At 41.1% G+C, this 144179-nt stretch overlaps 1 protein-coding gene across 3 annotated transcripts; it reads right to left on the bottom strand.

Annotated features, from left to right (window-relative positions):
* Nucleotides 1–41205: 41205 nt before the first annotated feature.
* On the bottom strand, nucleotides 41206–130467 carry LRCH2 (leucine rich repeats and calponin homology domain containing 2). 3 transcript variants are annotated; one of them, XM_043492918.1, is made up of 23 exons: nucleotides 130176–130455; nucleotides 93753–93897; nucleotides 92748–92874; nucleotides 87116–87221; nucleotides 86892–87028; nucleotides 85554–85687; nucleotides 83954–84041; nucleotides 82598–82709; nucleotides 82196–82293; nucleotides 82044–82111; nucleotides 81707–81811; nucleotides 81530–81604; nucleotides 76258–76335; nucleotides 72385–72453; nucleotides 67446–67494; nucleotides 65631–65747; nucleotides 56672–56716; nucleotides 53724–53774; nucleotides 52373–52430; nucleotides 50440–50552; nucleotides 48778–48915; nucleotides 48389–48466; nucleotides 41206–47020 (listed from the first exon to the last, which is right to left on the bottom strand). In XM_043492918.1, exons 1-23 carry the CDS (start codon nucleotides 130414–130416, stop codon nucleotides 46901–46903), a joined length of 2352 nt encoding a protein of 783 aa, XP_043348853.1. In that variant the 5' UTR covers nucleotides 130417–130455; the 3' UTR covers nucleotides 41206–46900. The 3 variants fall into 3 exon arrangements, with proteins under 3 accessions (XP_043348853.1, XP_038273522.1, XP_038273524.1); XM_038417594.2 differs by lacking the exon at nucleotides 81530–81604 and having other exon boundaries at nucleotides 130176–130454; XM_038417596.2 differs by lacking the exons at nucleotides 76258–76335; nucleotides 81530–81604 and having other exon boundaries at nucleotides 130176–130467.
* Nucleotides 130468–144179: the final 13712 nt, after the last annotated feature.

Below are 144179 nucleotides of genomic sequence, written 5' to 3'. Positions count from 1 at the left end.
CACATAGAAGAACATAAATTGTTGTGCAAAAGTCAACATGGTTTCTGTAAAGGGAGATCATGTCTTACTAATCGATTAGAGTTCTTTGAGGGGGTCAACAAACATGTGGACAAGGGGGATCCAGTGGACATAGTGTACTTAGATTTCCTGAAAGCCTTTGACAAGGTCCCTCACGAAAGACTCTTAGGTAAATTAAGTTGTCATGGGATAAGAGGGAAGATCCTTTCATGGATTGAGAACTGGTTAAAAGACAGGGAACAAAGGGTAGGAATAAATGGTAAATTTTCAGAATGGAGAGAGGTAACTAGTGGTGTTCCCCAAGGGTCAGTCCTAGACCAATCCTATTCAACTTATTCATAAATGATCTGGAGAAAGGGGTAAACAGCGAGGTGGCAAAGTTTGCAGATGATACTAAACTGCTCAAGATAGTTAAGACCAAAGCAGACTGTGAAGAACTTCAAAAAGACCTCACAAAACTAAGTGATTGGGCAACAAAATGGCTAATGAAATATTATGAGGATAAAGGTAAAATAATGCACATTGGGAAAAATAACCCCAACTATACATACAATATGATGGGGGCTAATTTACAACTACAACTAATCAGGAGAAAGATCTTGGAGTCATCATGGATAGTTCTCTGAAGACGTCCACGCAGTGTGCAGCAGCAGTAGTAGTCAAAAAGCAAATGGGATGTTAGGAATCATTAAAAAAGGGATAGAGAATAAGACGGAGAATAACTTACTGCCCTTATATAAACCCATGGTACGCCCACATCTTGAATACTGCTTACAGATGTGGTCTCCTCATCTCAAAAAAGATATACTGGCATTAGAAAAGGTTCAGAAAAGGGCAACTAAAATGATTAGGGGTTTGGAATGGGTCCCATATGAGGAGAGATTAAAGAGACTAGGACTTTTCAGCTTGGAAAAGAGGCGACTAAGGGGGGATATGATTGAGGTCTATAAAATCATGAGTGGTGTGGAGAAAGTGAATAAGAAAAAGTTATTTACTTGTTCCCATAATATAAGAACTAGGGGTCATCAAATGAAATTAATGGGCAGCAGGTTTAAAACAAATAAAAGGAAGTTCTTCTTCATTCAGCGCACAGACAACCTGTGGAACTCCTTGCCTGAGGAGGTTGTGAAGGCTAGGACTACAATAGGGTTTAAAAGAGAACTGGATAAATTCATGGAGGGTAAGTCCATTACTGGCTGTTAGCCAGGATGGGTAAGGAATGGTGTCCCTAGCCTCTGTTTGTCAGGAGGGTGGAGATAGATGGCAGGAGAGGGATCACTTGATCACTACCTGTTAGGTTCACTCCCTCTGGGGCACCTGGTATTGGCCATTGTCGGTAGACAGGATACTAGGCTGGATGGACCTTTGGTCTGACCCAGTCTGGCCGTTCTTATGTTCAAAAAAAGAGTCCTACAAAAAGTGGAGACTGGGTCAAATTACAAAGGATGAATATAAAGAAACAACACAAGTATGTAAGGAGAAAATTAGAAAGGCCAAGGCACAAAACAAGAACAAACTAGCTAGAGACATAATGGGTAACAAGAAAACATTCGAAGCAAGAGGAAGACTAAGGACAGGGTAGGCCCATTACTCAATGGGGGGTGGGGCAAATAATAATAGAAAATGTGGAAGTGGCAGAGGTGCTTAATTACTTTGGTTTTGGTTTTCACCAAGCAAGTTGGTGGTGATTGGACGTCTAATATAGTGAATGCCAGTGACAAATGAAATAGGATCAGAGGCTAAAATAGGGAAAGAACAAGTTAAAAATTACTTAGACAAGTTAGATGTCTTCAAGTCACCAGGGCCTGATGAAATGCATCCTAGAATACTCAAGAAGCTGACTGAGGAGATATCTGAGCCAGTAGCAATTATCTTTGAAAAGTCATGGAAGACGGGAGAGATTCCAGAAGACTGGAAGAGGGCAAAGATAGTGCCCATCTATAAAAAGGGAAATAAGGACAACCTGGGGAATTACAGACCAGTCAGCTTAACTTCTGTACCCAGAAAGATAATGGAGCAAATAATAAAGCAATCAATTTGCAAACACCTAAAAGATAATAAGGTGCTAAGTAACAGTCAGCATGAGTATGTCAAGAACAAATCATGTCAAACGAACCTGATAGCTTTCCTTGACAGGGTAAAAGTCTTGTAAATGGGGGGAAGCGGTAGATATGGTATATCTTGACTTTTGAGACTGTCTCGCATGACCTTTTCATAAACAAACTAGGGAAATGCAACCTAGATGGAGCTACTATAAGGTGGGTGCAACACTGGTTGGAAAATCATCCCCAGAGAGTAGTTATCAGTGTTCACAGTCATGATGGAAAAGCATAACGAGTGGGGTCCTGCAGGGATCAGTTCTGGGTCCAGTTCTGTTCAATATCTTCATCAATGATTTAAATAATGGCATAGAGAGTACACTTATAAAGTTTGCAGATGATACCAAGATGAGAGGGGTTGCGAGTGCTTTGAAGGACAGGATTAAAATTCAAAATGATCTGGACAAACTGGAGAAATGATCTGAAGTAAATAGGATGAAATTCAATAAGGACAAATTCAAAGTACTCAACTTAGGGAGGAACAATCAGTTGCACACATACAACATGGGCAATGACTGCCTAGGAAGGAGTACTGTGGAAAGGGATCTGGGGGTCATAGTGGATCACAAACTAAATACGAGTCAACAGTGTAACACTGTTGCGAAAAAAACAAACATCATTCTGGGATGTATTAGTAGGAGTGTTGTAAGCAAGGCTACACTTGCACGTTATACCACAATAAAGCATCCCAGAGTGCTCTACCTTACTTCCCGTCCACACTGGCAAGGCACGTAGAGCGCTCCGACTCCCTGGCTGGAGCGCTCCTGGTACTCCACCTCCCCGAGAGGATTAACAGCTGTTGTGCATTGGTGGAAATGCTCCAGCATAAATGGGGAGTAAGGTTATTATGCACAGATTGACCTCCGGAAACTCCCCATAATCCTTTTAACTGAAGTGTCCTCTCTTGTTTGGTTGTGAACTCTGGACGCGGCAGTGTTGTTTCAAAGCTCCGTTTCAGGGGCTGCTTATCTGGTCTATGAGAAAAAAGAAACAGCAGCCGTTTGCTTCCAATGAGTGAGAGAGGCGGGGGAGGGAGGGGGGGTCTGTACTTACAAGACAGCTCGCTGACACCCAGCACCCCAAAAACCGCTCTCCCCCCCCCTTGCACCCCATCCCACCCCCCATTCGAAAAGCACATTGCAGCCACTTGAATGCTGGGATAGCTGCCTGTAATGCTCTGCTCCCAATGCAGCTACAAATGCTGCAAATGTGGCCATGACAGTGCGCCGGCAGCTGGCAGCGTGGACAGACAGCAGAGCTTTCCGTACTCAGCTGTACGAAGGCGGGTTTAAATCTCAGCGCTGTACATCTGTAAGTGTAGCCAAGGCCCAAGATGCTAGCAGTAAATCTTCTGCTCTACTCCATGCTGATTAGGCTTCGACTGGAGTATGGTATCCAGTTCTGAGCGCCACATTTCAGGAAAGATGTGGACAAATTGGAGAAAGTCTAGAGAAAAGCAATAAAAATGATTAAAGGTCCAGAAAACGACCTGTGTGAGGGAAGATTGAAAAAATTGGGTTTGTTTAGTCTGGAGAAGAGAAGACTGAGAGGGGACATGATAACAGTTTTCAAATACATAAAATGTTGTTATAAGGAGGAGGGAGAAAAATTGTTCTCGTTAATCTCTGACGATAGGACAAGAAGCAATGGGCTTAAATTGCAGCAAGGGCAGTTTAGGTTGGACGTTAGGAAAAGCTTCCTAACTGTCAGGGTGGTTAAGCACTGGAGTAAATTGTCTAGGGAGGTTGTGGAATCTCCATCATTGGGTATTTTTAAGAGCAGGTTGGACAAACACCTGTCAGGGATGGTCTAGATAATCCTTAGTCCTTTCATGAGTGCAGAGGACTGAACTATATGACCTCTCAAAGTCCCTTCCAGTCCTATGAGTCTATGATCACATAGCTTGTTCTCCAGCCCCTGGATCATTTTGTGACCCACCCTCACCCTCTCGAACTCTCTCCATTATTTCCACATTGTGCGCGAAGCAAGGACACCAGAATTGGACTCCGTGTTTTAGAAGTGGTTTTACAGTGCTGAGCACAGAGCCAGGATCCCTTCCCTGATTCTGCTTGATGTTCCCCTTTTGAGACATCCAAGAATGGCAGCAGCCCTTTTTGACAGAGGATTGCACGGAGGGCTCATGTTGCAGTGGTTATCCAGGATGACCCTTAAGCCCTTCTCTGAGTCACTGCTTGCTAAGACACAGTCTCCCATCCTGTAGATATAGCGTGCATTCCTGGTTCCCAGGTGTATTACCTTGCACTTGGCTATATTAAAATACACTTATAGAATCATAGAATATCAGGGTTGGAAGGGACCTCAGGAGGTCATCTAGTCCAACCCCCTGCTCAAAGCAGGACCATCCCCAACTAAATCATCCCAGCCAGGGCTTTGTCAAGCCTGACCTTAAAAACCTCTAAGGAAGGAGATTCCACCACCTCCCTAGGTAACCCATTCCAGTGTTTCACCACCCTCCTAGTGAAAAAGTTTTTCCTAATATCCAACCTAAACCTCCCCCACTGCAACTTGAGACCACTACTCCTTGTTCTATCATCTGCTACCATTGAGAAGAGACTAGATCCATCCTCTTTGGAACCCCCTTTCAGGTAGTTGAAAGCAGCTATCAAATCCCCCCTCATTTTTCTCTTCTGCAGACTAAACAAGCCCAGTTCCCTCAACCTCTCCTCATAAGTCACGTGTTCCAGTCACCTAATCATGTTTGTTGCCCTCTGCTGGACACTTTCCAATTTTTCCACATCCTTCTTGTAGTGTGGGGCCCAAAACTGGACACAGTACTCCAGATGAGGCCTCACCAGTGCCAAATAGAAGGGATCGATCATGTCCCTCGATCTGCTGGCAATGCCCCTACTTATACATCCCAAAATGCCATTGGCCTTCTTGGCAACAAGGGCACACTGTTGACTCGTATCCAGCTTCTCGTCCACTGTAACCCCTAGGTCCTTTTCTGCAGAACTGCTGCCGAGCCGTTCGGTCCCAAATCTGTAGCAGTGCATGGGATTCTTCCATCCTAAGTGCAGGACTCTGCACTTGTCCTTGTTGAACCTAATCAGATTTCTTTTGGCCCAATCCTCTAATTTGTCTAGGGCCCTCTGGATCCTATCCCTATCCTCCAGCGTATCTACCTCTCCCCTCCCAGTTTAGTGTCACCTGCAAACTTGCTGAGGGTGCAATCCAGACCATCCTCCAGATCCTTTATGAAGATATTGAATAAAACCGGCCAGAGGACCGACCCTTGGGGCACTCCATTTGATACTGCTGACTAGACATGGAGCCAGTGATCTCTACCCGTTGAGCCCGACAATCTAGCCAACTTTCTATCCACCTTATAGTCCATTCATCCAGCCCATACTTCTTTAACTTGCTGGCAAGAATACTGTGGGAAACAGTGTCAAAAGCTTTGCTAAAATCAAGGAATAACAAGTCCACTGCTTTCCTCTCATCCAGAGCCAGTTATCTCATCATAGAAGGCAATTATATTAGACAGGCATGACTTGCCCTTGGTGAATCCATGCTGACTGTTCCTGATCACTTCCCTCTCCTCTAAGAGCTTCAGAATTGATTCCTTGAGGACCTGTCCATGATTTCTCCAGGGACTCAGGTGAGGCTGACTGGCCTGTAGTTCCCAGGATCCTCCTCCTTCCTTTTTTTTTTTTTTTTTTTTTTAAAAAAGATGGGCACTACATGAGCCTTTTTCCAGTCGTCCGGGACTTCCCCCGATCGCCATGAGTTTTCAGAGATAATGGCCAATGGCTCTGCAATCACATCTGCCAACTCCTTTTGCACTCTCGGATGCAGCGCGTCCAGCCCCATGGACTTGTGCTCGTCCAGCTTTTCTAAATAGTCCTGAACCACTTCTTTCTCCACAGAGGGCTAGTCAACTCCTCCCCATGCTGTGCTGCCCAGTGCAGTAGTCTGGGAGCTGACCTTGTTCGTGAAGACAGAGGCAAAAAAAGCGTCGAGTACATTAGCTTTTTCCACATCCTCTGTCACTAGGTTGCCTCTCTCATTTAGTAAGGGGCCCACACTTTCCTTGACTTTCTTCTTGTTGCTAACATACTTGAAGAAACCCTTCTTGTTACTCTTAACAGCTCTTGCTAGCTGCAACTCCAGGTGTGATTTGGCCTTCCTGATTTCACTCCTGAATGCCCGAGCAATATTTTTATACTCTTCCCCGGTCATTTGTCCAATCTTCCACTTCTTGTAAGCTTCTTTTTTGTGTTTGGTGGATTGTGACTATTTAACCAAGTGGTTTAGATCACTCAACAACACTTACCTGTCCAGCTCATCTATTACTTCATCAATCTTTGTGCCATCTGCAAACATTAGCCACAAAGATTTTATATCATCTAAATCGTTGGTAAAAATATTTAATCGCATTGAACCAAGAATACCAATTCTTGGGGGACCCAATTCAACACACCCCTGGTCTTGAATATTTCCCCATTAATAAATACAGTTTGAGATCTGCCAGTAACCCATTTGTTAATCCATCTAATGTGTGACCTGTTAGTTCCAATTAATGCAAGGTTTATTTATGTCACTTAATACTAAGACAAATACCTTGGAGAAATCTAAGTATATTATATCAACACAGTTGCCATTATCAACCCGATCTGTCATCTTATCAAACGACAGGTCTGACAAGGCCTACTTTCCATGTAATTGTGCTATCTCACCTTAATCAGACTTGTAGCCTCTAATTCTTTGTTGACAGAGTCTCAAATTGACCGTTCCATTATTTTCCCTAAGAACCACCTCAGGCTAAGTGATCTATAGTTCCATGAGTAGTTCCTTTTACCTTTGCTAAACACTGGAACTACACTGGCATTCCTTCCAAGCCTTTGGAGTTTCCCTAGCTTTTCAAGATTTATTCAATATTAAACAGTGGTTCAAAGAGCTGCTTAGCTAGTTCTTCTCAGTGCTCTTGGGTGTAAGTGATTCAGGGCTGTTGATGTGAAAATGTGCAATTTTAACAGATCTTCTTGCATCCTCCTTTGCTACAGAAGCTAAACTTTCATTTAACCCTCTGCGCTCCTCACCCAAAGCACTTCCACACATTGTGCTGATTTGACTGCCATTTAAGCAGGCATAGTGGTGCAGTGGACACACCCATTGTTTCAAAACTGACAAGGCATCTGGCAACTTTGGGGTTTTTCCTCCTGCATGTGTCTTTCAATTGCCAGTTGAAGGATGAAGTAAAAGACAGACCATAAGCCCCAGACACGCTTCCATTTCAGAACAGGGAGAGTGCAGTGCTATATGCAGAAGGCACATGCTCTTACCAGACAGCAGGCAGGCAAGTACATGTGTGTGTTCAGTCAGACAGTCCCATGCTCAGGTGTACATGTATTATCTCAGGGAGACAGCAGCAAGCTTACCCTGAAAGCCCCATGGTATTTAATGGACAGGACACCAATAAGATGCTACAGAAGCTATTCCAAGCATCTAGAGAATTATCTCCTTTCTACAGGTTTCAGAGTAGCAGCCGTGGTAGTCTGTATTCGCAAAAAGAAAAAAGGAGTACTTGTGGCACCTTAGAGACTAACAAATTTATTAGAGCATAAGCTTTCGTGAGCTACAGCTCACTTCATGCATCCGATGAAGTGAGCTGTAGCTCACGAAAGCTTATGCTCTAATAAATTTGTTAGTCTCTAAGGTGCCACAAGTACTCCTTTTCTTTCTCCTTTCTACAGAATGTTTAAATGAACCCATAGAACTGAACAGAGAACAGCACTGCCCTGCAGAATTAGAGGCTGGTTTAAAAATTTAATAGAAAGGCTCATTCCATTAAACCCTACAAAGAGAGTCAGAGAGGCACAGACATTTCCTTGGAGAAGAAAGTTGGATGTGAGCAGCTCTCACTTTAAAATCAACCAGCTTTCGTAAGTGAGCATGGGAGAGAAAGGCAATTGGGCTCTCTGGCTCTGGAAGTTTGACCTCACAGCCACTGACACTGACTTGAATGCAAGTCCCTCTTCCTTCTTCCAGTGAGCTCTGCCGGCCCAGATTTGGACACAAAACAGAATGACTCTTCATTCTGCTCTGGGTTTACCTCTATCTTCCTGTAATTTTCTTTTGTCTCAAAGGCTCATCTCTTTAGCCCGCAAAGTCAAACAAAGGAAGGGACATTAAATGCATAAAATTCCTGACTGGACTGCAGGGTGAGATTCACAATCTCCACCTGTGTAACAAGTGCAGGCTAAGCAATCTTTGCACACTCCCTGATTTCGTTGCCACCGAGCTTAAAGATGACACCCTCCTGCACCGACTGATTTATTCACCTTGCTGAAAAGATACTGTTATCAATCTTGATTAGTAAAAGTAATGAAGTACTAGACAAGGATGGTCAACAGTGGCAGGATGGTCTCTGATTAATGCACTGGGCTGGGACTCAGGAGATCTGGGTCCAGTTCCCTGCTCTGTCACAAGTTCCCTGTATTATTCTTGCTCTCTCTGAATCCCTCTGGGACTCAGTTTTCCATCTGTAAAATGGAGATAATGATTCTGCCTTATCACCACCCTTTGTTGATTTGGAACGTAAGCTGTTTGGGTAGGGACTGTCTCTTAGCACATGTTTGCATAATCTCCACAACTGGGCCCTGATCGTGGCTGGAGCCAATAGACAGAACTGGGTGAAGAATGAATTTCAGGTCTGCTGGCAATTCAGAAGGGAAAAAAATCATTCCAGGCTGTACCAAAAACAAAGTTTTTTTAAAAATTCTCAGCAAATCAAAGAGTTGAAAAATTCATTTTGGATCAAACAAAACAGTTTTCCCCCAAATGAAATGTTTCATTTCTCTTTTGACAAATTTTAAATTTGATTTTTTAAAATAATTTTGAAACAAAATCAAAACATTTTAGAAAAAAATTGACCAAACATTGATATTTTTTTTTAAACAAAAACAGTTTGACTAGCTGGCGTGACTTCCCAAAATGTGCATTTTTTTCTGAAAAAATTTGGTTGAAAAATGTTGCCAAGCTTACCACATAGCTGCTACTCAATGTACATAATTAACAATGCTGCGCAGTTCCATCCATTCAAACCTGCTCCTGCTCCTACTTGTTCATGGGGGTCTTGCCATTGATTTCATAGGAGTGGGATTAGCAGGAGATCTATATGTCTGCTGTCTGCCATGCTGACCCAGCAGTTCCCTTTTATTAATAGCTACCACAGGAAGAATGGCAAATCCAGTTCCATATTGCACAAACCTCCTCATCGCCTGAGATACAGCCATCCGAGATCAAAGCCAGCCCCTCATCTGACCCCATGTGCTCTTTCTTGGGACTCAGGTATAAGCTCAAAAAGAACAGCATTTCCAGACACAGGCAAATTCACCATGGCCATGTTCCCAATACTGTGCTTGGCTCTCGGAGGCACAAACTATGGGACAAATCCTGCCATCCTTACTCAGGCAAAATCCTATTGACCTCAACAGAAGTCAAAAGATTTGAACAAAACCTATGAAGGTGTTTCAAAGAAAACCTCCTTTGGGGTTGGTGAATAGTAATTCCCTTCGTAAATTCTCAGACCTAATGAATTTGACAGTGTTCTTTTAATGAGACTAACAGTGACACACAAGTCTATATTTACACTTGGCAAACCAAAGCTAGATTTAAACAAATCTAGCTAGGCTCTACTAATTGTATTCAAGCAATTATTTAGGTCTCCCTATGCACTGAAAAAGCATCTTTCTATGGTACATTATGAATGTCCACAGGAGGCATTTCAGAGTAGTCGGAACTCATCTTTCAATGGCTAAGACAACAGTGTGTAAGAGATTTTAGAGAAAAAAAATAATCATTCTTTCTTCAACTTCAAACACTGTCACACACAGTGAGGAGGGGTTGTTTTTAGTCACGTGAACACTACTACCATTAAAAAGAAAAAAGGTTTCAAATGAATATTGAAATACTGGCACCAGATACACCTGTATAATTACGTGAACAATTAATCTCAGTATTAAGAATACCAAGCAAAATAAATTGTGAAATAAGACAACTTACCTTAACCTCATCCCAATTTGATATAACATCACATGCCTGCAACAGAGATGGAATAGCTGAACTTGATTTAATTGGGGATTGGTCCTGCTTTTAGCAGGGGGTTGGACTAGATGACCTCCTGAGGTCCCTTCCAATCCTGATATTCTATGATCTTTGACACTGACAATATAGTTATGGTTCACCACCAACTCATGTGCCAAGAACTCTGCAGAATGAAAATATTAACTGATTTTTAAAAGAAAAATCAGATGGTAAAAGAAACAAATCACACACGTACTCATTCTAGAGCACAAGGAGGAAGGTGCATTTCAACAGCCTGAATGTACCGGAAAGTGTTCTGAATCCACATTAATACCTTCAAGAAACAAAAGAGAAAGCAAACCAGTACTCATTGTCTAAGAGGCCACAGCTGGCTTGAAGTCTCTCCTAGTTATTTAAGGAGTACATAATAAAAAAAAACAGCCTCAGCACCATACACTTCCCTCCCGCTGTAGAGAAACTCAGCTGATTGTTATAACTGGCAAAGTGCAGTTAATTGAAGTAGGCCTGCTATCCACAAGTGATGCTGATTGGAAACAGGTTTCAGAGTAGCAGCCATGTTAGTCTGTATTCGCAAAAAAGAAAAGGAGTACTTGTGACACCTTAGAGAGACTAACACATTTATTTGAGCATAAGCTTTCGTGAGCTACAGCTCACTTCATCGGATGCATTCGGTGGAAAATTGGAAACAGTATTTTTCATCACATGCAGCCTGCAAGTCAGGACTGAATACCTTTCCTGATGATCTGCTCTATCCCAGAACGTATTGGGCTTGATGCAGAAATTGCTGGTGGAATTCTCTGGCCTCTGTTACCCAGGTGGTCAGACTAGATGATCACAATGATCCCTTCTGGCCAAAATATATTGCAGGATCTCTGGCTCCCTGACTTATGGAGATGTTATTTATCTGTATGGTAACTTGAGTTCTTGGAAGTGTTTTGTCCATCCAGAGAGACACGGGACTGGTCTACACTTGAAATGCCACAGTGGCACAGCCGCGCTGCTGTACTGCTTCAGCATAGACACTATCCATGCCATTGGCACAGGTAACCCCCCTCTACCAGCAGTAGCTCGGTCAAAGGAAGAATTCTTCCATCACCTTAGTGCTGTCTACACGGGGACATAGGTCAGCTTAGCTCCCCTGATCAGGGGTGTGGATTTTTCACACCTGAGTGACATAGCTGGCGCAACCTGATGTTTTCGTGTAGGACAGGCATGTACTCGAAGAGGAACTAAGGGTTTGTCTACACAAACTTTTTTTGTGCAAGCTGGGCTGTGAATCTGCCCTATTCTAGCTTGCCTCAGACAGTCAATGTGGAGCCTGCTGATGTGCAAGAATAATGTTTTGATGTGCTTTGATCTACCCTGCTTTGCAAGGGGAGTAGATTAAAGTGTCCAAACACACTATTAGTGCACATCAGCTGCATCCATGTGGACCATTGGTTTACGGCCTGCTAATGGAGAGTACTTGCTGAAAACTGTTCATGTAGACAAGCATTACCCTGGTTTAGAAATGGATTTAGTTCAATGCATGGAACCACAATCATGTTGACATTTTTGCACACATCAGTGCCAGGGCAGAAAGGTGTGTTTGAGGAAAAGCTGTTCAATCCTTTGTTTTCAAGGACATGCTGTAGCCCTTATGCTGTGCAGTACTGTGATTATTCAGCCTTTAAGGTCATTGTTAACCGGGAGGTCACTGAAGCCGGCCCTGGGGAGTTGTACTGCTGCTCTGTTCTCATGCAAAGGACACTGGCTATTCCACTCACTCACCAGGATGTCAGGGGAAGGCACAAGAAAATTCCCCCTCCGTACTGGAGGTCTGGGACCATTAGTTTCACTTCCCTTTGGGCTGGACAGAAAGGCAGTTTTCTCATCTTTAAAACTCTGTCTTTTGCTACATCAAAAACAGAGTGAAAATGACTGACTTGGCTCAGGCTGTTTCATGGATGTCGGGAAACAAAGTTTTGCCTGATTAATTATCAACAGTTTTCAGAGTTCTCTAGAAGTGCTTAGTACCTTCCCCAGCCTAGCCCAGTGGTATTTCTGCTTAGCGATCTTCCTGAGTTATCCCAAGGCTACTGGAATTTTCAGCCAGCAACAGCAGCAGGCTCAAGTGATGAGTGGGGATGGTGTCCTTGTAGACAAAGCCCTGTAAAGTCACGGTGGGGCTTGTCATACCGCTTGGCCTTGGCCTGCCTGCTCCTCCCGGTATCAGTTTTCCATTAATTTCAATGGGTGCACGAGGAGGGTGGTGCTTTTGGGAACCGGCTAAGGCAGCACAAGCTATCCCTTGACGGAACAGCAGACTTGGGCTCAGCAGTCATCCGCTGTAGGATGTCTGCTTGGAGCCAAAGGGTAAAATAAAGGCAAAAACCCTTTGCCTAAAACAATTTGCTGCAGATGAAATGAGAATTAATTCAAAGGAAAAAAGGAAGTGCAGGGCCAAATGCCACTATCATGAATGAGGACTAGTTGTCAAGTGAATGGGAGGATAAGCTTAGATTCCATCTGAGAGCAATATAGTAATTCATTTCTTCGGTTCTCTTCTGCTGCACGACAGTAAAGGTCTACTAGCCAAAGAAACACACTCATCTCCACTCAAAAGCCCCTATAATGTCTTGGACTGACCCCGCTCAAGAACCCTCTCTTTGGGCTTGGCTTTTGAGATCAGAGGGTGAAGAAATCAGCCTTCTGTTGTATTTCTGTGACTCTAAGTGAAGCAGGCTGTCCTGAAGCACTCTGTTCAGTGGACTGTCCCTTAAATGCCTCCCCCCTTGTATTTCTCACTCTGGGTGAGAACTGGGGAAATGGAGCACTGGAAACATGCCAAACCCAGGTATGCTCGAGTGTCCCAAACTGAACTAGAAACCAAATCACAAAACTTGGTCCGACACTTTTTTTGCAACACCCTGAAGTTCAGGGTTTGCATCCAGAGTTTTGGCAGGAGTTCACCTGCTCTCCAGACCCAGCTAGTTTGCTCTGGAGAGGACTTCATTCTACATTGTGCCCTTTGGGACAAAGTCTGGGCACCGACCTGCTGTGGTGTGTTGCAATGATTAGATATTACATCACCAGGTCAGTACATGTTGAGCATGTGGCCCAAGTTTGATCTGACAGGTCACGTGGGGGAGGTTGAAGGCTTGTTCCTGGAGGTGGCAGTTGCTGCTTTCCTGCACTGGTTTATTGGCTGAGTTAATTTGTTATTTGTATCTAATTAAATGTGAGGAGGGAGGTGTCAGCATTTGCAATTGTATGTCTGACTAACCATTAGGGCATCTACAGCTTTCTGTATGGTCACGTCTAACATTTATTTAAAATTTAAAAACTGAATACAAATCATCCATTCAGTGCAGCCCACTCACAAAGCCCTGCGCTCCTGGACCCTAGTTACACTTTGAAATTTTGACAAAAAAAAAAGTGTGCCACCGCTCTCTAGCCCATTCTAGTCTGTGCCCTTCACTGTGCTCTCCCATTCCCTTGCAATGCACGGAGCATGAACACTCCATGCATTGTGTAGGCAGAGACCTGTTTTATGTCCCTCATCCCCAACCAGAGGCAGCTAGGATTAGTCTTTTCTGCCTTGTTCCCCTTGGAAAGGAACAGACCTGGATACGCAGATGGCTTTGGCAGCTCAGTTCTGAAGGGGAAAAGAGTGCCTCTCATTTCTCTAAATGTGCACCTTCATTGTAATGCACCTCTCAGGATGCCAGCCTGTTCCCTCTCAACTTGGCCCTCAAGTACCTTGAGCTGTACATTTCAGATGAATCCCAGCTAGAATTGAAAATAAGCACTCTCCAGTGAAAAGAATTTAATTTATAATTAACTAGCTCTTGGGGATAATGTTCTGTAAACCCATCTGAAAAAAGGACCAGAAAAAAATCCCAATTTAGATTAAGTTTTTTCACTTGTCAAAATTTCAAAATTGGTAACAATTAGAAGACACTCACTCAGCGACAAGAGTCAACTGTTAGAAACATGGTCTTCGAAATAAGCTCTTTCCTCGAATATCTTTCTTATATTACTGGGAGATTTGAGATCCTGAGTGGTTTGTCTCTGACATCTAGTCTGGTAAGGGCTGTATTCAAGCTGCAGCACTTAGATATAGTTTGAGTGAAGCAATGCAAGTAAAGGATTTCAACAGGCTTTTAAATATAAACAAACAATTTGTCCATGTGGTAATTAAGTGTTCTTGGCTGAAGGGATTTTTATAGCTCACAGCTGGCGTGGGTTATTGTGGCAGTGTCCCTGGGATGCAACCTGCAGTGTGGAACACTGAGCCCTCTGTCCCTCCAACCTGAATTGTCTCACACTGTGATGCCGATGTCAAGCCACAAACCTCTGGCAGGCACTGCACTTGCACAGACAGACATCCACAGGCAGGGACATATCCAACCGTGTTACATGAACGATCTCCCAGCCACTCATCAACTCATGAACCACTCATGAACTCCAGCCAATTACCCCCAGCTCCCCAACCTTGCACCTCAGAATTCTACCATCTCACACTGGTCAGAAGCCCAGCAGAAGCCTTCCCTCCCCCCTCAATGTGGAGAGGAGACACACTAGACTTTGTAGCCTGAGCTGAGACTTTCCAAGATTTCCCACTGTTTTAGGTAAAATATAAAACAGATTTATTAACTACAGAAAGATAAATTTTGTCTTATTATAAGTAGCAGGCATAGAGATCAAAGTTGGTTACTTAAGAAATAGAAATAAATTCACAATCTGAGTTCTACAAACTAAACAGGATTTGAATCAAGCCGTGTCCCACCCTGGTAGATGGTCTAAACAGGTCACAGATCTTCAGTACACAGACTGGAATTTTCCTCCAGCCTGGGACCACGCTCCCGAGTTCAAAGTCTTTGTCCTCTAGATGGGTTTCCCGATATTCAGTTGCGGGGGGGGGGGGGGGAGGAGAAGTGAGGCCAAGTGATGATTCACTTCCCTTCTTTATAGTTTCTTCCAGTTTGCTGAAAAGATCTTTTGATGCAGGGATCAGGCAATCCCCATTGGTCAGGCAGTCTCCATTGTATACATGCTCTCTCTGAGATGGCTATTGGGAGAGTGGATTCCCCATCAGCATGTCTGGCTCCTCCATTGTTGTACCTGAAAGGCTGGTTGTGGGTGTTCCCAACCTCACACCGTATTTCAACACACACACACACACACACACACACACACACACACAGCAAAACTTCATCACTTCCCACACACTAAAGCACTTTCTGAATGAAGCTAATTCCCATTAAATTCCTTGAGATGGAAATCTACAGTGCACAGACTCAGACTACATGTATGTTGCAACATGCTTCATTAGGGGAAAGCTAACTCAGCTAATTTTAATATGAGTCATGGGATTTTAAGACCAGGCCATTGAGAATTAGACACATGCACACCAAATGCATAGAAGTTCTGCTTACTAATAGCTTCCTGCGGCAGAATACTGCCTTTTCTAGTCCCAGAAGATTCAGAGAAATGAATCATAAAAAAGATTAAACTGATGAAGAGCAACCACGTTTACACTGGAAGGTTTTTTCAAAGCTCGTTAAACTTGGCTGCCTCGAGCTTGCTTCCAGGAACACTATCAGAGAACACAAGTCAGTCCCAGGGCAAAGGCTACAAGAAAGATAAATATTTTTCCTTCTATGTATGTGACAGGAGCCTACAACCATTGTTCAAGGTATTTCACAGTGGAAATTCCCACCCATCAGTAGTGATGCTAAGGAACTGGATGATGCAACGGTCCAAGTGCCTGTGGGAAGGTAAAGGAAGGTTACTTCCCATTGTAAGCGGAGTTCTTTGAGAGGCGTAATTTAGATGGGTTCCACCTGAGGTGTGCACTTACCCCATGCACTGGAGATTGGGCACGTTAGCTAGCAGGGACTGCTGGTTGCACTGCCTTCCTGCAGGTATCAAAAGGGTGGAGTGACCAACCGACCCTCAGTTCCTTTCATCCACTCTTGGCTGTGAGATGGCTCCAGCTGGTAACAAGCCCTCATCACTCTGAAATCCAAGAATTGTAACTCAAAACTGTGCATCTAATGTATCAATTTAATGGATTTATTTTACTGCTTTTCTTGGCAGCTAAGCGCTTCGGTAGCCAAAATGAAACAGGCAGAGCAGGGACATTCAATCACACCCCAAACAAACTAGACAACCCTGTGCTTGCTGCCCCATACTGATACACTCCAGCTCCTCCAGGAAGAGGGATCTAATGCCAAATTTCAGCTGAGAAAATCCTGCCTCTCACACGGAACGTTCATCCTCAGAAGGTGCTAGCATGCACCTTCCAGTCCTCACTGCCGTAACACACTACCTCTTTCCTGATCAGACACCCAGCTCCTAGACCGCTCAGACTGTTAAATATCTTCATTTGCACCTCGGAGTGAATGGGAAGCCACTAAAGAGACTAGCTGCGTTCTGCACTTACCGGAGACAACCACGAGCTGGATTCATGTAGTTAAATCAAGCATGGAGGAGACAGTGGCATGGCTCACCCTTGTAAAGTTCACATTAGACGCAAGGGTCTGTGTGCTCCTGGCCATATGCAGGCCATCAGGTAGCTTCTGCTGCTACTGTGGGACCCAGGAGCAGCAGTAGGTTGCAAACCATTTAGGGATGGAGACAGCACCTCTGCCCGTTTTTGTAACTGCTTCCCCGGGCCACAAGCTTCATTTCAGTCTGCCCCAGCTTGAATCTCGACCAGTTGGGTCTCATGCAGGTGGCTTCAGACTTGTCAGACACTGAAAAATGAATGGTTTCAGAGTAGCAGCCATGTTAGTCTGTATTCGCAAAAAGAAAAGGAGTACTTGTGGCACCTTAGAGACTAACAAATTTATTAGAGCATAAGCGAAGTGAGCTGTAGCTCACGAAAGCTTATGCTCTAATAAATTTGTTAGTCTCTACGGTGCCACAAGTACTCCTTTTCTTTTTGAAAAATGAATGGGACTGCAGGACCTGGGTGTGAGGAAAAGGTTACGGGGAGCTGAGCGGAAGATGCAGAATGGTACTGCACTCAATCTCACATGCTGCCCACTAACACTGAATAGGAGCTGCGACAGGATGGAAACCTGCAGGGTCCCACAAGGGAGGTGCTTCAAGGGAGACGAATAGTCTCCCACCAACAGCCTCAGATATAGAAATGCAGCAGCAAAGTCAATGAAGGGCCCCACTTTGTCCGTTCCTACAAAACCCAGTGGATGAACTACCAATACTACATAATTAATGGCACCAAAAGCTGCTGAGAGGTATAAATTAAACAAGATGGGCACCTTACCTGTGTCCATTGCTAAGCCTGCCACCAAAAATACCAGTGCAGACCGATAAAGATAAAAGTGTAAAATCCCAGTTTAGCTGGATATTGTTTTCCATCTTACCAGTTATCCTCCTGTCTGAAAGCTCCCTGTCTATTGAAGGCAACTGGAGAGTTTGTTGTCTTCCAGAGATTTTTTGAGGAAAGGCCTAGCATCCCCTTGTTTGTGTGTGATGTCAGCTTGCTTTCCAGAAGACAGCAAAACTGTACATTCAACTTTTCCAAAATACCTAGTCTGAAATTCCGTATTTTGGCCTGGTTATTACCTGAAATGCAGCTATAAAATGGTAAAAATAATGCTTAAAAAGTAACATCTTGCATTTTTATACACCACCTTTCATTTGAAAAGATCCTTCTCTGCTGTACAGAGAAACACATCTGATAACTATCAGATGAACCATTTCATTACCATGGTATAAACAAACTGATTTAAAAAGCAGATACAATTCAGTTTTGCACAATGTCTAATTAACCTGTGGAATTCATTGGCACATGGTATAATTGAGCACAAAAGCTTGCTCATAACAAAAAAGCAAATGTTATTAATAGGAATATTTATAGTTACAGTAGAAAGGATTATTATTTTTGAAGGACAGTATAAACCCTCATTCTTAAGGAGTTATGGCAAACACTATCTGCTGTTTGGAAGAAAAATGATAGATACTCGACTGTATGGACAATTGATCTGCATCATCAAAAATCTTGTCTTTCCATCTAAATGAAACTGTAGAGAGAATACAGGTCAGCAGAATATTAACAGCAATAGAGTTGGATAGGATCAGCACATGGATAATATAGAAAAAAATGGTAATGTATTATTTGACCATAAATACAATAAAACTCTTATTCAAGGAAGGAAAGGAGTTCTTGTGGCACCTTAGAGACTAACAAATTTGAGCATAAGCTTTCGTGAGCTACAGCTCACTTCATCGGATGCATTCAGTGGAAAATGCATCCGATGAAGTGAGCTGTAGCTCACGAAAGCTTATGCTCAAATTTGTTAGTCTCTAAGGTGCCACAAGAACTCCTTTTCTTTTTGCGAATACAGACTAACACGGCTGTTACTCTGAAACCTATTATTCAAGGGATATTCCTTGGAAATTAAGTATTTAGATAAATGACCCAAAGTCATAGACCAAGCAGTTATTGGCAGTGGCACTTCTATTGCATCACTGGACAAATATTTTGCCTGTGGGGAAAAGCACAAAAGTTAATCTGCTGTTTCATTTACTGTCACAGGCCCCGGGCCAAATTCTGATGCATCAATTTGCACAACAAAGAGTAGCAAAAAATCTGGGCACCAGAGCACTGTTTACGAAGACAGAATATTCTTCATCTTATCAAAGGCTCCCTCACACTCCCAAACCACATTCGGTGCTGATGCCTTTGAGACGTCTGTCAAAGATGTGCCCAGGGTTGCAAAGGAAGGTATGTAGCAGGAGTAATAATTTGCTAATCCAAGCAATGCCCACACTTCCTTTTTGGTGTTTGGGATCAGAGCTTTTTTAAGGACCTCTGTCTTGTCCCAAAGGGGCTGGATTTAGCGGTTTCCCAAGAGACACCAAAGATATCGTGTTTCTTGCATGCCCAAACTTTCATTTCTGGCCAACATTTCTGCCCAACTTTCATTACTATGAGCCCAGCCTGCCCCAGCAATTGTAGGACGGAAGCCACATGGACCGAATGTGACCACCCAGTCTGGACTCACCACAGCTCTAAAATGGACTTCCATGAGATACCTGCCCTTTTCTCTTTTCTGGATAGAGGATCTCAATCCATCTGCCCAGCTCACCAGATGACTTCACCCTGTCATTTGGCCCAGAGTTTGCTTTGTGTTCCAGGGAGCAGTAGCAGCCCACAATCCCCGGCTGATATGCTGTCTTCCTAACCCCTTTGTGGTAACTGTGACTTTCCACTCTGGTGTAATCTGGACCAGTGATCTGCTAGGTCATTCCAATCCTTGCCTCTGGGAGCCAGCCTTATCCTGCTTTGCTGTGAGACCCTCCACTCCCAGGCTGTTCACGCACAGCCTCTGGCATGTAAGCTGCTCCCAGCTATGTGAGTGAGCACTTTTGGCCAGTCGCTGCTTGGATTGTGCAACTGAATGACATTAGCCAATATCTCTGGTCCCAGACACAACTCTAGGAACTTCCGTCTTGCAGTGTCCAGTGTCTTGCAAGCTTGTATGAGTTTGTCAATTTAACAAAGAAATTGATATATACCAGGCTTGTTACCAAGGGGAGCCTCTGACATGCTTCAAACCAAACACACTGCTTCAGATAGAAGAAAGAAATTAACTACAAAAGATAGATTTTAAGTGATTATAAGTCAAAGCACAACAAGTCAGATTTGGTCAAATGAAATAAACGCAAATCACATTCTAAGCTGATCTTAACACTCAGTGCCCTTACAAACTTAGATGCTTCTAAACCAGGCTGGCTGGTTGCCCTTCAGTCAGGCTCTCCCCTTTGATCAGCGCTTCAGTCCCTTGGTGGTGGTGTCTGTAGATGGAGGTGGAAGAGAGAGGAAGAGCATGGCAAATGTGTCTCCCTTTTATCATGTTTTCTTCCCTCTGGGCTTTGCCCCCCCCTTCAGAGTCAGGTGAGCATTACCTCATCGCAGTCCCAAACTGACCAAGGGAAGGGGGGGAGGTGACTCACTCGAGAGTCCAACAGATCCTTTGTTGCTGTCTAGGCCAGTGTCCTTTGTTCCTGTGAGGCTGGGCTGGGCTTGTCCCATACATGCCCTGATGAGATGTGAACTTCCCCTCTGCTCCTGGAGAGTTTTGCCTGGGCTTGTTTTAAGCCATGAGGCTAAAAATGTGTCCTCATAAGTATACACATGAAATTACAACCTATAACATTACTATAACAATGCTCAGTGCATCATGAGCCTTCCAAAGACACCCAACATGGCAAACTTTGCATTGGATACCACACAATCGTATTATAAGGATGAACATGGAGGTGCAGGGTATTCCCCCGAGGTAGAGCATCACAGTAGCATCAGGCCTTGGTCTGCTGGGCTTGTAGAACATTTTCTCAGACAAATTGTCTCAAGTTCCCACATCTGCGGGACGTATGGTAGCACATTTTGGGAGCAGGATTGTTATTCTTCCCAAGCCTCCTTAAAGAGATCAAGGATTCTCTAGCATGGTCAGCTATACAATAATTCAAAGGGTGGGACCTTTGTCAATGCTTGTGGCACCTCCTGCACTGCAAAGAGAATTAATGATAGAAGCTGGTCCTAAGTTTTGGGATCTGATTTACTAAAAAATCCACACAAAAAAACCCCCACAAACATACATTAATGTGTTCTTTAGGGTCTGGTTAAATCTTTCCACAAACCCATCTATCTGGGGGCAATAGACTGAGATTTGACTCTTAAGGAGTTACCAGATCTCCTGTAGTAAATAGGCAATGAATTGGTTTCCTTGATGAAGACCTTGGTGGGCAAACCTACCTGGGAAAAGGCCTGTACTAGTTTCTTTGCAATCGTTTCGGCTGTCATGGGGCATAAAGAAATAGTCTCTGGGTAGCAGGTGGCACAGTCTATCACAACTAGGACATTCTAGTGTTCCCTTGCACTTTTTTCCCCAGGGTACCGAAGGGGCCTGGGTGGCCTCTTTGGGTGCTACTTGCTTGTATTTGGGGCAGGAAGCACAAGTTACCTGTCTCTTTATGAATACCTGTCCAGCAATCTCAGGGTTTTGTCCTTTCCCAGGTAGCTGGACGAGGATACTGAGTGAATCAGTCGTAGGACTTCCCTCTTAGCTCCACATGGCACCAAGAACTGGAGGTGCACCTCCCCCATCTGCCAGTCCTGTTTGACTCCACACAGCCAGCCATGTTGTATCTCAAAGCTGGGGAACTGGGAGGCCTGTGGGTGATGGTACCATTGATTACCACCACCTGGGCAGACCCAGGGGGTCTCCCTCCCTCTGTCCATGCACTAGATCGGAGACAGCCAACAGTGTCAGGTCCAGGTTGAATGGTAGGTCATCTTGGTCAGGGGGTTTGGAGAACTCCTATGGGCTGTGAGAGTGTTCCTCATTCAGTCTTTTCTACAAGACCTCCTTGTAACCAACCTTCCTGAGTTCCCATCATTGCTTCCGGCTTTTCTAGGTCAAGGGCCCTTCTGAAAAGTACAGAGTTTGCAATTGGAAAGAGGATGCCCAATTGGTCGGGTATGGACTCAGGGCTACACAGTAGACCTGAGCGAGGAGGCAGTAGAGAAGGGAAATGCTGCCAGTCCATCTCAGTTATCACTTTCCCAGCTAAGCAACTCTTCATGTCTGCTAATCTGGGTTCTCCCCTACTCAGCAGTACCTGGGCGGGACAGAAGCAGACATCCCCATGGATGCCAGTAACATGCACTGGGTCATCACAGTGGAGGACTATGGGGTCCTTTAAGATTGCCACGACTGGCATGAGGAAACAGCCTGAATCCAAACACTCCTACAGTGTTTCTTCCTGAGTTTCACTGAGCTATGTATGCCTGGTAACAGCTGTCAGGTCTGGGATGAGAGGTGACAGAGTTCTACGACCCCTTGCCCCATGTAACTGTATTTAATAAGAGGGCAGTACCAACTAATATGTCCTGGCTTCTCACAATGAGAACATACTATGTAGCTGCTAGGTGAACCCACATTATCAGTTTTTGACCATACCTTTGGGTAGTCCTCTATTAGTGCCTGGGTAGGTCTCTATCTGTCTCAGGTCACCTTGTAGGGTCCAGGGGATAGCTGTCCCTCGCTCTTGGGGTTCTGAGAGCTTCATGGGCTCTCACTGGTTGGCCAAGGTGGCTCCTCTTATTTCTGGGCCTGTGGGCTATTTGTCCTGCGCCAATCAACCTTATTGGGCTAACCTACAGCCAGAGAGTCCTTGGCTATTTGGATGGCAGCCACCAGTGAGCTGGGGTTATGTTGTCAAACCCAATATGAATACCAGCTGAAGTATGTCCAACTCTTGTCCTAATACCATAGACTATAAAGTCCATCACACTGCGGGACGGAATTTTTCAGACATTGGGTAACAGCCTGTGGTGTGACCTGGGAGCAAAAGGCTCCATCTGGAATTGGTTGCAATGGGCCTCGAGATACCTCTGTCACCTCAAGGACAATAGTCTTTAGATTGTCATAGTCTTTGGCCACCTCATTGTCTAAGGCCCAGTAAGTGGCCTGGGCTTCCTTGGCCAGGAAAGGTACAAGCTGTGCAGTCTGGGTTTCCTTAGCCCACTGTGCCGTACAGCTACCCACTCAAACCTCAGCAGGCATGCCTTTGGGTCATCAGCTGGCTTCAGTTGGGAAAGGACCAGGCCAGAATCTTGTGCTCTACAGAAAGATGAAGTGACAATCCACTGGAGCACCACCTCTTGAAATGGACACTTTTGCTACTGGGGGTGTTGCCACTGTTGAATCAGCTCAAGAGATACAGCCTGCTGCTGCCAGGCAGCCCACTGGCCTCTCCCTTGCTTCTCCAGGACCAGCCGAAAGGTTTCAGCCAAGGCCTGCTCTTGTGTCAGAAATCCCACTTCCAGAACCTGTTACCACAGGTTTGCCTGAGTCAGCGGAATGTCTCGTGAAGTGAGCTGCCTTAATTTTACAGCACTCAACTAATATTTAACTCAAGCTAGCCACCTGGGCTTTACATTCCATAGCCTAGAACAACAGTCCTTTGGTGGCCTAACTAAAAAGGTGCAGTCACAGTTTGGCCATCGTTCAGGCTGGGTTTCTTGGATAAAGACAGAAGAAATCCTTCCTCCCCTCTCACAGCTTCACCCAGAAATGACTTCTGTCCATTTCCAGCCCATTTAGTTGCTAAAGGAGGTCCAATTCTTGCTGGTTCCGCCAGCAGCTGATCCTGGGTGCCCTCTCCTGCAGGTCTGAACTTGCTACTCTTTTTTTCTTTGTTGACGTGTGCCAAGGTGGCAGGGCTTCCAGTCCGGGGCAGCAACTGCCTGTTATACCCCCGCACCAGTACACAACAGCAAATACTAGCAATGTGCATCAGACATTTAATATTTTATGCTGGGCACAAAGCTACTTTAAAATGAATTTTTATACTTTTTGTTACTATTAGAACTGGTGAATATTACTAAAACTTTCAAAATGTTTTCATGGATATAATCACAAGTTTATTTTGTTGCGACTTCTTTAAAAATTGTTCACAAATCAAAGATGTTTATCCAAACGTTTGTGCCAGAAAGTGTGTTATTTGCTTTTCCTTGGCTTGTCATTACTCTGATTATGACAAAAACAGTAACGTGAGACTTAAGTGACCAAGAAAACATACCCCAAAGATCAAATATTTGAAGAGAGCAGTTTGTCACTAGCCTGTAAACTGACAGTAGTTCATCCACTGACTATTTGGTGAATTCTTACAAAGAACACGCACCTTAATAAAAATCAAGATCAGCTTCAAAATGATTCACATGAACAGAAAAAGGATTAAAGTCACAAAAACATTTATAAAGGATTCATTTGACCAGCTTAATTTCAATATGAAAATTAGAAAACAAAATCCACTTATCTCTGGGAGCCTGGAAACCAGGAAATCCAAACAGCTGTAAACTAAAAGCCAAGCCAACGTGAGGTACAAAAGTTATCGTTACACATTTGCATCCATAATTTGGAAGATAAAAATAGTGTGACCTAGGCCCTAGCAGCATGCAGTTGGAAAATTTGGGTAACGGGTAGTGCAGAACTGGTAGGTGGCTGCAGAAGCTTTGCTGGCATGAACCTCCTCCATGCTCATTGGAAAGCCCAGTTATGAGGACCCACAGGTGGTCAACCTCCCCGACAAGCTATTTTTTCTTATTGTGTTGGGGAGGAGCATCTTCTATGTGTGCGGTGGGAGGAGGGGAATGGGGGAGAAGGGTGTCTAGACAGTAGAGTGGCCCATTCTTATCTCTCTCAACACCTCCACAAGAAGCTCCCTCAGGAACTGGCTGCAGTGGTAACGGGCTGCTAAAGTCAGCAATAGCACTCTGCTGAGCTGTTTGGCTGGCTAGCATGGAACTGGCACGACAAGATGGCAGCGACTCCTTGGCTGCTGGAGATGCAGATGAGGAGTTCTCTCTGCTCTTGTGGCCAGATTCTCAGGTCAGCCTGAGCATTCAGCAGGCCCAGACAGGTTATGTGAAGCAGAGAAGACCCATGCAGCCTAGAGTCTCATGCCATGAGTAGTACAGGCTGGGAGCACTTGTGAATGGATTCAATCCAGAGTTGCAGTTGGCTAATACCCGGGGTTACAGTTCACTTAAGTCGTACTCCCCGGCAGGGCTCTGCTACTTTTCATGACATTATGACAATCTTAGCAGTAACTGGAAATTAAAGGAATATACAAATAGATATATTACAAAAACAGAGCTAAGCAAAACCCACTTCAACATCTTGATGCATTCAAACTCCAAGTAATTCCTATGGTTTCCTTGGTGTATTGTACTGGGTGAAGCAGTGATGTGGGGGCCTCTGCATTATCTCAAGGGAACTTGCCTTGATTATGAAATTGGATATTTTCATCTCTTAAATGACTAGTAGAAAAAATATTTCTTTACAGGGCTATATTTTGATTGCTGGAGAGTTAAAAAGGGCCATAAAAAGTTACGTCCACTCCATGAATAACGCCTACATCCCAACCTCATGCTGATAAAACCTTTATGGGACACTAACATATATTCCATCTTATGTGTATACAAATACATGTCATTTTTGTTTTACTAAAGAGAACCATTTTATAATAAACCCAATGTTAAAATACTGGAAGGACAGATGTTTACTGAGCAGTTGAAAAATACAAATATTCAAATCATTTTATAAATTCATCACATTTTAAATTATCAGTTGAAAAGGTTAAGGCATTACTACATACAGGCTGGTAATTGTAACATTTTCCTATTAAAATACAAATGAGGTTATAATGATACACATTTAAATCTTTAATGTAGTTCTGAAGTTCACAGGTAATTAACATTTTCTAATTCTTTTTACACTGTCCTAGTTATTACCTGCAAGTTATCGTAGCACTCCTGTACAGAGATGTTTATTATTCAGTTACAAAGGCAAATGTGTTGAAATGACTTTGTAAATTAGGATATAAATCAATTTTCTCCTTGGCTGTTAGATCAGAACATTTATTACTATGAGATTTCCATCCTGACAGAGCCCTCGTTTGGAAATAAAGCAAACAAATGATTACATATGCGTTTTGGGAATAGCTTTGACATGCTGAAATAGCATGCAACTTTTTTAAAAAAGAACTCCAAGATATACAGAAATCACTTCAAACTTTAATAGCTATCTGAAATGCTAAATTTGTAGCAAATTATAATACTTGATCAATATTTCAATTTAATATAGTCTCACAAAAATGATATGTTGAAGGTTGGGGTGTGTTTTTTTTTTAACCACATTTTATGGCGATTCCACAAGCAAAAGGTACTGGAATGTTATGGTTTAAATAGGGACTGTAGTATGTTCAACATTGCCAACTGTGCATAAAAATCTTCTTTCTGCAGCTTCCACAAACTCTTGCCCCTGCACACAATTAGAGGGGGAAACTTTTCAAATGTCAAGGTCAGAATAATTAATCTCAATCGAACAATCACAGCATGATGGTTGGAAGCTGAGAGACATCAGCTGCTTGTCATGTGGCCACTGAAGAAAGATTTAAAAAAAAACTAGATTTTATGTGAATGAGAACGTGTATTGCATAACTGGTTAAAAGACCACCTTGAGAAGCACTGGAGACTTCAAAAACACAAATGGAGAGTTAAGCTCTTTCTTGCAATAGTCAAGGATGTGTGATGAAGGAATTGTACACAGAATGAGTCATGAATAGTCCACAGGAAAGAAGAACAGACAGGTATTGCAAAAGAACTACATGAAAAAGATTCCTGTGTCACTGCCCAAGCTGATGAGATGTGAAAAGGAAGGTTGCATAAGGACACAATTGATGATTGCATAAATGATGGTTGCATTACCAGCTAAGAGCAAAAAAGTATTATTGCAATATTCTCTAGAAAACACACTCAGTGCTATAAAGTCCTCTTCATCAAAAGTATTGCCAAGAGTGTCTGCCTTTTGTACTGCCTTTAATAGAGGTGGTGAATAGAAAAACAGTAAGCACTGCCCTGGTCTGAGCTATGTAGCCAGCAGGTGGTACCCTAAAAGCAAGAATATTAGGGTCCCCTTGGCCTAATGAATTAACCCTCTCCCCACACCTCTCTCTCTCGAGCCCCCTGGATGCTCAGATTCTCTAGAAACAAATCCACCTGGAGATTGCAGATTTTTAGATTATAAAATCTCCTTTATGCAGTACTGACCTGTCTCCGTGACTGTGTGGAAACTGAATATCAGACTTAACCAAAGAACATTCTATGTTTAAACCTTAAAACCTTGAATTTTTGCTACAAAAGAATTCTTTTAAATACCTGCTTACAAGCTTTCTCCAAGGGATTTGATCCACTTTCTTTGTCATGCTTCTTCTCAATTTCTACTTCATAATTTCGCAAATTGGGCTTCATAATAGCAGAATAGAAGACTAGGCTCTGCTGCAAGATACCAAGTCTTACATAATGAACTCCCCCCCACACACACACAAAAAAAAACCCTATGCAAAAGGGAAGCTTTCATGCGTTTAGTGTTCAGGAAAGCTACGGCCAAGGAAATCTCAGTTTAAAAAAAAAATAAACTAAAAGCTAAAAACAGGCAGAGAAGAAAGTGTCATCAGCATTGAGGTCTTGTATCTTAGATTATGATTTTACTATCACAGCAACTAAATGTTAGAAGGATCCAGAAAACATAGATGAGTTGGTCCTCAAATATACAACCTACAGGACATGTGTTGGTCTTACGTAATATAAATTAGGAACGATTCCACATCAAAAAGTCCTCACTAGAAGTGAGGATCTCTGTCTTCACAGGTTATGCACTGTTGTCAAGACATCACATAAACTTCCCTACCCATAAGGTGGTCTTTCTATACACAAAGTATTGTGGCAGAAAACTGTATGTTAATTGTTAAGAGAACAAAACCTGAGATGCAAAAAGTCTTCATTGTTGCCTCTTAAACATGAGTATTGGCCTTTAAAAGAAGCTATAAATAAACAATAGGTAAATCAGAATTTGATAAGTTATATAAGATACAAAAGATTAAAATGAATAACTTGACTACATGGAAATTATGAAACAGTCTGTATTTTATACATAGAATATGTACACTGGTTTTGGACATGTGGGTTTTATCCATGCAAATTCAATACAAAACTATTTACAAAAAACAGTAGGATTGTTTTTCAAAGAAACACGTACATGTTGGAAGCTCCAGCAATAATGGAAGTCCTGAAAAAGACGTAAGATCCAGTACTGTACACATAGGTGAACTTAAAACTGAGGAAAAGGGTTTACAGAACATGAAATGCAGAAAGAATTAAAAGGCAATATTAAATAGTTGTATTATAACTATTTACACAATTTAAGCATTTGCTGCTACTTATATCATCACTTTCCAGATATCTGTCTCAGAATTACTTTGTAAATTTTGCGTACATTACATGTTGCTGATTTGGTTACATTGCGTTTTCTGAGTTTTATAATCACAAAAAAGGTTCAAAAAAGAAAATATATGAATACTGACTAAGTGATAATTTAACATGGTTTTTAAGCAATCACATTTTCTTGGTTCTACAGATTACACAATAGTTAAAAGTTAATTCACATTAATCCCACACTATTCACCATACAATCCCTTTACAATGTTTGTGTAATTACTACACAAACAGGACAAACATATGCATATACTGTAGATGCAACACAACAGTGGCAACTTGGAAATTCCCACTCTTGTGGCAATGCCCTGTCAATGCTTACTACAGTACATGGGTTCAGTAAACAAAACTGTACTAATACTTACAAATAAAGGCTTGATCCTGCATGTGCTCTACCAACAGAACTTCCATTGCTCAATGTTAATTCCAAGTGCGCAGCAACATGGTCAGGCCCAAAGTAAGAACTGCCATTCTGGGCAGATTTTACTGATTTAAAAGAAAAAAACCTCACACTTTTGTGGTTACCTCCATATATTTGATCTGTCTGGCTTCATGATGGGACTACACTTCCACTGGGGGAAGCCTTAACTTTGCTTTAAGCACCAACGGATTGTTTTAAATGGGTTGCTATGTAGCTCAGTTATAAAACACACAGGGGAAAGCCTAGTTTCAGGGTAGCAGCCGTGTTAGTCTGTATTCGCAAAAAGAAAAGGAGGACTTGTGGCACCTTAGAGACTAACAAATTTATTAGAGCATAAGCTTTCGTGAGCCCTGAAGTCAAGGAGAGGAGAGTTTTCTCATTGATTTCAATGGGGCTAGAATTTCACCCATTGGGATTTAATTTGTATTCGATTTAATCAATTCTTCTATTTTAAGACTTGCTAGAAAAGTGAGGGAGACGTTTTGTAAAACTTTCCAAGGACTGGCATTCTGATGTGTGGAACAGAAGGAAGTTATACTTAAAGAACCCTTGTTTAAAAAATCATTAATTTACTTTAAAAGCAATTAGAATATCATTCAGAGTGACTAATGCCATCATGGTTGTTACTGTTTTCTCCTACCAGCCTTAAAAATGATCTTTAGGTGGCTTTATAAACTAAAGCCTGTTTTAAAAAAATTGTAAGAAAAAGAAAATGAGAATGAAACAGTGTAATATAAAACTACAATTTAAGACTGTTAACAGAAACGCCCTATAGACAATATCTTTTAAAAATCAGTCAATACAAAGCTCTATTCTATGAAGTAAAAATTAAAACCATTGTCTGAGATTAAACTGAGAAGGAAGCGTCTCTATTTTAATCACAGAACCAATGTAGAGAAAACAATTTTCACATTAGAAATAAAAGTGTAATGTTTTCTTTTCACATTTAGATCACCAAAATAACAGTACATAAAACTTAGTGCTTTAAAAAAAAACAACCCTGTGCATTTTATACACACTTTTTGCCCACAGGTTTGTAGAGACCTCTATAAATGCATTGTGTGTATATTATGCTTAACTGCGTGTTGCACATGTAATGGCCAAGAGTGTTAATACTATTTCTTTTAATACGATTGCAACTACTGTATAGTAGCTCACAAACTAGAGTTAAGAAGCAATCTTAACTCCAGGGAAATTTCTTCTAGTTTGAAGCACTGCACACTTCCCTAACAAGCATTCCTTTCAGGAGTCCAATATGCCAGTATTTTTTGAGTGAAAATTATTGGAAAATTCCCTCTCATGTCTCACTTTCCCCAAATAATTATTCTAGTCTTTCTTGACTAAGATGTTCTGCTCTCTATGCAAAGAGGGTACTGTCCCTTCAGATGCTCCACAAAAGAGGATTTGGGTTTTCACAGCCACAAAATCCTAGCCCCCTTATCTGTATACAGCAATTGTGTTTGCAGAAATGATCTTGGAGAAGGCACTGGTTCTGTGCACTGCCCAGTGCTCTAGGGAGAGTGGATGTGCACAGAAGGATGGGAAGGGAGTGTTCTTTCCTTGAGGACTGTCAGAAAGGGAATACATTTAAAGGACTTTTTGTGACCTGAATGCCTCCCACCTTGTTTCTGAGCTCTGAAATGGAGCTGTCAGTCAGTGAGATGAAGAGGCCGCCAGTGGATGCTACTCTCCATCATCCCACAAGCACGGGCACATGGGGACAGGAAGGGGCAGCTGGAAGGAACTCTTGACAGACCTAAAGTGAGGGAGCCAGGAACTTCCTGCAGGACTAGGATAGAGGAACAGAGTCCTTAGGCTTTGGGAAACTGAGGAAGCCAATTGTATACCTACTATAGCCTGTACTATATGCTATACAGGACTATAGTACAGGACTATATGTGGGTCCAGAATTAGGAGCTGATCCTTTCCCCCCTAAAACTATACTGTAATTCCAAACATCTTTCTTCCCCCCATTTGCTTCACCAGGCTAACCTGTCTTCTGAATAATCTGGTCTGGGATGCAGCCAGCATACACCCCGCTGGAAATTCTATACCACACAAAAATTGCACATATCCTTGTATATGGACCATTAGAATTTTCCTTTACAATTTCAGATCAGAGTGGTGTTCCTTTATTTTCATGTGACTTTTTTAAACATCAGGCATTTCATTTTCAGCTGGAAATTGTTGGACATGACAGACCAGTGTTTCAAAATGCTCATTTAAAAAAAGGATGCAACCCTTGGTCTAAGCTGGTGCAGAAAATGGTAAAGGGAGGTTGCTTACCTGTAACTAGAGGTTCGAGATGCGTGGTCCCTATCTGTGTTACACACATGGGTAAGCATATGCACCATGTATAAGTCCAGAGATTTTTAGTAAGCAATATCTGTTGGTCCACATGTGCACAGTTGCTCTCCTCATGCTCTGAACGGAGGGTACAAGGGGCAGTGCAGGATGATGCCTCTTCAGTTTGTTCTCTTACCATGAATCCAGTCATCAGCCACCAAAGAGGGGATGGAGAGTGGGTGGTGAAATACAGCTAGGGGCCATACATCTCAAAGAACCTTCAGTAACAGGTAACCTACCTCCATTTCTTCTTTGAGTGATGGTTCCTAGATGTACTCCACACATGGAAAATTAGTAAGTAGTAGTCAAACAGGTGGTGGGAGCAAGGATGAAGATGGTATGCACGTCTGTAGTACTGCTATTCCCACAGCTATATCTGCAACATAGGTATGGACCAATGCAGAACGTCTGAAGGTATTGCTAGAGTTCTAGGCAGCTGCTCTGCTTGTATCGAGTAGATTACATCTCAGAGATGCTACAGAGGTGGTGTTGGCTCCAGTGGAGCAGGCTCTCACTCCTTCAGGATGTGAGAGATAAACATGCTAGCTAGTAGCAAAGATTCAGCTCGAGATCCTTTTAGAGAGTCTGTGCATAGAGAATGTTTGAGTTGTTGATTGCTCTGCTAAGGTGCTAAATAGTCTCCGTGGTTTCCTATTTGCTTTCATTCTCTCCACATAGAACACCAGTGCCCATCGGACATCTAGAAAGTTAAGCCTACTCTCCTCATCAGAAGCATTGAGGTTTTGGGAAAAAAATCCCAATAAGTGGATGGTTTGTTTTATGTGAAACTCAAATTATTTTAGGGATGAATTCTATGTAGAGGCAGAGAGGTGTCTTTCTGAAAAGTGGTATATGGAGCATTTGCCTTGAACGCAAGCGTGGCCATACGGGCCACGTAGCCCAACATACTGCCTGAGAGTGGTCAGTGCCAGATGCTTCAGAGAAAACAAACATAATGGGGGAATTCTGAGTAATCCATCCCATTCCAGCTTCTGGCAGCTGGAGCTTTAGGGTCACCCAGAGCATGGGGCTGCATCCCTGATCATCCTGGGTAATAGCCATTGATGGACCTATCCTCCATGAACATGGGCTCAAAAAAGAACTAGATACTCTTGACCGTCACAATATTCTCTGGCAACAAGTTCCATAGGTTTACTGTGCATTGTGTGAAGTACTTCCTTTTGTTTTAAACCTGCTGTCTGTTAATTTCATCACGTGACCCGATTCTTATTTTACGTGAAGGGGTAGATAACGCTTCCTTATTCACTTTCTCCACACCCATCCTGATTTTACAGACCTCCATCACACCCTCATTTAGTTATCTCTTTTTGAAGCTAATCAGTCCCAGTCTTTTAAAATCTCTCCTCAGATGGATGCTGTTCCATACCCCTAATTATTTTTGTTGTCCTTCTCTGCACCTTTTCCAATGGTGATGTATCTTTTTTTTAGATGGAGTGACCAGAATGGCATCAGTATTCCAGGCATAGGCAAATAATAAATTTATAAAGTAACATTATGATATTTTCTGTCTTATCTGTCCCTTTCCTAATGGTTTCAAACTTTGTTAGCTTTTTGGCTGCCATTGCACATTGAACAGATGTTTTCAGAGAACTATTCACAAGTACTCCAAGAGCTCTTTCTTGAGCAGTAAGAGCTAATTCACACACACTTAATCATTTTATATCCTGTTGTTTTTGTATCCCATTGATTATCCTCATCTCACCAAGTTTCTAGGGCACCTGCTACATCAATATCCTCTTTTAATGCCAGGCAATTTAGTTCACCCATGCTGCTATTCAGACTCCTAGCTTTTTAGATCAGCACTTACATTTGTCAACATTCAGTTGTTTGCCTTCATGTATTATATTTAAATGGGATTCTAATGTTTTACTGTTCCTCACTAGCTCCAATCTGTATTTTACGTAACTTCTTTCCTATCCTCTTTTCTAGGATATAGAATATCCCCTTTAATAAATTCATTCCTAAGGGATGTATCTGTCTAAACCACATGCTCCTCTGCACCTGTTGGCTTTCCCCAAGCCCTTAGTTTAAAAAAAAAATTCTACAACTTTTTGAATTTTACATGCCACCAATCTGGTTCCATTTTGGGTGGAGCCCATCCTTCCTTTCCCCATAGATTCCCCAATTCCTAACAAACTTAAAACACCTGCTCCCTACACACTCTTCTTGTCCACACATTGAAACCCTGCAGTTCTTCCTGGCAACGTGTGGGAAACTGGAAGCATTTCAAAGAATGTTACAATGGAGATTCTCCATATTAATCTCTTACCTAACAGCCCAAAACTGGTCCTCAGGACCTGTCTCCTACCTTTCCCTATGTCACATGTACCACAACCACTGACTCCTCCCCAGCACTGCACATAAATGCACTGTCTAGATATCTCGTGAAATCCACAGTCTTCATACCTGGCAGGCAATTTACCATAATGTTCTCCTCGTCATCACAACCCTAACTACCTACATTTCTAATAATCTGATCCCACATTACCACCTGGCTCATCCCAATAACTGGAATTCCCTCCCCCAGTTGGGTATCCTCAGTGCAAGAGGATACCATGACATCATCTGGAAGGAGGGTTCCAAATATGCAATAAACTGGACAACCCCCACTCTGCTGCTGAACTTTTGACTCTTGAATGGCCTTTTCGGGGCATGGTGGTGGGAGGGGTGATGGTTATTGGCCTAAGTTTAGAGTATGTTTGTTAGGTATATCTGCCTCATACTCCCTCTCAAAACTGTTTGCTGCTCCATTAGCTAGGAGCTACCATTTTAAACCCATAGTCCCCGAGTTAGTCCCGCTCCCTTGTCAACAGAGTCCAAAGGGGGTTAGCATCAAAGGATAGCAGGCTTGAGCCTTGTTCGTAATCTCCCAGCCCAGCCGGCCACTTGACTCAGCACACTGCCCCCAAAACTGATCACACTATAATCTTCAGTCAAGCAAGCATACAGCAAGCAAGCACATGACAAACTCATCCCAAGGATCACGGTCTTGCCTCCTTCATCTGAGAACACCCTTGCAAAACTCCCATTTGCTGCTGTTTGCTAGTTGTGGTTAAGCCATGAGTTCTCCCAGCTTGCTCACACTTCTCATTGATGGAATGGCGCCTCAGAAGGCAATTTTCATCGCCAGGTGGGACATGGAACAGGTGGGGCTGTTGGTTTGGAAGGAGGTCTGTTAAGTACTGACAGGACAAGATTGAGATCTTAATTTTACCACTAATGAGAAGATTCTAATGAGTCCCTTTCAGGATGAGTTGTTGGATGAGTGAAGATAGTATGGCACTCAACTGGAGGATTGGAGATGAAAGGCACTGATAGACATCAAGTCCATCTTGAAGCAAAAAGGTGAGCAGATAGTCTAAAATAATGGGAATGCCACAGGATTTTGGAGATAACTAGTGCTGTTGTGACCAAGCGGAGAAGTGCTTCCATTTTGCTTTCGTTGAGAATGGATTGGACTGCCACCTATCCAAATACCAGATCATGAGTTGCAGAGGGGTTGTGCAGGAATGCCTGGTTACACCATTGTGTTGTCAGTAGATCTGGAAATGGTCAAATGCTGCTGGGAGAATGGGTTGAGATCTTCAGAAAATCCAAGATCCAGAACTCTCTCTGGCTAGTTGAGTGTGATGAGGATGACCTGAGCCTTACTGTGACAAATCTTTAGCAGAACTTGGGGTATTAGTGGGATGGGAGGAAAGGCATATCTGGGGTGGTCTGTCCAAGGTAACAGAAGGGTATCGCCCTTTGAGCCCCAGCCCAGCGCTGCTCTGGAACAGTATGATTTCAAAAGGGCTGACTTTCAAAAATTAAAGGAAATTAGTTAGGGAAGTGGATTGGACTGAAGAACTTATGGATCTAAAGGTAGAGGAGGCCTGGGATTACTTTAAATCAAAGCGGCAGAAGCTATCGGAAGCCTGTATCCCAAGAAAGGGGAAAAAATTCATAGGAAGGAGTTGTAGACCAAGCTGGATGAGCAAGCATCTTAGAGAGGTGATTAAGAAGAAGCAGAAAGCATACAGGGAGTGGAAGATGGGAGGGATCGGCAAGGAAAGCTACCTAATTGAGGTCAGAACCTGTAGGGATAAAGTGAGACAGGTTAAAAGTCGAGTAGAGTTGGACCCTGCAAAGGGAATTAAAACCAATAGTAAAAAGTTCTATAGACATATAAATAAGAAGAAAACTAAGAAAGAAGAAGTGGGGCCGCTAAACACTGAGGATGGAGTGGAGGTTAAAGATAATCTAGGCATAACCCAATATCTAAACAAATACTTTGCCTCAGTCTTTAATAAGGCTAAAGAGGATCTTAGGGATAATGGTAGTATGACAAATGGGAATGAGGATATGGAGGTAGATATTACCATATCTGAGGTAGAAGCAAAACTGAAACAGCTTAATGGGACTAAATCGGGGGGCCCAGATAATCTTCATCCAAGAATATTAAAGGAATTGGCACCTGAAATTGCAAGCCCATTAGCAAGAATTTTTAATGAATCTGTAAACTCAGGACTTGTACCGAATGATTGGAGAATTGCTAATATAGTTCCTATTTTTAAGAAAGGAAAAAAAAGTGATCCAGGTAACTACAGGCCAGTTAGTTTGACATCTGTAGTATGCAAGGTCCTGGAAAAAATTTTGAAGGAGAAATTAGTTAAGGACATTGAAGTCAATGGTAAATGGGACAAAATACAACATGGTTTTACAAAAGGTAGATCGTGCCAAACCAACCTAATCTCCTTTTTTGAAAAAGGAGCAGATTTTTTAGATAAAGGAAATGCAGTGGATCTAATTTACCTAGATTTCAGTAAGGCATTTGATACCGTGCCACATGGGGAATTATTAGTTAAATTGGAGAAGATGGGGATCAATATGAACATCAAAAGGTGGATAAGGAATTGGATAAAGGGGAGATTGCAACAGGTCCTACTGAAAGGCGAACTGTCAGGTTGGAGGGAGGTTACCAGTGGAGTTCCTCAGGGATCGGTTTGGGGACCAATCTTATTTAATCTTTTTATTACTGACCTTGGCACAAAAAGTGGGAGTGTGCTAATAAAGTTTGCAGATGATACAAAGCTGGGAGGTATTGCCAATTCAGAGAAGGATCGGGATATTATACAGGAGGATCTGGATGACCTTGTAAACTGGAGTAATAGTAATAGGATGAAATTTAATAGTGAGAAGTGTAAGGTTATGCATTTAGGGATTAATAACAAGAATTTTAGTTATAAGTTGGGGACGCATCAATTAGAAGTAACGGAAGAGGAGAAGGACCTTGGAGTATTGGTTGATCATAGGATGACTATGAGCTGCCAATGTGATATGGCTGTGAAAAAAGCTAATGTGGTTTTGGGATGCATCAGGAGAGGCATTTCCAGTAGGGATAAGGAGGTTTTAGTACCATTATACAAGGCACTGGTGAGACCTCACCTAGAATACTGTGTGCAGTTCTGGTCTCCCATGTTTAAAAAGGATGAATTCAAACTGGAGCAGGTACAGAGAAGGGCTAGTAGGATGATCCGAGGAATGGAAAACTTGTCTTATGAAAGGAGACTTAAGGAGCTTGGCTTGTTTAGCCTAACTAAAAGAAGGTTGAGGGGAGATATGATTGCTCTCTATAAATATATCAGAGGGATAAATACAGGAGAGGGAGAGGAATTATTTCAGCTCAGCACCAATGTGGACACAAGAACAAATGGGTATAAACTGGCCATCAGGAAGTTTAGACTTGAAATCAGATGAAGGTTTCTAACCATCAGAGGAGTGAAGTTTTGGAATAGCCTTCCAAGGGAAGCAGTGGGGGCAAAAGATCTATCTGGTTTTAAGATTCTACTCGATAAGTTTATGGAGGAGAGGATATGATGGGATAATGTGATTTTGGTAAGTAATTGATCTTTAAATATTCAGGGTAAATAGGCCTAATCCCCTGAGATGGGATATTAGATGGATGGGATCTGAGTCACCCAGGAAAGAATTTTCTGTATTATCTGGCTGGTGAATCTTGCCCATATGCTCAGGGTTTAGCTGATCGCCATATTTGGGGTCAGGAAGGAATTTTCCTCCAGGGCAGATTGGAGAGGCCCTGGAGGTTTTTCGCCTTCCTCTGTAACATGGGGCCTGGGTGACTTGAGGGAGGCTTCTCTGCTCCTTGAAGTCTTTAAACCATGATTTAAGGACTTCAATAGCTCAGACATAGGTGAGGTTTTTCGTAGGAGTGGGTGGGTGAGATTCTGTGGCCTGGGCTGTGCAGGAGGTCGGACTAGATGATCAGAATGGTCCCTTCTGACCTTAGTATCTATGAATCTAGTACACAGAGTGAATTTCTTGTTCACCTATGAGATGAAGAGGTCCCAAGACAATGTTCCCATGGGGTGGAGATCTTATTCAGGATGGTGAATTCATGGTCTATAGAAAGACATTTGCTAAGACTGCTGCTAAAGGAGTTCTGCACACCTACTAGATATGCTGCTTTGAGCATTATGTAGCTTCTGATGCACCAGTTCCATACGTTAACTGCCTCTACACATAAAGTAAGGGACTTTGTTCCTCTCTTTGTGTAGAAGACGGTGATTGTGTTATCAGACATTATCTGGATAGATCAGGATTGGATGAGTGGAAGGAATGTGTTGCAAGCTAGATGGACCGCCTTTAATTCCACTAGGTTGATATGCATCCGGACCTCTCAAGGGGTCCAGGTGCCTTGTGCAGTGTGACTGTCCACTTGGGCTCCCCAACCTTCAAGTGTGAGAAAAGGAACTCCCACACCAACTTTTACTGGGTTTCCCCACCAGGCAACAGAAGCAGGGATCTTGGTAAGGACAGTTATTCAGCATTGATGTTGTCTTTGTCTGGTGAGCAGATGGACTGAAACCAGGTTTATAGGCAGCAGAGGTGAAGCCTGGTAAACAGTGTTACGTGGGTGCCTGAGGGCATGTTGCTTAGAAGGGAAAAGCAGATCATGTCTGTATTCTGAGGATGACCTGCTTTATCAAATTACTCATGGCGTAGAATCTCTCCATCAGAAGGTAGGTTCTTGCTGAGTCCAGAGTCACTGTTATGAAATTTATGGTCCTTGTGGGAATCAAAGTGGATTTTTGTTTGTTGATGCAGTCTCCCAGGTAAGATAAGAGGTAGAGTAGGAATAAGGTCACTGATTGGACTTCCCTGCCAGATCTGCCCATCACCAGCCAGTTTGAGACATTTGTAAAGCCATTCCTTCTCATCTGGGCCACCATTACCCTGAATCTAGTGTGAACAGAAGGACTGACTTGATAAAGAACTTGCCCAAGAAAGAACCTGAGAAACTTTATGAGGTATGGGTGAATGCCTGGGTGAAAGCAAGGATCTTTCATGTCAAGATCTGTGAACCATGTTGCCCTCTTCCTGAGAGAGGATTACTGATGCCAACGTGACCATGCTGAATTTTAATTTTCAGATGAAGACATTTAGTTAGTGTAGGTCAAGAATTAGTCTCTATTCTCTGTTCTTTTTGGGAACTAAGAAAACTGGGCAATAGAATCCCTTCCCTTGATGATGAGGTGGCACTCATTCTATGGCTCCTTGCTGGAGAAGATTTGCCTCATGTAGGATTGCCTCATGAGCTCGGTCCCTGAAAAAGGGCTGAGAAGCAGGTTGTGGGTAGGAGGTAACAAACTCAATCGTATAGCCTGAGTGAATAATTTCCAGCACCCACTTGTCTGTTATTGCCCTCCAATTGGGGATGCAATGAATAAAGTGGCCACCAAATACTTGGGGGCAGGGTCAGAATAATGAGGCATCAACACAGCAATGCAGATGTTGCACGTCTTGTCAAAAGAAACTCTTGGGTAGGAGGTTGAAATCAGCTGTAGTAGATCTTCAGGAAGCTGTGTATGATGGTTTGTGATGGTTTGTGAGGGGGCCATCTTGGCCTGTACACTTGTTTATGGTGCTTCCTGTGGGACAAGGATATTAATGTCCAGAGAGCGAAGTGTTGTTCTCAAGTCCTCAACACAGGGAAGAGACTCATCAGTCTTTTCATTGAAAAAGTTAACTTCATCAAAGTGCAGATCTTCAATGGTACTTTGCACCTCCCAGGAAAACATGAGGACTGTAACCAGGATTCTCTCCTCATACCTGAAGTAGCCATTTTTTGGAAGCAATATCAGCAGCATCTACTGCATCCTGAAGAAATGTTTTGGCTACAAAGTTCATCCTCATCAATTAGGTTCTGGAATTGGGCTCTATCCTGCTGAGGGAGTTTGTCCTTGAAGTCAAAATACTTGCCTTAATTGGTGAAATCATATTTTGCTAAAATGGCCAGGTTGTCAGCAATTTGAAATTGAAGGCTTGTTGAAGAGAAAACTTCTCCCCCTAGGAGATTGAGGCATTTCGCACCATTGTCCAAAAGGTGTCATCTTAGGGTGTTGCAGCCCAGATCTCAGTGGCTGCTGAAGTTGGGTGCTGAATGTGAGAACAAAACCTGCTTCAAGTGGAATGTAGTAGTGCTTTTCAGCCTTTTTTGGGGGTGGGAGTGCATGAGGCAGGAACGTACCACACTACCCTAGCTGGATCCATGACGACTGTTGACTGGGAGGCCTCTTGACTTGGACCTGCTTGAGCTGCACCTGGCACTAAGACAACACTTTTTGTGAGAGCTCCTGATATTGCCTATGATAATCAGCAATTGGGGTGACTGCTTAATCTAGGTAGGATGATGTGAGATTGCCACCAGAACCACTGGAACAGTCAAATCTGGCTCAACTTCCTCCCCCTCACACTCCAATGGAGCTGTTTGGTGTTGGGTAGGAGAGTGTAGATAAGGTTCATTCGTGGATCAAGGTGCCAAGAGTAAGAGAGTCTCTTGGGCCCCAGTAACGCCATTGAGAGGGGTCAACTGGTTTCAGGGGGTGGACACCATGGCATTAGGAACCATCAGACCCTTGGAAAGTCATACTTTGACAGAGGACTGAACCCTGATTTCCTGGAAATTCTGTCCATACTTGCCTCCCTTTGTAGATGTAGAGGTTCAAATGTAGCCCCTGACCAATCTGATGTCTAGTTTGGTTCCTGATTAACCATTGGAACCGTTGATACCGATTGATGGATACTCAGGTTCGTGTATGAGAAAGGAGATTAACTCTGTGCCCTCAAGATCGTTTCCTCCTCCGGTACGACGATCTCTCTAAATAAGGTTGGACATAAGAGGGGAGGGGACTAAGGATACAAGAGTGAAAATATCCCCTGGGGAAACATAAGTCTCAGACTGCCACATAGTGTAGGGTGTTTCGGTGGTCAGGGCCACTGGATCAGACACTTCCCTGGTTACAGTGGACATCAGATTTTTCTGAAACTGTGTTGGTACAGAGTATAATCTGGATGCTGAAGGTAGTGGATGCCTGACTTTTGGTTTCTATGTCAGCACCGAGATCAGTATCAACAGATCTGTACTCCTGCATGCCACATTCTCCTGTAGAGGTGGTTTACTTGGGCTTAAATCCTTAGGATCTGTGTGCAAGGACTCATCCAACTTGGATGGAGTTGGAGAGGGATCTCTTCAGGTCAGATTTTGAAGAGGATCTTCGCCCCTGTGCTTGTAAGAGTGCCCCATACTCTCACGAGAACCCTTTGATTCTTTAGCCTTGCAGGTTGTAGCCTCAGTTCCTTTGTGCTCAGAGGGATGCTGCCTGTTGATTGAGACCAGTGCACACAGAAGGGGTGTCCCCAGCCCGGATGCAACTGGGGTCTCATGTTTTTTTCCCCCATGAGGTTCTCTGTCTGAGTGCTCAACCCTCCTGAATTTGGGGAAGGAGTAGCAGATGCTGCACACAGCAGGGATGTGAGCCTTGCCAAGACAGTAAAGTCAGCATTGATGTTAGTCACTCACTGAGAAGGAGTGGGGGGCAGGAAACAGTTCTTAAACCCTGGGGCTGTGGGCAGAGTCCTCACCCTTGGAGGAGAATTTCTCCAAAGTGGGGAAAAAACTAACTAAACTACACTATACTAAATACTACAACTCAAAAACAGTAAATAGATAATGCAATATTAAAAACTATCGGGGGGGCACATTGAAAAAAACAATGGCAGCAGCTGTGGATGCAGAAGATTCCACCTCAGGCCATGTGGAAGGAATTGGAGAGGCGTCTGCCTCATATGTCCTCGGTCCAGACTCGAGAAGAGAAACTGTGTATGTGGACCAACATACACTGCTCACTAAAAATCTCCAGACTCTGATGCATGGTGCACACATGTACTATCACTCGAAGAAGTAGTATGTCTAACCAGTGCAGAATAATTTTTAACAGGAAGAAGTGTTAAAAATCTTGTACAAATTACCAGTGAAAATATAAACTAGAACCTACTATACCGAGACAAAAGTTAATTAGATTGTACCATGGTAAAAGTAGGCCTTTTAATGAAAGCGAAGCCTTGACATTTTGTCATTTACCAAATTATGGAAAACATGTTGAGAAAGTTGGAATTTGGTAAAGATACATTTCATTTCAATAAGTGTTTTATTGTCTCTGTGTTGGAATCCAGACTTATTTTGAAAAAGCCAGACAAAATGCAGCCCTATGCTATGCTTTGGCATTTAAGAAAATATCAAAAGGAAACAATGTCAGAGCTTAAGTGATCCTTTACTTCATTTTCACATGCTCTGCCTGTGAAAAGGAACACGAGTTGTTTTGAAAATATATTTTTAAACGATCATTTCCTGAAATACTGGGGAGAAACGTGGAACTTCTGAGGTATAGTGAAGACAATCACCATTTTGTCAAAAATGATCAAAATTGAAAATATTTATGGAATACATCTTAGCATGGCTTGACTCTGGCAATAGATTTTAATGCCAATTTTTTTTTTTTATTTTGGAAGAGAATTGCCTCCAAGTCACCAAAGACTTAAAGAAAAATGCAGTTTTCACTATAGTGAAGCAACTGCTGATAGTCCCCACCTCCACAATTAAGGTATTTAACTTCTTGAGGGATAAAAGTTGTGCTCCTGAGGAATTCTCTCAGTACCGCACATGACAAAATACAGTACTTTACTATATAAATGTATTAATGTATCTATTTTAGAGCTTTCTGTGGCTTACCAGAGAACTGAAAAGAGGTGAATCATTGACTGCTTTTAGAAGTACCTAAAATTTACTGTGGCATTATCTAAAAAACTGCTGCTAGAGACCTCCACTCCCAAACCTCTGCTTAGGCTCATTAACTCTTATAAAACCTTCTCCTGATCTTTATTTTGTTTTCAAAACACTGTAGGCTTTCAGTTTCTATAAGATCAGAGGGTGAAATCCTGGTCCCATTGAAGTCACTAGCAAAACTCCCAATGACTTCAATGGAGCCAAGATTTTACTCTGAATTCTTACTATTCATGTCACAGTTAAAAAATTATTACTATTTCCTTTCTTAATTTGTTCCTTTATACAGTACATTATTTAGGACCTTGGTTATGTTATGGAAGGGCTTTAGAAATCTGGACACAGCTGAGGCTTTTTGATTGTCTGTCAATGATTTGCACTCCTGTGTGCCATGACAATCAAAGTCACAGATCTAATCAGTCCAGCCTTTAATTGTTTATATGTAAACTATTGGGACACTTTAGTAAGTGTATTTCTGAGACAGTTCGAAGTCATTCAGCCACCCTGAACTAAGCACTTTAATGCCACTACTTAAAACATACTATAATCACTTAGAAATGTATTAGCTGAAATCTTATTCCTTAAAAGGACAAAACATTCTTACATGATATATTGGAGCCATCCAAATATCCTGCCAATCTTTGGGGGAACTGAAGAAACATACGGGGCCAAAGAAAACATTTTGATATGCTCAGACAAATAAAAATGAATCTTCTAGTTTTATATCATCTTGGGATAACTTGGCTTTGAATGCTCAATAAGCAGCATGTGAATAACTCCTATGATAGTTTAATCGTCAAAAGTTAGAGTGAGATTTCCTAAAGCTCTTTTTGTTGGCATAACTCTATTCCTATTCAAGTCAAGCCAATGCTGAGTGCTCTGAAGCCCCCACCAAATAGGGCCTGATTTGAGTAGCCAGAGAAGGTCCTACACAAAGTGGAAACACAGTGTTTCAAATGTGCAGGATGCTGGGATCTCTTCACTCCATTTGATGCCCCAGTGCAGAGCGGAGGCAGTTTCCCACATGGAAAAGTCAGGCTACTGGGGGCATGAGAGGGTGAAGTTAGTGGATCTGTAAGCAGTTGTGGCTAGCAATAGAAATAGATAATAAATAAAAGGATTGATGATGGCTTCTTATGATTAAAGACATTTAGAAACAACAATCTAAACATGCAATATTACAGTTAGTTAATTCCATCAGCTAGGAGCATCCTTCTACAGGCTGCTCTCCCCTTGTCTATACATGGAAGGAGGGTAGGGACTGCTACTTCCACCAAGTGGGCTGGGCTAACACAAGGGAATGGCCAGGCCCTGCCACACTGCATGCTGATCCGAACCCTGATTTCTGAATGGAAATCTAGAATTCATTCAATATCAACCTAAGGAACCTTGCCCTCCAAAGCTGCAGTTGTGGGGTTTATTTTGAATTCTGAGATGAAGGGAAAAGATGCGCTGTAGACACCAATGCCTCCTCCATTTTCAGATTGGAGGTATAGTTTCTTCATTCCTTAAAACATGGAGCTGTATTAACTCCTTTTTCAGTCTCTTCTGCAGCTGCTACTACTCCTGGGGGAATTCTGCACCATTGTGTAACACAGAATTTGTGCAGAATTAATGTTCTGGGCAAAATTTCCTTTTTCCCTGCAGAATTGGCGCTGCACAGCTGCTGGCTGCCAGTAGGGGCCAGCAAAGTCCAGCTCTCCAATACACTGCTGGGGAGAGAGGGAGGGTTTGGGCAGCTGCGGTTCCCAGCATGCCGTGAAGGAAGGAAGTGGCAGTGCGCAGGAAACTCCGTACAAGCCTGGGACCCAGCATCAGGCTGTTTTTCCCCTCTGATCCCTGCGCAGGAGGAGATGCTTTTGTGGGTAAAAAAAACCCACTTCTTCAGATGCATGGAGTCATGCATCTGAAGAAGTGGGGTTTTTACCCACGAAAGCTTATGCCCAAATAAATCTGTCAAATTATTTTAAGCTATTTAGGAAAAACTGTGCTAACTTTTATTTATTTATTTATTTTTAACTAGTATATTACACTGACAGCTAGACTTCTTAATGTTAAAATTTTAAGTCAGAATGTAATCTTCTCTTGACGTCTTGCAATACTCCACAAGGGATCAACAAAAACTAAGTGACTACAAGTGGTCTTAAGTGAGGCTTGCATTGTATTCAGAAAACTTTACAGAGGAAACTTAATTCCATCAGGAAAACTGAAGTGTCATTCAGGATTGGTGAATGTATTTAAACAGTCCAACACACACTTGCATTATCCAATTTAGATAATCGTTAGACAAGTCTGAAACGTAACTTAATGTCTTTGCCACCAGCAAGTCTATGGTTAACACTACTGGAACAGGAATTGCTATTTTTGTAGTCAAGAGGGTATGTATAAAAAACTGCAAGATAGTACAGTTGTTAATATGGAACATTTTTTCCTCTTTTTGAATCAGGTAATTCTTCAGCTATTAAAATACAGCAAAAGTAACCACCACAAATCTGCTTACTGAACTAAATTTGTTTGTTCATTGTAATCTCAACTACATTTATTTTTTCTCCTGATATTGCATTTATGTGAAATGAATACATTTACCCATTCTTTTTTGAAATGGACCTCTCCTATGAATATGAATTAAGATAAACAATAAAAAAGGATAATTCAGAGGAAAGATAAATGAAACTACTTATTTTAATGGCCGAACATTATATTGAGCCAATTACAGTTTCTGCATGAGTACCTGTTTAAATGATATTTTTATGTACATCGTTTTGTAAAAGAGGACATGGCTTTTTTTTAAATGAGCTGTATTTGAGAATGCACTCTATAAACAATAGCATATGTTAACAATAGCCCATGAATTACTTTTATTTCAATGACAGGTTTCAGAGTAGCAGCAGTGTTAGTCTGTATTCGCAAAAGGAAACTGAGTTCTTGTGGCACCTTAGAGACTAACAAATTTATTTGAGCATAAGGTTTCGTGAGCACTTTCAATGAAGTGAGCTGTAGCTCACGAAAGCTTATGCTCAAATAAATTTGTTAGTCTCTAAGGTGCCACAAGAACCCCTGTTCTTTTTGTTTCAATGGATTTTAGTTAAAGAACATTAAAATAATTTTATCTTCTAAATCTTTTAGCCATCAAGATTTTTATTTTCTTCTCAGCTGGCTTTGATGCTTCAATTAAAGTAAGGAAGAAATAAAGCAATATTTTCTTCCTCATTCCTTAGCCAAATGAAATGAAATAGCGTTAAGTCAACTGGCACCAGAGTATAACTTAATTTTTTTACATCATCTGGCACACAAGGTTTTACCCTTGGTCTAAAGTAGCAGTCTAAAAATACAACGGTGACATATCCAGAGCCCAGCATTTTTGAGTGAGTCACATATTTAGTAAGAAGGTAAACTTGTTTGTTTGGGAGGAAGGGGAAGAGACAGAAAGAAAGGGAGTCAACTGTTCATCATTCTGAAAGTTTTCAGAACACCATGGGAAAAATGTCAGAAAAGGTGTAGAATCAAACAAGTACTTAAACCCAGAAGTTCGAGAAAGCTTCTGTTGTGGGGATTTAATTTTTTTTTTTTAAACATTTGTTCCCAAGAGTTTGATATTCTCAGCACAGAATTAACTGTTGATAATTGGTGTCACTGGTGAAAATGAGAAGCATTGGTGCAAAAGTGTGATGATGCAGGTGGTTATTTCCAAAATAAATCCCTCAACAAACCTGTACACATTGAAAAATAAAAAGATTCCTAGCTTGAATTTTTTTTAAATCAAACTTGGGGTGATTTCTGTTATTGTAAAAAACTAATGCAAAATCAGGAACAACATGATGTAAAATCCTGAAAGTCACAGCATAAACCTGAGATTTTGGCACTTTATCAAAACATCCTTAATGATTATGTATGCGTCACTAGTCCATATATATATTATTTAACTATGGACATCATGGTTTGTCCCAAACAATGAAAATAACTCAGTGACAATTTTTGTTAATACATTAAAACAGAAGTGATTGGGTATTATCAAATTAAATAGCATAAATAAAATGTATTTACATTACTTTCCAATCATTAGACAACAATCAATTGTGCAACTTAAAACACCTAACACCAAAAATGTGAAACATCATTTAAATCTTCACATATTACTAACCTTACAAAAACTATTAAAATATTTTAAAATTCCCATTGTATCTATTTTAGACAAAGAAATTGCAAAAACGTTTAAGACTATGAAGAATCATCAATTACACAGGCACTTCACATGTAAACAATCTACCATACAACTGAAAAAAATAGTTTGGCACAAACTTAGATTGGAAAATACACCTTTTCCCTCTATAATGTTTTGTGTAATTACCATACATCCAACTAAATACTGAAGATGTTAGAAGGATATAAATTACAGTCTGAAGTGCAAGAAATAAAGAACTCAAATATAGAGCTATATGAAACAAAAATGGATTAAATGTGATCTGTCACTCAGATTTTCACAATCATACTGTAGCTGGTTTTTGTTTTACCTTTACATTTAATCCAAATATTGACACTTTTTATAGTAGGTCTCTATGTGTGCGCGCGCGCGAGAGAGAGAGATCCTGTATAAAACAAAACTGAACAGCATTTTCAATGTAGTAAAAAAAAAAATCTAGCTTTTAAAAATAATGTCATGAAACATTAATGGGAAACTTGGAACTTATATTACCTGGACAGAGAATCTGATGTTGTTAAAATCTCGTGCATCCAAGTTTTAAAACATCAGTATAACTGTATATTCAGGTAACAGTCAGTTTGAAATCAAAGTTTTGTGTGTCCCTTCAAAATAAGGCTCTGTCTAAAGTGTCTGGGCAGAAACTACTTCTGATGGCTTGGATGTTCCCAGTCAGGAAGCTGAACTGCTTGGCAGCAATCTAAATCAACAGATCAATGATAAAGTTGTCTGGTTTCCAAAAGTCAGGTTACACAGAGGAAAGCTGGGATGCTTTAGATGAAGGTAGTTCAAGCAGAGCCTGAACTGTAACACCAACTTTCACTAGACCCCTTTCCTCCAAAATGTGATGAGGCAGGCAAAGCCTTTCCTGAAAAATAAAATGGTACATGCATCATATGTCAATCATTCTGCACAGCTTGGGTAAAAAGTGTACTTTTAAAAGACTTCAACACTCAAATACCTCACTATGACTAATCAGAGATCCACGTAGAAATCTTCTCTGGTCAATAAGTTTGCATATGCATCTATCTCTACAGCAAGATTTTAAGTGTGACACGGTGCTCAGAAGTTAATTATCTCTCACATAAGAGCTGATAATTGCAGTGTGAAAAAATTACACACAAATTAGTAAATTAGAGCAAAACAAAAACTAAAGACTGTTTCATTAAAATGTTAAACTAAGAGGAAATAAACACTATTTCTTAGAAGGTTGGCAGTTTTAGTTTATTGACTATTTAGGGCCAGAGACCCCCATCTGCTTTCATAAACAGAGGGAGCAAAACAGAGTGAGGGTGGAGTAGTGCTGATCAGTATCACACTTCTTCCTTCCTGGTCCTTGCAGAAGCTCCACTACAAGTTGGCTGTAAGGAGGGTTACAATCTGCCAGAACTCAAGAATGAATCAGCTCCCACCTAAACCCATAGGAATTTTCTTATAAGCATTACATTCAACACGAACCCTTTTTCTCTACAGCCAGTAGGAGAGTCATTGGGAACATGAGTTCTGCAGGAGTTGTGCTGATATGGAGAGCGGGAGAAGAAGCTGCGCAGAAGCACAGGGCTATAGTTAAGGAACTATGGTTTTCAGGGTTAAACCACTTTCCTGGCCTATTGAGGTGGAGTAAAACAGCCACTGGCAGAACAGTCATGTGGCTACTGCAAATACAAACTCATGGAGTTTCCTCTCCCCTAATGCACAGAAGAAAATGTGGCCCTTGATTTTTCCCTTCATGGAGGAGGTGGAAGAAGGAGTGTGGGTAAAATGAAAGTGAGGGACTTGTAACAAGGACTAGAGATGAGCTAGTACAGTTAAGAGCCCTGCAAGCTTCTTCTATGTAGCTCTGTCAATGCACCTTGTGATCTGCAAAATTCCTTTCATTCTAGTCCAAGATCTTTTCTAGGCAGATATTGCCATTCATGCCACAATGTGCCACTAATCTAAGGGTTTCTGATAAACACACAAACAGCTCTTCTATAGCACTTTTCATCAGTAGATCTCAAAGCACTTCATAAAGAAGGTCACTATCGTTATCCCCTGAAAGTGAGGCACAGGGAAGTGACCTGGCCAAGGTCAACCAGCAAGCCAGCTGCAGAGCCAGGAATGGAACACAGGTCTCCTAACTCCCATTTCACTGCTCTAACTACTAGGCTTTCTAGATAACCCAGAAAAGTAAATGCTGACATATCTTGTCTGTGATTATTAATAAGTATATTAATCAATAAAGTGATTAGTATACCTGTGGCACGCCCAATTTTTTACAAGCATCAAGAAAGTTTTCAACATTTCTTCTGCACTTTGCCATACTGAGTTTAGGCTGTAAAGATAGGATGTTAGATCTTTGTTACGCATTTATAAAAGGACTTTATAATTATGATGCAAATTCAATAACAGTTGTATTAGAAACAAGCAAAGTTAGAAAACTAATTTAAGGACTTAGTACATAACAGACTGCTAAACCCTTGCGCCTTAATGTAGCACCAAATACTTGTTTATTGCATCCTGAAATAAAATGAAAATTGATAATTAACCATTTAAAATAGCAAAGATAATTCACAATTTTCTAGTGCTGAATTCCAACAGTTTGCTTTCACTTCAGATAGAATAAAAAGGATGTAGTTGACTCACCACTGCTGGTGATGGTACATGAATACTTGCAACAGAACGTGGCCTTATGTGATTGGCTAAATGGCAAAGAACAACCCCATCCATCAATGCTGCTCCAATGTCATCAGGCAAAATTACTTTTAACCTCGATTCAAGATTCTGTAAAACAGAAGAGTCCATAGTACATGCTATTCATGGGAAGCAACTTCTTTCTTCTTCTACTCTGGGGTCACACTAACAGACATATCCAGAGATGGTTGGAGTGAAAACATATTTTGCAGAGGTGGGGTGTCAGCCATCCGACAAGTGATAATTGAGTGGTGAGGGATGGAAGTACCTACACTTGTGTAGCAAGAGAGTTGGAGGAAGGAGGAAGTGCTATTCACCACACAAATTACAAGCCTTTATGGAAAAAGGGGCAGAAAGCACACTAGATTTATCATTTTAGGAGCTGTGCTTCTCCTAAACAGCTTAATTGGACATGAACAAATTGCTACTACAGCAAGAGATGGAGCTGCCATCATGGTATTATATAGGATATGGATTCAGTGTTTAAGTGAAATATCTGTACATCATGTGCCCTTTACATGTGTGCAGCCTCTGATGACGTGCAGCTGGGAATCTGAGGATGAATTAAAAAAATATATCAAGAAGAACTGACTGTTCTAAGTTTGTTTTATTTAACCATTATTTAGTAGCTGTATAAAAAAAGTTAACCTTTTTTAAATAATTAAGAATGTAACTTACAAAATGATTTTCAGAATAGAGGCATATAGGAAAACATTTCTTCAAAACACTGAAATTTAGATCCAACATGGCATTATTCACACTCTTTTCAGCTAAGGTCCTTCCCCCAAAGCATGTCTGATGATTCAGGGATGATGATTCAAAACCCGGGGCCAACTCTTCAGGTACATGCCAGAATGCACAGCTCACTAGTCAAGATGTGGGTACCATTCTCTTTGTGCCATGTTACAGTAGCATTTGGCTCTCAAGGGCCAAATGTATGGCCCAGATTGACATGGTGTAGGGGTATCCCAGCTGCACCCCCTTTCCTACCCTGGTAGGAGAGATGTGATTAGGGGTCTAGAGCACATGACTTATGAGGAGAGGCTGAGGGAGCTGGGATTGTTTAGTCTGCAGAAGAGAAGAATGAGGGGGGATTTGATAGCTGCTTTCAACTACCTGAAAGGGGGTTTCAAAGAGGATGGCTCTAGACTGTTCCCAATGGTAGCAGATGACAGAACGAGGAGTAATGGTCTCAAGTTGCAATGGGGGAGGTTTAGATTGGATATTAGGAAAAACTTTTTCACTAAGAGGGTGGTGAAACACTGGAATGCGTTACCTAGGGAGGTGGTAGAATCTCCTTCCTTAGAGGTTTTTAAGGTCAGGCTTGACAAAGCCCTAGCTGGGATGATTTAACTGGAACTTGGTCCTGCTTTGAGCATGGGGTTGGACTAGATGACCTTCTGGGGTCCCTTCCAACCCTGATATTCTATGATTCTATGTGTTACACACAACCTCCTAAAATGGAGTTACAATACTGCACCCTTGCACTGTCTGGGCCACGTAGACAGGTTTTATAACAAGTACATGCTGGTGGTGCAAAGAAAAGTAAGTGCACTGCACACAAGGGTGTGGCCCCACCAGTTTGAGCCTAGACAGCAAGTCATGGGGACTTACATTGCGAAGATGTCTTATTTGTTCCCTTTCTTCCCTTAAATGCTCCATTTTCCTCCTCATTGTAAATCCAGGGTCCACTACCCCATAGTCCTGGCGAGAGGAACGGCTGAAAGCTGTGATAAAACAGACAGTTGTCAATATTTGGAACACCCCCACTATGGAAAAAAAAAATAATCCATCAGTAAAGATAAAAGAGAAGATCATAGTTTTTGAAACGTTAAGCAGAACAAGTATGTTTCAATGCTATAAAGTGATTACAACAACATGAGGCTCAGTGGGCTAGCAGCAACATGTAGTCTCTAGGAGTTAAAGGGAAGCACATTGGCTCTTGCTTCAAATGTCTGCATTTGTGCCTGGAAATTAGGTAGGTAGCAAATCTGTCTGGGTACACAACTATGCTTTTGTTTTTGACAGGTTATACCATACTGGTTTTAGAAAATATTTATTCTTACAGCTTTTTACTGTAGCCCGGCATAAAACTGCTGTGGAAGGAACTCCCTGAATTTTTTTATAACCATAAATTATTAAAATATTTAAAATTAGGTCAAGGGAGAAAGTTTATGAATCCACAAGTTACGAGTATGAATTTTCTTATTGACCAAACCTTCATAATGCTGCACTGCTGCAATGGAAAGGACAACATTAAGCATTCTAGTTTGCATTTGGTTTACCACTCTCCATGATCAAAAACCTTTGCACGTGACTATTTTATTATTTGATTATCCTCATACTTGCAAATACCAATATCTTTGAAGTGTTTAACCTGGAAGAATTTTAATATTTAGAAATATTGTAACATATTACACTTTAAGTTTAATTCTTGTGAAAACACATTGAAAGAGGAGGAAAGAATCTAGACATCCCCAATAGTGAGCATTTTATGCAACTTGTTCCTAATGCCAATACTGCATGCTATACATAAAAAAATGTGTATTCTCATCTTAACCACTGAGTCTATGGAAATACCCAAAGCATAAACTTCTTAAAAGGTGGAACTCTTTTTATAACACATTGTACATATGAGTGAACTGTCCACAGAGATACAATAAATGACCAACTGCAGAATGCATTTTGATACTGAGTGCTTACAAGCTAGTATAAACAAGAACAAATTTGTTAAGATAGCAAAAGATTGACCTGAATGCATACTGTGAAGAGGTACGGCAAGCTTTTCCTAATGAGCTCAGAACTCCCACACGTTCATGTGACATTCCTCATTGTTGGCCAAGGCAGGATTTCTCAACTATACTTTAAATAGTTAATATAGAACATGCATATGACTGATGCAAACCTCAGAAAATAGCATTAACTAAAAATGTGTAGCCTTGCTTCCTAGTCTTCAGAAAATTAAGGTCTGCTTTAGATAACAATCTTTTATGAGGAGTTAACAGCTATCTGGAAGTAGCAAGGGTATGGCAGCCTCAATGTGCTGAGCTTAATGATTTTTGGCAAACTCTAAAACCCCACATATTATTTCAGTGGACAAGAGCCTGTCCCTCTAAAACTCCCAACCATTGATTGCCAAAGGCAGTTCTGCATTGTTCCCCCCCGCACCCAGAGGATGGCCAAAGACACAAAAGAGAAATCAATAGAGCCCTGCAAATCCGCAGATATTTGCTTTATATGCCTGGATATCTGCATCTGCGGCTATTCAGACCATTTTTGCACATCTGCACAGGGCTCTAGAAATCAATATAGCAAATAGCTGTAATTTCGGGACAGTGCAGTTATGAGCTTGTCAGAGCAGCTAGCCACACCTCTTTCAACTGTGCACTTGCCAGAAGTCAACTGTGGGCACTGTACTACCCTGTGGTCCCTCCCCTTCTATTTGTCCCAAGAGTCCCAGTGTCACATCTCTGCTGACCCAATCTTCAGCTCCAATGTGGGAAGCAAGATGCACTGTGGCATACTATATTAGAAACCACCACCTTACCTGATCTCGGTTTGAGACCAAACGGACCGTGAGAGTTACTGTCTGTCCTTTCATAGTCCTGTTAAAGAGAGAGAATGTATCAATTTTTCTGCAATTTTCTCCAATTCTTGATGAAAAATTAAAAAAAAAAAATAGTTTTCACGCCCTAAACTTTTGTTTCCATGACGACAATGTTCATTTTGATCCTATTTATAGAACATGAGAACCTGCTTTAACTTAGTTGAAAAGGTATAATAATGGGGAAGACATAATAAGAAAGCAGCGAATGAAGACTCACCATCCACAGATGAGAGAAAGACATAAGCCTCTTCTAGGTACAAAAGTGGCACAAGTTTAACTCAAATCTGTTTTTACATCATCAATTTAAACTAGTGCAAGCCTCTGCATGGACACATTTATAAGCTAGCTGTGGACACCAAGTGTGATCCCAGCCTTTGTGTGGATAACGTAACTAAATTTATATAAAAGCCAATGCTAGTTAACTTTGTGCTACTTGTGTGTGCAAGCAAGGCCAGAACCACTTACAGAACAATGGGAAATGTCAGCATGGGTAGGTTATCTTAGAACGAGCAGGTTGCAGGTAGACAGCCACTAATCCAAGGCTGTCTCTCCTCTCCTGGGACAGTACAAACCAAGATCTGGTGTGGACACCCTTTGGAGCTCGAAGGGGGGGGGGGTGGGAAATAGATCCAGGAGGGATTATCTTTCTGTTTTCAAGAAGAAATTACTTTCAGCAGCTGGGACAGTGGTCTTTCCCATCCCAAAAGGTGGTGAACGGAAACTAACCTTCAAACAGCCAGAGAACCACACTGTCCAAGTAAAAGATGCATAAGGGAGTCATGATTGTGGGAATGAAACCCCTTAAACTGGAGGGGGGCCTTTCACAATTCTGGCTCCTCTAGGTCCTAAACCATAACTTGTTTTTAAAACTCTCTGAAGTGTTACACATGTAGGTAGCCTACACTCTGTCTGTTAAATATGATAGCTATGATTTCTCTCTTCTAAAGTAGCTATTTTCACCAGCTACAATAAAAGAGGCTGAAAACAAATGCTGCTTTTTTATACACCAACCTTTTAAAAAAAATCAGAGGGAGCGAGAGATTTGATGGTAGTGGAGGCAGGACAAGTTAAGGAAGTTAACAAGGAATCTGTCCTTGATTCCTACTTATTTCTGCTTTTAAGTGATTTCACAACTGCACAATATTTCAATTCCTCTTTCAAAGCAAAGCCTATGATTAACATTTTCTGATTTGTCCAAGAATTACATGTTTTTGCACAGTGAACCACAATGAAAACAAATTAGCACACACAGAAAATGTTCACTGAAAGAAAAAAAAACACAAACTTGTACCTCAGATGATACAGGAGACTGTGGGGACACATTAGTATTATCACTGTCTTGCTAAAAAGAAATCAAAAAGATGAAATTATAAAATGAAAACTATGATTTTGAATAGGTATAATATGAAATTATGAAAATGCATACAGAAGACACATGACACATGCAACATTTTTTCCTCAAGTGTCAGGCAAAGTGGTAGTGACTAAATCAAAAAAATTGCAAATCAACTAAATACACGAAAAACAGCCATAATTTGAAAAAGGGTTTTTCCTGTTGTAAAACATCTTTAACTTGAACACCACAATACATGGTAAAATGTGTAAGTCTATTATTCATTCAATACATTTCAATTTGATATATTTCATTTTCAAGTTAACGTTATTTTAAAATATAGTCCTTTCATTTAGTTGTAAAAGGTTTAAATCACAGAGCACACCTTTATCTATAAATGTTATTTCGGAAAAGATTGGAACTAGTTACTAAAGTTTTCCTTTAAAGATGGTCACAAAAATAGAATGTAAAGTTGTCACTGGATCTTTGAGATCCAGCTTTTTCCTACACTATAGAACAAATTTTCTCCAGATTTTAACTTTAGACGCATCTATTAATTCACACTTGAGTAACTATAGCAGTTGAACTGGTAACTGCTATAATAATCCAAAGGATTGCTTTTTGCGTTTCCACATTGTTAAAAGGACAAAAAGGTAAAGGAAGAATATTTCAGCCACCTTGCAAATGGAAAGGTAACAGACAACATTATGGTTTGCCAGTGGTTTCGCTTTAAATATTTCCAACAAAAAACGAAAGACAAAAAAAGGAGGGTAAAAAAATGAATTTCAAAAACATTAACTCTACCATTACAATATTCCAGACTTTCAAATGCTAAGCATGAATGAATATGATATTAGCTAGAGCTGTCAATTAAATCACAGTTAACTCACATGATTAAGTAAAAAAAAATTAATGGTGATTTATCGCAATTTTAATCGCACTAACAATAGAATACTAATTTAATAAATATTTTTGGATGTTTTTCTACATATTCAAATATATTGATTTCTATTACACACAATACAGAGTGCACAGGGCTCACTTCATATTTTTATTACAAATATTTGCACTGTAAAAATGATAAAAAGTATTTTTCAATTCACCTCATACAAGTACTCTCTATCGTGAAAGTGCAATTTACGAATGTAGATTTTGTTTTTTGGTTACATAACTGCACTCAAAAACAAAACTGTGTAAAACTTTAGAGCCCACAAGTCCACTCAGTCCTACTTCTTGTTCAGGCAATCACTAAGAGAAACAAGTTTATTTACATTTACAGGAGATAATGTTGCCCACTTCTTATTTACAAAGTCACCTGAAAGTGAGAACAGGTGTTTGCATGGTACTTTTGTAGCTGGCATTGCAAGGTATCTATGTGCCAGATATGCTAAACATTCATATGCCCCTTCATGCTTTGGCCACCATTTTGGAGGACTTGCTTCCATGCCGATAACGCTCATTAAAAAAATAATGCATTAATTAAATTTGTGATTGAACTCCATGGGGAAGAATTGTACATCTCCTGCCCTGTTTTACCTGCATTCTGCCATATATTTCATGTTCTAACAGTCTTGGATGATGATCCAGCACATTGTTTAAGAACACTTTCCCTGCAGATTTGACAAAATGCAAAGAAGGTACTAATGTGAGATTTCTAAAGATAGCTACAGCACTTGACCGAAGGTTTAAGAATCTGAAGTGCCTTTCAAATCTAAGAGGGATGAGATGTGGAGCATACTTTCAGAAGTCTTAAAAGATCAACACTCTGATGCGGAAACTACACAACCCGAACAACCAAAAAAGAAAATCAACCTTCTGATGGTGGCATCTGACAAATAATGAAAATGAACATGTGTTGCTCTGCACTGCTTTGGATCATTACTGAGCCGAACCTGTCATCAGCACGGACGCATATCTTCTGGAAGGGTGGTTGAAGCATCAAGGGACATATGAATCTTTAGTGCATCTGGCACGTAAATATCTTGCAACGTCGGCTACAACAGCCCCATGCAAACGTCTGTTCTCACTTTTAGGTGACATTGTAAACAAGAAGTAGGCAGCATTATCTCCTGCAAATGTAAACAAACTTGTCTGTGCTATTGGCTGAACAAGAAATAGGAATGAGTGGACTTGTAGGCTCTAAAGTTTTACGTTTTGTTTTTGAATACAGTTTTTTTGTACATAATTCTACATTTGTAAGTTCAACTTTCATGATAAAGATTGCACTACAGTACTTGTAGTAGGTGAATTGAAAAATACTATTTTTTGTTTTTAGTGCAAATATTTGTAATAAAAAATATAAAGTGAGCACTGCACACTTTGTATTCCGTGTTGTAACTGAAATAAATATTTGAAAATGTAGAAAACATCCAAAAATATTTAAATAAATGACTTTATTATTGCTTAACAGCGTGATTAATCGTGCGATTAATCACGATTAATTTTTTTAATCTCTTGACAGCCCTAGTATTAGCATTTCATGCTGATGGATGTTATGGAAATAATATGGTGCAAAAAGCATAAGGAAATATTAACAGGTTTTTTGTGGAGAGTCACTTCATCCGAAGTACCTAAGATTGTGTACAGTATATATATAGCAGTGTATATATTGCCTTTGTTCAATTTAATATCTGAACTATTACTAGTTCGGTACTATACTGGTACTAAGGTGTAAAAATCCCCCACAGGCTTCATTGTTTCCTTGTGTTCCCATCTGTCTGTATGCAACTGTTGTCTCTTGCTTTATACTTGGATTGTAAGGTCTTTGGGGGTATGGACAGTCTTTGTTATGTTTCTACAACACCTAGCACAGCATGATCCTGGTCCATGACTATGTTCCTAAATGCTACTGTAATACAAACAAAACAAATTTTCTGAAGTATTTTTTTACCACTATCATGTCTCACCTCATCATTTTCATTTCCACTGGAACTCTTTCTGGAAGACTTATACTGCAAAACAGAAACAAGTTTTGTTTTTTAAAACAGGAAACATGGGTTTCATTTGTATCAAATGGAATCTCTATCAGTCAAATTGCCAGATAGATAGGCATCATTCAGTAAATGTTTTAAAATGAAGGGCTCAGGGCTGGGAGTTAGCACTTTTAGTCCTGACTGCTATTGACTCCTGATGTGATCCCAAGCAGGTCACGTTATTTACCTTTGTCCATCCACATTACTTACCTATGTAACAGGGCTGCTGCCAAGCTCGCAGTGCTGCAGAAGTAAAAACAAAAGGTTACTCACCTTGTGAAGTAACAGTGGTTCTTTGAGATGCATGTCCCTAAGGGTGCTCCACATCAGGTGCACATGCACCTCTCCAGCCCTTGATCAGAGATTTTCCATTAGCAGTGTCCATTTGGCCCGCTCATGCCCTCTATACAACCTCGTGCCACACTCTGAGGGCATATAGGGCTATACAGGCAAACTGCCCTCAATTCTTCTGTATCTGAATGACCAACAAGAACAGTTTGAAGCAGAGAGGAAGGAAGGTGGAAGGTGTCATCTGAAGTGGAGCACCCATAGGGACACACATCTTGAAGAACTACAGTTACTGCATAACTACTTCTTCGAGTAGTGTCCTTATGGGTGCTCCACTTCAGATGACACCCAAGCAGTATGCTCACTAGGAGAGAGCGAGCTTCGGAATCAAGTCCAAGACCGAAGACAGTACAGCAGAACCAAGTGCTGCATCAGATCTGATGGCGTGGACTAATGCATAGAATTGAGAAAGGTATGCACTGAAGCCCATGTAGCAGCTCTGCAGATCTCAGATGCTGGAACATTTTTGAGTAATGCTGTGGAAGTTGCTTGTGATCTTGTAGAATGTGCTACAGTCCTTTGGGGAGGCAAAGTACCAGCTGCATCATATCAAGCACTAATACAGCCAGAAATCCATCTCAGTAGTTTCCATGAAAAGATCATGCACTTCTTTGACCTTTCAGCAATGGAGATAAAGAGTCTAGGTTACTTCCGAAATTATTTAGTCTTATCCATATAAAAGGCCAATGTCCATCATACAAACAACATTTGAAGGGAAAGCTCCTTCTGAGATTTATGTGGTTTAGGAAAAAACACTGGTTAAGACTGGTTAAAATGGAAATTTGACAGCACCTCAGGTAAGAGCTTTGGGTGCAGTCACAGAGAGACCTTGTCCTTGAAAAATATTGTGTGGGGGTCTACCATCAAGGCTCCAATTTCTCCAATCCTGAGGCTGACGTTATATCTACTAGAAAAGCCATCTTCATAGATAAGTGAAGCAAGGAGCAGGTCGCCATAGATTAAAATGGAGATCCCATAAGGTATCTAAGTACCCAGTTGAGATTTGAAGTCTGAGCAGGATCCTTAACCTGTGGGTAAAGATTACCCAGACCTTAATAAATCTCAATGACATTGGGTGCACAAAAATAGAAAATCTCTCTAGAGGGAAATGAAAAGCTGATATTGCAGTGAGATGAGCTAATTGATATGCCCGATTTTTTAAATCCAGCAGATAATTGAATATGGCTGATAGAGGAGAAGTTTCAGGCAGTGATGGTGACACCAGCTGTTGAACCTCTTCCATTTCTGAAGGTAAATAATTAGAGTTAACTCCCTTTTATTGTTTAATAATATTTTTACTCCTGTCAAGAAGGTGGATTCTAATCCCATGAACCATCTAGGAGCCATGCCTGGAGATGGAGGACCTGTAGGTGGAGGTGAAGCAAATGACCTGCATCCTGGGAGAGGAGATGAGGGACCATTGGAAGCTTGAGCACCAGTTGGATACACAGGTGAAGCAGGTAAAGATACCCAACTTGTGTTGGCCAGGTCGGTACTACAAGGATAACCCTGGTCTGTTTTGCCTGATCTTGTTCATCACTATCGGCATTAATAGTGTTGGAGTGAATGTTTGGAACAGGTCCTCTGTCCAAGGGAGCAGAAAGGCGTCTCCCCAAAAGAGGAAACTTAAGCCTCCTCTTCAGCCGAATAAGGGGAACTTCCTGTTGGTGGGCGTGGCGAGTAGGTCCATTTGTGGAAGACCCCCCATCTCTGAAATATTCCATGAAGGATTTGAGAGTCCAACTCCCATTCGTAGTCCTGGGAGGAGCGCCTGCTGAGCGATAGGCTTTGACATTTTGGACTCCTGGAAAGCAGCTGATATCTGAATCCGATAGGCTATACAGCAGTTCCATAATTTTATAGCTTCGGGGTACAGGGAAGGGGATATTGCTCCTTCCTGTTTGCGGATATAGAGCATGCAAGCCACATTATCTGTAAGTGATTCTGATTGATTTACCCTTGATAAGGCGTCAGAACTCTAGAAGAATAACTTGAACTTCTTTAAATTTAGCTGGAGGCTCAATTCTGGAAGAGGGAGAGAGCTGTCTGGGTGGAAATTAGCACTGCTTTCTAAGACTGGGCATTGACTTTTCAGATACAGGAAGACTAAAACTGCTTCTTACTGAAAATAAGCAGCCACCACCACTTGTAGTAGAAAGTCAGTCTGAGACAAGAGGCCTGGTATCAGAAGCCCAATATGAGGCCTAAGACTTCAACAAAAGTAGTGGTCAAGCCTTGCTAATATAAAGCAAAGCTAGCTGAAGCCAGGCTCTGCCTGTGTGCAGGCTCACAGAACCTGGCAAGAACAGGGCTGGTATTGCAGAAACATGCACACTCCTAAGTGCTAAGCACAGGACACTCATGCAAGCACATCCCAGAAGGGTGGTACCAGAACACCCCAACACCAAGTATGGTAGGAACACACTCCCCGAAGATGATGCAAGGATACACTGACCTCCTCTTAGAGATAAGGTCAGGATGACAGTGTGACAAACAGATGTTTTAATCGAACCAACCTGTACAAGGTAATGGGTGGTAAACCACGTCAGGGAGCAGTAACTAACAATGTCTGAGGGGCATCACGCAACTTGTTTGTACTGATGTATAAAGATGGATCTTAGAGGGAGCATCTTTGTCTGGCTTAGGGGGCAGTGGAAAGTCCCACCACTGATTGAGCTGGTCCACTGTCATGGGCATCCTTGTGCTAGTGTAACTGCAGACATTGATCTGGGGAGCTAGGACCATGATTTGTTGGCAATAAACCTGGCCAGGTGCCTTCACTACTAAACCAAGTCTTGTGGTCTTATTGAGAAGTTCTATCTAGGTCTGCAGTGTCTGCTCTCTGCGCAGAGCTGGGATAGCACCCTGAAAGAACACACACATGCAGCCAAGGTCTGACACCACCTCTAAAAGCTTTAAGAACACCTTTGGGGCTGAAGAGAGGTCAAAAGGAAGTACTCGATATTGAAAATGATCCTGGCCCATGACAGCGGAGTGCAGGTATTTCCTGTGTATGGGATGTATCACTGTTTGAACCAGTGCTTGTCAATACTAACAATGTCTCCACAGGTGAACAGGAGGCAGGACTGAAGGGTAACTGAGGGAATTCCTGTTGCTCCTGTGGTGCATGATGAAGGATGCAAATAGTGTGCCAAGTGAAAGGGAGGATTAAATACTAATAGGGCCAGTCGACTAACCCCAGACAGCTTAAAGGATCTGCCACACACTGTATCCACCTCACTGGATATAACAAAATACCTGGGTTAAGAATTCACCAGCCTGTTAAGGGTACCAAAAATAAAGGAATTGAAGAAAAGTTGTTGGAGAGCAGGGAAAGCATTGGCCATCACCACATAGGGAATTGTAACCAATCTCCTGGATGGCCGGCTCCACCCAGCCCTTATGGCAGTCGTGGGACCCCATCTCCCCATTACTCCTTCATAAGAATGGGGAAACAAAGAATCAATAAGAGTCCAAAGACTGGCTTGGACAGGTCGTAGCATAATGTTCAATTTCCTAGTGCCTCTGGGAATCCCTCACTCACGAGCTAGAATGGTGACCTCCCTGCCAGTATGGAGGAGAGGCTATGCTACTAAAATAAAAGGCATTGCATATTCTGAGGTCGCCAGGAAAGCGTTGTATCCTATTGAATGTTGCACCCACTCTAATAAGGAAAGTCTATGTATATGCTCTTATAATGTTCTGACAAATCCGTCTAGGTTCTAAGTAGCCGTCACTGAGAAACTAGGCATCCTGCAGATCAAAGGCCGAAAACCATTAAATTATTAAGGGCAGAATTCAATTGCCTTAATTATGAAACCACTCTTTCTGCAATCTTCTGCCTCACTCACTACTACCTCTAAACTTCTGAAACAAATGAAGCCTGGGACCTACAGACAATAGCTTCCTTTACTAGACAATCCTGGTTCATCCCCATGGGGACCATCCTATGCACTGAATGAGGAATGGGTCATAGGAAGAAACAGAAGACTGCATCCCTGTTCTTAGTTCAGGCACTCAGACCTAGACCCAGCACAGTCTGCAGCAACCCATAATTGCAATTGCAGGGAAACTCCTGCTCAGCCCTGGGCTGGAGCATGCCCAGTGCAGAGATCACCTTTGGAGCTTCTAGCTGCTAAAACTTAAGGTGTCTTTACTGAGCATGTGTGAACTACAATTCTTCAAAGGCTTATAATTTGGCCAAATTTGGGTAGATTTTCATGGAGACAGCAAAAGGCACATCCTGGACACAAAGGCCACCATCCTGTCAAATTTCAAGTCCCTATTCCAAAGCAGCAGTACTAGAGATTTTTTTTAAAGAAAGGGTCACCAGAATTTTATAACATGGGCAAAGCAACCTTCTTTGAAAGGATAAAAATTTTAGTTACAATTAAAAAACCCAACCCCCCTCTCCCCCCCAAAAAAACCCCACACCAGTTTATGGAAGACACCCGGCATGGAAAATTACAGCCTGATCGTTAAAAAGTTGGCCCAAGTTATAAGCTACTGAAAACAGGGTCTTCCAATAGCAATGGTAGAGCAACCTTAATAACAGCGTTTCCAGCCCCACCCAAGAACTATATCAATTTGAGCTGAAGTTTTCCCATGTTAGGTGTCTACCTCAGTCTGATATATACCATATTAATTTCAGCTATAACATGGTTCTAATTTGCAGAAGTGCTCAGCACACACAGCTGCAACTGAAGTCAACTAGAACTATACTTTGAACATATACAGTCCTATCAAAGTACAAAGTATGCTGAAAAATCAGAACCTCGGTGTTTTAAGTTGGGCATCCAAAATTAGAGACAATAATTTAGGCTTTAATCTCTCTATGCTTAAATCCCCCAACTATAAAATTAGAAAAATATCACCTAACCTCTCAGGCATATTGTGAAGCTAAATTCATTAAAGTTTGAGAAACACCTCAGATACTATGACGACAGAATCACAGGAAACACCCAATAGAAAATTAATTGTTTTGATTTAGACCTAGGTTTGAATGGTGTACATTAAATGAGATCTGGGGCCACACTGAATGCACAAAACAAAAAAGAAATATTGACTAACTATTCACTGTATGTTTTATTCTATTAAAAGTTTCTCAGTACAATTTTTGCAATTTTGATGGTCATTTCAGCTAAGGGCCATACAAACGGTTATACCTGCCATAAAGCAAATGCGAATGGAAAGCAAAAAAAAAAAAACAAAAAAAACCAGTACATTAAGAAATAATCCTACATTGCATAATACCAAACTAGGAAGTACTATGTGCAACTAGTGCCTTGAAAAAGCCAGACTCCATTCACATAGGTAGTGGACCACACAGAAAGAAGATGAGTAAGATCAATGAGGTATCTCATCTCCACAACACCATCTTCTCAGAGAGATGGCGTTCAGTAGCCATATAATACTACAGTCATCGTAGTTTTCACAGCCACAATCACTTTACAGATGACACCACACTGACTGAGCAAATAAAAATCTTTTCTGAGGAGGCCACTGATTTAACCATGCAAAGAATTATATCCAGAATGACAATGTGATGGTTAGTTATGAAACGCAGAAATATATAGCCAGGATGTGTTGCAGGGAGAAAGAAAAGCCCTTTTCACTCGACAGTAATGCCAACATGAGATCTCATAAGAGACATATGACGGAAAGCACATTCATATGTGCAGTGATGTAAACCGAAGCACTACGAGGCTCTACTCAGGTAATATATTGCACAGCAGCCCATCAGTACAAAACAGTTCAGAACACTGAACTCTAAAGTTCAATAAGTATCAACCAGCATATAGACATACCTGTCACCTACCATTCTCTTATTCTTTAGCGCGTGCACGCACACACGCACAGAGAAATAATGTAAAAAGACATCAGGAAATCAAGTATACAGAACAGAATCAACTACATGTGCACAGAAGAACAGGACGAAACGGGCACAGACCACTGTATGAAAGTATGATGCTACATAAGTTAAGCACAAATTCAAAGGTGATACACACGTACATGGCTGACCTAGCTTTTTCTGGTACAACGGGATAAAACAGGATGGATTAACAGACTATATATCACTGGAACTAGGGTAGACACTGTTACAGCACTAAAAAAGTGCTTTTGCTGGTATAGTTTACTTTGTTCACCAAACTGATATAAATATACTGGCAAAAGCCCTTTTTGGCCAGTATAACTCTGTCTGCACCAGGAAGGTTTTGCTGGTATAGCTATATTGACAAGGCTTTTAGGTGTAGACAAGGCTTTAGTCTAAACACCACAAGGAGATGAGTTCTGATTCTCAGACAGTTCCCTACCCTTATTGTTCTCAATGTATTATGTGAGGGTAATGTGTGAGTATATATATACAAACTGCCCTTAGTTTGGGTACATTTTCCCTACTCTGTGATGTCCCCTACTGCAAACTTATATGCCCTTCCAGCTTGACTGTGAATAACTAGTCTCTGGAAATGATTTTCCAACCAGTTATGAACCCTGTAATAGCTCCATTAACTTATAACCTTATAATAGCTCCATCAAGACTGTATTTCCCTAGTTTATGTATATTGTATTTTTTTTTTAATATTTCCCTAGTTTATGTGTATTTCCCTAGTATGGCTTCATTTACTGGGAGAGCAACCCAACCAGAGCCTGTCGACTGGGGGATACCCAGGAACTTATGCTGAAGATCCTAGACTTCCTCTAAGGAGATATTGAGCTGTTCTACCTCTCTCCTTAACAGTTCCTGGAACAGTCTATGATTGTCCAATGGAGAGGGAGAGGCTAGGGCATCCACCTCATCAAGAGCAAAGGACAATATCCGTGTCAGAATCAGTGGTACCGATAGATCCTGCTTATCTTCCCCTTCTTCCACGGACAGGGGTGGGATCTCCCCTCCTAGAAGGACTAGGAGAAGATCTGTTTTTATGTTTGAGTGCACCCCTTACTCTCATCAGGGGGCCCAGCCAAAGAGTCCTTCCCTATCCCTCTCTCTGTTCCAGAGTCACATATAGTGCTAGGGGACACACTTGTTGTTAATTCTGGATGATGTACAGGGAGGTCTCTCCAGCCTGGGCCTGACTGGAGCCTTGCTGCACTCCATAAGGTGCTTCCAAAGCCAAAGTTATCGCAGAAAAGCATAGCAGATATTGCATTTAATGGAGATATGAGCTTCTCCGAGGCAGTAGAGGTTATTGTCGCTGGCCAAAAAAGGAGCAAGGGGAGGAGACATGGTTTTTGAAACCTGGTATCCTAGGCATAATCTAAGTCCCATGCTTGGAGATTGGCAAGATTATAACGAAGTATCAGCTCTGGACATTGGAGGATTCTGCCTCAGGCCATGCGGTACTAAGAAAGAGGCTGTGAGTCAGCCCCACCCCTTATATCCTCAGTATGGAGCATAGGGGCACAGGTGTGGACTAACGGACACTATTTGCAATAATTCTCCAGTTTCAGGAGGATGGAGCACATATGTATTCACGGTTGAATATACAGTGGCACCTGCACTCAAAGAAGAAATGTGCTATTGGATTCAGTTTATTTAGACCTTCTCTAACACTGTTAAAGCTGTCAGATCTTTATTGATAGTAGGGCTAATCTGAAAATTGTCAAAACACACCACAATTATCTACAGAAGTTAGGGGAAAAAAACTGACGCTTGCTCTGTTGCCTATGCTCTTGTGCCTATTTTGCATCATGCAGACACTGACATCTTGTGACCATTAGTACACATTGCAAAGAAAAGGAAATAATTTCAGAGTATTTCCTCTCTCTCACCCTCAAGTTAAAGCAGTAAGATAGTTACTAAATCAACTATGTAAGGGTGATATTAGCATACTGTACTAGGATATGGCAACTGATTCAAGATGTACTATATATCTTTTAGACTCTGCAAAAATACCAAATTGAGCATAAACATTTGTCTAAAATAGTTTTGAATATTTTCTGTGGTTTTAAGCCTGAGGTGAGGAGAAGAAATGGATGGATGTTTGGAAGGATTCTAGGTTAGGTTTTATTCTCTGCCTTCAAAACACAGCTTTAAGTTTATATTTTCTATTTAAGATAAGAGGAAGAAGCAGCATTTCCTCACTCAGCCACCAAATGTTTCCAGTTTTCCTGCACTCTCAAATTGTCCTGGAAGCATATGTATTAATTTAACAGGATTGAACCAAACGGAGAATATAGCTCACATGCAAGTTAGAAGAGAAAGCCCCTTCATTTAGTTACTCAAGAAAACCCACCTGTGTACCTTGCAAGAGAGAAATAAAGCCCATAGTATTTTAATGTTTCATGCAAAAACACACTATTTCAAAATATTGTTTGTTAATATGTATTTGATTAGATGATACACACATTTACTTCTACAAATTGCAGCAGAGAGTGAACCAGAAGACAAATTTATCAGTTTGTATCACACCAGTCTGGTGACAATTAAGCTAAATATATTGTCTTCCTTTAGGATACAGAAAAGGTGCTCAAGTTGTAATTAGAAACATTAGTTCTTCAAAGAGCGAAAAGAGCAGCAAATGAAAAAATAAGTATATAATACCTTGAAATATTCCTTTCTAACTTGTTTGCTCCTCCTCCTCTCTTCATTCTGCCAGATGACAGGCTGTGTTTCTGGCCAGTGCTGCTCATCTGTCAGATCCTTTTGATTTTCTAGTGGCTGCAAATTTCAACAACGTTTTTAGACAGCAAGTATTTAAACATTAAGCATTAGCATGGATTATGAGGACACTGAAATTATATTACATTATATTTGAACAGAATAGTTGGTTTAACTAAAAATACTATTTATCTTGGGCCTTGTTTGCCTCTGTTAACACTTCAGTTTTGCAGCATTGTAATTTCACCACTCTCTGGTTCAGGTCATTTCTATAGACAGCACTTTTTACATTTCAAGATTCTAAAATAAGTTATATATGGGAGAGAGTATAAGTTTAACGATGGCCTTAAATTGTTATTGATCATTTTTTAAACCACAGCTTTCTTCATTATCCATGCTGGGCCTGATTTTCACAAATTAGACATGCTGAAATTGTATACACTTACCACTAATAGGCATGCAAACAGAAAGGTAGATTTGTGACCAGCTATTCATGTGTGATTACCGTATTTGAGCACACAGTGAGTCACTGTGCATACAAATGGAGGTGTGCATAATTTTACACATCAGATCAGTTATCCACTGATATTTTTTTTAAAAAGCATTTTCTTGTGACTGACCTACAATGAAATTTATGCAATAGATGGCACTATACAAATATCTATCTTTACAACAAGTAAATTAATATAATAATTTGATGGAGACAATAAAAGGCTTATTCATGAAAGATAAGTGAATTTAAATAATTAAATCTTTTCATATCCACTAAATATAAAGGAAGATGATTCAAAAGGAAATATATATATAAATCAATCTACATTTCTAAAGCTGTTTTTGTATTACCACCTAAGGGCACCATAAAATGAACGTAAAACACACACAACTAAAATCTACAACCAAACATTTTGAGTTTGATCACAAACATTTCACAGCACTTTGATGTGTTTCCTACTTGGGCATAAAAACAACAAGAGATCTACAACAGGGGTGGCCAACCTGAGCCTGAGAAGGAGCCAGAATTTACCAGTGTACATTGCCAAAGAGCTACAGTAATACATCAGAAGCCCCCCCATCACCCACCCCCCCGCTCCCAGCACCACCCACCCACGGGCAGCCCACACCTCCCAATCAGCTGTTTCATGCCATGCAGGAGGCTGGGTGGGGAGGGGGGAGTGGATCGAGGGCATGGCAGGCTCAGAGGAGGGGGCGGGAAGGGGGGAGTGGGGGCAGGGCCTATGGCAGAGCCAGAGGTTGAGCAGTGAGCAGCCCCCGGCACATTGGAAAGTTAGCGTCTGTAGCTCCGGCCACGGAGTTGGTGCCTATACAAGGAGCCGCATTTTAAACTTCTGAAGAGCCACATGTAGCTCTGGAGCCACAGGTTGGCCATCCCTGATCTGCAATATAAGGACTATTTAAAAACTGAGAAAACCGAAAAATCTGATACGCACAAGACAAAGAAATTAAAGAATAAAGTAGGGCAAAATTGAGACCCATAATGCCTTAGAAGCAGTACAAAGATCTTAAATTAATATAAGTGTTATTTGGAGAAAAAACTGAAGTTTGCATTAAGAGGGACATTTTTAGATTACCTTTACATTTGCAACCACAATTATGTACATACATTTACTGGTATCTGCAAACAAATACATCTGTGAACACAAACACTATGCAAGTTATGCTACACCAGTAAAACATCCGTGGATAAAACGATCATCAAGGGTTAATAAGGGTTCTACACTTTTACATGCACATATTTACCTGCCATCTGTAAGGAGACACTGGAGAATTTGTTTCATCTGTTGAGACACTTAAAAACAAAAAAACCAACAACACTATTTGAATATATATTTTCTTGGTTTTACTATGTTACTACTTTTTACACACTAATAGCAAGATTTTCAAAATATTTTATACTAATATAGAAATTTGATATTTTAAGAGGATTTGTTGAGGTCAGAATGCAGTGTTAAAAATACACATCGTTATCAACACTGTTTTGATGTTTTGTTTGTTGCCTAACAATTTTATAACCAATACTGTCAAAAGTAATTTTATGAGCATTTGATTAAAATGTAATGAAATCTGAGATTTTTACTTCCAGATCCATTTCAAGCTCCTTTATAGTTTTAGCATGCTATGCTTACCATTTTCCAAGTTTATTTCCAATACATACGATAACTGGATAACATTTATCTTTAAAATATTACTTGTGGAATTCTGTTACTTCCTTTGTTCAAAAACCAGGCACACTTTATTTTTACTGTTAATTTTGAATAAAGTCTATTCTAATGCCATTTTAAAAGGGCACTTTCAGTTTAAGCACACACGCATTTGGGTTTTTTTTTTTTGGTTTACACTGAATATTAAGTACATCTAAGATTACTACAACTGAAAGTTCAGAGTAACAATTTCTGTATTGTTTCCAGAGTTTTTACTTTGTGACTGCACCAGCCCTGTATATAGCCAGTTTCACTGTTTCCCCTGTATGGTCAGTTTTCGTGTGTGTGTGGGTCCTTCACACAGCAACAGGGTAGAGAGACATTTTAGAAGAGAGGAAAATTAAATTGTAGAACCTCAAAAGTTCACAGGGGCACCAATGGGTGGATACAGTACTTGAAACGACTTTTATTATTCAATTTCAAAAAATGAGATTAAAGTTGGTATCTTTTTAAATTCTTTGAACAAAATCGTCCTTCCAAGTTGCTACTTAAAACTCACTGTTTCAGTAATGAGTATCAGGAACCATTTTGGCTGACACTGGGGACCGAACCAGGGACTTCCAGAGCTGAAAGCATGAGTCCCATCTTGAGCTGAAGAACCAGACAGTACTGGGGCTGTAAGAGATCCTCTCTTTTGAGGACTGTGCACAAGGTGGGATACATAGCGCTCACCAAACCGTGGGCTACACTTAAAGTCATCTACAACCTGGTAACAGCTAGATGGGTAGCAACTTGCTATTTCTGCTCCTACTACGCAAGAGCTGGGCATATCCTGTTATTTTGTTTGTCTTCCTGAAGCTATTGTAGTACTGCCCTCCTGAACCTGGCATCTTACATAAAACAGTGCTTGACAAAGGTCAGTAGACTACTCAAAGTTGTTGCCTTACAGATGTAGCCAAGAATAAAAGATATCAAGTCGAATTCCCCTCTATACCCTAAATAGAAGTATTAATTTATGTATCAGGCCTATAAGATGTTCAGCACACCCACAGAAGGACTTAGGCCTGAAACAGGCTGGTATATAAATTCCCAGGGGCTGTAGTGTGGCTCAGAAGTGGGCAACGGATTATGTTGCGTCATACAATACGACATCACTGAATACAACACAATACAAAGTGAAGGATAAAAAAGCAGCAAATCATTTCTGATGACAAGGTTATATTTCTGAAATAACTGCAGTAGATACAAAGTTGCTATATGCTCTGCCAAGACTTTTAGCAGGTAGATTTAAAAATAGACAGGAGATATAGGATCTTTCTACAGTACCGTTCTGGGGAGCAAAACTACAAATGTTACAGGCAAATACAAGTTGCAGTTTGGGAAACAGGCTGCAAAATTTCTACTGTGGGCCATTATAGGTTCAGTTAAAATCCTAATTTTTAGGATAATTGCATTAGAAAAATCTAAGGAGTAAAAACAGCAATGCACAAAAACAATGAACCAGAAACAATCCTGTGATGGAGTGTTCACCCAATGAAAGGCCTGGAAGGGTTAAGATGGCTAAGTGAGCCAATTAAGTGCCTAGGCTGCACCTGAAGGAGACAGGGAGCTCAGCTGGGCAGGAACAGGTGGGGCCTATATAATCCAGGAAGCTGGCAACAGAGGGGACTGCATGGAAGTAGTCACTCCCTGGGTGAAGGGAGGTGTGGTTTGGACTATAGAGGATAGTCCAAAGTCACTCCCTGGGAAGAGAGAATTGGGAGGCTGACAAACCTGAGGGGGGGGGAAAGCTTGGAAGGTAGGACAAGGCTCAGGGGCAAAGCAGCAAGATGTGGGATAGGTCAAACCTTGGCTGCCGATGACAGGGCCCCTGAGCCAGGACCCGGATTAAAGGGCACACCCAGGTCCCCCTACCAGCCACTGATGAAGTGGCACCAGCAGGGCAGTGAGCAAGAAAACTGCCTGAACCCATTTGTCAAGAGGGACTTTGATAACCCAGAAGTGGGGGAAAACATGTATGGTCAACTGGCCGGAGAGGCTGAGTCATGAAGAGGAGGCTGCGGTTCCTGGAGTGAGAGGGGTCCGCAGGGTGAGAGGACAAAGGAAGAGACACCACCAGGGGAGGGCACAAGGCCTGGTTGAACTTAATTCCCAGGATGGCAAGCAGGTGAGTCAACCCTGTAAGAACTCATTTTTGGTTATACATGGAAAATGTACCTTTTTCAAAAGGTACAATATATGTTAAGATGCTTGGAACCAGTCCTGTGTGAGATATATTGTACACAATTTTTAAATCACTTAGATATGTATTTATCATTTATAGACCTATTCACCAAGGAAATCCAATCTGAATAGAAAGCATTGAAAAACAATTTTAGAGAAAATTTTACTTGTATAGCTATTTCCTTTCTGCCTTTTCATTTATTACTGCAAATATTTAATAGGAAACAAAGATCCTGTTTTTAAGTTCCATCTATTTGCGTTGATTATTCCTTACTTGAAGTCAATCCTGTTAGTTACAGACTAGGCTACTGAGGAGAGGATTATGTTCTCACAGACTCTGGGCTCCAATTTACTTGTTAAAAACTGTTCCCTCCGACATTAAAAGGCAAGTTTGTCTCTGACAAATCTGTTTGTTAGAAATAGCATATCTATTGGTCCTCTGCCTAGGACTGGTTCAAACAGACAAAAAGATGCTAGTTAAAAATCGACCTTATGAAGAGACCTTTCCCCCCATGATTGCTCCTGAATATACCAAGTAATCGTGCTCTCCCCTGCCTAGTAACTGGGTTTAGGATTTGGCATTATTCACGGATATGGTTTGCAGAGTAGCTTTTCCACTCCTGATGCTTCTCACTATTTACAGTTGGGAAATGTATATTAGCAGATGCAAACAGCAAAAACCTCCATTAAAGAACATTAGCAAGCCAACAGTATCCCTAGAAAAAACAAATAAAATTTAGGATTAAAAAAAATGCTTGCTTTCAGTTTACTGCTCAATGTTAATTCCTAAATAACTCGGAAATGCACTGTTTACACCATCTAGAAATGTTTTTAACTTAAACTGTTAATAATTTTAAACACCAAAACTAATTCTCAAGTTCTACTTCAATGTTCAAAGTGAGAAATTCCACACCTATCCCCAAGTTATTCCCAATATAGATAAACTAACCTGACTATATTTCAAAGAATACAAATGGTAAATTAAACTCAATGGCTGTGTGTGCTTTCCATTAGGGACATGCCAAAATTAAACAAAACTGACATCTAAGGGACACTGTCAACTTGCATTCTTTTAAAATTGGCAAATTAAAACAAATTCTTTTGACAGGGCACCCTTTCAAAGAGCATTCAGAGTTTTTTCTTTAAAATGCTTTATAAAAATTCTACCTATTATCTGTTCCTCTCAACCCGAAAGAAACTGACTAAAAAGGGCAGTGAAACTGACTACACGCACAACCTGCCAAATGTGCCAGGTAAACAAAATGATAAAGATATTTTCACTGACTTCTATCAGAATAATCTTGGATGTTACTACAAAAATCTAATAGGCACATATTCACAGAAAGAAATAAGTGAAAGATAAATATGCAATTCATTCCCAAGTATTTCAAACATGCATCATCAGAGGAACTGGTGTAAGCTTTTAGTTATATAGAACAAAATTCTTCAGTTTATAACTGAACTTCAACCATGGAATCTGAGCAACACAAACCATACGAATGTTAGATACTTCGGTAAGATATTAGAATTCAATTCAGCTCCAATGGTGCAGGGAAGTGCAAACCAAGGGACCAAGAGAAAAATCAAGCCTGAGAAGAGTAGGTCTCTCTGCTAAACCCCCAAGTTTTCCATTGGATCAGCTCCTCAACCAGACTCTCAGCTGTGAGAATCTTACTCTGCACAATCCCTCACTACCCTCATATTGGTTTTCTGCTGCTGGGGACAGAGTCAGATGGTGGTATTAGCAGACACTAAGCAAATCTGGCCTTTGTTTCCTAAAAAAACCCCACATCCCTTTATCAACACTGGTATAAGTAAAGTTTGGGTCTCTCATCACAAAAGGCAGATACGGTCACCCAGCAGAGTAGTGATACAGCAAAGGGCACATGGTGGTCCAGAGTACTAATAATTTTATGAACTCATGGCTGAAAGAATAAGAACTTTGATAATCAAGTTTAACGGTGTGAAAAAAACAGACCTACAGAAAAATACATTGCTGTAAAATGTCTTAACGATCATGTTATACCAGAATTAAAAACAAAAAATAATTTCTTGAAAGAGAACAACAAAACCCCAGCACAGCTAAAAAGTGCTCTGGTATTATTATTCCAACAGTTTTCTTCCACATCCAAATTTTGTCACTGGAAGGAGTGAGAGGCTCCCACAAAAGTCCACAAGAGTTATTCACAAACATTCAAGGGCAGAATTCAGTCCTCATTGTTCACTGATCCTTCATCCCTACCCTGTATAAAATGATCACAAAAACACATCTTATTTCAGTACTATGAAAGAAAGCAATAAAAATTTCTTAATACCTTTTTTCAGATTCCACGGTCTGCTTTGGCCTGTTTCTTGTGTTTACTGAGGTTGAATGATTAAGAAGCCTACAAAGAAAACAAACACTTATCTGACAACTCTCTTGTTAGTAACCTCTTTAAAGCATTCAGCACCTTCTCCATTAAACGCTTCCCTACAAAATAAACACTCTGAATATTTAAGAGGCATATTTTAATAGAATCTGAATGTGCTTCTATAAAGAAAACCCAACAGAGCCCAGTCATACTTCCACTGAAGTCAACAGCAGAGTTTCCAACTTCTATGCCCTCTCAAGTCTTGCAATAGTAGGTATTTCTTTAAACAAAACAAAACCAAAAACCAACTCTTTACGATCTCAGAAAAAGCTAGGTCTCCTGCCTCATTTTTTACACAAGAGGCTACCACATCAACTGTTCTCATTGGGTTTAAAGCCAGCCAGCCTTCAGTTTCGAGGCCCAGTCACTATTCACCCAAAGTGGCAAAGACAGGAGACAATAGGACATGGGAATGAAGAGTGGGAGCAGTCAAGAAGAATGTACAGGTGGCTAGCGAGGCACAGCATGGAGAGTAGGGGAAATGTAAAAACAAACAGGAGACTGGCAGTGGGGTTTTGAGCAGAAGACTGCGGGAAAGGCTGAGAGAATTGGGGGGAGGACGGGAGAGTCAGAACAATGATGGGGAGAATGGTGATGAATAAAATGGCAATACCCTCCTCAATCCTGGAATAGGCAACTGGAGTCACCCTCAAAACAGCTGGTGGCCTATGCTTGTATGTGCATTTAGGGGTGGATTATTACCCTGAAACAGGTTTCAGAGTAGCAGCCGTGTTAGTCTGTATTCGCAAAAAGAAAAGGAGTACTTGGGGCACCTTAGAGACTAACAAATTTATTTGAGCATAAGCGAAGTGAGCTGTTGCTCACGAAAGCTTATGCTCTAATAAATTTGTTAGTCTCTAAGGTGCCCCAAGTACTCCTTTTCTTTTTACCCTGAAACAATCACACACAGGGTAGAAGGAGATGGGACTGCCCCCCTTAAAGGATTAAAAAGACAGAAGGCAAACCAATAAACAGAGCAATTTTTTTAACTGAACAATTTTCAAGCAAGTCCCATGCTATTTTGGGGTTGACTCAGGATTTTTGAATTCTTAGAACAGAAAATATTGCACTGTAATACTCCATCCATTTCATGGTGAGCAGGATTGAGAACAAAGTGTACTCTTAAATTACACAGTGAGCTGTAGCTCACAAAAGCTTATGCTCTAATAAATTTGTTAGTCTCTAAGGTGCCACAAGTACTCCTTTTCTTTTTACAAAAACCTAGAACTCAGTAATGATGATGATGATTATGATAATAAAAACAACTATGTACGAGAAGGATAAACAGGAAAATTGGAAAAGCGAAACAGACACCTACCTTTTAAGTCACAGATCAATCATTCTTACAACTGTCTTTAGTAGCAGTGAATTAATTTTAACTGACTTTCATTCAACCTCATCATAGGTGGCTCAGCTTAATGGTATTACAAATACTTTTCAATGACAGGGTAAGTGTCGTATTGTGTTGTGACTATACAAACCTCATTTAACTCGACAAAGTCATGCAGATTGAACTTAAACTGGAAAATATACTCCCTCCAGTCCACGTTCCTGATATTCAGTCTTTAAAGATTGAATATTTTGGGGGTGTTTTGAGGTAGGAAAAAGAAATTCTAATTCTCCAGAACAAATTCTTACATAAGGCTGCAATGTTTGTGCTATGTGATATAGCAAATACTGTAAAATAATGAAACCATTTTAGGATCATTAGTTTTCAGGAAATATTTCCACTGAAGTCAGTGGACAATTTAGAGGATAATGATGGCAACATAAGACCCTTGGAATAAAATTAAAGATTAAAAAAATGCAATAATTTGAATCACTTAACTTTGATGCCACAACTGAAACTGTCACTGTAGATAAAATGATTTCATGTAAGTAAGACACGCAGTTTTAGAAATAAGCTGTTTGACATATTAAATACTAACGACGTGCACATTTTTGCTGGTTGAAGCTATTTCCATTAATGATACAAGTCAATGATGCTTCCAATTATTAAAAACCAAGACATTTATATGGATGTTCAAATATATTTTGAACAGTATACTTCCTAAAAAATTCAGATCTCTTTCTAGTCTTGAAAATAGTCTGGAACAGTATAAACAAAAATGAACTCAGAGTAAATATACTGGTAAGTAATAGCAAGTTCAGTATCTCTCAGGTTAGTGGTTGGATGTTTGACTAGTCAGGGCTTTTCGAATTTCCTGTGAGACTGAATGACAGAGCTAAATGGATTTTTGCAGGTTTATTGGGAAAATGTTGTCTACAGCCTCTTTATAAAACTGCATGGAAGTTAATCTATATTTACTAAGTTTCCAAACCCAACAGTTCAAGGTAAAATTCTCTGAACTGGAGAAAGTCATTCCTTCATTCTAAACATTGCCACGCCGTCCTGCCCCCCCGCCCCCCGAGAACATTATACTTTTCTCAAAAAACCAACCAACCACCAGACATTAGAAAGCTTTGTAATTCCAAAACTAAGATTCCAGTTTATAAAAAATGCCAACAAACTGCAGGGTGTATGCAAAAATGAATGTGTCAAGTCACTCACAAATTCTTAACTCATGTTATTCTCAGAGTGATTCTACCAGGACAGACTCCATAATTTCTATCCACATCACATCTCTTCACACTCAACCCTCACTCTTTATAATACATAACAATCAGTAGTTGAAGGGAATCTGGCCTTATTTATCACTAGACAAGTACTTCAGTATTTCTTTGCAAGACATATAGCATGAGTACCATAGTTTTCTCCTGTTTAAAAAGATCCCATGTCCTGAGAATTACACAAATTTTGCTGTACACTGAATTAGTGTATACAATGTCCACCTGACCAACATCATGAAGTTTAGTTATTGCATGGTAAATGAAAATCACTCAGATTTTCAGTCTCCCATTGACAGACATTACAAGTACAGCATCTTCTCCAAACTTCAGATTAGAAGGGATGATGGGGGCCTGACCTTACCTGTGCTCACTTTCCAAAGTTTAATAGGTTTTGTTTCTAAATAATGTGGAATCTTCACTTGGCATTAGTAGGCTCTCTAATGTTTGTGTTTCCTGAGTACACTACATTGTTCTCAAGAGTTTTCCAGGTCAAGTGAAAAATTGTGTCACGATACCTTAACTGGATGTTAAAAGATTATTGGCTGGAAGTCCCTTTCTATTAAAATACTCAAGAATTGCTCAGTGACAGGAGTCACTGCAGAATATGCCAGGTGTACAGGAACTTGGTGGGCCTTGCAAGTGGGGTAAGGAATTCAGATGGACTCCAAAATCAATAGGCAGAAGGACCCCATTCCTTTCAAGGCAGTATCTCATCTTTACATATGGTTCTTCCTTTCATATCCCAATATTGAAATTCTTGTACCCCACGTGGCTTTTACTGGTTGCCCACTCCCTCCATCTTGAACTTTGCAGAAAATTGTTATCTAGGGCAAGATATAATACTTGAAATTTCAGGTTGGTTGCTTAGGTCTGGTGAAGTCAGTGGTGGTGACTGGAAAAAAAAAAAAGTCAAGCTTGTAAGTGGAAGTTACCTCTGCATAGCTAATGTTAAACTACCTGCTGTTCTGACACACAAACACACTTCCTCTTGGACAATACTGAATGTGTTTATAACAATTTAGTTTGTGATCAATTTTTTGGCCATTAAATATCCTATACTAATTCACTCAGTTACTTTGTTCTATTTTTCATAAGCCAAGTCTTGATAATGTTGCTCTTGTCTAACATGCGATCTTCAGAGTTTTAAGCTCCACAAACACTAGATACCTGGATGCACGTCCTGCAGCCCTCGTCCTCTGGAAGAGTTTTTCACTGAATGAAGTTCTATAGCTTAATGGTCTCCGTCTGTATTCGCATTTCATGTACACCAAAGCCAGAAATGGAAGAAGAAAGCAGGAGAAGTTGATGGGAGAGGACAGGGAAGTCATTAGTATAGAAAGCAGAAAAGAAAAAGAGGATAGATTTCACAGGATTAAAAGAAAACATGCTAAATGATCAGAGTTAAGGTTAATAAGAAATTATTAGGATGCATAAATTTTAGAGGAGTCCATGTGATCAGGTCAAAATTGCACAATGTAAACATTTACAAAGTTGTAGATTCAAAAGCGGAATATTTCAACTGTTAATCTCTAATTCTAATTCTTATTGCGGTCACTACAAGGAATTATACATTCACAAAAAATTATGGGCCAAAATCAGGGCTGACTTACATCTTGCTGTATTTTGCTGATAGCATATAGTTTAAATCAGTACTGAGTTTGTCTCCACATTTTAAAAAAATTTACACAAATATTAAATACAAGTGCCACAGATATAGCAGTAAAGCTTAGCAAATCAATAGGTTCATGCAAGTATAAACATTGCACTGCCAACCAAAGCAGAATTTAGAGTTCTGAACTAAATTACTAAATACAGCACAGTAATGGCTATGCTTAACAAATTTCAGAGTAGCAGCCATGTTAGTCTGTATTTGCAAAAAAGAAAAGGAGTACTTAAATGCATCCGATGAAGTGAGCTGTAGCTCATGAAAACTTATGGTCAAATAAATTTATTAGTCTTTAAGGTGCCACAAGTACTCCTTTTCTTTTTGTGGCACCTTAGAGACTAACAAATTTATTTGAGCATAAGCTTTCATGAGCTACAGCTCACTTCATCGGATGCAACCAATGAATAAATTTGTTAGTCTCTAAGGTGCCACAAGTACTCCTTTTCTTTTATGCTTAACAAAAGTAATTTAAGGCAGCACTACGTTAGAAGTCTGGTCTTCAGAGGAAATGTTTGGTGTAACAAATGATGACAAGGAGATTTGCAATGTTTTTCCAATATAATTATCACCGTTTAAAAAAACTAACATGAGTGTTTTTAAACCATTGTTTACTATAATTTTTAAATATTGTTTATATTTTATAATACAGTAAAAATTCAATATTTTCTTAGTATTTTTTTTGCCAGTTGCCAGCTAACCAGGACTAAACATTACTGTTTCCTACTTATTTACCTTCCCCATGGACACCTCCCCATTCCTGAATACTTTAAATAGAATTACAAGTAATTAAAGCTATAGAAACATTCATTTTATCAAAAAGAAAAGGAGTACTTGTGGCACCTTAGAGACTAACAAATTTATTAGAGCATAAGCTTTCGTGAGCTACAGCTCACTTCATCGGATGCATTTGGTGGAAAAAACAGAGGAGAGATTTATATACACACACACAGAGAACATGAAACAATGGGTTTATCATACACACTGTAAGGAGAGTGATCACTTAAGATAAGCCATCACCCACAGCAGGGGGGGGAAAGGAGGAAAACCTTCCATGGTGACAAGCAGGTAGGCTAATTCCAGCAGTTAACAAGAATATCAGAGGAACAGTGGTGGGTGGGGTGGGGGGGAGAAATACCATGGGGAAATAGTTGTACTTTGTGAATGGATGAGTCATTACACAAAGTAAAACTATTTCCCCATGGTATTTCTCCCCCCCACCCCACCCCCCACTGTTCCTCTGATATTCTTGTTAACTGCTGGAATTAGCCTACCTGCTTGTCACCATGAAAGGTTTTCCTCCTTCCCCCCCCTGCTGTTGGTGATGGCTTATCTTAAGTGATCACTCTCCTTACAGTGTGTATGATAAACCCATTGTTTCATGTTCTCTGTGTGTGTATATAAAAATATCTCCTCTGTTTTTTCCACCAAATGCATCCGATGAAGTGAGCTGTAGCTCACGAAAGCTTATGCTCTAATAAATTTGTTAGTCTCTAAGGTGCCACAAGTACTCCTTTTCTTTTTGCGAATACAGACTAACACGGCTGCTACTCTGAAACCTGTGATTCATTTTATCTGCTCACACTTAATATTAAACTCAGCTAACACCAATTCATTAGTTGCAATATAATAATTACTCAAGGGGGATACACTCTGGCCAATTTCTAAAGCTTGACAATATGCAGCTGCAATATCAGGATATTTTAGGGTTTGATATCTTTCACAATGTTTTAAGAAAAACAGATGCATAGCATCCCCAGCATCTCATTGCTAGGCTGAAATTTAAGACACTACTGAAAACTGTATTCATCTGATTATGGAATGTGTCATCTTGCTACATTGCTGCCACACTCTCTGCTTCCTTCAGTCTTGCTCCTGCACAGCTGAGCACATTTGTGGGAAATCCTATGACCATGCAGACTCCTCTCCTATGAACACTCTTTTACCCCTCTTAATTTTGCCATATTCCTTATAAAACACCACTTCACCATCACATAATGACAGGTTTCAGAGTAGCAGCCATCTTAGTCTGTATTCGCAAAAAGAAAAGCAGTACTTGTGGCACCTTAGAGACTAACAAATTTATTAGAGCATAAGCTTTCGTGAGCTACAGCTCACTTCATCGGATGCATTTGGTGGAAAAAACAGAGCCCTAGCCACTATGGATGTAGAAGCCCTCTACAACAACATTCCACACAAAGATGGACTACAAGCTGTCAGGAACAGTATCCCCGATACTGTCACGGCTAACCTGGTGGCTGAACTTTGACTTTGTCCTCACCCATAATTATTTCACATTTGGGGACAATGTATACCTTCAAATCAGCGGCACTGCAATGGGTATGCCAACATTTTTATAGCTAACTTCCTCAGCTCTCGTCCCCTAATGCCCCTACTCTATTTGTGCTACATTGATGACATCTTCATCATCTGGACCCATGGAAAAGAAGCCCTTGAGGAATTCCACCATGATTTCAACAATTTCCATCCCACCATCAACCTCAGCCTGGACCAGTCCACACAAGAGATCCACTTCCTGGACACTACGGTGCTAATAAGCGATGGTCACATAAACACCACCCTATATCGGAAACCTACTGACCGCTATTCCTACCTACATGCCTCTAGCTTTCATCCAGATCATACCACTCGATCCATTGTCTACAGCCAAGCGCTACGATATAACCGCATTTGCTCCAACCCCTCAGACAGAGACAAACACCTACAAGATCTCTATCATGCATTCCTACAACTACAATACCCACCTGCTGAAGTGAAGAAACAGATTGACAGAGCCAGAAGAGTACCCAGAAGTCACCTACTACAGGACAGGCCTAACAAAGAAAACAACAGAACGCCACTAGCCATCACCTTCAGCCCCCAACTAAAACCTCTCCAACGCATCATCAAGGATCTACAATCTATCCTGAAGGACGACCCATCACTCTCACAGATCTTGGGAGTCAAGCCAGTCCTTGCTTACAGACAGCCCCCCAATCTGAAGCAAATACTCACCAGCAACCACACACCACACAACAGAACCACGAACCCAGGAACCTATCCTTGCAACAAAGCCCGTTGCCAACTCTGTCCACATATCTATTCAGGGGATACCATCATAGGGCCTAATCACATCAGCCACACTGTCAGAGGCTCGTTCACCTGCGCATCTACCAATGTGATATATGCCATCATGTGCCAGCAATGCCCCTCTGCCATGTACATTGGCCAAACTGGACAGTCTCTACGTAAAAGAATGAATGGACACAAATCAGACGTCAAGAATTATAACATTCAAAAACCAGTTGGAGAACACTTCAATCTCTCTGGTCACTCGATCACAGACCTAAGAGTGGCTATCCTTCAACAAAAAAGCTTCAAAAACAGACTCCAACGAGAGACTGCTGAATTGGAATTAATTTGCAAACTGGATACAATTAACTTAGGCTTGAATAGAGACTGGGAATGGATGAGTCATTACACAAAGTAAAACTATTTCCCCATGGTATTTCTCCCCCCCCACCCCACCCCCCACTGTTCCTCTGATATTCTTGTTAACTGCTGGAATTAGCCTACCTTGCTTGTCACCATGAAAGGTTTTCCTCCTTCCCCCCCCTGCTGCTGGTGATGGCTTATCTTAAGTGATCACTCTCCTTACAGTGTGTATGATAAACCCATTGTTTCATGTTCTGTGGGTGTGTATATAAATCTCCCCTCTGTTTTTTCCACCAAATGCATCCGATGAAGTGAGTTGTAGCTCACGAAAGCTTATGCTCTAATAAATTTGTTAGTCTCTAAGGTGCCACAAGTACTCCTTTTCTTTTCACCATCACAGAATGGCACATCCAGAAACCACCTGCCAATGTACCATTGACTCTCCCAAGTAATGCTCTCAGAGCCCCCATTCAGGATTGCACTGATTCCATTCCATTCTCCCCAACATCAAATACAAGCTTCTGGTCCTCATCATTAACTTAGCCCTTCCCTACTTACCCTCTCTTGTAACTTCTCATATTGCCTTCTTTCCCCTTCTGACTCCACAGCAGCCAGCCTCCATCACCTGTTTTTCCACTTCCACAAGCACCTTTTTATTTTTTTCATTGTTACACCTATACGTAGAATACGCTGCCCAAATGAGTCCATAAAGCCACTCTCCTGTCTCACTCCAAATCCCTCCCTCAAGAGCCCCTTTCTCTGCAATGCCCATTGGAAACTGCCAGCTGACAACTGCTAACTAGCTGGCCAGGATGGACTACTAATATTCAACTTGTGTGTTTTATTATTTGAAAGACGCATGCTTGAACAAGGGTCCTCGCTCCTCATCCTTTAGCAAAATGTTACAATTTGGCCAGTCTGAATGGAGGAGTTACCCTCTAAAATCTGGTAACCTACATTCACTGATATCTTCATGTTCTGTAAAAATAACCAGCCACAGAGAAGCAGCACATGGTGCTGAACAGTCCTTTATAATCTACGCTTAGAGCATTTTAGCGCATCAGCAATAATGCCCAGAATTTGCCATTACTAAGTTCCATTTTTTACATGGGAGTGTTTCACTTTGAAAAGTGCCAGTGTTAAACACCTGATCAGATAATCAAGGACTAACTTAACATTATGAAAAAATATTCACATCAAATGGATTTCCTGCTCTCCTTTCCACTGGATGAGCAATGAAAAAAAAAATCATTAATTGCTATCTGTCACAATATACAGGTTACATCTGGACATTGTTGCTTCTCTGTCTAGCAATTTTATGAAAACAGACATGAGACACACCTAAAAAGTCTGTATGAATTTGTATGAATTTGTTTGACTGTAATGTCTTCAGTTGCACGTCTTCTATTCTCAAAGCTATAAAATAGAAAAGAGTTTTAAACAGACAACTTAAATGAAAAAAATTAAATATGGCACACAACTCATCTAATCTATTACTGTATTTGGATTTTGTATTACCTGTTTTTCTGCTCTTGTTGCAGTAGCTGAGCTGCTATTTTTCTCAAGTCAGTCACTTCTTTCAGTTCATCATCTTCCTCTGCCAACAGCTGTGCTTTCTGAAGCCTGAAAGATTAACTTAACTTAAATGTTTTGTTTTCAGTAGGTTATGGAAAGGCATGCATGTTTGGGGACTTGTTTTTTTAAGCAAATGATTGTGTTACTTGACAGCAATTGAAAAAAAAAAAAAACAACCTTCCTAAAAGTTGATCTGCCCAGTCACAGGTGCTTGTACCTACTATCGCAGAACTATGCTCTGGAAATATTGACTTTCAAAGGGATATTTATGAAGGCCTACCTTTTTTCATCTCCCCACTCATCATTCCCTTCTATTTTCTGCGATTTCTCAGGGTGTTTTCCTTGTTCCTTATACAGAAAGAAAAAAATTAAGAGTTTAGACATTAATGACCAAGATGTGTAGTCTAATTTTTTCCACTTAAGTTACCTTACCTTAACATAAGAGACAAATGGTCCCATTCGTACATCTCCTTGCTCAGGAATAGCTGCATCTTCTGTGTTAGGGTCAATGTAATCATACACCTCCTGGTCTAGGGATGATTGATCAAGTTTGAAAAAAAGAAAATACTAAACAATTCTCTCAACCTAACGTTATTCCTAAAAGGTACTTGTGACAGCCAACTGTAACTAATACAGTGAGCTCTTGCTATATCTAGACACATTTTTTCATTATTGTATATTTGTTGATCTTGTATTTATAATTTTATTTCAATGTTGTTTGAAGTGTAAATGCACAGATCTAATACATCATATAGTCTTGTGCGGTGCTTAGCGGAAATTATCTGCATCAGAAACAATAGTGTGTTTCTGTGTACTAAAAAGACTAGGCATTACCTTTATGTGAGTCAAATTTACTTCCTATTAAATGATTGTCATTCCTTAAAGTCTGTTCCCTCGTCGATTCTGATACCTGAGAGTGAAGGCTGATTGTGTCATCATCAGATGGCTGCAAAGAATAATCAGAATTAAAACATGACTGGCATACTAATTCAGTTTACTGATAAGCCACAGTGTTGTTAAAGAGTCTACTATGAGGGAAGATTTAGGTGAAACATTTATATGAATGCAAAGTGTGGTCAAGACATGTTTTGTTTCATCAGAAAGAGTACTTTTTATTTACAGTGCCCTGCAGCAAAATTTTGGGGCCACTGGTCTTTTAACTGAGTAAAGCGTGCCCCCTACAGAATCAACACTTTCTGAAGCACATAAATATTTCTCCACCCAACCAATTACCAAGTGCAAACCCACTTAAAGGAACTGTGATTCCATCCATTAAGTTTATGTGGCCACTTTACTTCTGATCAGTCTGACCTTTCTTGACATAAACCTGAAATACTCCTCCACTTTGTAGGAAATCAAACAACCTAATTATGCTTCAGATGAATTTGCAAGTACATTTTTTAGCCTAGACTTAAATCTTCCCTTAGTCCAAGTTTTATAATTTTACCATATTCAGTTTTAGTACTACTGTTACTCAAAACTGTAGTTGATTACACAGATTCATACAGCTACATAAGCAAGCTATTGGAAAAATAGGATAAATCCCCTTATAGTTTTTAAATGGTGCCGATAATATGTCTAACATGTCAATCAATAGTCCCCATTAACAAACAGCCAATGCAAAGAAAAATACATAATACCTCAGCTTATATTAATTAAAACAAATGATTAGAAAAACAAAAGCAACCCAAATTAATTGTTCCCTGTTGTAAAAAATGATCTTGCATTTTATATCTGAAAATGGCCAAACAAGCCACAACTGATTTGGTTCAGAGTTCAATTTTAAAAAAAGCTTGGAATGGGGGTGACGGAACACCATGCAACTAATGTGGGCTAAATATTCAGAGGGACATATAAATAATTTAAATATTTAATATCATTCTATGCTTTACAGAAAGTTTGACCAACAGAATTTGATCCAATAAAAGATGACACCTCACCCACCTGGGACCAACACAGCTATTACACATTTTACTGAGTTCATTTAACTGCAATATGCATTACATTAAAGCTTTCCCTAGTTATACAAAGCACATCTGAATGACAAAGAAATAAGCAATTTAGTGCAGCAAAATTATGCACAAGCTGAACGATAAACTGCTTCTGTAAATGAAGAAGAATACTATCTTTCAGTCCTCTTCTATCAACACAAAAATAAAAATATACAGTGAATAATAAAAACCGACTCACTTCAGTTGCAGACAATCTTTTATCCCCATTATCACTGCCAATCCCAGAGTCAGGACCATGATTTTTATTGGGATAAAAGTCTTCCATACTATAACAAAGAGAAGGCATTGAACATACTATAAGACAAAATATCACTTTTCTAAATGGTAGAGAAAGGAAGACACCATTTTCAAGATGTTTCCCCACCTATCTCTCTATGGTTGCTGGGACAAAGGGTTTCTTGGTTTTATTTTACACCCATCTGTAACACAAGACCCACTATAGAAATGTTTAGTGTGCTGAGAGGCTATTTTAAAGAAGGATATCAGATGAAAATTTTAAGATTGAGAAGATAAATTAGGGAAACAATCCTGAATTTTTTGGGAAGTTGGACGAGATAACCTAAGTCCATTCAAGCGCTGTGTGAATTTCAAGTGCAATATTCTGCACTAACTCCCCTCCACAGACACGAATTCTACATTAAGTTTCTTCTCATAGTTTGGCTTAATCCACTCTCAGTGCAGAGTAAGAGTCCACATGGGAAGATAGCCTGGAATAGCTGTTTTAAACTATTTCCCAGTGTAGATAAGCCCTTAGGTGTGGTATTTTGGCTGGTATCCAGCCTACATTCACATTTGTATATTTTCATCCCATTATAGGTTTCAGAGTAGCAGCCGTGTTAGTCTGTATTCGCAAAAAGAAAAGGAGTACTTGTGGCACCTTAGAGACTAACAAATTTATTAGAGCATAAGCTTTCGTGAGCTACAGCTCACTTCATCGGATGCATTTGGTGGAAAAAAAAGTTTTTTTCCATCCCATTATACTTTGTTAAGCCTCCTTGGATAACTAACTAGTTCTTCTCTCACAGAAGTTGTACGTTTCAGAGATCCCTGCCACAGCAAACAGCTCTTCTGTTTTATTCAGCACTAATACTGGCACAGGTTGTGGATGAAATTTTAAGTATGTTGCCAAGGGCAAAATCTTGTTCTGTAGGTAATACAGTTTTCTAAAACAAGACTGGTTAAAGATTGTTGATATCAGATACTTCTATTAACTGTTTCAGAACTATCTTAATTGAGAGAGTCCAGCTGTATACATTGCACTTTTTACTTCATTTGGACTTTTCAGGTTTGATTTCTCTTATTTTTCTGAGACTTTGTAAGGTATTGCTCAATTTAGAATTCCTTATAAATGTAAACAGCTGGATCAATATTGGAAGGCAGGCTTTCCATTTAGCAATACACAGTTCTATTTTGAGCAAGCTCAGAGGAATACAACTTCAATGCTATACTGTACTGTAGTAGTATGAAAAAGAAAAGCTACTCATTTCAAAAAACATTCAAATTCCACCTTTAGTCTAATTTCTGATGTACCCTACTGCTGAAAATTTGAAAAAGTACAATTACTATTTGCTTTGTAGCAAGAGATGAAAAGAATGAGATATAATATAATTAATATAATTCTTCTTTAAATCAGTTAATCAATTAACTTGTAATAATGATGCCTTAAAAGTAAATACAACTTTTAACATTACATGACCTTATTGTGAGAATAGTTCTCCATTATCCTAAACACTTATTTCATAGCAAACATTAAGTAGTTCTAAAGAAGAAAAGTATACCTGTCTGTGAGTGGCTGGGATGGGATTCTTTTACACAGTGATGGAAGATCTAAGGAATCTGGTTTTTTATCTATTCTGAGGCATTCTTGAATACTGAGGAATTTAAATATGTGAACTTTACCCTTTAAACATATCTGTTAAGAAACACATGAAAAATTAATTTAGATGGATGGTATATTTATATCATCATACACTTTCTACATTTAAGAGTTATTTATTTACTTTATACTATACAAGAATTTACTCTTCCCACTCTCAAATGAAAAAAAAAAAAAAAAAGAGCTTTAGTAGTTTAGCAGTCAGGGCTGGGGGGAAAAAAAAAAAAAAAAATCAAATTGTCCAGAAGCCTAAGACAAGCAGACCTGCTCTTTAGGCACATAAAAGTGCCAGGGCTGCCTGCCTGCAGAGTAAGGACAGCAGAGAAGACTGCCCACGGTCACAAACTTTTGAGGAGTGTAAGCTCGAAAGCTTGCGTCTCTCACCAACAGAAGCTGGTCCAATAAGAGATATTACTTTCAAATTTCAATGGGGGGGGGAGGGGGAAGTATGATATAATACCCAGATAAAGGTTGTGTACGTATCAGTAATTTAAGGCTAAATAAAAAAGTTACAGGAATGCAGTAATTACAAGCATCACAAGCCCAGGAATATCAGAATTAAATTTAAGAAATCCAAAAATGCAAAGGTATGGAAATGCAAAGGTATGGCTGTTTGGGTGCCTTTAATCCACCCTGTAATGATGTCATTCAATAACTAACAGTTACCATGCAATTATGACTAGTGCATATTGTTTGTAGTTTCAGATTAGATTAAACTGATTTTTAAGACTTTTTTGGGGGTGGGCCTTGCTCATTATGTCTCTATAGGGCTGGGTTGAGGAGAAGATCAGCAACAGAAAGCAGATGGAAAGAACAAGCAGAAACATGAATTCAGAGAAAGAAAGATAGCTGTGTGAGAGAGAAAGGAGACTAACCCTAATAGTCACACCTACAATTTTTCTCCTGGGTTAAATCTTTGGATGTTCATGACAATTTATCAGATTACCACACAGTATAACCAACATCAGCCTGATTTTCAAGGGTTTATTCATAGGTTTGTGGGTTTTTTAAAAGGACAGAATGGACTACTACAATTAGTTAATCTGGAGGCCAGAATAGATAATGTAAAGGGTGGGATGAATGATTAAACTACAAAATAATGTTTTGAGCAAAGGATTATGGGTCAAGAAATGCCCTTATTTCCTTGTGCCACTGGCAGTTGGTTGGTAATTAAACCTAACATCTCAACCTTTCTTAAAATGCTGGGACAGTTGAGAAAATGCAAGTTTTTTATACTAACCTGTGCCGGTGGTATCTGCATTGGATTGTTATCCAAAATTATTACTTGTAAATGATGTAATTTCCTATAACAAATTGGGATCTCTGTAACTTTATTACAAGAAAAATCCAGCTTTACCAAGGGAAGGTCTCCCAATTCTGTTAAGGGGGAAAGAAAACAAAATCAGACACCCTAATATTTTGTGTAATTTACCTATTTCAACACGAGGATGGTGAGCGGCTTACCATCTGGCAACACATGGAGATTATTTCTTCTAATGTTCAATTCTCTAAGTGACTGCAGTTTTCCTATTTGCTGGGGAAGGACCTGAATCTCATTGCAGCTGATATCCTAAGTAAAAGATAATGAGTCAATGAGCTGAATAGCTTGATTGAAATTAAACAAAGGAAAAAATTTCAGTGAAAGCTATTACAAAAACACGTTTTAAAGAACGATATCCTCATTCCTTCCCCCCCCCCCCGTCTTACCAAATTGAGAGTTGCTATAACTCAGTTCTAAGTAGAGCCTTTCCCAATCTGCAGCAACATTTGGTAGTATGGAAGCCCAATCAAGGAGTCTAATCCAATGGACAAGGAAAGACCACCTTGAGATTTGCACTGGACCCAATCAGGAGATCTGGATTTGAGTCCCATCTCTGTCTTTTGTGTGATTGCAGACAGCTCACCTACATTCTGTATCTCTGCAAAATGGGGATAACAACTTTTCTTGTTCCCTATGTTACACAATCACCTGAGACCCCTGGATTTAAAATGATGAGCCTCTAATGTAGCGGTTCCAAAACTGTGGGTTGAAACACCAAATGGGGTCACACCATCAGCAGAGGGAACGATGGCAATCCCTAGTGTGTGGAAAATGACATTTTGTGCCACACTGTGTAACCTTGCATATACAGTGTGTGCAAGGTCACGATGCATGGAGGACACCATTTCACTCTACAAAATGGCATCTTCTGCATAGCGTGACCTCACATGCACCATACATACAAGGTCACACTTTGCAGACAGTATCGTTTTATAGAGCAAAATGGCATCCTCCATGTGGCATGACTTCACACATACGGAGCATGCAAGGTCATGCGTGCAGAGGACACCATTTTGCTCTATAAAATGGCATCCTCCATGCTGTCTGTGGTCGCAGCAGGAAATACTTCATTAAGATAGGGTTGTGCTAGCAAAAAAAGTTTGGGAACCTGCTGCTCTACTGCCTCAGAAAAAATATATCAGTCTGGTCTCACAAAGACTGCTGCAGACTCATTAAACCTCTAAGTGGTTCAGCCACAGTGAATAAGCATGGTTTACACCTACTTCACACAGGTGTTGAAAGACTAAAATAATTAACGTTTGTTTAGGCATTCATGTAAGCATGGGAAGGTAGCTCTAAACAAGGTGGACAATGAACTGGTGGTCATTTTGCATAGGCAGGATGGTGCCAACATCCCTTGAATAGGTGATCTATGCAACACTGCGGTGATCACTCACGCATTCCATCTTTTGACATACCAGGACGCTATGGTGAGGAGCATGGCAGCAAGTGCTGTGTGTGATGTCAGCAGGAAACAAATAGCGAGGACCCCTTCCAGCCAAGATGTCGCCATGTACTTGAGCGGCTCCCTAGAAGGCGAATTTGGAACAGACTGGGGAGACTTTGCTTCACTTTGGACTTGTGCCCACAATGCTACATGATGGCTGCAGCAGCTTACTGGCTGCCTCTGGACATGGTATGAGGAACGTCAGGAGCTGGGAGTCCTGGTGCCACAGGTCAAGAACATCGAGCACGCAGTCATTACTCTGACAGCAAGGACCATACTCAAAAGGACACTGAAGGATGCCATCCGTTGACAGTAAGTAGAAAACCTGAGATAGAAGTCACATGAGGGCAAGGCTTTTGAGGTGACATGCAAGTGGGATGCCAGCAATCACTTCCTCCTTCAGCTTCACCTGAGTTGACAACTGGAAATTCAGCGATAGGGCTTGGCTCAATTGATTCCTGCTGAACGGAGCCATTGGAACCATCGATGCAGAAAGTTTGGCTATTCTAACGAGACGTTATCCCACATCTTGTGCAGCTGCAAACCCAACTCTAAAACCTGCCAGTTATGCCACACCACTATCCAAGACCACCTAGTCAAGACCATCCTGCTAACCGTGAGAAATGTTGCCATGAACTCCATCCCTGAAACGGAGAATCAACTGTGACTGGACATAGTCATTACTAATGAGGAACAGAAGGTGGTCATCATGGTGGATATCATAGTACCTTTTGAGACCAGAACCCTGGCCTTCTGCGGTGCCAGAGCTCAAAAACTGGAGAAATATGCCCCCGCGGCCGATGTTTTGAGTGCCAGGGGTTACAAGGTTCACACACACATACCGATTGTGGGAGCCTGGGGCACCAGGGATCCTGGTAACAAGCAAGTGCTTGTGGAATCGGTCAGCGCAGTGCCCGGCTAAAGCAGTGACTCATGGCTTCAGACACCATCAGGTGGTCAAGGGGCATTTATTTAGACTAGAATATATCACCAGACATTGGCAATACAGAAAAAATGAGCTACAGTGCCAATGAGAAGCAAAGACAGGAAAGTAGCTGAAATTCTTCTCTGGTGGACTGTATTTATTCATGGACAACCTACTTTAAAATTTCAATTAGTGAGGGACAATCTACAATCATTACTATATTTTCCACAAGCTACTCTTAGTATAACTTTCCATGAGTGATGTATTTGAGTATTTGGATACTGATATTTAAAATGTACTGTTAAATTTATTAACCCTAACTTGAGATATTGCAGATTATGTATTATATCCATTTTATGACTTTTTAAATCAAACTTGCTACTTTTGGATAATTTAACATTATACTTGGATGAACAGAATCTTCTTTATTAACCAGTGTTTTAGATAATTTTAGCATATGCTTTAATAAAATATGGAGAAGACCTAAAAACTTATTTCCAACCTGGTCGAACACTGGTTCAACAAGAGAGACCTATAGCTCCAGTTTTCCAGGTGTGATTTATGTGTGCAATGATAACACTTAGATGTCACACCCAATGCTATAGATGAAAAAATGGAGGTTGATTTTAACAGGTAGGTCCTTAGAAATAAATCCAGCTTTTTTCCCCATGCAGCTTCCCTGCTCAGGCGGTGGGACAGGTGAATCCATTTCTGCATAGATGTGCCCATTCTCTCTCTTCTGCCTGCTTACTTTAGGACAGAATTCCTTCCCAACATCTCTCTCCAGCGTCAATTTGGCTACATGGGTTGCCTACCAGTTTTAAATGTTCAACATGGATTCTTAAACTATTATTTAAGTGTGCTAAAAACTGGTTAACAGTCTTCTATTCCAAGTCCATGGGGTAATTTAGGAAGGGTGATAAAAACATTCAAAAGTTGCACTTCAGTTTTATTTGTGGCGACAAATGCTTCTTAATTTTCTAGATAATTATAACGCAGAATGGTGAAGTACACAAAATGAAAGGGTTTTTTTTTTTTTAAGGGACAAAAATAGACCTAGGATGGTTTTTATAAATACTCCGTCTTCATTCGTGGTTGGCAACTGTTGCTTTGAGTCTTTAGAATAAAGACAGCATGCCTACTTGACGGGCTAGAGAGCTCTAATGCAGATATCAAACAATAGTGGAAATGGACATAAAAGGTATTTAAGCACCAGGATTAAAAATACCTTCATGTTGTGTACAGCTGGTGGTGTGCTTGAAAACCACTATAATAAATGCAGCAGAGCAAAAACCCACATACGGGAGCTATATTTAATATTCAAGATCGCATTACACACCTTGTGGTGGATTTTTTATTTCTGGCAATTTTTACATGCGCATATACAGAGCATTGCAGGTCTAGATCTGTCAGGGAGTTATCCCATGGATCTGTAATTTTAAAAAGCCAGAATTTTCAAGTTCTACATATATACAATATAAGAACGAACATTTTAAACGTTGCAGAAGTGCCTAAAACAGTGTACACAATTATATTACCAAAGGCATTAAGTCTGAATTGCTACAGAAATGGGGGGCAGGCTGTTTGCAATGTGCAGTGAGATAATAGAGCACCTCAACACTGACAAGTCACCAGACGTAATCCAGGTCCTCACTGTTCTATCAAGTTATTATACACCCATTAGTACACTCAGACTCTATTCTGGGTAAAACTGTAAACAGACTTCAAAAAAACTAATCTTTACTTAATACAAGATTGCCTCCTCACATGCAATTAATTCTCACTTGGCTTTTGAAGATTAACTTTATGAAACCCCTGTAAAATCCCCAATAGTAAAAACATTTATCCCATTTTCAACTGGTAAAGATGTCGGGGCTTTAAACAGTAAGTAAACACATTTTAAAAATATGAAAGAAACCTTGACAAGGTACTTTGAAATACACTGACTAGTTGATCGAAATGTAGTATTCTCAATTCCCCCCCCCAATAAAAATGTTTCTTTACCCCCACAGAAGGTATATTACAGACTCCCAAGAGAAAGAATAGGATAAATAATGGGCATTCATTTCACTAATATATTTCACAAAGGAAACTGAGTTAAATCTTTATTTCTAACTTTTCAAATGAAAAAGCTGGGACCAGGAATATGCTCATGTTTCATTACAGGTGTGAGTATAATGTTCTAGACTTATCACAAAATTAAGCATATCTGTTACAGGTGAACTACAGCAACAATTAAGTTAAAAGACGCAATTTCATTTTAAAGGAAGTGAGGCTACATTCCTTCGTAATTTACTTGTTACTACATATTAAACTGAGAAACCATATTCAATAAATAGGTTTCCCAGATTTGTCTTTCATGTCAAGGTATTAAGGGAAAGTTTGATTACTTATATATTTCAGTGTTTAGTTATTCTAAATTGTTAATAACTTTGTAACTGTACTTTGAATTCTGCAATATACTGTCAAATACTGACCATGCAATAACTAATTTGGCATTCTGCATCAATGATTCACATCCCTCTGGACCTAGAACTGTACAGGAGAGACTCCCACAATCCTGAGGGATTAAGATCCAGGAGGTTCCTTCCCTTGTTCCTGCCACATGGTCTTTGGGAAAAACTACAGTGGAGAACCAGTCAGACTCCAGCCAGTAGGAGCCAAAGTAGGGAGCTTTGGACATTTCTGGTAGGTCTACATGGAGTTTTGGAGCCCATAAAACCAAGCCTCCCAGCCCAAGTTAACAGATTACCCCTGTCCCCGAGGCTTCAGACCCCAAGCTCCAACCCAAGCCACAACTTCAAAGAGCTGTTTACAAAGCTATTTTTAGAATGCTAGCATGAGCTCAAGTCTGCCAAGAGAATTGCTCCCTGGGGCTTCCAAGCACTGTGTAAACATAGTCAGAGAACTTCTCACAGTTTTCACTTGTCTTACTTTGCCCTGTGCCAAATCAGAACTGTTAGCGCCAATCCTCTCCATCCCATTCCCCCTTACAGTCTCTTCACCTCAGTTTAACTCCATACTTTTTCCTCTTATACTCTTCTCCCCTGCCCCATCCCCCTCACTTCCCCTCCCCCCTAGCTTATCTTGTAAGTAATTCCCTCCCTCCACACCCACCAAAACCAATACAGGCAACCTGACATTTGCTGCCGTCACATTGTTCGCTCTGCTTTTGTCTCGTATCCCCTTCCCCAACCAGATGGGTGCCTTTAAGCTCTTTACAGCAGGGACTATCTTCTACTCGTACAGTGCTTAGCACAATGGGGCCCCACTCTTAGTCAGCCCTTTGCACAACCAGAATAAACTACTAATAGTAGTAATATCAAATTATACTTTTCTTACAGCATTAATAAGTTATCTATACCACAGTACACTTAACTGTGGTGTACACAATTATACTCACCAACTCCATCAGGTCTCTTAACTTTCCAATTTCTTCTGGAATGGATACCAGCTTATTATTACTGACAACCAAAACTTTAAGTGGTAGGTCAAACAGGTATTTTGGCAATGTTGCTAAAAGATTTCGACTAAAAAAGGGGAAAAAAAGATTAAATTAAAATAGTCTCTTGAAGCTTAATATGAATTCTGAGAAAACATTCTCTGTTCCAATAGGTATTTAAGTTTTTTTTTTTTTTAAAAAAAAAAAGACAGGACATGGGGGGAAAAAGCATTGGAGCTTTCAAGACATGTTTAACAATTATTTTTCCCAAGTCCTCTCTCTCTTTTTCTCTCAATCAAGTCACCTCAAACTTGACAAGAACAAAATGACAGATGGCCACAAATCCCGTTGCAAAATGTATAGTGAAAGAGATTATTCCAGAAGATCTTAAGTGATCAGGGACCAAAATTTGGGCATATTGTACAAAACAAGTCTCAGCTGCACATGGGAGAGTTACAGTTTTCCATAATGCCCCATTCAATATATATGTATACCCATTACACTTTATAAGTCTTCCTGTAAAGCTGGTGGTTATTTCTTTTCCTTCATCTCACAAGATCCCACTATTTGTTTGCAGAATGCAGTCACCTTTCTCACTACTCATTTGTGTGCTAAGTCAGTAGAGCCTTCTGAACAGAATAATCCAGCTTCTATAGCCTATTTCCAACCTTCATCGACACTTATCTGTATAGCATCAGAAACAAGGAAACTTCCATTAGCCTCCCACATAGTTAGCTTCTACAATTTACCATATGGAATATGGTAATACAGTCAACTCCTTCCCATGAAGGAAGGAGCAGGAGCTACTTGACCTACAACCAAAGAAACTACAGAACAACATTTAACAAGCTGAGGAAAAGCAGGGAACAAATGTAATGAAGATCCTGAGGATGATGAATGCCATCTTTCCTGATGGTCTATATATAATCCCTAGACATCAACAGGAAAAAACAAACAGTTACTCACCTAATATTAAGATACGTTAACATCTGCAGATTTTTGATGGCTTCAGGAATGGATTTGATGCAGTTGTGATACAAATTTAAAGTCTCAAGTGGTGCAAACAGCCAGACATCTGAAGGAATTTCAGTAAACCTGTTCTTTGAAAGATCTGAAACAAACAAAAAAAAAAAATAAGAAAAGAGACTTTTCTAAAAAGTCAAAAATTTAAACCAGAATTGAAGAGATGCACAAGATAACTGCTGTCCTTGCCATGTTCTGCAAGATTAGGTGTTTGATGTTTGTAAGTATTTTGGTTTTACTAGATGCTGCTGAGAAAAATAATTTAGATTTTGATAATTAAAATAAAAGACTAAAGCCTTTCAAAAATAGTGAAAGATACCATTAACATTGCATTTGATTATAAACTTGTGCTACAAAAAGTACAAGAATCTAAAGTTATGCTACACCCTACTCTTATAAAGAAGATAGAAATATTCATCACAATTTTAAATTGTAATTTTTTTCCTCAGTTCTATACGTCTGTTTATTCCTCTAATTTTTCACTTGCCAGGTGCAACAAGACAATCCATTTAACATATTACAAGACAACTGAATAGACTGTTTCCCACTGGTACCACAGTTACATTAGAACCTAACGTTCTAAAGTTGTTTCAGGATATCTGCAAGAATAAAGCTAGGTGTGCAGAACTTATCCGTTCATCCAGTTAAACATTATTTTAGCAGATTTATCATGCCTTTCATCTCAAGAAAACACAACTGTCATGTCTGCATTTAAGAAGTACTAATCAAACAGTTCAAAACAGAATAAAATCCAGACAAACTAACACTAGGATTATTTTAGTGGGCAGAAGAGGGGTATAGTTTCCACCACATTCAAGTCGCCATGGTGATACGTTTCAAAATACAAGCCATCATTTGGAACAAATTTGAATACTACAGACTATACGAAAAAAGCTCCCATACCATAAAAAAGTTGCAACAATGACTTCATCAAGTCTATGTTCTCAAACCAAGTGACAGAATCAGTGCATGTCATCTTTGACAGGTGAGTACACTAAGTAGTTTTAACACACATCCATTTAAAAGTGTGATATGAACCCTGGATTCCAGAGGTGATCAGTAAGGCTGCGATTTAGTCATGGAGGGCAGGGCAGTCACAGAATCCGTGACTTCCAAAGACCTCCATGACTTCAGCCAGCGCCGGCTGGGAGCTGCAGAGTCCTCTGTCACCTGTGGAAGCATGGAACTGCGGGGTACACCCCCTGCTCCCAGGCGGGAATGGTGGGGGGAGAAGGACTCCTGCTGCTCCTGGCCACCCCAGGCAGCAAGCGGGGGGACCCATTTGCCAGATGCCCAGGCTCCCCATTTTTTATGGATATTTTTAGTAAAAGTCAGGGACAGGTCACAGATTCTGTGAATTTTTCATTATTGCCTGTGACCTGTCCGTGACTGTTACTAAAAATATCCATGACAAAATCTTAGCCGTATTGATCAGTTAACCATCAAAAGTTTTTTAAAAAAGGCGTTAAGATCCTTAGCACAATAGTATATATCACAAAGACAAGTGACTTCACTTGGATAGATCAGTAACACCCTTTGAGTCCATTCTCACTATCAACTCAGTGATTTAATATTGAGCAAAACCATTCAGCTAATTAAGTTATGACAGGACAGTGGGTGAGCAAATGTCCACACAGAAGCACAGAAATGTCAGACTGGAATGGACCTCAATAGGTCACTTAGTCCAATCCCTGGCACTGAGGCAAGTCTACGTATTATTCTAAGCTATCCCTGACAGATATTTGTCTAACCTGTTCTTCATAACTTCCAACAACAGAGATTCCACATCCTCCCTAGGAAATTTGTTTCAGTGCTTAACTAAACTTTCAATTACGAAGTTTTTCCTAATGTCTAACCTAAATCTCCTTTGCTGCAATTTAAGACCATTACTTCTTGCCCTGTTCTCAATGGATGAGAAGAACAATTTAACACTCCTCTTTATAACAATCTTTTACGTACATGAAAACTGTATCACAACCCCCCTCAGTCTTCTCTTTCCAAGACTGAACAAACTTAACTGCATGCATAAACGCATGGTTTGTGTACAAAGCTGCAGTAATGTCACATTAGAAGTAGACATTAACATAAGGACCTTGCTGCTCTCTAAGAACATTTGGCTTTTTGTGCCAATTTTCAGTAAAGATCAAAGTAAAATCCTGGCCCCATTGACTTCAATGGCCAAGATCTCAGCCCAAGTTTTTAGAACAAAATAAGATCCCCTAACATTAGGGTTTAAATGAGGTATGACAACCTTAATATAAAATTGTAAGTGTTAAAAAAGTAACTACCTATACAGGTTTCAGAGTAGCAGCCGTGTTAGTCTGTATTCGCAAAAAAGAAAAGGAGGACTTGTGGCACCTTAGAGACTAACAAATTTATTAGAGCATAAGCTTTCGTGAGCTACAGCTCACTTCATCGGACTACCTATACAGTATCTTTTCATTTATGAATAATTTTTTTCTTCAAGAAAATCAAAAGACTGGGGAAGAGTCAGGCCTATCTATTTCTTTATACATTTGCATAAGGCTTTTTCTTCAGGGAGAGGTTGAACGCTGTTCTTTACCTAAGCCGACAAAATGAGGTTAACAGCTTCTTCTTCCAAAATAATCCATAACAATGAACAGTAAATTTATGTATGGGATTAATTCGTTTGTCAATTATATTTAGACTTGGAAAAATTAGATTTTTAAATTGGTAAACATTTCACCAAACACAACAGACAAAAAAACATTTCCACTGATGATGACATAAAGCAAAAGAAAGAAAAATACTGCTTGAGAACACTGTAGAGTTTAAGGATATTTATTTTTATATTTTGACATGTGATGTTGATAATTTGTGTTTTAATTTTTTAAATCTCAATGTCTATGATCATTGAATAATTATATGTAGTATTACAGTACTATCATTCTTTAGCATTATCACCACATAGGTTTGATTTTTCCTCTTGCTGTTGAATAGGTCCATGAAAGATTTTCCATTGGTTATGCACCCCTTTCATCATGTGGATAAAACAAAAAATGCTTAAGAACACACACTGATGTCAGTCAAAATTATAAAAAAAAATTATTAAAATCTAGTTCTGCCAAGCCTACTTATATTGAATATAGATTAAGGGCATACAATCTACATAGAATACAGAGATGCGAATGTTAACCAGTACCTTTCAATACTATCATTCGTGTGTTATGTACTGCAAAAAGTTGAGAAAATTTGACAATCTAAATTCAAATATTTTGAAGTTATATAGTTTCCATAAAAATATGTACATTTGGGATTATATCTAAATTAATTTCTACATAGGGTTCTGAACTAAACTACAAAAAAACCCTAATGTGCTAGCCTGACTGGTAATAGTTAAGCGTTTACTTTTTTCAGTCTTTGTGGTAATACTTGAGAAGGTTCTGAGCCTACAACCAATCTACTAGAATTCTTTGAGGGGGTAAACAAGCATGTGGACCAAGGGGATCCAGTGGATATAGTGTACTTAGGTTTTCAGAAAACCTTTGACAAGGTCTCTCCCCAAAGGCTCTTACACAAAGTAAGCTGCCACAGGAGAAGAGGGAAGGTGCTCTCATGGATTGGTAACTGGTTGAAAGACAGGAAACAAAAGGTGGGTATAAATGGTCAGTTTTCAGAATGGAGAGAGGTAAACAGTGGTGTCCCCCAAGGGTCTGTTCTGGGACCAGTCCTTTCAACATGTTCATAAATGATTTGGAAAAAGGGGTAAACACTGAGGTGGTAATATTTGCAGATGATACAAAATTACTAAAGATAGTTAAAACCCAGGCAGACTGCAAAGAGCTACAAAAGGCTCTCTCAAAACTGGGTGACTGGACAACAAAATGATAGATAAAATTCAATGTTGATATATGAAAAATAATGCATATTGGAAAGCATAATCCCAACTATACATATAAAATGATGGGGTCTAAATTAGCTGTTACCACTCAAGAAAGAGATCTTGGAGTCATTGTGGATAGTTCTCTGAAAACATCCACTCAATGTGCAGCGACAGTCAAAAAAGCGAACAGAATGCTGGGAATAATTAAGAAAGGGATAGATAATAGGACAGAAAATATCATATTGCCTCTATATAAATCCATGGTATGCCCACATCTTGAATACTGTATGCAGATGTGGTCACCCCATCTCAAAAAAGATATACTGGAACTGGAAACGGTTCAGAAAAGGGCAACAAAAATTATGAGGGGTATGGAACAGCTTCCATATGAAGAGAGATTAATAAAATTGGGACTTTTCAGCTTGGAAAAGAGATGGCTAAGGGGAGATGTCATTGAGTCTATAAAATCATGACTCATGTAGAGAAAGTAGATAAGGAAGTGTTTTTACTCCTTCTCATAACACAAGAACTAGGGATCACCAAATGAAATTAATAGGCAGCAGGTTTAAAACAAATAAAAGGAAGTATTTCTTCACACAACACACAGTCAACCTGTGGAACTCCTTGCCAGAGGATGTTTTGAAGGCCAAGACCATAACAGGGTTCAATAAAGAACTAGATAAATTCCTGGAGGATAGGTCTATCAATGGCTATTAGCCAGGATGAACAGGAATGGTGTCCCTAGCCTCTGGGGCACCGGGCACTGTCGGAAGACAGGATACTGGGCTAGATGGACCCTTGGTCTGACCCAGTAGGGCCATGTACTTATGTACAACACTTACGCATGTAAGCAACTTAACTTACATAATTAGTACTACTGAAATCAATGGGGAAATTCAGGTAAGTAAAGTTACAAGTATTTATGCACCTAAGTAGGAGCAGGCCTTAAGGCCTCGTCTACACTACAAAATTTTGTTGGCAAAAGTTATGCCACTTTAATTAAAACCGCTGTTGCACGTCCACACTAATTTCTTGTGTCGGAAGAGTGCATCCACACTAACAGCTCTTGCATCGACACAGAGCAGCACACTGTGGTAGCTATCTTACTGTGCAACTGGCCACAAGGTGCTTTGGGAAGGGTTAGGGTTTGCAATGCCTCATGGGACAGGTACAGCGTCATTATGCAGGTTTTTCAATCCCATTATTCCAGGGCACCCTAGTAGATTGCCCACAGCTTTTTCAACTGAAATGTGTGGTGGGGAGGGAGAGGAGATGGTGAGTCTCGCTGGGGAAGACAGCAGGCTGACCAACCTATCCTGAAGCATGGGGAGTGGGACACCCCACACACACTTAACCCCCCGGCTCTGCTTGGCACAGCAGTCTCTCCCCAAGCTGCCCGCGGTTCTGTGATTCCCTCCGACTTCTCCCACCGTCTCCTCATTTGCCTGGAACACCATCCTCAGCATCTCTGTCGCTCTCGTGGTGAGGAATGTCCAAGCAGCACAGCAGTTGTCCCCCGTGCCCAACTCCCTGCCCTTGCAGCCACAGTCTGCCCGCCTGCCGCTGTGTTCCTAGTGTAGGGCTGAGCAGGAGCATTCCAAAGATTTGCTCTTTGTTCCCCAAACACAGCAGCACGCTCAGCTGTCAGACACTTCCAGCAGCTTTGAAAGCGGAGGGGCTCATGTCTGCAGAGCAGCAGAGATCAAAACAGTGAGCAGAGCAGTCACAGCAGGCATTGTGGGACACTGGCGGAAGCCAGTTCTGGAGATAAAACAAATAGCAGTGTCTACGCTGACCGTCTGTCACTAACTTTGCTGCAAAAGGTTTTATGCCTCTCACTGAGGTGGTTTTGTCAGCAAACCTGCATAATATGACAGCAATTTTGCCATCAAAAGTAGATTTGCAGTGCATAAGCCTCCCCTGTTTTGTCGGCAAAAGTTGCCTTTTGCCAACAAAACTTTTTAGCGTAGGAAAGCCCTAAGGCTACATCTACACTACACAACTTTTAGCAACACAGCTGTGCCACTACAGCCGTGTGGCTAAAAGGCGTGCAGCGTAGCCGCTGTTTGTCGGCAGGAGAAAGCTCTCCTGCTGACAAAGCACTGTTTACACCGGCTCTTTTCCTCGACAAAACTTGTGTCTTGTGGAGTATGTGGGGTTTTTTGTTTCGTTTTGTTTTTAACACTTCTGAATGACAAAAGTTGTGTCATTCACTTGCCAGTTGTAGACAAAGCCTAAGACTGTATTTCAGAGGGATAAGAGGAACGCTTATTTTTCTGCCTCACAGCGAATCACAGCTGTGATTTTTTGCTAGGTACTACTACTACGTGGCTGCATGATCGGTAGTTCAATCACTTGCACCAATTCTAATAACTAAATGCTGTTGATATGCTGTAAATCTATCTTGCAATAATGGGAACCCGCAGCTTACTACATATTATGTCTTATATTCATGATTTTTTCCAAAAGGAGAACTTACCCGAAGTATTCAAATTAATCTACAAAAACTCTTAGCTCTGAGTGACTTCAAGGGACATTTTATGTGCGTGTATTAGAGACCTGGATTTGTCCCTTTATTCAAAACAAGCGTAGAAAGGTCTCAAAGATAATAGTTAAAACTGCTTTTCAAACTTATCCTAGATAAAGAGAATTGCTTTTGCAAGCAAAATCTTTTAGATAAAAAAACTGCAATTTAAAGTGGTTTTATTACTGTAATTTAAAGGAATTAAAGCTGAATCTATATAATTAAGAAAGAACGCAGGTTGTTACCAAAACCCTAATTACCAAAATTTTCTACTTCCAAGATGCTTTGATTTTTAAAAACAGTAGAAAATGGAAGATTTTCCCCATTTAAAAATGGGTTTCTGTAGCAAAGCTATTGAAAGTCTAGTAGAAAGAAAATCACTGGTCTATTCAAATGTACAAGATAGCGACCCAGTCACTGGATTACAAAATTTTGTATCCCCCAGCCAACTATAATCCCTGTACATGCTGCATACTTTGCTTCAAATTGGATTCTTCCTTAGTTTTTTTACATGCAGGAGAACCTCAGAATTACAAACACCAGAGTTACAAACTGACCAGTCAACCATACACCTCATTTGGAACTGGAAGTATGCAATCAGGGCAGAGACCAAAAACAGCTAAACAGTACAATACTGTGTTAAATGTAAATTACTAAAAAAAATTAGGGAAAGTTTAAAAAAATATGACAAGATACGGAAACTGTTTCTGTGCTTATTTCATTTAAATTTAGATGGCTAAAAGCAGCATTCTTCTTCTGCATAGTAACGTTTCAAAGCTGTATTACATCAATGTTTAGTTGTAAACTTTTGAATGAACAACCGTAATATTTTGTTCAGAGTTACAAACACCACCTATTCCCAAGGTGTTCATAACTGAGGTTCTACTGTATATTTATGAAATAAACTTCAACCTTGAATTATCTCATAGTATCTCGGTTGGGAAATAATGCAGGAGGGGACAGGGCCCAGGAATCCTGATCAGAATCCAGAGTAAATCTTCTCCAGAAAGTGTTCATTACTGCCTGAAACCCGCATCCTTTTGTGACTGAGAGCCTGTGTTTTAGAGAGCCTACAAAGGAAGAACTTTTCCTGCTTCTGGAGCTGATCCCACGGAGGTGTTGAGCACTCAATTCCCACTGAAGTTGGTGAGGGGTTTACAAAAGTTTAATATCTTGCAGCATCAGGGCCATGGATAGATATGAGGAAAATGGAATGCTGAGACCTGTGGCAACCCATCCCCACACAGGCATCTAGCATAGGATGGCTCATGGGAATTTCCCTAGGTTGGAAGGGGAAAATGTTTTGGCCCTCCAAAGCCCCAGTACATGAGGAACTTCAGATCACCCCTCCGTTATGAGGGAGAGGAGGGGCTAGAAAACAGAAGCCTGCAGGGCCATTCAGAAGAAAAAGAGTGGGTGACTTAGAGAATATATAAATAATAATAAAAGTGAGATGGATTATTTACATTCTCTGTTTCCTGATGCTGTCACATCCCCCTGCCCTCTGGAATACAATTACCTTCCAAACCAATTCCCCCATCCACACACTGAACTTCCTTCCAAATCCCTTTTGTCTCATTTGTCCTCCTCTTTCACTCCCATTCATCTCCCCTCCATCCTCCCCAGTTTCTATATATTTAAGGCTTCTTTTTCCTTCAAGTCCAGCTTCTCGAACATCTCCCCCTGCTCTTCCATGCCCCACCCCCATGAACTGTTGCAGACAAACCAAGGGAAATAAAATATTGTTTGAAACAAGGTTTAGGTTTAATCCAGATGCTTTTTACACCACATCAACTGACTAATCAGAGGCATTTTAAATTAATTAAATGCAGAAAACTGCAGTATAAAATTACAATGCAACTGTTACAGGCATGCAGGTATATAGCCACATTTTGCCACCACTGATGTTCAGACGTGTACGTTTGTGATAACTGTCAAAAGAAGGTTGTGTGTATGTATTCCTAAATGCAGTATTCCTAAATGCAGTGGAGATAAGCATTCTGAGAACTGCACATAGTTGAGCTTTTCATACACTTTATAGACCATTATTGCCATATATAATACATCTTGTAGTTTAAGAAATTTCATGTCTCAAAGAATCTGAAAACAGATTTATATGCTCAAACGAGTACTGAGAGGGGCACCTTATACGTGGAATAATTATATTTTAAGATACCACAATCTAATTACCCTTCACACAGTGCATATGCAATCACTAGACACAGCATTGGTATTGAATCAACTAAATGTAAATACTGGGCTCATTAAATATAACACTCCAAATACATAATATAATTTCATGCTCTACCTATTATTCCTCTCTCATATAAAGGCAAATTTCCAGTCACTCCCTTTTCCTCTTTTCAAACACTAGGGCAAGTGTCATGAGGAAAATCCCAAAGGTGGTGAGAGGAGGGGGAGACCTCAACAAACTCAAGATCTGCATCTTCCTTGACAGAGCTGCAATAGTGGAAGCAATGATGGAATTCATAACGTAGACATGGCTAAGGCACTTTGACAGCTCTCTCATTCAGCCCTACAAATAACCATGCCTTAGCTATACTGCAGCTTTAAAGCCAACAGTGGATGTGTCCCATTCTAGCCTGTGTAGACCAAGCACAGAAACATGTCTAGTGTTTCAGAGTAACATTTCTCCCCATATATATATACACACACACACACACACACCACCCCTCTCCTTCAGGAACCACAAAGGCTGAAACACTGCAACATCCGCTATCACCACGATAGACTTAACTAGACAGCATATTGTTGGAAACCAAGTGCATATGAGCCATCAACAAGAGAGCTGCTTTTGTCAAAAAAAAAAAAAAAACGAACATCCTCAAAACTAACAGACAAAGCTCTAGCATGAAGGTCTCGTATTCAGAGGATGCTAATGTGTACCCAGTAACTTGAAAAACCTCTACTGCTATTGAGTGTCAGTGTCACCTACAGGCCATATGCTAAGGTAAACAAAATCATCTGTTTGCTACATGGACTGAAGAAGCAGCTGCTCTGCGTGTATGTCAACACCCACTAAATTCAAAGGGATTCCCATTCACGGAAGGGATGCAGCATTGCCTCCCGTCCACGAATGCAGAAGTGAACACAGACACAAAATTGCTGCTACAACCACCAATTAGTTACTGTACAATTCTTGTGAGTAAAGTATTTGTATTTTGTTTTTTGTGCAGTATGGCGAGTGTATTTAAGACTGATTTTATTAGCAAGCTTAGTCCTACAGTACAATGTTCTATAACTAAAATGGTGGAATAATTATAGCATGTCAATGAGATGAGCCGTTATAGTTTAGAGAGATTTTTGGTTTCCTGACATATGCAAAATAGGAGTTCTCACAGAAGCTCTCCTATTTCTTAAGCTCTAGAGAATCCTCCTCACTCCAACTAGGAGAATTCAAGCTTTTCATGGTTCCCTTCTTGGTTCCAAAACAACAACACACAAGGGATAGTTTTTGAAAACCATGTAAATGAAAGCTGAATATGTAGGGGTTGAAGGAAATCAAGATTGGAATAGCTGGATTTAAGTGCTAAACACTTGTACAAAAACGATTACTGGATTTCCTTACAAAGGATATCAGTTTAAGTTTCTTTAATTATATTACTTTAACTGGAAAGGATTCCTTTCAGATTTATCATGTACTTTAATATACACAATCATCTGGAACAAGTCATATGACTAAGTGAGGTGCTGCTTAAATACCATCTCACAGTGTGCTAGTTACATGTTGATTAATTTTCCATCCAAGGATCAACAGTAGCATGAAACGTATTATTCCCATTTTACAGACATCCTACTCTCCCTGCAGAAGCACCACACCTCAACCACAGTTTCATCTTCCCATTTTACAGAAACAGCATATTTTGCCTTGAGGTAAACATGAGAACAATGGTCTGGTCCTGTACTCTGAGAAGGGCCCCTACTGTGCAAGTTAACTGTAACCTGCACATCGGATCCCCACCATAGGTATTTTCTGCTGGTCCCCAGTAATCAGCCATTCAAAAAATCATCATCATCTAACAATATGATCAATCCCACTGTTCCTGGAATTCATCAAATTTTAACAAATAAATGTATAAAGCAGAAAATAGAGTGGGATTTCATATATGAAATACTTCTTCCTATGAGCAGGTTATTATCCCAATATAGGGATTCTTCCACTGTACTCTGAATCATATGGTGGTGTCAGAAACTGGATGCAATGCTAGATGGACAACTTGTCTGCTCCAGTACAGCAAGCTGTAGGTCAGGAAATCTAGGCTTTATTTCCACCTCTGCCACTGACTCACTTGAACAAGTCACTTCACAGGCAGGGAAACGGATGCACTAAGTGGAGTAATATTTACTTAACTTACATGGGTGTTAAGGCTTTCAAGCAACTTGCAGTTGTTCAGGGGGAACATGCTTCATAGTGTTTATCTTTTGCTAACAAAAATGTAGAGTCATCCTCTTAAAGTCACCTTCTCCCTCATAAGTGCTGGCACACTTGAAACCAACCTGAAGTAAATGGAAATCCTTGCCAAGCATCTGGATTCAATTATTAGTCTTCCACTTTCACAATGGTGCCCAATGTTTGTGTCACTCCTGATGACACCAATCTGTCAGCTTTGATGAGGACAGAGCCACCAATAGGGGAGGTTGAGGGTGAAGAAAAAAGTCTACTTATCTTGAATACTTAAAATAGACAATGCTGCAAAAATGTATACTGTATTTTAACCCTAAATTCTAGTAGTGTGAATTTCAGTTTCCCACTTTCATCTTTCCAGTAAACCCAGGATATAATTATAGGTTACAAAACGGTTTTAATATTAACATTGTTTTATAAAGATTAATGTAAACTAATCATAGTTTAAAGCCCCATACTTTAATGAAATGTTACTACAGTTCTATGGGTGGTGGCAAGGGGGTTGAATGATTTAGGAGGTGGGATTGCCCGTACAGTTTGGGCTCCACCCATTTAGCATTGGGAACCTCATTTGAAGATATCTGTTTTTCTCTGACAAGTGTGAATAGAGCCAAACCATGAGGCATTTGGTCCCCTATATGGTAAGGCCACACTGGGACTAAGCAGCTCTATGATTTCACCTACACTGTAGTTTTTCCTAACTTCTCACACCAATGACACTGCCAGAACTAGTACTTGTGGGAGCACTAGCGTAAACCAGCTGTTGGAGTTATTACAATTGGTTAACCCTCAGTCAGCATAAACCAGGACCATGCAATATACCATTAAAAGTCAGTTCAACCATGCTAATGTAAAAAGAGGCAGGGGTATTTCAAAGAAACCCTCTGTGTAGACAAGACCAAAAGAGTTTATTCTAGTTTTCTCCAGATCATTCTACTGGATGGGTAATTAAATATTGTCCCTAGCCTATTACTGATACATCATAAAAACAAGCCACGCTTACCATTTAGAGACAGCAGGATCCTTTTCTCATGAACAGGTTTACATGGCGATGATTAATCTGTGCAGGACTAGAAAATATGGGACCCACAAAGGATGCTTTGTTTTACAAGTCATACACGAGTATCTGAGTTACATAGCTGAATATACTGAAATTGAATAAATAATAATCAAATTAAGTTAGCCATTAGCCAGAGAAGGAAGGAAATTTCACATCTAGCAACTGCTCCTTTTTGCTCCCAATTTTGATACTCAATGGACTGGACAACTGTATTTAAATTTCATCTTAGAACAGTTTTTCATAAGTTTATCCAACACAAACATAGCCCCTTTCCCAGATAGAAGGGGAAAAGCGGAAGAATGAAATCACAAACTAAAATAGTTTTGTTTGTTTGTTTTTGAGAAAAGTAAACCTCAGCACTAAGACATCTTGTCAGAGCAGGGAAAATTATGATCTCTAACTGTCTCAAGATGAACGGTAAGCCACAGAAGGCAAAGGGGAAAAAAGCCCTAAGGCTCCGATATCTACCACCACTGGAATGTGCACTAATTTACTCTTGGATACAAAAAAGATTTGATGCCATTTAAACATTAATACTAAATTTTAGTCATTCTAATGTAAAACGGGCACTTTTTATATCAGGGTAAAGATTCTTGGATTTCTATGACCACATCAGTGGCCAAAGAAAGTTAAAATGAAATTTAAATTTGCTGTCTAAGTAATTGTTGTACCAGTGATGTGATTACAGACACCTACTGAAGTAATTCCAGGTGCCTGGCCTGAAAGTCAAAATACCAGGGATTTTATATAAACTTGGGTATATTTGTGGTATTTTTCTCATTGAAATACAATGCAATTTCAGTGGAGAAGAGGTGGGGGAAAGGATTCTTTTCTGTTAAAAGCACAAAAAAGTCTTGACAACTAGGATGTATTCCAAGAACTACCACAAACTTCTTGTGACACTTATGGTAAACCTGCAAAATGGAGAGAGTTCTCTACTTCACTGGGTTGTGAAGCTTAATTCATTAGTGTGTGTAAACAGCTTTGATACCTTTTGGATGGATGGCACGATATTAAAGTCTAAATATTATTAAAAAACAAGAGAATCTTTTCAACAATAATTAGAAAATAAGTTTCTCTGAAACTTATTGCAGCTGCTTGATCAGTACCATTTAAAGTTAATGTTTGGAACAACTTTAAAAAAATAATCAGTTAAAACCCACTGCTTCTTTCACCATAAACAGAAATTTCACAATTTTGTTTAGTTCAGAGTACAGGAGTAAGAGAAAGACACTTGTGACAACCAATGGAAAAATGATTTAAAATGTTTGATACACATACACACCCACCCACACCCAGATTCTTATTTAAAAAGAAAAAACAAAGATGTTCATCTGAAACAGAAAGACACACACACACACACGTTCCAGATCCAAGCCCTTACAGAGTATTCCACAATCTATAAAGAAAGGGGAATGTCCAATGAAAGCTCAGTTTTTAGGCCTACCGTCTTTATAGCCTCAATTCTGCAAGGTGCTTAGCACACTAGCATGATCCAGCAAAGCACTTAAGCACATGCTTAGCTTTAACCATGTGAGTAGTCCATGTCTTCCATGCTAGACAGCACCACACTGTGCAAGATCAAGCCCTGTAAGAAACTGATTCTTCTAAGTAGAAGGATGAAGAATTAAAACAAAAATGAGAACCCTCTCTCCCATAGCTCAGCATCCAGTCACTGCAGAGTAAAGGTTCCTTGGCAGGGTTATCCAGGACTTTTTCTAAGCTTTTATTACATTATTTCTGCTGTTGTAAAAGCGGTACAAATTCCTATATACCCCTTGCCTTCCTTGCCAGATATCCAAAAACTCCCACTCTCAATTATTATGTCCTGTAAGAAAAGAGGATAAATCTCAGAAGTGTTGGTCAGCTAGAGCAACAAAGGGAAAACACCTGCATCAATAGCAACATGTAAAGTTTGTGTCCAACGTCATTCTTTAGTATGATTAGTAATAATAATAGAAAGATAGCCGTCCCATTCCACTCAGAAAAGTGCCAAGTTTCTGAAGAATTTCAAGTGCTATTAACACATCTTTTAGGACTCTGAACAACATTTATTTAGAACTATTTGTGTTTGTTATTTCCCTGGTTTACTATTACAGAGTATAACACAGTCTACTCCAAAACAGGATAATAGTTTCTGCAGAAGAGAGTCATTTCTGCTGCTCATTCCCAAACTGAAGCCATAATTATCTTTTTGTGACATCAATCATTTCCACAGTAACCAACTTCAGTGTCAGAGGATATGATTTCAATTTTAAGTACATCTTTTCTTGTCACTGAGGAATAGAGGCCCTATTTTTATGCAATTGTCTTTTTTAAAGAAATGACACAAGTACAAGGTGAATAATACCACCATTCTCCAAGGGAAAAAAATGTGGTTGATGAGAGGTCAGCAAACATTTAAAGACAAGACTCAATCTACTGTCCTTAAACTGTCCATAAGTCATATACAGATATAGATATAGATATATCTGTAAGTATGCATTTAGAATAGCAAGACATGTCCATGAATACATCTGCCTTAAAGATCTCTAATGATTCTTCTACTTATGAATTTATATTGTAGCATCAAACAAGTATTCATAAAACCGATACAGAAGATTAGTGGTAAAAAACAGTTCAATGACTTTAGCTAAAGAGAGTTCATCTTACCAAAATGGATATAGACCCCATCCTATTACACGCTTTTTTTTTTTTTTAAAGTGTGCTTTACAGCTGCATCATGATTTATTACAAGTAGTATAGAGCAGAGAGAAGCCAGTAAGTGAAAGAAGGTTTTAAAATAACAAAAGATAACACATAATATGTTGCTACTTTAAAACTGTATTCTAAGGGGAGCTGGCAGAGACTCCTTAGGCTAACACGTTCCACTGTGAAATATTTTTTGTGACCTTGAGAAATTCTAAAAGCCTCAATGTTTTCAGCAGGTTTTTCAAATTTAGCAGTGAGAAAGTCCTTGGGCTAGAGAAGGGTCTTTTGTCCAGTGAAATTCTATTCAGGTTTGGCTGACAAACTTTTGAAAGTCTCCACTTCTCTCAGGTTGCTTGTGTTACCACCATGTCATAACTGAATGTGAACACTAATTTTAAAGCCAGGCCTACATTTCCAAAGCAGCACACACCTTTCTCCCCAACAGACTTACACTGGGAACACATGGGGCAGATGACCACTCCAGTGGTAACTAAGTTTTTGCTCTTGCCCCTTCCCTTTCTTAGTCTTTACATCTATCTAAATCCATGAGCAAAAACAGTTGGAACGAACCAATATGACATTTACTGCTCTTACAAGGGTAGTGAACAATGCATGTTCTATTCTTTTCTCCTACCCTTTGTCTGTCCTGTCTATTTGGATTGGAAGATCTTTGGGGAAGGAACCATCTTACTCTTGTGTTTGTACAGTGCCTACCTAGCATGACGACTCCCATTCTCATTTGGTCCCTAAACACCACCATAACATGATAAAATAGCAGCAACAACCAATAATTCTAGAATAATCAGATCATTACATCAACAGACTTGCCAGTTTAGTTCTTAGTAACACACTTCTAAAAACTGAAGATTTGCTCCAGGTCCAATTAAGATTATTAGCTTTAAATTAATATCATCCCCACCAGTATGAGTCTAGCTGATCGGTTGGTACAAAAAACCCATCTAAGGAATAACATGATTTTACAGAATACAGTTAATCCTCATAACCAATAGCAAGACATGAGCTAGCTAATGACACTTATTTCTCAAAGGTGCACAGGTATTTCAGAATATCTTTTTTCATTAAATGTGAAATAAGTACAATGAATATTTAAAGGTAGGTAAGGATGTTTTAGTTACTCAGTGCTTCTCTATTTATATCTACTGTTTAGCCACCAATATCATAGCTTATTTAATCACTAAATGCACAGCAGGTAGCCCAATCATCAAAATAGTGTATTTGCAGCTGTATTCTTCCTTTCTCATCCATTCAATCCTACATAACAACCAGAGATACAAAGAGGTTATCACAAACTAAGATCATCAGGTTTTACTGAATAGGATGCTTAAATTTTCATCTATTCCTTTATATCAAATTTGAGGAGGCAGTGTGGTCTAGTGGAAAGACCACTGGAGTGAGACCAGGATTCTATTGCTGGCTTACCCAAGGTTGCCTAGCAGGCCAGTGGCTAAGTCACTTCGCCTCTCTATGCCTCTGTTTACCCATCTGTAAAATGAGGATAATGATACTGATCTCCTTTGAGATACTCATGAAAAGCGCTATATAAAAGAGCTATATATACACATATACACACACACACACACACACACACACACTCCCTGACTAAACGAATATTGTTCCATTAACATATTATGTAAAAATAATTTTAAAGAGAGTGCAAAACTATTTTAAGTACAACAGCCTGTACAGTGCATTCTAGCAATCCAAAATTTTCAAATATTTCACCATGCCAAAACAACTGAACTGCAAATTGTGCCCCTACCCCTTCACTTCAGAAACAGTTTCTACAGGACTGAATGACCAGGGGCCAAATCCAAGCAATAGTGCTCTAGAAACATACCACATAACCATGTGGCTGTTTTACATATGACTGCAACAGAAACAGTAACTCTACTTCAGATTGAAGGATCCTTGACACAACTTTTAAGGTCATCACAATACAAAATACAATCCATCACCTAGTGCCTGCACTGCTGGAGGAACTGCAGTTAAATGATACAAAGCCAAGTGGAATTTAAGAGTATTAGTCCTCTCCAAGGAGACCTGCAAGGGCCTTTTGACATCAAATACATGGGAAAGGGCCTTCTCAAAATGGGTTTGCTGTTATGGGGAAAACCATTGCCAATGCAATACTCTTATTAAAGGCAGAACTCAGCAGAGTCCACCACACCACTTGATCCTTACAGCATGTGTTATAAAGTTCATCAGAAACTAGTGCCTAAATTTCAGTTACACCATCAAGGACAATATTCTTCCAGATAAGAAATTTGATGTCAGATGTACTGAGTGGCTAAGATGAGCAATCATTTTCTTTGTCAAGACTACACTGATGTTCCTCAACCTGGGGAGCTTTCTAATTTCAGTGCATCAGGTCCTGAATAAATCAGACAAAAAGGGGCTGCAGACACATTGGTGAACCTTCTAATTCATGACAAGTAGAAATACCTCCCATATGAACCCAGATGGAGTTAATCTAAATTAGATGAAAGCAGTTAAGCAATGTGTAGGGCAGGCAAAAAGTTCCACATGGGCCTACAGCATAAGCCTTATCAACTTAAAACTCTAAACCTTTGTTTTCTGGTAGGTTGCTTCCAAGAGGCCAGGAGGCCTTAAAGACTTGCTTAATACACAATGCCTACAGAGCTCTAACTTCCCTGAAGCCAGGCTGTCAAATAACTTCATCTCACAGTAAATTTTCCTTTCAATTAGATATTTAGGGATGCTAAATTATTTCCACTACCTTCATCGACTGTTTTCAAAAATTTAAATTTAAGTGCTAATTTTGAAACTGGAAACCATGTAACCAATGTGAACAGGACTGCATTCTTACTGTCTCAAAAAACAGCTTTGCAGCTCTTTAGATGAATACATTTATAAAGAACACTATCCAAATTTAAATTGAAAAAAATAAAAAGGTAATTTGACAGGTACTATCTGGGAAAACTAGTTATACGTGAAAGGTCTTTAAAATTCATTGTTTACAGGCTTCCTAAATAAATCATTTGTTCTAAAAGAACAAAAGATACTGTCAGTTCATAAAATACCCTGTGGTATGTAAATTATTAACTGGTACATTTGTGCCGAATTAAAATATACAGGATTACTACAAAAAGAAAAGGAGTACTTGTGGCACCTTAGAGACTAACAAATTTATTAGAGCATAAGCTTTCGTGAGCTACAGCTCACTTCATCGGATGCATTTGGTGGAAAAAACAGAGGAGAGATTTATATACACACACAGAGAACATGAAACAATGGGTTTATCATACACACTGTAAGGAGAGTGATCACTTAAGATAAGCCATCACCAGCAGCAGAGGGGGGGGAAAGGAGAAAAACCTTCCATGGTGACAAGCAGGTAGGCTAATTCCAGCAGTTAACAAGAATATCAGAGGAACAGTGGGGGGTGGGGTGGGGGGAGAAATACCATGGGGAAATAGTTGTACTTTGTGTAATGACTCATCCATTCCCAGTCTCTATTCAAGCCTAAGTTAATTGTATCCAGTTTGCAAATTAATTCCAATTCAGCAGTCTCTCGTTGGAGTCTGTTTTTGAAGCTTTTTTGTTGAAGGATAGCCACTCTTAGGTCTGTAATCGAGTGACCAGAGAGATTGAAGTGTTCTCCAACTGGTTTTTGAATGTTATAATTCTTGACGTCTGATTTGTGTCCATTCATTCTTTTACGTAGAGACTGTCCAGTTTGGCCAATGTACATGGCAGAGGGGCATTGCTGGCACGATGGCATATATCACATTGGTAGATGCGCAGGTGAACGAGCCTCTGATAGTGTGGCTGATGTGATTAGGCCCTATGATGGTATCCCCTGAATAGATATGTGGACAGAGTTGGCAATGGGCTTTGTTGCAAGGATAGGTTCCTGGGTTAGTGGTTCTGTTGTGTGGTGTGTGGTTGCTGGTGAGTATTTGCTTCAGATTGGGGGGCTGTCTGTAAGCAAGGACTGGTCTATCTCCCAAGATCTGAGAGAGCGATGGCTCGTCCTTCAGGATAGGTTGTAGATCCTTGATGCGTTGGAGAGGTTTTAGTTGGGGGCTGAAGGCGATGGCTAGTGGCGTTCTGTTGTTTTCTTTGTTGGGCCTGTCCTGTAGTAGGTGACTTCTGGGTACTCTTCTGGCTCTGTCAATCTGTTTCTTCACTTCAGCAGGTGGGTATTGTAGTTGTAGGAATGCATGATAGAGATCTTGTAGGTGTTTGTCTCTGTCTGAGGGGTTGGAGCAAATGCAGTTATATCTTAGCGCTTGGCTGTAGACAATGGATCGAGTGGTATGATCTGGATGAAAGCTAGAGGCATGTAGGTAGGAATAGCGGTCAGTAGGTTTCCGATATAGGGTGGTGTTTATGTGACCATCGCTTATTAGCACCGTAGTGTCCAGGAAGTGGATCTCTTGTGTGGACTGGTCCAGGCTGAGGTTGATGGTGGGATGGAAATTGTTGAAATCATGGTGGAATTCCTCAAGAGCTTCTTTTCCATGGGTCCAGATGATGAAGATGTCATCAATGTAGCGCAAGTAGAGTAGGGGCATTAGGGGACGAGAGCTGAGGAAGCGTTGTTCTAAGTCAGCCATAAAAATGTTGGCATATTGTGGGGCCATGCGGGTACCCATCGCAGTGCCGCTGATTTGAAGGTATACATTGTCACCAAATGTGAAATAGTTATGGGTCAGGACAAAGTCACAAAGTTACTACACTAATACATATAAAACAGAATCTGAAAAGTATCAACTGGTGGGGCTTTGGTAGTATTTTTTTAAAAATGTTTCAGTGATATCCCTTTGACTTGCCCTGATAATCTCAAGTATTTGAAAAAGGCTTGAATATTGAATTGAGATTTGTTGAAATAGGACACAAACAAAATCCTAAGGAATCAGTGCAACTAGCAGGTGAGAAGAAGCGACTTTTACTCCTACCTGTGCAATCTGGAGGGTATTCAAACACTTCTAGAATCTGTTCATGTTGAGTTATTTATCAGGCATTGTAATAAAGGAAGATTTTGAAGAATACATTTTATTTCCAGTCTTCTACCGAAGACAGTTAATGAAAGACTGACATTGCATTTTGACCATTACACAACCAAACTGGCTTTTTTTCAGGAAATGTCTATCTTCAAATCATAAAACAGGGAAGGAAAAAATAAGAATGTTTCAACCTGCCAATTCATAGAAACTTTACTACTGAGACAAATGTCTAATCCTCTGCCCACATTAAATTTACAAATTCCAGAGAATAAAATAGATTTCACTGGTGAAATTTTAACTTTACTAATGAAAGACAGGATTATAGGAAGAAAGGTCTCCCAACTACAGTAATATTGCACAACTAGGTGAGATAACTTACATGAGATATCAACTTAGATTAGATTTTCTATTGGAACTAAATGCTTTTGAGTTTGTTTATGGAGCCTTCTTCGGTTATATCTTAAATAAAAACAACCTATTATAAGTTCTGTTGATAATAACAAACATATTAATGTTGTCAATGTACATTTAATATGAGGTTTTAAAATTTTAATCACTTATTTTGCACAGACCTAAACCTACTAGTCTGGAGATCGATTCCAAAAATAAGTGACTTCAACCGCAATCTCATTGGACGATGCTTTTAGAGGAAGACCAAGCCCCAGATGCCAGGAAGAGTACGTGCTATATTTTGGAAAAGCATCTGCTAAGGTCTCAAATTTGAACTCCTTTTCCCTCAAACGAGTCATCTGGCTGCTGGAAGGGCCCCTTTCTCTCACCAACCTCAGGGATGCTGTAAGTGAGGTAGTAGCCTATCCTGTTCTATCCCCCTCTAGCTGTCTTGGGGCAAGTGTTGGAATTACTCCACTCACCTCTGTCCCAAAACAGCAACAGAAAACACTAGCATGATTCTGGTCAGTTTCAATAATGGTCACAGTTCTGAACAGCAATGGAAAAACTGGACAAAATTGTTAAATTTCATTCTATTGCTGCTTAGAAAAAACAACCTACAGAGACAGCAGAGCTTTTTAGAAGCTGGGGGAGATACTGTTGCATTTGTTCGTATTTGGAAGGTTTCTTCCACAACTTTAAGGACAAAGAATACTTTGGTAAGGAAAGAGCTTACACTTGACAGAATTTGTTGTAGGTCTTCATATTTGCCACTGAAAGCTGCTGCCTAGTCACTAGTAGTAAGTGGACTTTTCAAGCTCTGATTCAATGTATTGGTACTATACAGAGAAAAACCACCCAACTTTTCTAATAGCTTTCAGAAGTACATTCCCTTCCACTTTTCAGATTATTTTCCTTTGCCCAGTTTTAATGAGGGGTACTGGGTACATCTGGTTTCCTCAGACCTTAGGCCCATCTTCTATTCAGTTTAAGTTTCTACAGTACCCCAGTTACTATAACCAAGGATGTGTGTTTTATGATATATATTTAAGTCAAGAATTTATCAAAACAACTTCATAATAATCTTACTTTCAAGTTCCAATCTTTCGTAAATTTAATTTAGTTCATCTTTGTTTTGACTTAATTCAACATTATTTAAAAAAAACTTTTAATTTACTCATTTTGCCAGACTTCAAATTTTGTACTAGCTGGCTGTTCCTGATGATGCTTGGAATGGTGGGCTTCAGAAAACAGACTAATTTGTCTGTTGTATTTCCAGGATGCACATGCATCAAGACCTAGCTCTGGCATTTTATTTCTATAATTTATTATTTTTATATTAACATGAATCATGCTAATATGATTTTAAGCACACTCAGAACCACAGAGTCATCTGGGACTGCCCGTACTTTAAGAAGATTTGGTACAGTACAGATGAAAATCCAAAATTTTCAACTATCTTTTTATGATGCATAGCCTGAAAAACTTGTTTGATCAGTAGGCTTCAGTGATCTGAAGCTTAGATCTGATGAGCACGTGTTATGCTGGACTCCAAGATGCTCACTGCTTTTATAAAATAACTAAAATGAAAACATATCTTTCTGAAATCCATAGTGCTTACATTTGGCAGATCTTCAATAGTCAGGCCAGACTGTAAAATCATGGGGGAAGGAATCAAATCTCTGTATATGTTTGTACAGCAGCCAGGACAATGAGCGTTCTGAATTACTAGCTAGGAAAAAGGCTAATACATCTGTTAAACCATCCTTGGGTGTATTTTATAAAGTAAAGTACAGTATCTGCCCAAATTGAGAGTCAGCTATGAAAGTTGGTTGAATTAAAATACAAAAAGACAAGTAAACCACAGAAAGCTCAAAAAGTAGACTATGACATTTCTTCAGAGAACACCCGAACAGACTGAAATTTCAGAATACGTTTTTCCTTAACTCGGAAATCCATACTAGCATACCAGACTCACTCCCAAAGGGATGGTGCGGAGGGAAGGATCCCTTCAAGATTTAAAAACTTGTTTTTCATTATCCTCTGCCTCTAAACAACTATATAAATATTTTTCATAAGTAACATATTATTGAGAATGACACTGCATTGATCCTTTTGTCTGAGCCCAACTACACAGAATACAGTCACTGCAAAGCTGTTTTCCATTGTACTTGGATGTGTTTTTCTGTATCCCACTGCTTAGATACCTCTAGTGATGGGCACTACGGAAAAGTCTAAGATGCTTTGGTCTCAATTTTGATATTCTATGAGAAAAAACTGATGCAAGACAACACCTATTGGTCACTCAGTGCAGGTACATATCTGCTGAAGGGGGAGCTTCGTTTGCCAGTACACAATCTTCGGGATCAGAGTTCAGAAGCAATAATACTGTGTCAGAGTAGCAGCCGTGTTAGTCTGTATTCGCAAAAAGAAAAGGAGTACTTGTGGCACCTTAGAGACTAACAAATTTATTAGCTCACGAAAGCTTATGCTCTAATAAATTTGTTAGTCTCTAAGGTGCCACAAGTACTCCTTTTCTTTTTAATAATACTGTGATTTGTCTTCTCTTAAGTGTTCTATTTGGGAGTATTTGAAATGCTTTTTATCTAAGGGTACACAACTTTTATGAAATGGAACTGAATGTAACTGAAGTACGGTTTGCTTTCTCTACCCTCTTTCAGTATTCAGTTTATGTTAGTTCAATATTTATTTTAAAATGGAATAAAATGACCTGGAACAGAAACAAACATGCTTGGGAAGAAAAAAAAATCTTAGATTTTTAGTTTCTAAAGCTTCTGAGAATCTATTATATTCATTCTCTATAAGAGTAGCTAGGAGAGCAGGACTGAGAAATTCCATGCTACTGTCCACAAATAGGAAGAAGTTGTAAAATGAGAATACTGTGTTCATAAGAACAGGCTTCAGAGTTGCAGCCATGTTAGTCTGTATTCGCAAAAAAGAAAAGGAGTACATGTGGCACCTTAGAAATGAAACAATGGGTTTTATCATACACACTGTAAGGAGAGTGATCACTTAAGATAAGCCATCACCAGCAGCGGAGGAGGAGGGGGGAGGAGGAAAACCTTTTGTGGCGATAATCAAGGTGGGCCATTACCAGCAGTTAACAAGAACATCTGAGGAACAGTGGGGAAATAGGTTTCAGAGTAGCAGCCGTGTTAGTCTGTATTCGCAAAAAGAAAAGGAGGACTTGTGGCACCTTAGAGACTAACAAATTTATTAGAGCATAAGCTTTCGTGAGCTACAGCTCACTTCATCGGATGCATTTGGTGGAAAAAGCAGAGGAGAGATTTATATACACACACACAGAGAACATGAAACAATGGGTTTATCATACACACTGTAAGGAGAGTGATCACTTAAGATAAGCCATCACCAACAGCAGGGGGGGGAAAAAGGAGGAAAACCTTCCATGGTGACAAGTAGGTAGGCTAATTCCAGCAGTTAACAAGAATATCAGAGGAACAGTGGGGGGTGGGGTGGGGGGGAGAAATACCATGGGGAAATAGTTGTACTTTGTGTAATGACTCATCCATTCCCAGTCTCTATTCAAGCCTAAGTTAATTGTTATGTAATGACTCATCCACTCCCAGTCTCTATTCAAGCCTAAAGTTAAATTGTATCCAGTTTGAAAATTAATTCCAATTCAGCAGTCTCTCACTGGAGTCTGTTTTTGAAGTTTTTTGTTGAAGTATTGCCACTCTTAGGTCTGTAATCGAGTGACCAGAAAGATTGAAGTGTTCTCCAACTGGTTTTTAAATGTTATAATTCTCGATGGCTGATTTGTATTTATTCTTTTACGTAGAGACTGTCCAGTTTGACCAATGTACATGGCAGACACGCATTGCTGGCACATGATGGCATATATCACATTGGTAGATGCGCAGGTGAACGAGCCTCTGATAGTGTGGCTGATGTGATTAGGCCCTATGATGGTATCCCCTGAATAGATATGTGGACAGAGTTGGCAACGGGCTTTGTTGCAAGGATAGGTTCCTGGGTTAGTGGTTCTGTTGTGTGGTTGCTGGTGAGTATTTGCTTCAAGTTGGGGGGCTGTCTGTAAGCAAGGACTGGCCTGTCTCCCAAGATCTGTGAGTGATGGGTCGTCCTTCAGGATAGGTTGTAGATCCTTGATGCGTTGGAGAGGTTTTAGGTGGGGGCTGAAGGTGATGGCTAGTGGCGTTCTGTTATTTTCTTTGTTGGGCCTGTCCTGTAGTAGGCGACTTCTGGATACCCTTCTGGCTCTGTCAATCTATTTCTTCACTTCAGCAGGTGGGTATTGTAGTTGTAAGAATGCATGATAGAGATCTTGTAGGTGTTTGTCTCTGTCTGAGGGGTTGGAGCAAATGCGGTTATATCGTAGAGCTTGGCTGTAGACAATGGATTGTGTGGTGTGATCTGGATGAAAGCTAGAGGCATGTAGGTAGGAATAGCGGTCAGTAGGTTTCCGATATAGGGTGGTGTTTATGTGACCATCGCTTATTAGCACCATAGTGTCCAGGAAGTGGATCTCTTGTGTGGACTGGTCCAGGCTGAGGTTGATGGTGGGATGGAAATTGTTGAAATCATGGTGGAATTCCTCCAGGGCTTCTTTCCATGGGTCCAGATGATGAAGATGTCATCAATGTAGGTTTCAGAGTAGCAGCCGTGTTAGTCTGTATTTGCAAAAAAGAAAAGGAGGACTTCTGGCACCTTAGAGACTAACAAATTGATTTGAGCATAAGCTTTCGTGAGCTACAGCTCACTTCATCGGATGCATTTGGTGGAAAAAACAGGGGAGAGCTTTATATACACACACACACACACACACACACACACACACACACAGTATATAAATCTCTCCTCTGTTTTTTCCACCAAATGCATCCGATGAAGTGAGCTGTAGCTCATGAAAGCTTATGCTCAAATCAATTTGTTAGTCTCTAAGGTGCCACAAGTACTCCTTTTCTTTTTGCGAATACAGACTAAGACGGCTGCTACTCTGAAACCTCTCCTTACAGTGTATATGATAAAACCCATTGTTTCATCATGTAAGGAGAGTGATGATAAAACCCATTGTTTCATGTTCTCTGTGTGTGTGTGTGTGTGTGTATATATATATCTCCCCACTGTATTTTCCACCAAATGCATCCGATGAAGTGAGCTGTAGCTCACGAAAGCTTATGCTCAAATCAATTTGTTAGTCTCTAAGGTGCCACAAGTACTCCTTTTCTTTTTGTCATCAATGTAGCGCAAGTAGAGTAGGGGCATTAGGGGATGAGAGCTGAGGAAGCGTTGTTCTAAGTCAGCCATAAAAACGTTGGCATACTGTGAGGCCATGCGGGTACCCATCGCAGTGCCGCTGATTTGAAGGTATACATTGTCCCCAAATGTGAAATAGTTATGGGTGAGGACAAAGTCAAAGTTCAGCCACCAGGTTAGCCGTGACAGTATCGGGGATACCGTTCCTGACGGCTTGTAGTCCATCTTTGTGTGGAATGTGGGTGTAGAGGGCTTCTACATCCATAGTGGCCAGGATGGTGTTTTTAGGAAGATCACCAATGAATTGTAGTTTCCTCAGGAAGTCAGTTGTGTCTCGAAGATAGCTGGGAGTGCTGGTAGCGTAGGGCCTGAGGAGGGAGTCTACATAGCCAGACAATCCTGCTGTCAGGGTGCCAATGCCTGAGATGATGGGGCTTCCAGGATTTCCAGGTTTATGGATCTTGGGTAGCAGATAGAATACCCCAGGTCGGAGTTCCAGGGGTGTGTGTGCGCGGATTTGTTCTTGTGCTTTTTCAGGGAGTTTCTTGAGCAAATGCTGTAGTTTCTTTTGGTAACCTTCAATGGGATCAGAGGGTAATGGCTTGTAGACAGTGGCATTGGAGAGCTGCCTAGTAGCCTCTTGTTCATATTCCAACCTATTCATGACAACAGCACCTCCTTTGTCAGCCTTTTTGATTATGATGTCAGACTTGTTTCTGAGGCTATGGATGGCATTGTGTTCTGCACGGCTGAGGTTATGGGGCAAGGGATGCTGTTTTTCCACAATTTCAGCCTGTGCACGTCAGCGGAAGCACTCTATGTAGAAGTCCAGTCTGTTATTTCGACCTTCAGGAGGAGTCCACCCAGAATCCTTCTTTTTGTAGTGTTGGTAGGAAGGTCCCTGTGGGTTAATATGTTGGTTAGAGGTGTGTTGGAAACATTCCTTGACTCAGACACATCGAAAATAGGATTCTAGGTCACCACAGAACTGTATCATGTTCGTGGGGGTGGAGGGGCAAAAGGAGAGGCCCCGAGATAGGACAGATTCTTCTGCTGGGCTAAGAGTATAGTTGGACAGATTAACAATATTGCTGGGTGGGTTAAAGGAACCACTGTTGTGGCCCCTTGTGGCATGTAGTAGTTTCGAGAGTTTAGTGTCTTTTTTCTTTTGTAGAGAAGCAAAGTGTGTAAGGTGCCACAAGTACTCCTTTTCTTTTTTGTGTTCATGAAGTAGATGGTTGTTGTAGGGCTGCGCATAAGCACTTCATATAAAGGGTTTTTGCTTTGTTTTTAAAAGAAACGTCTGTCCATCAGCACTGATTCAGATATGAATATAAAGAGGTATTTAGAATGAACTAAAAGCACATTAAACTCCAATTTGTCATTTTAATGCAATCTACTGTAGTTACCCATAGTATTTCTGCTTGTTAGCCTACACAAAATAGCTCCCAAAGAAAAAAAACTTTCAAACTTACAGAAAAATTTTTCATGACACCTTAATCAGTTTAATCCATCCAATTAAAAAACACAGGAGACAGTTTTACAAGTGCCTAAGCGACAAAGGAGTAGAAGTCCAGCCAGAGTCAACCAAAATTACATTATCTTAACTTTTTCTTCATTCCACGTACTACTATAAGAATAACACTCCTGATTAATTAAATTTAAAGATTATGAAAGAAAAATAGTTTTTCTATTCAATTTGCACGACAGCAGTTCACGTAGAGCCATCTTCACTTGTGTTACTGATCAGTTTCAGTTCCTTATCTCAATCACCATATCGATGTTACTCCTAAGCTTCCTCTATGGAAAGAGAAGTTGCAAATACTTCCCCCGGGCCCTGTAAGTATGTGTTTAACTAATATTTTGGAAGAAGTGAAGCTGCTGAAATGTCAGCTTTTATCTGGATGCTAATATTTATCTTTGTTTGCGGCGGCGGGAGGGAAATCTTTAATTCACAAATCTCATCATTTAAAATAAGATTGTCATGGAGTTTCTGTACGCCCTACAGGAATCAGAGAAAACTGACATCTCTCCCGAACGCCTGCGAATGAGCAAGGGAAGAAAGAAGGGTGACCAGGAGAATAGGTCTCTTTCCTCCCGCACTATACAACTTCTGCATGGACCCAGAGGCAGAGCAGAGAAAGGGGACAGTAAGGTACCTCCCCCCCAGAACGCCTGCCTGCAGTGAGGGAAGTGGAAAGAAAAAACTAAAATGAATTGGAGAAAGGGGAAAGGAGGGCTTGTGGCACCTTAGAGACTAACACATTTATTTGAGCATAAGCTTTCGTGAGCTACAGCTCACTTCGTCGGATCCGATGAAGTGAGCTGTAGCTCACGAAAGCTTATGCTCAAATAAATGTGTTAGTCTCCAAGGTGCCACAAGCCCTCCTTTTCTTTTTGCAAATACAGACTAACACGGCTGCTACTCTGAAACCTGGAAAAAGGGGGAATTCTTAAGTTTATCTTCAGTCAGGCCGTGGCGATATGCACAACGGAGGGACACTCTCCTCCTGTATATATTCACCAGTAGCCACTGAGAGGCATGTATGTTTCCCTGTCATATGTGCTGGTATGCAGCAGGAGAGAAAGACAAAGGAAACCTCCAAAAACAAATTAGAAAACAACTTGGAGATGGCGGGGAGGGGGAAGAAGAGAATGAGGCAGTATAGTATCCAACATTGCTTTTGTTAGGTTTTGAGCTCTGACAGTATCATTTTAAGGTTAAAACTAAACAAACACTTAATAATTGAATAATATTGGGGATGGGGGGCAAGAAAGAAGAGAGCTCTACATCCTTCCTAAGTTTTGCCCAAGTTAAGAAAACCATTAAAATGTAACCTATTTTAGTGTTATGACAAATGAAGTTGAGACTTTGCCTCACATAGTTAACACAGTACTAATCAAATTTATATAAGACTTTTCAGTAGGCACATAAGTAAAAACACTTAACATAGTCAAGAACTAAGTATGAGATTTTCAAAGGCACAGATGAGCAGTAAGTTCCCAATGCCTAATGACGGTCCGTGGAAGTTGGGCGTCTAATTTCTCTGAATATCCAAAGGTCCCTGGCTTTGGCTGCCACTTCAGCTGCTTCCATCAGCTGAAATCTCTGCCTGGTTCCTCCTGCAGTTTCCCCCTCCCCACCAAGGCCACGTGGCAGGGCCAGACAAGAGGCACCATGTAGGGCTTGTCTATACTGCGAAGTCGTCGACAAAACATTTGTCTTTCATGGGTACTTAAACAAGCCCCCCTGTGAAAGAAAAGTTTTGCCAACGCAAGTGGCAGTGTGAACACGGCTTTGTTGGCAGGAGTGCTCTCCTGCCGACAAAGCTTATGCTGCTCGTGGTGGTGGAAGTGGTGTTGACACAGCCTTGTCGCTAAAAGCTGCATGGTGTGTAGACAATCCCTTAGGTTCTACTTTCCCCAAAGCACTGGGGAGAAAATCTCTCCTGAACCGGTCTGGGTTCGAGAGGGTAATCCAGTCATTGTAAAACTGCCACAGCCAGGAGATTTGGAGGCCTGCACACACTTTGTTGTGCTAAATATTAGAACGCTGACAAGAACATTTCACTTAACAGTATTTTATTATAGTGTTCACTGAAATTTCTTCCTGCTTTGAACCTTCACCTAATATTGGTCCTATTAAATTTTTCGCTAAACTTCTGTTTAAACATGTTAGTGCATTAGGGCAGGCTTTGTAGCAGAAGTATTTAGGTGTTATAATACTCAAAATTATTTTTCTTCCAATGTCCACTCCCATTATTCCCCCCCACCCATCAGTATTTCTGAGCCAGTTATTCATGTTTCATCCTCCAATTCTCTTCAATCATTTACACCTGTTTCTCTGATGTGTGCCTTCAATGAGAGTGAAGCATATGCAGCAGAACATGGTCTTTCCTCCTTCTAAAAGTCCATGTGCACTAAGCTGTATCAATAAAGGTATATGGAGTGTTGGGTTCCAGCTATTTCAGTATGCAACTTCGTTTTAAGCAACTGCACTGGGCTGGTGATGAGATATCAACACTGACTTTGTTTGAATAAAGATCTGAATCTGAATGGGATCTGCTAGTGTGGACCTCTCCTCCCAAAGTTCCATTACAAACTCCAGCAGGGCAGGTACTGTCCAAAACCAACAAGTTTTCTACATCAAATAGAGATAAATAAATAATAAATAATAATAATAAAAAAAAGATTTGGAATGATCAGGATCATAGTGGGTGGTCAGCTGGATCACTCTGGATTATGGGAGCAATTAAGGAAGGTAAGGACATTCTGAGAAGCTACATGACTTCTTTGCATCAGTCTTCAAAGGATGTTGGGGAGATACCTACCCCAGACCTGTAATTTTCTTGTAATAGAGGTGAGGTACTGTCAAAGACTGCAGTGCCAGAAAATGATATACTGAAGTAATCTGATCACTTAAAAAGCAACAAGTCACCAGGCCCAGCATGAATCCAAAAGTATGAAGTAGCTGAATGGCTAAGAAAAATATGTAACCTCTAACTAAGGGCAGCTACTGTTTCAAAGGACTGGAGAGTAGCAGATGATGTATCTATATTTTAAAAAAGGATAAAGGTGAACCTTGGAATTACAGACCAGTAAGCCTTACAGCTATATATGGAACAAACTGAAAAAATAAACTTAAAACACCTGGAAGATCATGACATGATATGGTCTAACCAGCACAGCTTCTGCCAAGGGAAATAGTATCCCACTAATCTCTTTGTATCCGATGAAGTGAGCTGTAGCTCACGAAAGCTTATGCTCAAATAAATTTGTTAGTCTCTAAGGTCCACAAGTCCTCCTTTTCTTTTTGCAAATACAGACTAACTAATCTCTTTGAATTCTTTGAACGCATCAATAAATTTGCGGATAAAAAGAACCGGTTGACAATTTACTCACTTTCAAAAGGCACTTGACAAAGTTCTTCACAAGCAGCTAAGTCCTCATGAATCAAAGAGGCAAAGTAAAGACAACAGAATGGTAAGTTTTCATCAAGGCAAAAAATTAGCAGCAAGGGCCTCAAGGTTCTCACCTAGGTTCTATGATATTGTGTATATTAATTATCTGAAATAGGAGTGAGTAATGAGGTAGCAAAATTTGTATTTGACAGGGTTATTTAGCTTAGTCAGAACCAGAAAGGATTGCAAAGAATTTGGAGAGACCTAAACAAGCTAGGTGTATGGGCAACATGATGGCAAATTAAATTCAATGCTGATAAAGGCAAATTAATTCACACTGTAGGCAAAAATTTAAACTACTTATACACCACACTGGGTTCTACATTGGTTGTATCCATTCAGTAAAGAGACCTAAGCATCATTGTGGACAGCTCAATGAAGACTGCTGCTCATTATGCAGCTGCAGTTAAAACAGCTAGCAGGATGTTAGGCTGTATAAGCAACAGAAAGCTGAATAATACAGAAAACATTAGATCAGGGTTGCAGCTTCATTTGGAATACTCTGAGCAGTACCGGTCAGCTCGTCTCAAGAAGGATAGTGCAGAAAGATAACAAGAATGATCAAAGACATGGACAAATTCTTCTACAAATAGAGGTTGTTTACTTTAGAAACAATTATTTTTACTTTAGAAAAAATACATAAAGGACATGATAAAAGTACATAAAATAATCAATGCTACAGAAGGTAAACATTTCTCTTCTCTCTATCTAGAGGGACAAGAACAAGGGGCACACTTTCAATGCAATTAAAGGTGTGGAAAATTCAAAACCAAGGAAAGGCAACACTTTCATATGTGCAATAAGATTGTGGAACTCACTGCCAGATGAAGTCATTGAAGCCATGAACTTAGCAACATTCAAAGAGAGACTGGAAATGTATATGGACAACAAGAATATCCAGAGTTGTCATAATTATAAACAAAAGATTTGGAAGAGATATTAAACCTTATTCTTTAGGACTTAAGACAATTTCGAACTATTAGAAAGCAAGGCAATATCTAATATGGGTGCCAGATTAACCCACATTTGCAGGGTTCTACACCTTCCTGTGAAGCAGCTGTTGATGGCCACTGATAGACAGGATACTGGACTATCTCTAGAGTCTGAATCAGGATAGCAATTCCTTTATTCCTATTTGCAAGTTACTGCCAAAGAAGTTTTTAGTATAGATTTTATGCTTCAGCTTCTGTAAAGTTAATTTACATGTATTATGATCTGCAGGATCTTACTGAAGACACGGATGTTCTTCAGTTTGCAATCACATATTCTCTACTTCGGATGCACCTCACTCAATTTCTACGATAAAATCTAGATTCAACAAATTACAGAATAGTTTCTGGTTCTAAAATAACAGATTCTTTGAGTTCTTAGTATCTGACAGCCAGTCAGTTACCTGCCACCATTCTTATCAATGTCAGTACCATAAAAAAACAACTAACAAAAAAACCAAACACTACACTTCTATTTCATTCAAGAAGGTACAATTTGGTTAAATGACTATGACATAAATCATCAAACTAACACCCCCACAACAACTCTCTTTGGGTGTAAACCTATCTGTATTATGAGAGAGAATGTCAATTGATCCATCTAAAAGGGGCCAGATAAACGTGAAATAAACTGGGTCAAATAATGTAAGGAGCACCAGACAATGATACACCCTTCAAAATTGGTATGCTTGTTGACAGTCTCAGCAGACATATCGAGGAATCAGAAGATAGGATGTTTCAGTCTCCCCAGTATATCTTATGACAACCCTCCATATCAGACACACTACCAAGCCTATCATTTACCTCTCTCTTTGTTAAGGCTGTGGAGGAGGGTAGCAGTTGAGGTGAATAAACTTGTGGATAGTCCTCGATCTACAGGATGGGCATCCATAGCACTGGACAGGTGCTTATAGGTATATTTTTAATATTTGAAGAAAAAATAAATTAGGGCTGACGTTTGGTGGGGCAATGTCAGGATGCTTGCATATCTGCTTACCATGTGGTTCCTGTACTGTGTATACAGAATGTTAGTTTTGAGGGCTGTCAACATAGCACCTTTTACAAACATTAAATTCACATGATTTTTTTTAAATGACTAAGATCACAAAAGTAAAAAAACATAAGACACACTGCCTGTGTGTCAGTGTGATGATAGATTAAAAAACCTCATTTCTTGGCCAAATCAAGACTTCAGTGATGTAATAGATCTATATGCTTAATTCCCATTACACTTAACAGTGCCCACACAATGAGAGGATGTGGGCCTCAAGACTGTAGTTAGTTTGGTCTCAGAGCATTTCCTATTGGATATTCTCCAATTTACATACATTCTCTAGTTTAAAGGATTTGACAATGCATAATCAGAGTTAAAGGGCCAGATTACTGTTGCTGCAAGATTATTGCAGAAAATAAGTTTTGCCACATCATATTATGAGATGCGATAAGATGCCACAGGCCTTTGCTACAACACTTGCAACTCATGGCTTAGTAAGGCATTTAAAATGTCAGCATATGCAGGAGACCACACAAAAACTGGAGGAAGAGAAGTGTAAAACTGGGAAACACACTCCCACACCCATCCTCTCACCCACATCCCCTTTCTGGATAGGACAGTTCAGTTCAAGTTTAAATGAGCAACTGTTTGTCACAATTGATTTACACTTAATTCAATAGACATTTTATGAAATGTGAACCAGAAGTACTTCCAACTCAGTAAGCAATCTCTAGGGAGGAAGGATGCTGTTGTGGTTAAGGCACAGAACCCTGAAGCTACAGTAGTATTTCTAGGGTCCTGTTTTCAGCTCCACCACAAAAGTTGTGCAAGTCGGTCACTTACAGCCAAATTTTCAAAAACAGCATTTATTTTGCATGCCCATCTTGAAACACTTTGGGCCTGATTTTCTAAGTGTTGAGCACAGGCAACTACCATTGAGTTTGACAGGATGTCTGAGTGCTCAGCACTTCTGGAAGAATGTCTCAGGATGAAAAACTAAGAACTGAGGTAACAAAACAGTGAGCAATCTTAACCAGAACCATTCTGCCTCAAATTACATACGTACAAGACGGGGATCAATGCTTCCCTGCTTCACAGGTATGTTGTGATGTGAAGCTAATTTATTAATAGTGTTAAGTGTCATAGAAGTGCCTGTAAATAAATACGAATAGTGTAACAAATCTGATCCAAGAATCCAATGCTTCTTTAGAGAAAATCTGTCGGTAATAACTTTTGACACACTCGCAGAATACTAAAAATTCATGCACCAGTCAAAACAAACAGATTAGATAACTCCACAAACCAAACCAAATCAAAACAAAACTACAAAGTTCTTGTTTACAAACAACTTAGAAATATCTGTATAGGAGTAGAAGTACAACCTATATGGTTTGGGGATTTATTCTTTAGTAGGTCCTACATTAAACCAGTTCCACTGTATACAAACAGCAGAAGAATCTAGGTGCCATTTGCCAATATTACAAATTTGAACAAATTTCTTCATGACATAAAAGCACATACAGCTCTTTGTGGCAGGGACCTCTTTGTATGTGTTTGCACAATATCTTACATGATGAGGCCTCAATTCTGATTAGGGACTCTAGGCACCACACTAATAAAATCACTCAGGTCAGACTGGCAGTCTGACAAAAGAGTCAGATAGCTATTAATTTACACAAAATTGTGTTGACTTTGTATTGTAATTACTGCGTACATTCAAAACAGTTTCAGTAGTATCTTATGATCAATGTACAACCTTAAATGTATGGACCCATGATTAACAGAATGCAAGACATAAGAAACCTTTTATTAAGATTCATTATATCCATTTCCTCATTTATATTTTCATCGTTGAATATTCACACAGAGCTGCTTAGTGTTGACGAGAACATTTTATACCCCCCCCTTTTTTTTTTTAAACAGAAAAATGTAGAGCTATCACTCCATAACCCATTTTTAAATTAATCTTGTGCATCCATTAAGATAATTAAAGCACTCTTGCCTATCCACATTCTGCATAGCACATGCAAATATACCACATGTGCCAGAGAAAAAAAAACATTAACAGACCTACTGCTAGATACTCCAAATACCCAGTTTCTTATCAGGCCTTCACAAATCATTAAAAAAAAAAAAAAAAAAGTGTGATCTTATTGAACAAGATTACCTATAACCCAACACACAAAATGCAGTCCCCAACGAAGACTAATGAAGAATAAGTATTTGATGAACCATGGGAGCACAGAATTGTCACAGATGGATGAAAGCACTACAATGGGCAGACTCTCTTTCAAAATGATAAGCCAATTACCCACAACCCCATGAAAAAACAAATATCACTTTCAGTTTCCTACTAATATATGTTGAAAACCTTACTATTTTTGAACAAAATACATCAGACCTCAGTTAATATATTTCATTTTCCCCTCTTACTCATGATCAGTGACCAGTCCAGTAGCAAATAAATTCAAAATTAGCAATTTAAAAATACACAATACAACCCCTATAGCTTAAAAATATAAACCAGGTTTTCTAGAGACTATACAGAAGAAAATACCTCCAATTTACCTCACATTTGTAGAGAATCAGATAAATTCAGTGGTCTAGTTTTCCACCTCTGTATTTAGTAACATGGTGAATATGTTCAGTCCTGATCCGCACACTGTGTTTGTAGTTACAGGCAGGCTGCGATGTGTGCACACCATGCCCCCTTCTTACCCCTTATTCGTAAGGGGAAAGAGGCGTATTAGAAAATCCCAAGCAACAATGCTGCATCATGAGGGACGTGACACCCTGATGGGGCCAGAGCCCCGAAAACGGGATAAATGAGCCACAACACTCAGAGCTGATTGAGACACCAAAATAAGCAACTGCCTGTGCCCTGCCCAGAGCGCAATCCCAACCTACGTCCCACCTCCCAGCTCATCTCCCCCCTGCACACCCAACCCCCCTCCTCTTCCCCCTCCCCCCCCACGGGCATACCCTTCCCGTGCCCCCCTGCACACCCAACGCCCCTCCTCTTCCCCTCCCCCCCCCACGGGCATACCCTTCCCGTGCCCCCCCTGCACACCCAACCCCCCTCCTCTTCCCCCTCCCCCCCCACGGGCATACCCTTCCCGTGCCCCCCTGCACACCCAACGCCCCTCCTCTTCCCCTCCCCCCCCCACGGGCATACCCTTCCCGTGCCCCCCCTGCACACCCAACCCCCCTCCTCTTCCCCCTCCCCCCCCCACGGGCATACCCTTCCCGTGCCCCCCCTGAACACCCAACCCCCCTCCTCTTCCCCCTCCCCCCCCCCACGGGCATACCCTTCCCGTGCCCCCCCTGCACACCCAACCCCCTCCTCTTCCCCCTCCCCCCCCCACGGGCATACCCTTCCCGTGCCCCCCCTGCACACCCACCCCCCCTCCTCTTCCCCCTCCCCCCCCCCACGGGCATACCCTTCCCGTGCCCCCCCTGCACACCCAACCCCCCTCCTCTTCCCCCTCCCCCCCCCACGGGCATACCCTTCCCGTGCCCCCCCTGCACACCCAACCCCCCTCCTCTTCCCCCTCCCCCCCCACGGGCATACCCTTCCCGTGCCCCCCCTGCACACCAACCCCCCTCCTCTTCCCCCCTCCCCCCCCACGGGCATACCCTTCCCGTGCCCCCCCTGCACACCCAACCCCCCTCCTCTTCCCCCTCCCCCCCCCACGGGCATACCCTTCCCGTGCCCCCCCCTGCACACCCAACCCCCCTCCTCTTCCCCCCTCCCCCCCCACGGGCATACCCTTCCCGTGCCCCCCCCTGCACACCCAACCCCCCTCCTCTTCCCCCTCCCCCCCCCACGGGCATACCCTTCCCGTGCCCCCCCTGCACACCCAACCCCCCTCCTCTTCCCCCTCCCCCCCCCACGGGCATACCCTTCCCGTGCCCCCCCTGCACACCCAACCCCCCTCCTCTTCCCCCCTCCCCCCCCCCACGGGCATACCCTTCCCGTGCCCCCCCTGCACACCCAACCCCCCTCCTCTTCCCCCTCCCCCCCCCCCACGGGCATACCCTTCCCGTGCCCCCCCTGCACACCCAACCCCCCTCCTCTTCCCCCTCCCCCCCCACCGGCATACCCTTCCCGTGCCCCCCTGCACACCCAACGCCCCTCCTCTTCCCCCTCCCCCCCCACGGGCATACCCTTCCCGTGCCCCCCCAGCCCAACCCCCCCTCCGGGCATCTCCCCAGGGCGCCCCGCCCGGCCCGGCACCTGCTTGCGTGGTGTCGCTCAGGTCGTAGCCGCCGCCGGGGAAGTCGCGGAGCTTCCTGCCGCTGAGGCAGACGATGCCGGAGCCCGCCGCCTCCTCCAGGGCCCGGTCCAGGCTGCGCCCCGTGTGGGGCTGGGGTAGCGGGGCCGCGCCCCAGGCCGGCCCGGCGGGGCAGGACAGGGTGAGGTGAGCGGGGAGCCCGAGCCCGAGCCCGAGCCCGCCGCCTCCCTGCCCGGCCGCCATGTCAGCGCCGGAGACAGGCCGGCCCACAACAAACAGCGGCGCGGCGCGCAGGCGCCACCGGCCCGGGGGCGGGGCCCGCCTGTCCCCTCAGCGCCCTGCCGGCCGGGGCCTGTGGGGGCCGCCGGGCCCGGGCCCCGCCCCCGCCGCCGCTGGATGGACCCGGGGGGGTGAACAGGACCCCCCCACGCAGCGGTGGGGCCCGTTGTCGCCGCTCTGTGGCCGCCGGTCAGTCTGTCGCCTCCCCCCCGTGCAGCGGGGCCGAGTCCCTGCCCCTCCCCCCCAGTGCAGCGGGGCCGAGCCCCCGCCCCTCCCCCCCAGTGCAGCGGGGCCGAGCCCTCGCCCCTCCCCCCCGTGCAGCGGGACCGAGCCCTCGCCCCTCCCCCCCATGCAGCGGGATCGAGTCCCCGCCCCTCCCCCCCAGTGCAGCGGGGCCGAGCCCTCGCCCCTCCCCCCCAGTGCAGCGGGGCCGAGCCCTCGCCCCTCCCCCCCGTGCAGCGGGGCCGAGCCCCCGCCCCTCCCCCCCAGTGCAGCGGGGCCGAGCCCCCGCCCCTCCCCCCCAGTGCAGCGGGGCCGAGCCCTCGCCCCTCCCCCCCAGTGCAGCGGGACCGAGCCCTCGCCCCTCCCCCCCCGTGCAGCGGGGCTGAGCCCTCGCCCCTCCCCCCCGTGCAGCGGGGCCGAGTCCCCGCCCCTCCCCCCCAGTGTAGCGGGACCGAGCCCCCGCCCCTCCCCCCGTGCAGCGGGACCGAGCCCCCGCCCCTCCCCCCCAGTGTAGCGGGACCGAGTCCCCGCCCCTCCCCCCCGTGCAGCGGGGCCGAGCCCCCGCCCCTCCCCCCGTGCAGCTTGGCCGAGTCCCCGCCCCTCCCCCCCCAGTGTAGCGGGACCGAGCCCCCGCCCCTCCCCCCCGTGCAGCGGCGCCGAGTCCCCGCCCCTCCCCCCCCAGTGCAGCGGGGCCGAGCCCTCGCCCCGTGCAGCGGGGCCGAGCCCCCGCCCCTCCCCCCGTGCAGCGGGGCCGAGTCCCTGCCCCTCCCCCCCAGTGCAGCGGGGCCGAGTCCCCGCCCCTCCCCCCCGTGCAGCGGGGCCGAGTCCCCGCCCCTCCCCCCCGTGCAGCGGGACCGAGTCCCCGCCCCCCCGGTGCCGCGGGCCCCGCCCCCCCGCGGGATGCAGCGCGGCGAGCCGCTGGAGACGCACCTGCCTCCTCACGGGCGCCGCTCCAGTGGGGCTGCTCGCCTGTCAGGGGCCACGGGACTCTTCGCCGCTTCCCCGGATCCCGACTGACGGGGCCCCCCCCGCCCCGATGCGCGCCCTGCCTGTGGCGTAACTCCGGCCCCCCGCAGCTCGCCCGCTTAGCGCGCTGTGTAGCGCCCTTGCCAGTCTCCGCCGAGGTGCAAACTGCAAGAGGACGATCAAGATGAAAAACACACCAAGCCAGAAGCTCAAGAGTTTCCCTTATCAGTGTGTAAGCATGTTCCTTGCTACTTGTGAGGGTGGAGGCAAGTTCATGAGACTGACTGAGCAATACCCAAATTGTAGGATAAAAATTTTACACTGTATAAAAGCCAGAGCCAAAAGATGAACATCTGGAAAGTGATAAAGAATCGAATGAAGATAAAGCTATCATTGAATTCACACATTGGTGGGAACTAATGCAAGCAATAAGTCTGGGTTCAGCTGCTGTGCTGTAGCAGACATCCTAATGCCCTGAGAGGGGACACAGTATGAGAAGTCTTGGAAATCATAATGATGTGAAATGAAGTGGGAAACAATCTAATTGGAGAACTGCGTTTTTACTGCTGTAGGGCAGTCTCAGAATATATTTGCCAGCTGTCCACCCATTTCCCCACGGTATCCGTTCCCTGAAAAGGATGCAATAAATAATAGTCCTCTAAATGCATATGAAATCCTGGGCAAGTGACCTAGATATGGATAAGCAGTTGGATAAAGTTAAATGTGATGGAGCTTTCTATTGTATTTAGTGGTATAGTCCTTGAAGAGGGAATTAGAGAACTACTGTGACAGCTTTTACTACCTATAGTCATCTTCCATATCACAGTGTGTTATGGGCACTAAGAGTCTTTGTAAACAGTATACAATGCAAATATAATTAGTCATGAAAAGGTGAGAATTCCTGTTCGATCATAACCAATCAATAGCCAATTTAAGAATAGGACTCACTCCTGCAACCTTAATCTCATGAGTAAGTGCACTGACTTCACTGGGCTGGGACAACTTGGATAAACAATGATGCAGGATGGGGCCCATAGATTAATTTATAAATTTCTCCAAAGCCATTTCGCAAAACTTATAAAATGGAAGGTTTCACTGTGTACTCTTATACTGTCCAACATACGAGTTCTCCTACAAACAAAGGAGGAGTGGCAGTCTAAGGTAATCATAAAAATCTGTTCATAATTTATCCAGAGTAATCCAGTATTAATGTATTTATTCTTAGACCAAATCATCTGCTGGGATAAATGGGTGAAACTTCAGTGGTGTTTCTCAGTTTGCACCAGCAGAGAATGTAGTCTTCTGTAAAGTTTTATATCGGTGGAATGGACGTAAAGAAGAAATATTGAGTGGGTGTGGAATATAAGGAACTTTAGAAAGAACTGTAGGAGCATGTTGGTTTATGTTGTTGCAACCTATCATCTTGCTAATAACAGGGAGGAGGAAATGTACACTGTGTATTGAAAAGAAGGAGATTCGGTAAAGCCTGAAGGGTCACAGAATTTCCCTGAAAAAGCAAAGGATAGTCCCTTTTCAACCGTCAATGTGCCATTTATGAAAGTCTAGGGTTCCTGCAGGGTAGACCCAAAAGATCCATTTTCATCCCGTTTGATTAACAATTTGGCACAATCCTAGTCTACCAGGGTGTCCATGGCAACCCTTAAAAGATTATTATAAAAATAATATTTAAAGGAGTACACATTAAGCCATAATACCAGTTGGGCGGCAGGGGGGTGTTAGAGAAAGAGAGAGAGAGAAAAGTTTTACAAGAGGCTAGGCCAAACAATCAGAAATTCCTGTATTTAGGAACATAAATGCTACGGTGAAAACAAATCAGTAATAGCATCTTTTCAATAACTACAGAGCATGATTAGTATTTGTGAGGTAGGAGAGAAAAAATCAATAAGGAACCTCATCAGACAATACAAAGAGCAGACATAAAGGATGCAGGTAAGGTTCTCACATGAAAGAAAAATTAAGAAATGTTGATGTGAATGTGGGAAAAAATATTGATGCTTAGATGCCAATCTTGGATGCAAAGTGGAGGAATATAGAAAATCAGAAGCCACTGTTGCAATATCCTAGGCTCTGTGGTAATATTATTAGTACTTGTAAAATTACCATTTTGTGATTAGCAAGTGTCCTGGAATGTTACCTCTTCTGCACGAGGAATTATCTAAATTGGTGCTCTATAAATATGAGATACTGTATACATGTCAGTCAGAAAGAATCACATGGCTAGGCCTGCTCCCAAGCAGAATAAGGCTAAAGTAAGATCCACAGAAGCAGATTCTCAGTAGATTGCACAGGGTGCGACAGAGAGCAGAATTTGTTTTCAAACTTGGATCTTTCTATGGTTCCCTAAAGTGGAAATTTTATATATGCAATGTATCTAATTTTGAGGCTCTGAGGGAAATTCCTTCCATGAGCTCTATAAAGGAGACTAGCCTTCAGTCAGCAAGTTAGTCCATATGTCATTGTGAGGCAGCTGAGACATTATTAGTCAAAAGAGGAGCAGCCTTTGAATATAGTGTGGGCGATATCTGTCTGAAATTCAGTAGTACAGAATTAGCCAGGATAAGGAAGGAAACTACCAAGGACTGAAAGATTTAGTTCTTTAGTGCTTTGACTGTTTAGTATGTTTAATGAGATTTATAGATTCCAAGGGCAGAAGAGACTATTATGATCATCCAGTCTGATCTCCTGTATAACACAGGCCACAGGGATCCCCCAGTGTAATTCCTAGAGCATATCTTTTAGAAAAACTTAATGAGGAAGCAGTAACAGGTGTACAGACAATATGATCACATCACTGCAAATAGACTGATTTCCTCCTAGAAGAAATCCCAAGCCTGTTGTGAAGGAAGTAGCATGAAAAGTGAAATAGGCAATTTCATAAGTAGTATCAGTGGGCCAGAATATCTGCTCTGCTCCAGCCTAAGGCAGAAAGGTCTTCTAATGCTATCTTAAACAGACAGCTGAAGATTTCCCAACGTGGGAGAACATAGAGGCAGTCCAATGCCAACCATCCTCACAGTTCTCAGCATAAGCAGTATGTTGGGGTCGGGCCAGAGGACTGTATGGCCACAAATAGCTGGCCTTGCCTCTTTGCCACAGCTGCCTGTTGAAAGTTATTGCAGCTGGCCACAATTTAGAGCAGCCTCCAAGCTGTTCTAAGTTGCACTGGGGGTAGAACTAGCACCTGGCTGGCACCAGGATCAGAGGAGCACAAAAGTTGCATAAAGCTACCTTTGCCCCCTACTCTGAGTCCTGGCTGGTAAAATTCAGCCATATGTGAAGATCAGGGCCAATATATCTACATAATATCTAATTGTCACAATTTTTTGTTACTGACTCCAGATCTGACTTGAAAGTCATATACCAATTTGTATCCTTACTGTTCAGTCAGCTCTTGGTTGGCTGAGTCTCAAACATTCTTGTGTTTACAAATGTTATTCTACATTGTGAGACGGCTGTATTCCTGATCTCAGCATTCTTATGAGATTTCCCTTTTTTTTAGTTTTGTTTTGGGGTTTTTTGCACTAAAGCAGCGTGGGAGCAGTACAACTCACATGGAACTAACTGGTGGCGGTGCTGGTATTTTAGATTGACATAGTGTTTGCATCTGGATTTCCAAGTTTAAAAACCCCCATTGCTTTGAAATATTCTTGATTAGAAATGGAGTCAACCCAGTATATTCAGAACAGAACCTACAGTTTTGGAGAATATGTGCATCAGAGGTTTCGGTTTGGCTCATTACCAAAAAGACTGAGCCACAAAGCCCAGATCTCTCAGCTCTCCCAAAGATTAGGGGCTTCAGTTCTAGTGCTTCAGTTTAGGCCCACCTTTTTTTAAAAATATCATGTCATCCAAATAGCAGTGGGAATAATCTGTTTTATTTTAGAAGTTGAGTGAGCTGTAGGTGAGTAGAGGCAGCTTCTGGGTAACACTAAACTCAGTGAAAGTGACTGTTTCTTACAGATTTAGTGGAATTCTCTTTTCTGTCTTTAATCTGTCAGACGTATCCATAAATTGTGGTCTCCAATAGCAACAATTTAGTGAATGCAATCAAGGGCTCAGATCCTGGTGTGTTGCAGGCACAGCCACTTTATAGAAGCTACCTGGCCATGAAAGAATAAACCTAGTGGAGGGGAATCTTTTGGTGGTACAGAGCTGATGTAGTGTCTCCTATGTCAATTTCCTTCCTGCTGCTGATGTAGGAGTGAGGCTTGAGAAGAGGGGTATGGCCATGGCGTCGCTACACAAAATTGGCTGCTTTATTGAATCTTAGGGATTCTTGGCAGGTGGAAAATTTACAGCAGCCTGAAGATTGCTCTATATTGCACTAGGGGATTGGCCCAGCACTTGGAGAGTCCAGTTGGGGAAGCATTAAGGCCAACTTTGCAAACCCCCATCTGAGCTATGCTCCTTGGCGGTAGCCATGGATGTGGGCAAAAATGCAGAATTGCAGTTAGTTGAATTCCTATCTAGTTTCAGTAACTTTAGAGATGAATAGGTGCCACTCACACATCTCATCGAGAAATTATTTCAGGCAGGTTGTCTGAACTCTGTTTTACAGCACCATATGGAGTCATATTCAGAAAGTTCTCTTAGAAACCATAAGAGCTATTACTTCAGTGAAAGATTAATTCAGACAAAAAAGTGCTTGGAGGCCACCAGAAAAGTACTGATACAGCCTATACTGAGTACTGGCTCAATCCCGCCTATGGACAAAATCTACCTTTAGCTCACTCATAAAATAGGAAGTGTAAATAGCAAACAGGATAGGCTAAATGGGATGGCTGAGGCATCATTAATCAAGAGAATAGTTATTTGAAATGATGGTGTGGTCACCATATCTACAGTTCAAAAATTGATCATTATGAGAGGGTGCCTATGATTTCCAGGTTTCTAAATGAAGAACAGGTAGGAAAACCTGTGGTTATTTGAGAGTTTCTGGTAAATGAATCCAACCTTTTGTTTGATGTCTGGGATTCTGAAGTCTAATTTTACCCACTTATTATTCCACTTGCTCTGTCATATCTTGAGCTGTAGCTCACGAAAGCTTATGCTCTAATAAATTTGTTAGTCTCTAAGGTGCCACAAGTACTCATTTTTTCCTACTATTCTTCCAGTTTGTCTTCATTAACAAGTGCTCCATTTCCTCCTTATCTTTATTGCTTCTTCCCCACAGTGCGAAAAAACAAACAAAAAACACACCTCTAGTTTTCAGAATGCTGAAAACCACTAACAAATTTATTTGAGCATAAGCTTTCGTGAGCTACAGCTCACTTCATCATATGCAAAGTTCTAATATCTTATAATGTACTAAACTTGTTGAAAAAACAAAGGAAGAATCTAGTGAAATGTTACTTGTAATAGGACAGTGCTTTTATTAACATAGGAGGAGAGAAGACCTGTGTGTTGCAATATGATGTATTGCAGGCATGCTAGAGGGTTACAATGGAACCACTAATGTCAAAAGCCAGGGTTTAGACTGGGGCAGATGCACATGCACAAAGGCCTTATCTAGACACGGCTTCCTCAGGTTCTAACTCAAACGTGTTAAAGGCAGGGTGGCTTGTATATATTAAAATTCTAAAATGTGTGTGTCATCCGATGAAGTGAGCTGTAGCTCATGAAAGCTTATGCTCAAATCAATTTGTTAGTCTCTAAGGTGCCACAAGTCCTCCTTTTCTTTTTGCGAATACAGTCTAACACGGCTGCTACTCTGAAACCTGAAAACCACTACTAAGTCTCCAGCTCTTGTGGGTAACTTCCACTTTGAGAAACTTTGTGGTTATCCACATCCATTGTACATGAACTTCTCTTTGTCTAGACTAGGATTTAAGGTTTTGTGCTAACACACACATTTTAGAATTTTAATATATACAAGCCACCCTGCCTTTAGCACGTTTGAGTTAGAGCCTGAGGAAGCCGTGTCTAGATAAGGCCTTCGTGCATGTGCATCTGCCCCGGTCTAAACCCCGGCTTTTGACATTAGTGGTTCCATTGTAACCCTCTAGCATGCCTGCAATACATCATATTGCAACACATAGGTCTTCTCTCCTCCTATGTTAATAAAAGCACTGTCCTATTACAAGTAACATTTCACTAGATTCTTCCTTTGTTTTTTCAACAAGTTTAGTACATTATAAGATATTAGAACTTTGTTTTACTTTTTACCTTTACTTTTTGAACCAACACACACTTGTTCATACATTAGACAGCATGCAGAGACAGGAATCCATGAGTGTGCTTGCTCTATTGTGCGCATCAGAGCAAGACGGCTGAATCTCCAGACCCCTGAAGCCAGAAAAAGAAAAAAAGGACATTAATACCATACAGATACATGAGACACACCCAAAGCAAAGCCAAGCTGTCTAAAAACATCATAGAATCATAGATTGATTCTATGATTCTATCATAGAATCATAGATAAGGATTGGAAGGGACCTCAGGAGTTCATGTAGTCCAACCCCCTGCTCAAAGCAGGACCAATCCCCAACTAAATCATCCCAGCCAGGGCTTTGTCAAGCCTGACCTTAAAAACTTCTAAGGAAGGAGATTCCACCATCTCCCTAGGTAACACATTCCAGTGTTTCACCACCCTCCTAGTGAAAAAATATTTCCTAATATCCAACCTAAACCTCCCCCACTGCAACTTGAGACCATTACTCCTTGTTCTGTCATCTGCTACCACTGAGAACAGTCTAGATCCATCCTCTTTGGAACCCCCTTTCAGGTAGTTGAAAGCAGCTATCAAATCCCCCCTTGTTCTTCTCTTCTGCACACTAAACAATCCCAGTTCCCTCAGCCTCTCCTCATAAGTCATGTGTTCCAGTCCCCTAATCATTTTTGTTGCCCTCCGCTGGACATTTTCCAATTTTTTCCGCATCCTTCTTGTAGTGTGGGGCCCAAAACTGGACACAGTACTCCAGATGAGGCGTCACCAATGTCGAATAGAGGGGAACGATCACGTCCCTCGATCTGCTGGCAATGCCCCTTTTTATACATCCCAAAATGCCATTGGCCTTGGCAACAAGAGCACATTATTGACTCATATCCAGCTTCTCATCCACTATAACCCCTAGGTCCTTTTCTGCAGAACTGCTGCCTAGCCATTCGGTCCCTAGTCTGTAGCGGTGCATGGGATTCTTCCGTCCTAAGTGCAGGACTCTGCACTTGTCCTTGTTGAACCTCATCAGATTTCTTTTGGCCCAATCCTCTAATTTGTCTAGGGCCCTCTGTATCCTTTCCCTACCCTCTCCTCCCAATTTAGTGTCTTCTGCAAACTTGCTAAGGGTGCAATCCATACCATCCTCCAGATCATTTATGAAGATATTGAACAAAACCGGCCCGAGGACCGACCCTTGGGGCACTCCACTTGATACTGGCTGCCAACTAGACATGGAGCCATTGATCACTGCCCATTGAGCCCGACAATCTAGCCAACTTTTTATCCACTTTATAGTCCATTCATCCAACCCATACTTCTTTAACTTGCTGGCAAGAATACTGTGGGAGACCGTGTCAAAAGTTTTGCTAAAATCAAGGAACAACATGTCCACTGCTTTCCCCTCATCCACAGAGCCAGTTATCTCGTCATAGAAGGCAATTAGATTAGTCAGGCATGACTTGCCCTTGGTGAATCCATGCTGACTGTTCCTGATCACTTTCCTCTCCTCTAAGTCCTTCAGAATTGATTCCTTGAGGACCTACTCCATGATTTTTCCAGGGACTGAGGTGAGGCTGACTGGCCTGTAGTTCCCAGGATCCTCCTTCTTCCCTTTTTTAAAGATGGGCATTACATTAGCCTTTTTCCAGTCATCCGTCATGCTTTTTCAGCATCCCCATGCTTTTCCATGACAAAATGGTCCCTTCTGACCTCACCCTAGTCTGTGAGCTTCCGAACAAAGGTAGGCAAACTACAGCCTGCAGGCCACATCCGGCCCGCAGGACCATCCTGCCCAGCCCTTGAGCTCCTGGCCAGGAAGGCTATCCCCTGGCCCCTCCCCTGCTGTTCCCCCTCCCCTGTAGTTATGCCGCTGCATGGGCAATGCAGCTGGCTCCGTCTGGGCAGCAGGGCTGTGAGCTCCTGCCATTCTGAGTGGCATGGTAAGGGGGTGGTGGCAACGGGGGGGGGAGTCCCGGGGCACACACGGGGACAGGGAGCAGGGGGTGGTTGGACGGGGCAGAGTTTCTAGGGGGGGCGGTCAGGGAACTGGGGTTGTTGGATAGCGGGTGGGGTCCCGGGGGGCCTGTCAGGGAGCGGGGGTGTGGATAGGGGCAGAGCAATCAGGGAGCAGGGGGGGTTAGATGGGGGTGGGGTCCTGGGGGGGTGGTTAGGGGAGGGAGGTGCCGGGAGGGGGTTGTCAGGGGACAAGGAGCAGGGGGGGTTGGATGGGTCAGAGGTCCTGAGGGGGGCAGTCAGGGGGTGGGAATTGGGTGGCGGTGGATAGGAGGCGGGGGGCCAGGCTGTTTGGGGGGCACAGCTTTCCCTACCTGGCCCTCCATGTAATTTTGCATCCTGATGTGGCCCTCAGGCCAAAAAGTTTGCCCACTCCTGCTCTAGAACCAGGCAAGATCATTCCCACTCAAGTATCTTCACTGGAGACAAGAAGGAAACTTATAGTTCAAATTTCAAACATAAAAAGAAACCAAACTAATTATGGAAGTGATAGAGAGAACAACAATAGTAATAAAGTTCCTTATCTCTTCAAGCACCTTGGTGAATGTTGTTCTTAGTACACCCCAGGCTGCTAGGCCCACAGTTGATTCAGCAGTGGTTTGATATGTGTGGGGGTTGATGAATCTCGAAGGCATTTGCAACATAAGTGAGTGTCAGGTCATAGAAAAAAGAAAAGGAGTACTTGTGGCACCTTAGAGACTAACAAATTTATTAGAATATAAGCTTTCACGAAAGCTTATGCTCTAATAAATGTGTTAGTCTCTAAGGTGCCACAAGTACTCCTTTTCTTTTTGCGAATACAGACTAACACGGCTGCTACTCTGAAACAGGTCATAGAAAGTAGCCCTGCCCTTCATGAAGTACGCACAGGCACTGTGGCGGGACAGAACCATTTGCAGCGGGCTGCCAGTAGGTGCCAAATGTGCTTTATACATCACTGGTACTATGCACCTGCTCCAGAGAGGATCTTTGGAGCTCTGCCAGGCATTGTGAGATAGGTGCAACTATCCAAGATCAAGCAGTCATTGCAGAGAATACTGTGTGTGGAGGCACTGCACTTTTGCCACTTGCGGCAACGCGATTGCATTAGTGAAAGTTGAAGCCATACAGTTTCCAAGTACAGACAAGGGTTTGGAAGTTTTGCATGGAAAGAGAAAGCAGAGGCTTGAGCAACAGTTGAAAACACACCACTGAAGCTGAAGGTCTTCTCTTTAAAGAAAGGCCGTTACTGATATGTCTTTAAACACATTAATCCAAGAGGGCTTTTAACAGTGCAGGAACTATTCAACATTCAGACTTTACTGATGTTCCTGTGAGGCTTTTTTATGCATAACATCACTTTTCACATAGGTATGCCTTCAGTATTTAGCTACCAGTTTCACCTCACTACAAGAAGGATGTGGAAAAATTGGAAAGCGTCCAGCGGAGGGCAACAAAAATTATTAGGAGGCTGGAACACATGACTTATGAGGAGAGGCTGAGGGAACTGGGATAGTTTAGTCTGCGGAAGAGAAGAATGAGGGGGGATTTGATAGCTGCTTTCAACTACCTGAGAGGGGGTTCCAAAGCGTTCTCAGTGGTAGCAGATGACAGAACAAGGAGCAATGGTCTCAAGTTGCAGTGGGGGAAATTTAGGTTGGATATTAGGAAAAACTTTTTCACTGGGAGGGTGGTGAAACACTGGAATGCGTTACCTAGGGAGGTGGTGGAATCTCCTTCCTTAGAAGTTTTTAAGGTCAGGCTTAACAAAGCCCTGGCTGGGATGATTTAGTTGGGGCTTGGTCCTGCTTTGAGTAGGGGGTTGGACTCGATGACCTCCTGAGGTCCCTTCCAACCCTGATATTCTATGATTCTATGTATCAGGTTCCCATCTGTTAGCTGGTTGACTGTCTTTCTATTCATCCTCTCTAGTCTGAAGAACCAGCTGAGGGTCTGCCACTACTTGATGTTGCCTGATTTCATCTGGACACACATGTAAATGTGTGCAGAGATAGAGAGGCCAACAGAAACAGATTTTAGGTAGTTCTTTTGTCAATTAACCCCACTTTCTCCCTATGCACACACAAATAATCACATTCAAACTTGGTATAAATAAGGACAGCTCCTATTCAAGTCTCAACACATTGGCCCATTCTGGCAGTGAAGCAAGCCACATTTTTCTAGATAGAACAAAAGACAATCGCACCACTGTCAGTACTAAAGTGCTAGTGCTTTATGTAGTGGAATATTTTGAAAGACATGGACAAAGCTTATTTTGTGACATCTGATTTATTAGTAGAAAAGAAACAAAAATAATTTCCCTCTGGCTGCTTCAGTGAACATCTTTTCATAAGTAAATAAATAAATGCTATTTTATTATTGTACAGACTACAATAAAATAGAAGAGCCGTTAAAAAGAAAATTCCCTGATATATCCTCCATTTGGAGCAACTTTTTTAATTGTACAACTGGCAATGCTTCAACGAACTACAGAAAGTACATTTTGCAGGGTTTCTACCCTAAAAGATGAAGTTCATGAGCTTAATGTATTTTATTGGCAAGCGTGCATGCTAGAAATACAAAAAGCTAGAAATTCTTTACAGATGGCAAAGCTGGTATGAAAGTGTGCATTGCATTCAGTCTTCCTAAAATGCTGTCTTAAGGGAGTTTGCTCTTCTGACTTTAAATAACTTGCGTGCTATTCTGTGTCAAAGTGCATTCCCCCATCCTGTTTCTTGATAGAATTAAGAATGTGGTCTTCCATTAAAACCTTACTTAGTCCCAGGGAAGCCACTTCTGAAAGTGCAGTCACATTAAAGGTTATGTCTATATTGCAAGCAGAGATGTAATTGTAGTGTGGATAGGCATACCTCTACTAGCTTTAATCTAGCTAGCACAGACAACGATAGTAGTGTTGACAAGGTGCGTGGGCTAGCCTCTGACCTGAGTACGAGATGGCTGGGGAGTCAGGGTACATAGTTGAATTGCTAGCCTGTGCCTCCCTGTCTACACTACTGTTGTCACCAGTGTTAACTAGATTACAGCTAGCACGGATATGCCTACTCATGCTTCAATCGCACCTTCACTTCCAGTCTAGCCCTATGCTAGGACAGGCCAAGTTAATGAAAACTACTTCCTAAACAGCTGCCCATCATAGTATTAACCCGCTACCTTGATGTTGGCTTATTCCATGGACGCCTCTATCTAGGTATATTCTCATGGAATGCTATGTGGTTCAGAAATGGCAAATATTGTTTATGCCAGAGACAGCAAAATCCAAGAGCAATCTTTCACTTCCACAGATAGCAGGCAATAAATAAATAAATATTGTACTACTCAGACAGAAAAAATAACATATTATATATTTGTATTACCGTAACACTTAGGATCCTAGTCATGGACCAAGACCCCATTGTGCTGGGCACTGTACAAACACAGAACAAAGACAGTCCTTGCTCCAAAGGTTACAAACCACAGTTAGTAGTTCTGCAATTTCACATTTGAGTTCCTTCAGACCTCTTGGGAGAATATCTTCTGGTCCTGGTGACCAGATGTTTTACAATTAAACTTTACAAACATTCAGTAACTTGGCTAGTTTTTATTAACTGTTATTTTAAAATGATAGAGACAAATTTGTCTGTTACACCCAATTTAGTTCTTTGGGGTTGCAGACTTATTACAGAGTAGATCTTGGCCCTCTTATCAACCTTCAGCATGTGAAACTCCCTCTTAAATTGTTAACCTCTGAAATTATGTGGAATGCAATTAACTGTGGTGCTTAGACAGTCTTAAATAAAGCAGGGAAAATGGGATATTTGCAAAGTTATTTTGAAGTCACAGACTTGGCTTGGAAGGGTTATAACCCCAATACCTGGGCTTATTTATCTCAGTCACCCATCTATGAAGCACATAAGAACAGCCAGACTGGGTCAGACCAAAGGTCCATCCAGCCCAGAATCCTGTTTGCCGACAGTGGCCAATGCCAGGTGCCCCAGAGGGAGTGAAGCTAACATGTAATGATCTAAGAAAAGGAGTACCCGTGGCACCTTAGAGACTAACAAATTTATTAGAGCATAAGCTTTCGTGAGCTACAGCTCACTTCATCGGATGCATTTGGTGGAAAAAGCAGAGGAGAGATTTATATACACACACACAGAGAACATGAAACAATGGGTTTATCATACACACTGTAAGGAGAGTGATCACTTAAGATAAGCCATCACCAGCAGCAGGGGGGGGGAAAGGAGGAAAACCTTTCATGGTGACAAGCAAGGTAGGCTAATTCCAGCAGTTAACAAGAATATCAGAGGAACAGTGGGGGGGTGGGAGGTGGGAGGGAGAAATACCATGGGGAAATAGTTTTACTTTG

Source organism: Dermochelys coriacea, chromosome 9 (genome assembly GCF_009764565.3).
Source record: "Dermochelys coriacea isolate rDerCor1 chromosome 9, rDerCor1.pri.v4, whole genome shotgun sequence".
In the NCBI taxonomy this organism is placed as follows: Eukaryota; Metazoa; Chordata; order Testudines; family Dermochelyidae; genus Dermochelys; species Dermochelys coriacea.
This window is presented reverse-complemented; position numbering and strand designations above follow the sequence as displayed.

What these genes read in the sequence shown, in the direction of transcription:
- LRCH2 (XM_043492918.1), bottom strand. Translation starts at nt 130,416, where the DNA reads ATGGCGGCCGGGCAGGGAGGCGGCGGGCTCGGGCTCGGGCTCGGGCTC. An exon ending in TGCAGATACCACCGGCACAG is followed by an intron (nt 85,688 to 86,891) that starts GTTAGTATAAAA and finishes GTTTCTTAACAG; the next exon opens with ATATGTTTAAAGGGTAAAGT. An exon ending in TGGTCTCAAACCGAGATCAG is followed by an intron (nt 50,553 to 52,372) that starts GTAAGGTGGTGG and finishes GTTTTATCACAG; the next exon opens with CTTTCAGCCGTTCCTCTCGC.